At 39.1% G+C, this 144179-nt stretch overlaps 3 protein-coding genes and 2 long non-coding RNA genes across 8 annotated transcripts; 4 read left to right on the top strand and 1 right to left on the bottom strand.

Moving 5' to 3' along the window:
• The first annotated feature begins 52303 nt into the window (after positions 1 to 52303).
• LOC125317441 lies at positions 52304 to 69406 on the top strand. Of its 2 annotated transcripts, XR_007200088.1 has the most exons (4): positions 52304 to 52471; positions 62535 to 62672; positions 63684 to 63745; positions 64858 to 69406. It is a non-coding gene; the product is annotated as an uncharacterized LOC125317441 (long non-coding RNA). The 2 variants fall into 2 exon arrangements; XR_007200087.1 differs by lacking the exon at positions 62535 to 62672.
• A 17810-nt stretch (positions 69407 to 87216) lies between these two features.
• MRPL15 (mitochondrial ribosomal protein L15) lies at positions 87217 to 95473 on the bottom strand. The gene is made up of 5 exons (XM_048286841.1): positions 95332 to 95473; positions 94274 to 94431; positions 91753 to 91918; positions 91160 to 91283; positions 87217 to 89910 (listed from the first exon to the last, which is right to left on the bottom strand). Exons 1-5 carry the CDS (start codon positions 95428 to 95430, stop codon positions 89573 to 89575), a joined length of 885 nt encoding a protein of 294 aa, XP_048142798.1. The 5' UTR covers positions 95431 to 95473; the 3' UTR covers positions 87217 to 89572.
• A 2792-nt stretch (positions 95474 to 98265) lies between these two features.
• LYPLA1 (lysophospholipase 1) lies at positions 98266 to 111572 on the top strand. Of its 2 annotated transcripts, XM_048286791.1 has the most exons (9): positions 98266 to 98410; positions 98808 to 98839; positions 101878 to 101943; positions 103437 to 103484; positions 104317 to 104387; positions 104961 to 105034; positions 105761 to 105862; positions 106465 to 106641; positions 108079 to 111572. In XM_048286791.1, exons 1-9 carry the CDS (start codon positions 98342 to 98344, stop codon positions 108130 to 108132), a joined length of 693 nt encoding a protein of 230 aa, XP_048142748.1. In that variant the 5' UTR covers positions 98266 to 98341; the 3' UTR covers positions 108133 to 111572. The 2 variants fall into 2 exon arrangements, with proteins under 2 accessions (XP_048142748.1, XP_048142749.1); XM_048286792.1 differs by lacking the exons at positions 98266 to 98410; positions 98808 to 98839 and adding an exon at positions 98592 to 98727.
• Positions 111573 to 116408: 4836 nt separating this feature from the next.
• On the top strand, positions 116409 to 142517 carry TCEA1 (transcription elongation factor A1). 2 transcript variants are annotated; one of them, XM_048329095.1, is made up of 10 exons: positions 116409 to 116515; positions 122193 to 122255; positions 126677 to 126782; positions 134621 to 134708; positions 135740 to 135888; positions 137716 to 137772; positions 138598 to 138752; positions 140003 to 140149; positions 141074 to 141145; positions 142210 to 142517. In XM_048329095.1, exons 1-10 carry the CDS (start codon positions 116447 to 116449, stop codon positions 142216 to 142218), a joined length of 915 nt encoding a protein of 304 aa, XP_048185052.1. In that variant the 5' UTR covers positions 116409 to 116446; the 3' UTR covers positions 142219 to 142517. The 2 variants fall into 2 exon arrangements, with proteins under 2 accessions (XP_048185052.1, XP_048185051.1); XM_048329094.1 differs by lacking the exon at positions 142210 to 142517 and having other exon boundaries at positions 141074 to 141160.
• On the top strand, positions 116647 to 121259 carry LOC125338406. Its single transcript, XR_007208283.1, has 2 exons — positions 116647 to 119617; positions 120390 to 121259. It is a non-coding gene; the product is annotated as an uncharacterized LOC125338406 (long non-coding RNA).
• Positions 142518 to 144179: the final 1662 nt, after the last annotated feature.

The following is a 144179-nucleotide window of genomic DNA, read 5'->3' as shown; positions in this document are numbered from 1 at the left end:
CAGAGGAAAGACAAGCTCAACCAATTTGTCCAACGTAATCAGCAAAAAAGGCTTGTTTTATGCTGGAGAAAAAAAAGTGTGAAAGCTAAACAAAGATTTTATGGTTTTTAAATTTCCCAAAATTTGAGATCTTATGCATACTCTCTTACTATTTTCATGTCTTTTATAACTGAGCATCAGCACAACCAGCTGCCTGGCACAGCTGTAGTGGACCTTTTTCTTCTATATTTAAGACCTGGCATTGTAAATGTTTTATTCTTAAAAGTACTTCTCTTCTAGAAATTTTGTTTTAAAATCTTCTCACCAAAAATATTTTACTGATTTCACTGACCTCCCAGAGTTTATTTTCAACCTTCATATGTCTACCTATATTTTTTTTAGGACATGTTCTGAGATATGGTGAATTCTGAAAATGTTTTATTGTCCAGTAGAACCTCTAGTATGGAGAAAATCTTCTAATGGAGCATTTATGAAATCTAAATTTTTTTTCGTATAAGTTATCTCCAGGTGATTTCTAGTTAAAAGGCACAAACCTCTAATTTCTTAGTTTCAACCTAGACTACACAATCTTCACTCCCAGTTTGTGCTAAATAAAGACATAATTTTATTTAGAAAAGATGCCCATTTTGAAGGAACAGGAACATGGTCCTATATGTTATTTTCATATTCACTTTTTACAGAAGGTGCTGCTCTGTCTAGGCAAGGAAATTCACGGTAGCATTACCCCTACTTGTTTGCACAGTCCACCACCAGTAGCAACCTGTGCTAGTTTGTACACAGGTATATACAAAACTGTTGGCACCTGTTTGATATAAGCAGGCCTGGTCTTGCATTCTCAGCACAGGCAAGTCTCCAACAAATCAGTGAACCAGCAATATGCTCGTCTCAAAAAAATGCACGGTTTCATTGAATTCTTACTTTAACACACAGAAAAAGAAAAGAAAATCCTCACTTAGAGTCCAGCTCTTACAATCCAGCTGAATAGACAGCTTGATGTGTCATACAGTTCTATCAGGAACTCTCTCAACAATTTTAAGAAATGCCATCTCAGGTCCAAAGGCACAAGGCTACGAGAACATCTTTTCAGTTTTGCAAAGAGAACTGTACGAGGGACACTGAAGGCACCTTTCCCTAGACTTTACAAATTTCCATCAAACACAACTGCAGGATGAAGACAGCAGATCAGCAACCACCACCCCAACAAAAAATCTACTCATACCAAAGTGAGCATGCTGACATTTTCATGTGGTTGACTAACTTTTCTTTATGGCTACCATAAATTCAACTTGTTATAATTACTGTCAATAAAATTAATGAAATTACAGGCTGCTCAACAAAAGGAATATCAATCTGTAGCATTTTATTAGGTCAGTAAGACCTTAATTTATCACTGGTACATTTTGTGTAAGGCAGGGATTTGGCTCTAGATTTGTAGCTGTTGTAATTTCTTAAAGTTACATTCCAGGACCTTGGAAACATCTCATATATTGATTCTGCTTGCTTGATCAAGAAAGAGGTTTTCAAAATAAACAGAACTTCTAAAACACTTTCTAAAGACTTATAATAACTTCGGTTCTGAGTCAAAGACAAAATGTATAGCAGTTTAAAAACTAAAATGCAGCAAATTTTCAGTAACTGCCAATTTGGAAAAGTATCCTAAATACAACCCCCCAATAAAAGGGGTTGTAAAGTTCTTCACTTTGGGGCAGCAGGCATGAAAAAGTCCATACTGCTCTAGCTTCCTGTTTGTTATAAAACAATAAGGAGAATGCCACCCTTTTTTTCATTTGTGATATATTATTTTCTTTTTTATAATTAAACTGAAGTTACACAAAGACATTTCCAGTATTTAAAAAAACCCCATAAACAACACATTCAAAACACAGAGCAACACAACTGGTTTTATCTTCTTGTGTTGCATGAATAAAAGTGTTCTCAGTGATTTCATGTTCAACTAATAACTGAATTGTTTTACATGTACTTTGACTGGATGGTACTCTGGTGTCAGAGTTTGATTCTTGAGTCCTAGACAACAAAAACAATAGGAAACATACTGGAATTTCACTTTTGAAGTGTTAGGTCGCCTTACTTTCAAAACTACCTATTTCACAACCTGACTTCCATTTTCAGTCATGTCCCGGACACTGAAGAATTCAAACTTTGCTGAAAGTCACTGTGACCTAGAGCTCATACTATGTGAAACTACAAGCATTACTCTAAAAAATAAAAAAAACCCAAAACCAAGTAAACCCCCCAAAAAATAAAGCAAACAAATAGCTAGACAGGTTTTACTTTTTAGTCAGAACTAATGAAAATTATTAATTTACTTTTTAGGGTCTTCTCACCTTGTTTTAGTGAAAAACTGATTTTGGCAGGTTATGGCTAATGATCACAAGTTTCTGTCAGCATTCTGGGCTCTCAATGAGACAACCAGCTGCTGTTCATTGGAACAATAAAGGTGTAATCCTACTTGAATTTTTTTTTTTAATGTTGCATCTTCCAGCCAGCAGGGCAGTCAAAATGTTTAAAGCATTTTTCATAACACTGTACCAAGGTGAAGTGTAATATTACATACCATCAAAAATCTATGCTAAAAATCTAGATACACAAGTTATTAAGTCATTCTGTTGCATTTAGCTAAGGATGAGCCTGGTCCAGACCCACATCTTTAGGGTTAGAGAACAAGTTTTTTTCCTCACTTAGGTACACTGGACACTGTATTCAGGTACTACTTCAGTTATTAACAGTGCTTTTTCAGACTGGTCACAAACACAATGAATATTAAGAAAGCAAAGTAGATAAGGTAGAGACTTAAATTCAAGCTGAGTTTTGTGAGGTTGACATTGCAAGCATCTCTTTTAGTAATCAACTGTAATAAAGTGCTTATTTCTATAATGTTCTCATGTTTCCCAGGTTAACTTAGAGAAGTCAGGCAACTGAAAACATTAAAGAATCTCCTAACCTAGCTGTATGCAAAATTACTCGCTTTAGGGCAATTACCCTATCCAGTAAAAATGAGGAAATTTTACAGTACATCAAGGTTCTTTGAGTGCCATTAGATCTGTTTCCATTTAGGAAATATTCCCATATTGACCAATTTCTTTCTTTTTCAGTGTTTTTTTTTCCCCCCTGCTAAGTATTCTCAGGTCAAATCTCACTAAAGAGCAACTTGAACTGATACCATCAGAATTAACTTCAAGCAAAGTTATGAGAAGAGTTTAAGAGAAAGAAAATCTGATCTGCAAAAAAACCTCTCCAAGCTCTACTGAGCTAATTCAGGATCATCAGGGTCCTGCCTAACCACAACAGCAGCCATCACTACAGCTGTCACAGTAATCAGTGTTTCATAAAAAAATTAGTTCAAAGCTGATTTAGACATACAGGGACAACACTTTTGCAAGCAGTAAAAACAGAAAGACTAATGTATTAGGGTAAAATATATGATTGAAAAAATATGATTGAAAAACACTTGTCTGAACAAATAATCACAGATGCTCTTCATGTGAGGACAGGAGGACCCATGAAAAAGAAAAGTAAGCCATCACTTCTCTCATGATTATTTGCCTCTCAAACAGAGAAAACAACACTCTTCTTCACTTCTGGTTTTGGAATACCCCTAGCACAGTCTCATTGAGAAAATATGAGAATTAGTATTTTGTTTTGGTTTTCTTTTTTTAATATGTTCCTCAATACTTATTCCGGGTGAAACTCAATTTAAGGCACTAAAAAAACGTTTTGTGAGAGTTTATCAAGCAGGTCACAGTAAAGGTTATGTCCTCAGACAATTATTTAATTTAGAACAAAAAGGCTGAGTTTGGAAATCATACCTGTTACTTTAAAATACACCTCCTCCTGATTTAGCACTGATTCATGGCACAAGACCCAGTTTCAATGTAATGTCAAAATGAAAACAGTGCTTTTTAAGTGACAGGTCAACTGAACCTGAGTGATTTTAGTGAAATACGGTCATTCATAATTATCACCAAAATTTGTTGGTTTTAGATATATATTGTTAAAGAGAAAACAAAGCTCTTATAAGGTGTTCTTTTCTTCTTTGATGAAGGAAGAATATTCAGTGTGAAAATCACTTTCCAGTACAATAGAAAAAATTCTGAAAAACAGTGAAATCATATAGGATTTCACTGTATAATTATCTCTAGTCATAAGGAAGCAGCACTCAGCAGACCTGAGGAAAGACCAAATGAGAGAACTAACACAGAGAGAAACCAAAGAATTTTTATTCCAAGAGGTTTACACTTCAGTAGGTCATAATCACTTTACAAAAAGACAATTTTAATTCATCTTTTGTTTTCACACAGAACTCTCGGGTGAATCCCATAATGCAGCTGTTTTGCTCATCACTTGTAAAGATTCAAAGATTCACTAATATTTTGACTTTTCCTACAGAATACAGTTTTGTGATTGTCCTACAAATAGTATTGAAGAATACTGGGGACAGATGAAGTGTATCTTGAACATTAAACCCCTCTCTTTTCTCCATTTACAGAAAATACAGTTGTCACCAAAGTTCAGGTTTTTCTGTGCCACAAAGTACATTTGTTATCTAACACAGATGTGGGTGGTATGCCATTTTCTAAGAGCCCTTCTTCTGTAGGATTGTGCTCTGGGTTGCTGAAGTTGGTTCAGTAAAGGATCAGCCTGAGGAGGGTATGAGGTCTGAGCTGAGCAGAGGAAGATTCATAACTTTCATTTTTACCTCAATTATGCTACAAATGTTAGGCCTATAGAAGAGAACAATATATTCACAATTGTTACACCTGAAATAGCTGTCCCTCACTAATTTTGTTACTTTAGCAGGGCCATTTCAGAGGATAAGTCTGTGTTACCAGAGCATTTCATTAACAGACTCAAAATGTTAAGCAGCCTCAAGTAGGCAGGAGACAAAGATCCACTCCTGCAGGATTAAAATGTCACCTTTCTATAAGTCACCTGATAAGTAATGGATGCTCCAACCAAAACAAAATGCTTCCAAGCTATTATTATCTTCTAGTAGCTAGTAAGATGTTATGTATTTTCAATATGCTATATATTACAGAATTTGGATCAAATGGACTTTAGAAACAGAAATTGCAACTGAATAATAATTTTACTCTTGGAAGACATAATACCAAATGAGGCTACACCAGTTTTATGTAGAAAATCCATAACTGAAGCCAGGAGGTTTATAGCATTGAAATGGTGTAAAACCATAAACTCATGTTATCTTTTTTTACTGTCAGAAACCTGCTGTGGGAAAAAAAAATGTTTCTCAACCCAACTGTTTAAATCAGGGCAAGGGCAGACAAAATAGGCTGTGCTGAGATGTCACATAGACTGTACATCGTCTGGCAAGCAGGCCCCAATACTCTAGACAACACATAAACAAGTGTCTTTTCACAGAGGGACAGAATGGCTCCAGTCCCAAATCATAGCTTCCAATAACAAAGCAGGGAAGTGAAAACTCCAGTTTATTTACAAAATGTACGTGCCACAAATGACAGAGATAAAACCTTTCCGAGAAGAAATTCAAGGAACGTCTTAACTTGCAGCCTTAGAGTGCTCCCTTTGAAATACATTAGAAGTGGAGATACATGTGTGTCACAAACCAGCTGTGAGACTATGGCACAAGGTGATTTGGAACCTTATAAAAAAATAAATGGTATAATAAGAAAAATTAAAGAGTATCTATATCTATCTGGAGGAAGTGAAAGCTGTTACAGGGGCTACAATTTCAGCTTTTGAAAGAAAGCAGTACAAAGGTTTTTCTCAGCTCTATACTTTATAGAGGTCAGCTGCAAAGACAACATAAAAGTCGGGAGGAAGAAGGAGTTTGCCACAGAAAGGAAAATGTGACAGAGAAGAGTGAAAGGAAAACATTAGATGGTCCTTCAAATTTCCCATGTTCTAAAAATTTTTGTGCTATTTTGCCATCCTGTTAATTTCTTTCCATCCCATGACACAGATTTAATTTTCCATGGATATTTTTTTCTAGAAATACATCATATTTAAACCAGAAAAACGTATAATGTGGTTTACAGGTGTTCAAACCTGATTACTCTACTTTCTAGCTTTATGATCCATGAGAAAATTTAGGCTAAGAAACTTTTTTTTTGTGAAATCTGTTCTTCATGTTTTCCTGACAGAAGAAGTAGAACATGCATGAAGTTACCAAAAGTTCTGGTGCCTTTTAGAGCATTCACCTGCACCATTAGAGTCTGATCTCATAGCAATTAATACCTACAGAGGCCTGTGACTTGAAGGAGCCTCTCAGTGGCCCAGCTTCTGGAGGGTGCTGAGAGTGGAAGGAGGGACCAGCTGTGCCAGGGAAGTACTGCTGGGCATCAACATGCAAGTTAGGTACTCAAAAATTTGGCACTCAGTGCCCCTTTTTTGTATCATAAATATTTAAATGTAGGAAAAAATCCAGCAACAGAAATTCCTGAGATTTTTCCTACAATGAAAAAAAAAAAGAGATAAAGTTTATTTAATTTCACACTTGTCTTTCACTTAACAAAGGCACAACTTAGCATAAGTCCTTTTGGATATTATGTGCAATGTATTACCTTATTTTTGGACAATTGCACAATGACTGCAGCTGTTTTATAGGAAACTATGTTCGAAAAAGCTAATTATATTTCAAGTATTCCAAGGGAAGTGGCCAGAAGAGAGCCACTTGGCGAGGATATTCATCAGGCACTGGCAGGAGCACAAGCATGTTGTGATGGAGGTTTTAACACATTTCAGAAGCCTGCTGCCTGGGATAGTTTTGTGATTACGTACTCGCTCATCTATTTCCCTTTGGTGTTTATGTTGGAAAGATGGCATGTTATTTTGAAAGAAATGAAGAAAAAAAGGAGCTTGCAGAGGAAACTGTAGCAACTAGTCCTGATATGGACTAGTTTAACACAGAAACATTATTTTGTATTTTTTTTTTTTTATTATTATGTATCATTTTTTATTTTATTATTATGTATTATTTTTGTCCTGAAGTTAGTGTGAGTCTTCCCCTTGGCTCTAATAGACCCTGAATTACACCACGTGTAGATCTTCCTGATTGTTTTGGAAGTATGAAATTTGTAAGGAGGACAGATTGTCCCTTTCAGACCAGAGGCCGGGTCTGCTCGCCACTGTAGACACAGATGTGGGCAGTACCTTTACTGGCATTTCCTTCCTCCTTCCAGTTGTGTTGTGGCTCCCTGTATTTCTTCTGATTCAGACAATTCCTTTGGTCATCACTCAACCAGAGCAGTAAGAAGAGCATTGGAATTTTTGTGACGCTGCATGGCACTCAGGACAAGGCAGGGTCTGTTTCCAAACAGTGAAATACACAACAGTATATTTTTCTTCAGACAAAAATCTGTTGGTATTTTTGTTGTCCAAACATCTTGAAAGAAGTATAATAAAAACAAAAAAACAACAGCAAAACAAAAAGCATACAAACAAAAACTTGGAAAATATTTGGTGGCTGTGAGTTTTTTAAATAAGTAGAATCTTACTAAAACCTCCAACCATGTTTCATGCTTTAAGGAACTGAGAAAACAAATAAAATCACAATTCCTTTTTCTTATAGTGATAGTAAAATTTAACTGAAAGGAAGAAGAAAAGATTTGTATCTGTGGAAACTGCTGTCATTTTGAAAGAAAATCAAAGAACTCTGTCTTACACCCTCCTTCGGGATCAACTGAGTTTCCATAGCATGACAGGATTTCCCCACTGACTATCAAAAACTTTGGTCAACACCTTTTTTCAAACAGTGTGGTATAAACATTGTTAATAAACAGATTGACTTCAAATGTACACGATTTAAAAAAAGGAATAAAACAAAACACTGAGGTCTTCAATTGATGAAGATGAATTGGGGTAAGTGTCTCAATCTTTGTAGGCTGTGCACAGAGACTCAGACAGGGTAGATGAAGACATACTAACATAAAGAAGAGTTACAGTGAATAAAAAGTCTCTGAAAGCATCTGAAATATTGCTTGTACTGTTCCAGTTCACACTGGATACTACTTCCACTCCTCTCTAGGACAACAGTCATGATACAACACAAACAGCTTCACTACAAGCAGAGATGTAACCCCAAATATTGCAAGCCTGAGGCATCCACTACCTACTGTTAAGACCATGAGCTTACAGATAAATGCACGCTTTAGATAAAAGACACACTTAAGAAAAATATTTCTCTTTTGTGCTAGCTTGTAATACCTAGGAAATATGACAACGTGTGTCCTTTTGGGTTAGGTTCAAAATACTTGTCACCACTACATGTAAAAGAGTTCAAAAGAAGGCAGAGGACAAAGGCTATCCAGTTCTCATAGGATCCAAAAGAGACCACAGGTTCACTTGGATTGGAGCTGCACTGGTTTTCTCAGAAAATGCTGTGCTTCAGCTGAAAGTAGAAAAGGGAAATGACACAGATGCATGAAATCCTGCAGTAAAAGACAGGGGAAAGTCCCTGTGCTGGAAGATATTCCAGTATAATAAACAGTTCCTGGAAGAAACCAAAGTCAGCATTCTGCAAGGTAAAAGCTTTTTAGCTACTCACAACATTATTCTATAAATTTAAATTTGAGAGGTCCAAAAGAGATCTCATGGCCTTTACTGCTACTTCACTGGCTCAGAGTTAACAGCTTTCTTAAATTGGTACATGTGAGTCAAATATCAAATTTGAAAGCAATTGTCCTTGCCCAAAGCTGAAAATAAGTTTGACTGTAAAACAAATGTAATTATGTCTCTACAGGAAGGAACACATCCAGAACGATCATGAAGTTGGTTGTAATCAATGACCTTTTCCGAAATACCTTGAACTCTTTCTTTTGTTGATGGGACTTTCTAAAAGTATACTGGGAGCCATAGGTTTCTGGCTTGTACCCATTTTAAACATTGCTTATCGCGCAGTGCTACAATTTGTTATCAGATGACCCTGTGCTCATATACAAACACAACCACTATCAGGCACAGACAGGCTATAATCTGGCAATAACTTTAAAAAACAGAAACAAACACAATGTGTAGGGAATATTAATAAACTCACAGAATTCTGGCACATCATTATTAGACTACTACTAAGTATCTGGAGGGAAGTACAGTAAGACATGATAAAAATCCACATTAATTTCAGTCCTATTCTCTATGACATAAGATGTCTTAAATAGCTACTGTCACATGAAGTGCTCTCTTTAGAACAGTTCAAAATCCTTTAGCCTTATCCAGCTTTTGTGAATGTGAGGATTACCTTGTTTTATAAATTTCTATTGTACAGACATTTGTACAAAACCATTTTTTTAATTATAACCATTATTCTAGCTTTGGGAGAAATGTCTTACAAGAAAGACTCTTCCTTTAGCAGATACCATACTAGGATATATTACAGAATAAAATTACCAAATTTCAGAATTCTTCAATACTTCTAACAGGAGTCCAATTTTTTAAAAGCACTCCCATAGGTAAGGTAGTCTAATTTCAGCAGCTGCCAGCAACTACCATGGTTCATAATGCGGTTTAGGTTGACAATCCTTTACAATATTTCCTCCTCAAAAATGGCACTTCATTATATTAACCTTCAAAAGAAAATCAACAAATCACTGTCTGTTTACCCTAAAATGGGGATAATTTCCCTGTGTCATGAGAATTTAATGAAAATAAAATCCAGGAACAAGTATGCAGCCATCAGATACTTTAGTGATGGTGTCTTGGTTTGATGTTGGGTACTAAATAATTAGCTGAATAGATAGGAACAGAGAATTTAATTGCAAAGTTCTTTTGTCAGCATAACTTTTGCAGAGTGTGGTGGCTTTCTGTTAATTAAACAAACTGTCTGTATCAAAAAGGTACATTTATACTATTCATTGAAAGCTGCACATGACTTTTTGCAGGCCATGACATGCAAAATACAAAAGCAATAAGGTTCAAATTTAAGCTTGGGTAGAAATGGATTTTTGTTTGGTTTTAATGGTTTTTTGGTGGAGAACAATGTATTTGCCCAGATGTAAATTCGTCTTCCTTGGCCAGTGCATGGATAGTCTTAAATTCCTCCTTTTACATCCCTTTCCATCAATTCATTTGGAACAAACCAGGAGGAAGACCAACCACACAGTCTCCACATACTGGGCCCAAATTTGGGATCCAGAGGTTAGAATATGGCTGCACCCTAAAATTCACAGCTGGAATTGAGCAGGGCACAGGGACAGATGTGCTCAATGCCAAGCCTCAGTAGACAGTTCAAATATTTTCTCTTTACATTAATCTTTAGATTGTTTAAAAAGATAATTGCATCTCTTTTTGGATCAAACCTTGCAACACATTCATGTTATATTACCAAATTCAAAATCCAGAAACTTTGGCCAGCAAGTGTGTGTGGCATGAATAAGGATCGCTTAGGAATTAAGCTTACCACGTGTGGAAAAAAATGGGATTCCATTTAAATGGTGCTTGTTCTGTCTAACCTTATCCCTCAAGCTGATGCAAGAGTTCCTGGAAAACTTCAAGCTTTGACATTTTACAGATAGGCTTATTTAAGAGAGCATGGAAGATTTTAAGCCACTCAATACCATTTTTCTTAGATATGTGAGGCACATTCCTTTTTTTAAAGATTTCAGTAGCTTATTTGCAAAATTAGTCGAAAAGAAACAACATTGTTCAGTCAAAAGTTTAATTTTAGAGAATCCAATCTCTGGATTGACCATTTTTCTGGATATATTAATGCGGGTACTCTTCTCTCATCATTACCATGACGTCATTAATTACAATATTCCAACTGACTAATCAGGAAGGAGGTTGTGCCTAAACTGGAAGAGGTTATGACTCTAAAGCATTGTTATCTTTTTCTGCTAAGGAAAGATTGGTCAGGGAACTCCCACTCAGGAATCCTTTCTTTTGTGAACTGAAGGGAGGCTGAGGTGCTTGTTCAATTTGCTTTATCACATACATGGGGAGATTGCGCCCAGTGCTTAGGCTGTGAAATAAATCCACTCATTGTCACTTATTACCACAAAATGTTTGTCTTTCAAAAGCATTTGCAAATCTCATGGCACAATTACAAATGTGGGAAAATACAATTTTCCCTAAAGATATTTATTAACTAATACTATCAAAAAGTGATATGGAAAAAAAAAGCAGAAAGGGATATAATGACATTTACATACATGTATATATATATGTGTATGTATTACCAAGATCAAAAAATTGTGTGATAGGAGGATTTCCATGTAGAATAATTTACTGAAATGTCCTAATTAACCCATATTATTCAGCTGAATATGTGTTATAAACAATTTGTATAAGGATAAGAATGGCATGAGGTCCATAAAATCTAAAAAAATATTTTTAAAAAATTATATTAAAATTATATTAAAATTATATTAAAAATTATTTTTTTTAAATTATAGCTTAAGTTAAAAAGTTACCAAATATCTGACAAGAGTTACTTTCCAAATAAATTATTTAATGAAAAGTTAAAGAATTCAGATAATTTTAAAATAATTATTTAATCATCCACAGTCCTACCCTTTATGTGTTTTCAGCTTTTTTCTTGAGTGATGTCAAGACAATCAAAAATCAAAAATAATTAAATTTTGAATTTAAAATATGTTGATATATTTTAGTATGCTCCTAAAATTTAAATAGATGATCTTAGAGAATTTGATACAGAATTTTTTTGAACAAATTTTACTTTCATTTTTACCTACCACATTTATAGTCTGCTACATTTGACTTCTGTGGAGTCAATCCCCTTGTTTCCTAATAGAGATAAACATAGATATATTAGTTCTTTGACAATGAAAATCCTAGATTAAATTTAAAAAATAATACTTCAGATCTAAAATGTATTGAATATTAATTTCCCATTTGGGATTTTATAATTGAGCTTATTTTATTGGAAGTATAGGCTTGGAAGGCAGCACGGAAATCTACAAATAACAGGGAGTATTAACTAAGAATAAAATGGTAATGTCCCCGCTTGTATATGGTATTAAGGAAATAACTACTCCAATACTATGTCTGGTTCTGATGTTAACATTTCAGAAAAATACATTAAAGGTTTGGAAATAATTTTTGAAAGTAAGGGAATAATTTGAAGTTGGAAAATAGGCCTTGAAAAAAGAGGCTAAAAAAAGAATCTATAGAACTTTTCAAAGTGACTGGGAAGTATTTGGACTACAAATATGTACAAAAGGAATACACTTTTGATAGTAGACAGTGCTTTAGTATACCAGGAAAACCATAAAATGTTGAGATGGCTGGAAACTCATGGAATTTGACATAACTGGAATGCTTCTCTAATTTACCCATAGGAGTATTTGACATGGTGTTATTCTGAGGTTTTTATGATGGCAATCAAATTGAAAGTTGATGATGTTTAAGATTTGTGAATGCCAGAGTTTGGATTAGTGATTATTAATAGCCTCCTCTGACCCTAAAATATAATATAATGGTCTCCATACACATGAGAAGTTCTGTAAAAAATATTTTTGTCCTTAAAAGTATGTGAACCATAGATTATTCCTACATTTAGATGTTGGTAACTTGCTCCTCGTGGCTTTGAGGCTAATTGGCCAGAGTATGAGAAGTACTACATTCTTCTCTTTAGCAAATTCAGTGTTTTAATTTTAAATAGTTATTCAAGTCTGCATAGCTGGGTCTAGTCAACTAAAGTCAGTAGAATCATTCTTTTGACATCCTTACAGTCATATGAGTTATTGCTCGTGGTATTGTATTTTTCAGTTCCTATGAAAGCACCAGGGTAAAAACAGCATTGTTAGCAGAAAATTCTATTTCTGCATTGGGGGTGCAAACCACTGGATTTTGATGCACCATCTTCATTTCTTTTACATACTGAACTTCTGCAACGTTCTCCTGTCGGGGTCCCTCCCCGTTCCATGTGGTCCTGGGAGAGGGGCCCTGGGGGGAGACACGGCGTTTCCCTGCCCCTGCTCAGCCTCGTTCCCCATTGGTTGTTTTGTGTTTCCCTGCACAGGCAAGGACCCTCGGGTCCCGTGATTGCCTCAGTTCCTCGGCAGAGCCCCGGCCACGCAGCTGGAGAAATAAACATCTCTGAAACATCTATCAAGAATCGGTCCATAGATATTTCTTTTCCACGGGCCTCGTTGTCTGATACACGTGTTGCAGTATCCCCACTGTGACATTCTCCCTTTAAAGGGTTTAGATCCAGGAGATATATTTCTCAACTGATCTAAACTGACACATGGCTGTTAAAGTAATTGCAATGTTGATTTCATCATCCTGAGAGATGGATTCTCAGACTGCAGAAAAGTGAACCTGAAAGAAACAGGGGAACTTTCCTTTACCCTTTTCCTTTTTGTGTTTATTTTTCTCCTGCTTTTCTCTATTTCAAATGGCATATCTAAATAAAAGAAAAAATGTATCCGTAGGAAAATTACCAAGTGATCTGCAGATGATAGTTTTTTGTAAATGTAAAGGTAAGGGCATTTCCATTTACCGAATTTAAATGCATTCCAAGTGGCACAGCCAGTACAGTGTCAAGTTTTTCGCTGTGATAAGGCTCGAGGCAGGAAGCCATGAGAGGTCAGGAAGGAAGCACTATCAGGCCTGAGAGGGGACCAAACAGCAAAGGGAGCAGCAGAGCCTCTTGTATTTAGGCTGTGTAGCAGCTGTGCTGTTTTCCAGAGATGAACAGCTACGAGTGTAAAATCCCACCTACTGTCTCTTTAAACTTGCTGGGGAGAAAATATTCCTTGTTTGCTGTGCTTGTCTTTTGCTTCTAGCAACTTTTTAAGGGGAAGAGGGAAGCAGGGGAAGGCAACAGGGAAAGTAATATTCCACATAAACATTTCTTCTGGGATGCAGACCAGTTTGTTTATAGCAATTTAGTTTGACCCTGGGCACACCAAAGGAAATGGCTTTAATGTTGGTTTTGCTCCATCATGCCAGAGCTGGATCCAAGGCATGTAGTTTGCACTGGTATGTTTCCAAACATCACCAACATCACCTGCGTCCCGATACACTCCCCAATGGGAAATAGGTCAGGGAGCAACTTAAGGAGAAAGGGAAAGCTCTAACCAAATTTGGCTTGTAAAAGAGCCACCTACACTGGGAAGTCCAGGGTTGTTGCTCTGTATTACACCCCCAAAGGTTTTCAAAGTAGTTTAGTGAGTCCAGCTAAACTGGGCTGACAAAGTCATTTTCCCATCCCATGAAATGAGGGAATTTATATCATCATCCTGTTCCATGCTGTGATGAAATAAAGATATTTTACATTTACCCTTGAAAATGAGAGCAGCAGGAGATCTTCTTGCCTACTTGAGTGTTCATTCATTTCCTATTTCATCTAGGATGTATTCATGTTGAAGATCTTGCTCTGGTGTTCACTTATATTGGGGAGCGGGGGGTATTGGAGGTAACCTGGCAGTCTGACTTCTGGTACTTTAGAGATGTTATCTCTAAAAAACAGCTGATGCTGAAAGAGATGATCTTAGAATAGCTGATATCTGGTAGGACAGCCATGAAGGAGAGGACAGATCCATACCAGAGCCAGGAATCATGATAATATATGAGACTGGTTAATATTTGTCCTAGATCTTGTTTATTCTTCTTATTTTCTTGTTCAGAGAATATCAAGTAGCCTAGAGAGTGTTAGTGTCTTTCTTGGTTCCACTGTGAATTTTATAGGATTTTGCCTATTCCTCTGATTTTAAAAATCATCATTTTCAGAATAAAAAGCAAGCAAACAAAAGTGTGTTCTGTTCAAATATTCCTCACTAGTTCTTAAAGTCAGTTACTGTAAAAATATATGACCACATCCTAGCATTTCTATGACCTTCAGGCACAGAGAGACTTTAATTTTGTTGCTACTATTTTATGCTTATATAGTTAAATGGAAGCCAAACCATTTACTATTGTACGAGGCCATCCAAAACATAAAGGGTGCAAGCCAGTGCCCACTACATTTAATGAAAGCGAGATATCAAAACCAGCACCAGCTCCAAAAACCTGTCTAAAATTACAGTTACTCACAGTAGTAAACTTGTGCATGTGCTTTGGGATCTGCGCCCGACTCTGTGCACAGGAACTCATTCCCAATTAACCGGTGGGATTGTTCAAATGTACTCTCTTGAATTATGGAAAAATAACCAAGAAGCTTGTCCAACCTACAGCAGAAGAGATCAGTTCAATAGGAACATAAAGAAAAAATCAGTACTCAAGAAAACTGAAAATACCTCTCAAACACAGGATCGTTTCATACCTTTGAGGAGTCAAAGCTTATTCCTGCTGGAGAAAGGTAAAAAGAAGTTCACTTTTGTGAAAATATATTACCTATCTGTGCTTCCAAGGTCAGTGAGACCTGTCCTGCATTGAATAAGTACTGCTGGAGCAGAAAAAGCAGACTGGGAGGTAGCTTTAACTTATGAACTACTATTTAGTTGCTAAACTGCCCATGGAAGCAAAAATATAGAGCTAAATTAATGAAAAATTACTTCATGAAAAACCAAGGTATATAGTCATGTGATTCCATCACCATAACCATTTTCATATGGAAGTAAGAATGAATTTGGTTCATGGCACGACACTTGTCTAAAAGTAATTCTTTTTTGCTGCCATTAACAGCAAACTTGTGCAATGTTATTGTGTGGCACTAACTAATGGGAAAGTTAGTGGAGCCTGACAGAATCTGGCCCAATTTTAGATTAGGTTTTGAGTAAAACTAGGACAGTTTCTGGCATGATCTAGAGATTTTTTATTAAATTGGAACGGAGGCAAAATTGGGTTTGTCCACCTAGAGCTCAAAATGAATTTTTACACTTACTTGAACATCAAAGTACAGTTTAAGAGCAAGCCAAAATAAATGAATTGAAAGTATATCCACAAATCCTGCAAGTCAGAGCTAACAAGGTCTTTAAAAAGCTTTGCCAGCTATCATTTGCTATGCATACAACTCCCTATGTATGCACCAGCTATATAAAGTTGATGCTAATACATCATGAAAAGAACAATATTTTGTTTACAGTAAGTGGTATGTTCAAAGGCATGATCAAGTTCAGCCTAATTTGTCTTCCCATAAATTAAATCTCACTGATTTACTTGCCCTCTACAGGTACTTTTCTCCTTGTATAGGTGGCAGAGTCCTAGTGTAGAGACAGAGACATATTCTGTTCAAACCCAATATATGTCTAATTTGTCAAGTAGACAGTTCTTCTCAATATTATGGTTCACAAACACATCTCTTTTCCTCTCCAAGTAGACAGTTAAAAGATATTTTTCATAAGATTACACCCAGCAGCATTTACTCTGTACATTGACTGTAATAACTGATTAAAAATGATAGGGTGAAATGAAATTCAGATAACCAAGCTAGAGGACAAATGATCCAACATTGTAAAAAAGTAACAGCACAGTGCTGTTTGGAGACTATTTTAGAAATATCTTAAAGAATATATTTATGTAAATGGAAAGAGGCTTCATTTTGTAACTTCTTTAGTCCAATAATTAAGTTCTATGAGCTCTCCCTGATCTGCTTATCCCTTCTTTTTGTCTTCTTAAAAGTCAAATATAAGTTGATTTTCTTGGTTTGAATCATAGCTATTGAATTTGTTCTGTAAAAAAACATTTTCAGACCAGATACAGCTATTTACCTACTCCCTCTTGCAGACCTGGTTTGAAAAGTATGCCTTACTTAATTTACAGAACCAGAAGAAATCTCAACTGAAAATGCCATTTCTAAAAACAAGAGCAGCTGGATTAAACATTATCCTTCTCCTGTTGAAGACTGTCTGAGGTTGTCTCATGGATGTGGTGGTGACAATCTAAGATATGGCAGCAGTTTGCCTCTTCTCTCTGTCTTCCAGAGACAGCTATCCCCAGAGCATGTACTCACTCTTTGGCAATTTCAAATGATATCCTCTCATTGAATCAGCTGACAAGGCTGACACCCACCACTGTGTTGCACTAGGGACTAGAAAGGCTGAGGTGCAGGCACACATCCCTCCTGCTACCCCTCCACAGGTGCTCACCTCTGTGTTTGTACATCCACCAAAGCTAGGTCTGCCACAGCCCATAAATCTGAGCCTTTCCAGAAAGAGCAGAATACTGAATGATCTTCCACTCCCAGAGCACTTCTTCACTAGTTTACCATAAAGATGAAACCCCTTTTCCTCCTGCTTGAAGGCTGGAGGTGGCTTAATAAGGGGTATAAAACTGTAAGGTGAAAGATTTAGTGGGCATATTGTTTGCAATTAGCATTTGGTTTGGAATTCTAAGGAGCTTTCAGGAGACTTACCAGATAATGATCTGAAGTCACAAAATTCCTCCAGGCATTTCTCCATCCCACTTTGTGTAATACCATCTTCTGTGGCTGCTGGCTACTTCTAAGCCAGGCCTCCCTAATCTGTTCTTAAATGCTTTCATCACCAGATTGCTTTGTGTTTTTAAGCAAAGTGAAATTCAGTGCTTGAGAAAAGTGCAAGGATGTTGATATACTGGATACCAGCTCTAGCAAAATAAGTAACAGCATTCATAAACTTTCCATAAGGAAGAGAAAATGAAGTCGTTAGGTATCATTTCAGTATCAGACATGTTACACACCCTCTCCACTTACTTAATAACCTAAAATTTTGCTTATATCTTCCTAGACATCTGGTGCAGATCACAGATAACCACAAACATTTGGAAAAACAGGTCACAATATTCTGCATGAGATTAATGATCTAAGCAGACCTAATTTTAGGTAAATGTTGAAAACACTCACCATCCCCCCACACACGTGTTTGATGGTCCCATATGCATCAGCAGGCATGATAATTCACTGTCCATCACAAACAGGACACCAATTGAGCTGACAGGTAATAGAAAAAGAGATTATTTTTTCTAGGGTTTTCTTTTGTTTTGTTTTTTTGGGGGCTTTTTTGTTTGTTTGTTGTTGCTGTAGTTTTGTTGGGGTTTTTTTGCAAAGCCTGAAAAGAACTGAATGATATTATGATAAGCACTAACAAATGTCAAATAAGCAGAGAACAGCTTAATTTGGAAAATTTCCTTGGTTCCTTTTGGTGAAGTCACAGATATCTTTTTGTCATTAATACCGTAGTTTCACCCCTAAAAAAGTAATTTGCCTTCCTCTGCTTTTAAAGGCAAAATCAGAGATTTGGGTGCCATAAGGTAGTACTGAGTGTAGAAGACTGATGAATGCAGCCTTGCAATCTCTTGGCAGAACAGCAACAGTCACATCTTCCTGGGGCATTCAAGCAAGGGGAGTTAGGGAGGTAAGCAGGCAACCCAGACAGGCATGGAAGTATCATCTCTCATTCCAACCAGCAATAACAGATGTGTGGACCATATCTCAGAATCCTGAGTACAGCAGAACAGCTAATCTTCCTAATGTGTGACCATCTTGAGAGAAACCTTACTCCACAGAAGTCACTTTATTTTTGGTATTTTCTTAGTACACAATTATGAGTGAAGCTTAAATATTCTCCATTCATACTGAGATTTTCACATGGGAACCCAAGATATCATCACTTTTTTTGTTGTCTGGTACTGAGTTATTTACTGGGATATATTCCTGAGAACTTTAACAGGAAAGAACAGTAGCTGACATCTGGCAGAAATATAGACAGTTATGTAGATTATAAACAGAACGATCTATCACTTTTAGGAAATATATAGCAGAACAAAAGACATTAAGTAGAAACCTAAATGGCAAAACATCGATGGCAGGAAGAGATCAAAGAAATCCTACTCTTTGCTATATGAATAGAATAGGTGAAATTATTATACAAGGAAGAGTCTTATATAAAATTAGCATTGATATATTTATCCTTGTTTTGAATGCAGCTTTGTTTGAACTGAGAAAAAAATAATAAAGTGGCCAACAGTGCTTGAGTGAGGGTATCCTTTATTGCTGTATTATGTTTTCAGGAAAGATTGATTTCCACCCTCTCCTTTTCTTGCCCCCTGCCATTAAACATAAAGGTTTACTCCACTAATACATTTTTATTCATTTGAAGGCATTGAATAGAAATATTATATAGAGGTTTGAGGTAAAATATATGGAGAAAAACATTTCCTTCTTAAGAAGTACATTAAAAAAGCACATCTTAATAGAGCACTATGTGCTCTAGTAAAAAAAAAATATTACAGGACTGCCTTATTTCTCTCTTTTAACAGTGCTCCCAGATAGAATTTCTTCACCTACTTTTTTTTCTAGGTATTATCAGTGTAAACTCAGTTGTTAAAACAAATACAAAAGACTCAAACCAGAACCTGCAACCAAGATAACTAAATTGTATAATTTTTATTAGATTAATTTTGTTATAGGAGCAGTTGTAAGCAAATGGATGCTATAACTTGATACCTGAAGGCTGCATTTTGAACACTAGCAATCAGTTCTGCTGCTCCCACAATACTAATGCATTGGCACTTAATAAAAGTTACTGTAGATGCAAGATATTATTGATGTTTGCCTGTGCCTTTGTGCCAGAGTGGTGCATTAGGATCAGGGAAGAAGAATGTTTGTGAATGCCTCCTATATTTCAATAGAGGGTCCAGACTAAACTGTTGGCATATACGGCTTTAACCAAAATGGCTGATTTTATTCTGGCCTTGTGGTGCCCATACAGACACGTATCATTTCACACTGGGGTTGGTAACCTGACACAGGGTGAGAAGGGTCAACACAGGACCATGAATTCTGCAGATGATTCACTGATGTGTCTGCAGCAATGTCTTAGCTGGACAAGCTTCGGTTCTGACTTAGTTTTTGTGCATGAAGGGGTTTCAACATAGGAACTGTGAAACTGTTCAGAATAGTGTAACGAGAGTCCAGTCACACTATTCTCTATCAGGATTTTATTTCTGTACTCTGAAGAATTTTATTTTACAGTCTCTTAAAATTCACATATGTGGGGCCTTGCTATGTAAATGAAGTGGCCTCACTAAAAATACAAAAGTGTAAGTTGGATGATACCATTCCCAAATACCACATGAACGGTTGCTAAGATGAATAGGTTGTACTTCAGTGGCTCTAATGTCTGGTAAAAGGGGTTTCATTTATGAAAGTGAAACAATTAGCTCTTCCACATCTTCCTAACATGCAAAGCATAAAAAAAGCGAGTTGGATAATGCATGGTATAATGCATTTTAAAATTTGCAATAGGGACAAACTGAAGCAAATCAACAGTCTACCTACACCAGTGTGGCAGTACTCATAAAAGGCAGGTGTGGTCTGAAAAGAGAGCTTAAGAAACCCTGAAAGATTCATTTACAGAATAAAATACACAAGTGAAAATCCCTTCCTAACTGCTTTCAGCATAAAATTGCCCTCTATTTAGAGGAAGCAGAGTTCAGAAATCTTTCAGGCCTCTGGGGTTTGGTGTGCATTTAATTATCACACTATTTATTTAAATTATCTATAAAGAGGGGCTGACGCTATTTAATGAGTTATGTTGTTTTTTGTGGCTCAGTAAAAATGATATGTGCCACTAACCTATATCAACAGCTGTTTAGAAATTTTCTGTCACTCCTAAGAGAATATACAGTTTTGTGGCTATTAGAGCATTTCACATGAATATCAGTACTGTATTTTTAAAATTGAAGCTTTTTGATATCATGAGGACTTTTATGACTTTCTGTTCAAATTCATCAAGTAGTTTTATATTTTATTTTAACAAGAATGTACAATGCAAATAAGAATAAGGACTTGAGTAACATTTGTTTTGTTTTTCCAAATGTAAAAAGAAATTTCCAAATTTCCTTTCTTGCACAAAATCAGAATTTTTCCTCAAGGCTAGATATGTTTTTGCTATTGTTTTATAGTTAGACCTACAGGCCAGCCCAAATTTTCAGGGACCATATATATATATATGTAACCTACTTCAGGTCTTGAATTAGGTTTTTGATGACAGCCTCTCCAGGTTCCCTATATAATAGATTCCTTCTGAGAGTCACTCAGATCAAGTGCTTGAAAGAAGACACTGTGAATATCTCCAAAAGAAACTGGTTCTGCCCTCCACCCCCAAAAAAGCCCTACAATATAATGGAAGGAAATTCTGTAGAAATAGTAAAATCTTAGCGTATTATAAGGTCTTTGGAAGGTTTCTTCTCTTTAGCTATGCAAGTTTGTTAACTTTTTTCTTTTTTCTGCAGAGGTCTTTTAGTCCTTGGCTGCCAGCCATGGTAAAACAGCTGAACATCTTGATTATCAACAACTTCAGCTGTATTTCCATCCTAGAAATAATTTCTTTCCTGACTCAGGTGGCAATTCAGCCACAGAATAACAGGAAAATGAACTTATGTTTCCAAAAGAGTATAAAACTTCTGACAATCACGCTTCAGCAAGAAACCTGACCTGAAATGTGAAGTTCTGCACTTCAGTTTTAAAACCAAAAGGCTCAGAAGGTGCCAAATCAAATTCATTCTTTGTATAAAATTATGTCTTTAACCTCCTGAGGCTTTCTTTCTAACAATGATAGCAATAGTGGGAAATATACTGATTCCTTTCAGTAAAAATGGATGTGATTATCAGAATACATCAGAAGTTATTAATGAAATTTAACTCTTTTGAGGAAAAATGTTCCACTGTCCAATCTGAGAGCAACATATTACTTTGAATGCAAGAGTGACTGGAGATTTTGCATTAAATTCACCAGCTGTGAATGACAAGCTCACCACCAGCTGCTTCTGTCTTTTGAAATTTGGGATTAATAATATATATCCTAGATCAGCAGGTCAGCCCTACAATAGTATTATCCTTCATCATCTCTGAACTCAAATCATTAGTGCATTTAGGGAAAGAGGCTGAAGAACTAATGAGGAAGTGTCATCAAAAACCCTCCCCCATGAACTGAAAATGGAATATAATTTTTAGTAGTATACCCATGAAGTTGGTTGTTTTTTCAAACCCTGGAATTTGAAATTCTGTTTAAAATACCTACACAGACACTGCTTCTGTTTAAAATGATGTACAAATATCACCTCTTAAGAGAAGGTGTTAACTTCTAAAAGATGATCTAATTGCCAAGCTTTCATGGTTTTAATTTAAATATCATGGCCTTTATAAATTAAGCATAAAGGCTGGGCCCTACTGTGTAGATGTATCATTTCATTACTTAATCAGAGATTAATTAAGAAGAGAATCTAAATAAGAATTGGAAATCATCATGCTGTTTTGGGCAGGATTCATTGGCCTCTATTCCATGCAGCTGTTTTCTCAAAAAGCATTGCTAGTACATGCCGACGCTTATTAAACAGAATGTTGGTATATGACTGCCCCTAAAGGACACCTTTTTAACAGCAATGAGTTCATTTGTCCTTTTGCTATGAACACTGATCATAAAGCTATATTCAAATATGCTCTAAACACTAGAGAATTTTGTCAAGTACTCCAACTTTTGTCAAATAAGCAATTTTATCTAAGGAAAAATCATTTGTTTTCTTACTGGTGGAATTGTCAACAGTTACCATAAAACTTCAAACTTCAGGCTGGGTTGCCTAGTTCTGTTTGATCTAGCTAGGAATTCAGTTTCACAAGCTCGAGAAGTGGCCCATGGGAATCTCATGACGTTTAACAAGACCAAGTACAAGTTGCTGCACCTGGGTTAGAGCAACACCAGCATCAACACAGGCTGGGGGAAGAAGAGATGGAGAGCAGCCCTGCTGAGAAGGACATGCAGGGTGCTGGTGGGTGAGAGGCTGGACATGACCCAGCCATGGGCACTCACAGCCCAGAAAGCCAAACGTGTCCTGGGCTGCATCCAAAGCAGCGTGGGCAGCAGGGTGAGGGAGGGGATTCTGCCCCTCTGCTCTGCTCTGGTGAGACCCCACCTGGAGTGCTGCATCCAGCTCTGGGCTCCCAGCACAGGAAGGACATGGACCTGCTGGAGCAAGTCCAGAGGAGGGATATCACGTTGATCAGAGGGATGGAGTACCTGAACTATGCAGAAAGGCTGAGAGAATTGGTATTGTTCAGCTTGAAGAGGGAAAGGCTTCAGATTGACATAATTGTGGCCTTTCAGTGTCTGAAGGGATCTTACAGGAAAGATGGAGAGAGACTATTTGCAAGAGCATGTAGTGACAGGACAAGAGGGAATGGCTTCAAACTGAAAGGGAGTAGGTTTAGATTAGATATTAGTAAGAATTTTTTACTGTGAGGTTGGGGAGGCACTGGAACTGGTTTGCAGAGAGAGTTTGTGGACTCTCCATCCCTGGAAGCATTAAAGACCAGAGTGGATGGGACTCTGAGTAACCCAGTGGAAGGTGTTCCTGCCCATGGAAAGGGGGTCGGAACTATATGTTATTTAAGGTTCATTTCCAAGAGGGCTGATTTAGATTAGATTTCAGAAAGAAATTATTTCCTGTGAGGGTGGTGAGACACTGAAAGAGGTTTCCTGGACAAGTTGTGGATGCCCCAACCCTGAAAGTATTTAAGGCCAGGTTGGATGGAGCTCTGAGCAACCTGATCTAGTGTAAGGTGTCCCTGCCCATGGCAGGGGGTTTGGAAATAGATGATCTTTAAGGTCCCTTCCAACCCAGGCCATTCTATGATTCCATGATATTCTTTTACTAAGAACAAAGAAACACAAGTCCACTACAGACTCCCAGCATCACTAAGGTTAGGTGCCTGCACTTAAAGGGCAGGAGCCATCCTAACAAAATTCAATCATCTAAGGGCAGTTATCTACTCCAAAGTTCCTTGATGCAGATGGAGATTCCCCTTATTTAGAGACCTACTTTAGTCTCAGTCTGAGACACAAATCACCTCTGGCTGTAGAACGACTATTAAGCTTCAGAAGTTCCTGATGAAGTAGATTTCCTTTTTCCCTTTCAGCATATTCTTAGGGCCTTGCTTAGTGTCCAGCCCACAACACAAGCTGGGCATTAGGGACTCGTTTTGGTTCATGGTACTGGAAAGCATGAGCTTAATTAACCAGAGCAGGGTAATTAGAAAACAGACAGGGGAGACAGAAGAGAGCTGGAGAAAGTGAAACAGTATCATACAACTCTGTAGGGAAAAATAGTGTCCCTGTTAAAACTAGGCTAATAAATAGATCAACTGATACAAGCAGAAAGCAAAAAAGATAACAGGCATATATGGGATTTCTCTTGAAAGTTTCATGCATCTGAAAGATTGACTGTTTTTCCAACTTCTTTAGTTGTCCTAATATAAAATATTCCCTCTATTAAGTTTTCCTCTGACATCCTTAGTCTGAGAATGCTGTAGAGAAGACAGTGAAAATATATCCTTCTTTATGGTTTTGGTTTTATTTTTTCTTTTCTTGCTCCTATTTTATGTAATAACTTTAAATATAATAGTTTTCAAGAAAAGATTTTGATCTCTTGAGGTCTCCAGAAATTTCATTTTGTGTTTTATAAGCACAGTAATATTAATCTTGGTGTAGTCTTATTTAGACCTTTTAGGATTTTTCTTCTGCTTACCTAAAATTGCCTCTCCTTTCATGGTTGGAAAATATATAGTCCATTTCAGTCAAGCCATTGTGTCTTGTTGTCATGTGTAGAAGTGTTCACACCAAGTACCCTGAAGTCCTTCAGCCACTCTCCATAAATTCCCTTCGCAGAAGTAGAGTGGCTGCTGCAAAAGAGTTTAGAGCACAGCATTGCATTTCTAATTTACATAATTCTGTATCAGAACCTCTCTTCCTGAATAAAATGAGAGACTAAGCAGGTTAGGTAGTTAGTAAGAAACCTTAATTAGATACCTGAAACTGGAGAGTGTGAATGTTCTTCCTGCTATTAAATACAGAGTATGAACAGCTTTAATGAGGAAAGCTATTTCAGTATATAGTCTTCTTCGTAGTGGCATTATGGCAGTAAGGTCATGACAAGCTTTACACAGGAATTTAATAACCTTATATTATTAAGCCTAACTGGGGGAAAAGCAGACCAATTTTTGAGTCAACAAACTCTTCAAATGTGTTAAAATTGAAAAGTTTCTCTGCATGGAAGCCATTTACACCAGCTCAAGGGGAACCTGAGAAAGCCAGAGGAAGGGAAATGCATAAAGGGTTACTACCTACACAGAAACCATATCTAGCTCAGGAAATCCCAGAGCTTCAAATGTTTGAAGGCTGGGAGAGCATTTAGGAAAACAAGATATACGTTTGCCCTGTTCTTAGAGTTTCCCTTAGGCATTTGCTTTTGGTCACCGCCAGAAATTGGATACTGTGTTAAGCAGACCTTGGTCTGACCTAGAACAGATGCTTTTACGGACTTATTTATGTTTTTTAAGAAATAAACCATAGACATGACTTACAGTTTCTTTTAAATTTTTTTTCTTTTTCAAAAAAGGCACACATTTCACAGTTTAAAAACATTTTCCAGGTGACATTTCAGAGAACTTATTTGTCTTTGTATCCATATAACATCGATAATTTTTCATTCTTTGAAATAAGTTACTTTTTTGCTCAAGGAACACCTAGTTAATAAAAAACAATAGATTTGGAGAGGCATGATATTTTCTAGGGAGGTACTGATACATACTGTTTACTAACAAAGTACTTCAAAGCCTTTAGAATGCATCCTCACCCTTATTCAGCTTGCTGTTTCTCTAAAAAGTTTAGGACATGAAAGCGGAGCTAATCCGCAATCCACTCACCGTGCTGGTTATACAGGCAGCACCAATACAATGCCCTCTTGATTAGAAGTGAATCAGGTGCAGAGTGCAAGGAGAAGACATCAATAGAAAAGATGTAGATTACTATTGTTTCAGTTGGGAATGGACATCCTCTCAAGCCTAATCTATGCAGTGCTATCAGGTGCTAAAATATTCTCTCGGAAAGTACAGCAGCAAACAAACAGGGTCTTCATTGTACTGCTCCGAAGTATCTCATGTTCGCTTGTGATCACATGCTGTTACAGGGGGAATGTGAAACAATAACATGACAGCCCTGGTGAGCACATTCACAAGATTTACCTGTCAAGAGGATAGCGGACGTGCTGCACTGAAAGGCAGGGATGATAGCTCATTTCCTTGTTTTGTCTTGTTTGCAGAAAACAGGACCATTTGAGGGGCCTGCAGTGGAAGAGAGAGAGAGAGAGATTGGCCTCTGTTTATTAAGCTGTGACTTGATAATTAAGAGAATTTTAATGCATGATCTGTTTGATCTGCAGTTTAGGCCACCTGACAGCATAAGCTGTTTCATGGCTGCTTTATAATTCCATACAAGCACAGTGCTACCCGACAAATGTATTGAAGGCCTTCAATTACTGTAAGCTGGGGAAACTAGGACAAAAGCTGTGCTCAGTGGTATAAACCATGGGCCTGGCATGAAACCTTTACCACATTCTCCTTTTGAACTATCTACTTCCTTAACTAGAATTTCAAGGTCATTTTAAAAAAAAGTGTAAAGCCATGCTTGAAGCACAAAAAACAGGTGTCTTTGCACTAACTCTGCTCTACCTGCAAAAATCAGTGGAGAACAGCAACAAGAATAATTCCTCTTCAGAATCTGGTAGCTACCTAACAGAAATTAATTGACTTACACAGTCCACCAACCTTCAGATATTACCTTTGTAAGACAAGGGACTGCAGGCTTGGGATGCAGACAGACACTTAAGTGAAGTTTTCATTGCCATAACAATTATTAGTATCCACTAGCTAATACTCTTATGAAATTCATCTTTAGACTAAACCTAATAGCTTCTGCTGTAGTGTAAGCAGATTAGATAAAAAACTGGATTGTCCTACGAGGAGAGACTGAAGAAAAAGATTGTTTCTCCTCAGGCTGGAGAGGAAAAGGCTGAGGAGAATGTGACCAAAGGTCATCACAAAGGCAGTGAATAAGGAGCATGTGACAAAGCTGAAATGGTCAACCACCAGTTCTGCAGTAGCAGAATGAGAGGAAATTTATTGGCAGTATTAGAAATGGGTTTAAAAGAGGTGAAACATTTCTTTGCACAACGGGCAGTAAACTTCGTGAATTTGCTGCCATGAGAAGCATTTGAGGCGGTAAATGACAGCAGGTTCAAAAAGGGGTTAGTCAAATTATAGGGAATAGCTCCATAAACAGGTTCTGAAGGGAACAGGCAGAGACGTTGCCCTAGACACCCTTCATGCAACAACTGTGGCTGCTGGGAGGTGTAACAGGAAAACACCACAGGATGTGGTTGGGCTTGCAGGCCTTTCCCCAGACAGCATCTCCTCTTGTCCCGTTGGAGTCAGACTGTGGACACAGACCATAATCTGACCCTGCAGGGCATTTCTCATGTTATGTCATGAGAACTAAATTGGAGCTTCTTCAGTCAGTCTTCCTTCCTCTCAATATAAACCACAAGCCTGAGACATATAGGAAAAGCTTAATGTCCATCAGTCAGCTTTCCTTCCTATGGTACCCTCAAAAGATTATGCACTTATGCTTAGTCTTAAAGACCATAAGGAATTGTGTTAATTTTAGTCTTGAAGTTTAGCACATGTGTACCTGAAGTACCTGGCATTCAATTCTTCTGCGAAACAAAGAGAACCAAAGAATTCACATCAGAAAGATAACAGATAAAACCACAATGAATGAACAAACCAAAACATCATTAATTGCTTCCTATTACAAGTAGTCCATCACTTTCCTTAATTGATGTCTCTCTCCTCTTCTTCCATCTTTGACCTTCTCTTACTAATAACTTTAAAGCTTGCCCGCAAGTTTCTGTCTCTCCTTTTCTTTCTGACTTTTTATTCATCCTTTCCCTACTCATTCTAGCACAGCTACAGGACTAAGGAATGAGGGTCTTAACCAAAACATGTAGTGTTTTGGAGAACTTCCATGGGATCTCTGGATCTCCATCAATGAAGAAAGCAAACAGAATTTCTTGCTCTTCTAAAGGCGCTCATGGCGGTATTTGCAATGTGTTTTTGAGGAGCTTGCAAGGAAATGCTGTGTGAACTCCACATACTGCTAACTAAAGTCCAGAACGCACAGAGCATAAAGATGGATTGCCAAGCTCAGCAGCAACATGCTGTGTATTTGTTTTCACATTTTGCTTGCTCTTTCTAGGTTTTAAGGTTATACTGATATTTAATTCAGACATTAGAGGCTGAGGTGTCTCTCAAACATGCTATATAGGTCATGGATCCACACAGAATCCTGCCTCTGAAAGGGAGTGACCACCAAATGCTCTAAATAGTAATGAAAGAAGTCCCAACTACTCACAGTGCATATACAGAGAAGAGTTTCCACCTAGACCTCTAAATTAGAGGTAGCATATGGCAAGGTTTGCATTTCTTGTAGAAAAATACAATCATATTTGTTGTATAAGCATCTGATTCCTTTTTTGACATGTAGGAACAAAGAGATGAGAGAAAATAATGATTTCTCACATTGTCTAGCTAAGATCTGCTGACTGATAAGCAGAAAGGTGGAAGGAAAAGACATGCATGCCTGCTGTTAAAGAAAAGCCTATTTACACATAATGCTCCAGAGAAATTATTGAACATTTCATCCACACAAAATACAAGCCCTGTCGCTCTGCCAGGGTCAGCGAGACCTGGGCCAATCCATTGAGTCAGTTCTAGTTATGCAAGTTAAACGGTTTAGTGGTTGCTTTAATTAGGAACCACATCTTGTTTACAAACGCACAGAAAATGGTAGCAAAGAATGTTCCATGCCCATGCTTACCAGCCCCAATGCTTGTCCTAACCCTCATCCCCCAAAAAGGGTTTCTTTGCCTTCTTCCACCCATGCCTGGTAAGTTGCCAGAAACACATTCCAGAGTGTAACAAACACAGGTATTGAAGCATAAAAGTGAGATGTAGCACAAAGCATCTCTTCTGTGAGAATCCCATGCAGGACAAGGACAAGGAAGGCTAAGACATTACTGGCACTGTAAGGAAAACAACAGGAATTTAAATTAAAGAACAGTAAAAAAAATTATTCACATCTTCCTACGTCTGTTAACAACATCACTGCAAGTGTTTTCATTGTGACATCAATTTTTCCTTCACATAATGCTTTTTTCTCATTCTTATCTCACAAACATATCTGCACCCTCTTCCATGCTGCTCTTTCTTGCAGATAGGAATGACCTTTCATAACCTGTTTGTCCAGGTTCACCTTTACCTGACACACACCCAGGCCAAAGGAACTTTTTAGAATGTTACTTCATTACAGTTCTCAAAACTTTAAACTCATCAAACATCTCAAATACTAAGGATTTGAAGAGTTGCAACGAAAGTGACTATGTGACCTCAGTCCTCTGCCAAGTTGAGGCACTTGGCATTATTCCAGGTGGCATGATGAAGGGACCAGTTCTGACCAATACCATGGTCAGCCATGTAATTTTGTAGTTTGCAAGTATGCCTAATGAATCAGGAGAATGACCCTTCAAGATGTACTGAAATCCAAAGAAATATACAACAAAATTTGAGCTGCAGCAGGACCAGACATCCTGTTCAGAGAAGTTGTTCTTCTGTGCAGCTTCCTCTCCCCACTTCCTCTTGGCTTCTAGTCCTGTCCTCAGGTCATTAGACCACATCACTTCCCTGTTGTTAGCAGGTTATAAATACTGAGACAGATACATGCTGACATGATACTGATAGCAGTTTGATAGCAACAGCTCTACAATATCAGCTGCAGCACTTGCCTAAAAGTTAACAGAGGTTTGCTGAGTCCCCCTTGCTACTAAATACCAGCTGCAAATTTGCATCTCCTTTTCTTTAAGACTTAAAAGTCTTTTCCATGTTAATATTCACTCAGGCTTGTAATTTTTCCTACATGGCTGAAACAGAACACATGAAGATCTGTCAACCCACAAAAAGTACTTTTTTTTGAAGTACATTTTAAAAACCCAGTGGTTGAAAAACCAAAGAGTGCAGCACATTTTATCGCTGGTTAATACTGGAGTTTTAAACCAAAGCATTGCTGATCAATAGTGAAGTACCTAACTCTTAGCTTTATTGATTATGTCTGCACAGGCTTAATTCACAGGTTAACCATCCTGGCTTCCCAGGTCTCTTCTTTGCTGAACTTAGGCACAGCTCGCACAGAATGAAGAGTATCTCCCTATCATACTCTTGATCTTTAAGTCAATCAATACATTCTGAATCTGTGTTGGCAAATACTAGAAAATTTAGTGCTGGTTTAGCCAGAAAGAAAAAGGTTTCTCAGCTTGAGCTCAGTTTTCAGCACAGACCACAAAGAAACATGCTCTTGTTTCTGTCACATAAAAGAGCACCAATGAACTGCTGTTGTTTGATGTTCTCGCCTCCTTGTAAAATCACCTGAATTATTTAGATTTTTTTCCTAAAAAGAGAAGTGATTCTTTTTAAAATTGAAATCAGTAACAACATCAACAAAGCTCCCATCAATAAATCACAAATTTCAGGAAAATTTCTGTATGATAAAGGGAAAAATGCCAATGCTGTAACAGATTTCACAGGACACTGCTTGAACACATCCTCTGTATTTGCAGGAGTCCAATCAGCAAGATGTCACCCATCTGACTGAAGAAGTGAAGTTGCAATCTGTGCATTAAAATCAGATTCTTGGCAAGCTTTTCAAGTTCTTCTCTAAGTACATGCTCTGTAATAGCCAGTAGGGATGCTGTCACCAGTTTCAGGTATGGGAGAAGATTTCTGCTGTGCAGAAGTCTGTGGGAGTGAAGGATTTGAGTGAAGAGAAGGAAAAGAGTGGGAATAGGCACCCAGCAGTACATCAATGTATCTTTTCACAGCTGTACCAACCAAGGCAAGGAGGGGAGGATGCACAAAAATTTCTCCCGGGTCTTGGCCTGCATTGATAAATGGCATCAGGGATGAAGCTTCTTGTCTTGGTGTACTGTACAGCTTTCTGGAATAGGTTTGCTGGCAAATCATTTGAGAAGGGAAAGAGTAAAAATTTGCAGCCTTACAGACTGCACTCACTGCTTAGATGTGCTGACTGTGTCTGCTTTACTGCCCCTGTCACATTTTTGAGACCATGGGTATGAAATTAGTTTCTGCCACACGCAAGTTTACCCCAGCACCTACATTTTCACCTTTTGTAAGCAGAATTCAGCACCACAGTGTAACAACTTAAGAACCACAGCAAAGAATGCAGCAGTTGACCAACACTACAGCTACAGACACTTGGGTCTTAACTTTAAGTGAATGTGACCATAAAAAGACAAAGATATTGAAAATCTTGAAAATCTCACAGCCCGACTGTGTTAAGGGACACCAGCTATCTGAGGCAATAGCACAAGGTCAGTTTGCAGGCTGCTGCTGCACCAGCACAGACTCTCTTTTTGCATATCTTATGACTGCTTTCCAAACCTTGGTTCATGATTTCTCCAGTGCTGTCTGGGAGAGAAGAGCCCTGTCTGGTGACTCTCCATGCATCACATTCTGTCCACCCATATCTCCCACCTATGCAATATTAGGCATTCTTAGTTTCTGTATCCAGTATCTTATTTGAGGTTGGCATATTGAGCTGTTGTATTGAACACTGTTCATGTCTTCCAGACAATGACCTAAATGGTTTTTAAGATATCAGGTAAATCACAGATGTCATTTCAGAAACTGCTCAAGTTTAAAAATAGGTGTTGAAAACCATCTGCAGAACCATGAGCCTTGTTGTTACTCTCACAAACTCTACACATTAAAATATGTATCTCTTTCCTGAAGGTGGGGCAAGACTTCTATTCCCAAAAGGCATTTCCCTCCCAAGGCCAAGTGATTTCCTTAGATGTTCCATTTAATGGGTGGAAGAAACTGGACAGAAAGCTGCACCGGCCAGGGACTGGCAGTGCTGTGAAGAATGGGGAGAGGTTATTGTGTGAAGTAATAGCTGCGGCTCCCCAAGGAGAGTGAAAGATGGAAGGGAAAAGAAGGGAGGGCAAGTGAAGCCCATGGCAGATTAAGATCTTTTTCTCTCTTTCTTCTTGTTGGCTGCAGCTGGGTTTCACCCACCCTCTGTCTTTAACCTGTCAGCAAGCCAATGCCTGGCACGATGGCCAAGTAATTACTGATGACATGTGAGCAGTATTTTTCCAGATTGGCTTTCCTGCTTTTCTGCAAGAAAAATAAACCAAAAGCTGTACCCCAACAAACATGACAGGAAAAATAACACTACTTGTATGGGACTGATACTGGAAACATGCTGCTCCTCCAGCTGCAGACTGGAGAGAACTACTGCCACCTTCACCCCTCATCGTCTCAGCAAGGAAGGGAAAGATTGAAGGCAGGATGGGAGTAGGGTTCTTTCCAAAGGTCAGCACATCTCTTTTAGTCAAACTCAATGCCACACAAGAGCAGGGAGCAGACAGCAATATAGAAATCACTTGGTATCGCAGTAACTGAGACAGATATTGAACTGCTTGTATTTGATTTACTGGAAAATAAAAGAACAGTATCGTTCAATCCTCTCCTCTCCTTTCAATCTGAGTTATATGACTCATTCTGCCATCTTGTAAAGACTAGTAAACTCATGTCTGACCTTTCATGCCAGTGGGTCCTCCCAATTGGTGATGCCTATAAGTCTTTATCAACAAACAAGCTCTTAATTTTAAGATGCGAAAACCAAATATAAAATTTCACTCTATATTAACTGGCCTCAATGATTTGTACAGATCTAGCCTGAAAATGTTACCTGCTGGCCTATGTAATACGTTGTCTTATTTCATCTATTAAAATCAGGACCAAAGATCCCATTATCTGAAGAGAAATCTATGTGCACAAACAAGATGTCATTTCTACCCAGAAGAGTGCCTCTTTTATTTTTAATTTTTACATAGAGCCTTTATTCTATGAGTCTCAGTAGGAGCCACAGAGAATAGATTTCTAACCTTCATCTTCTGCAGACTGTGAGATGCTTGTAATCTCTTTTTGTGGACAACACAAACAGAAGTATACCAGTGGATGGAGGGATGGATGGATGGATGGATGGATGGGGTTCATTTGGTGGTCTCATGTCTCTTTTTACACTTTAAGGATGTTTCTTTTCCCTTCATAACTACAGATGCTAGATTCAGTAGAGCAGCCCTGGAAAAGACTGTTTTGGTTATATATTTAGGCCTCCTGGAATATATTTATATTAAAATGCCATTTATGAGTCATGATTGGAAGATAGAAAATCCTAAGTAATTGCATAGATCAATGAGTGAGCAAAGGAATTGGGATATGATTTGCCACAGGCAAATTAACTAATTAATATGAGATAAAGAAGAAAAAAAATTAAAAATACAAAATGGGAAGAAATGGGAAGAATGGAAAAAAATAATTCAAACAAAAACCGTTAGCAGTTATTGCTACAGTTAGTGGTAATTCTGCAAAACTCTATTCAAAATCCCTGTTTTCATATGCTTCTCACTAGAAAGCAGTTTCAGGGTAGTGTCTTCATTCTATTCACCAGCGAATTTCTTCACTGACATTTTTGCTAACTTATTATGAAATCACTTCAACTATGTTAGAGCCATGCAAAAAGAAAAAGTCCCATTAAAAGAAAAACATCTGTCTAGGTAGGCCTGTGAGTTAATTCAAAATACCCTGCATTTGAAAGCCTCAGATCTGGGGTCTAGTCCTCCAAATGAGACCAAGCAGCCAAAGTACTTATGATAATCAGTGAGATATGTTGTCTCAAAAGAGGCCTGTTAAAACTTCGTAAAAATCCAGATTTCCTTCGGAAAAAAAAAGGTGCAAAAGCTGGGCTTGCTCCTATAGAAGCAAGTTATCAAAATAGCATGCTTTAAGATGATTTAAACCAACCCATTGTCCTTAACACCACAATAGAGCAGAACACACACAGCTACTGTTCCTCAGCTGAAGGATAATAACTTCCTGCTGAGGGTTGGTGACTCCTCTGAGTGTGTTAACTCATTCATTTTCAGTCACATACCCACATCTGTGAGCAACTCACAAGAAGGTGCTGCCTGTGAAGGAATTTACCTAGCTCTGCTCTCCTGAAATCTTACCCCAGCCATTCTTCTGGTTCCAGTCCTTGGCTCATGCTCCTGGCGGGTGGTGAGCTACTCTCTGTCTAATGGGGCAATTGTCTCTGACCAAAGAGCCAAGCTCCTTCCAAAGCAGTTTCTGAACCACAACAGTTTGTCCACAAATTTTTTAGTGACAAAATATAAACCGGTACTCAGTCTGTGATTAGTCATAGACATAATCTGTAGATGGTACTGTAGCAGGGCTGGTTTAATACAGCCAAAAAGGACAGCCCTGTGAGACAAGCACTGCAGTGTCAAAACAAGAAGGTAACAAGATGCTGTACTCGTGAAAATACTGAGCCTTCCTTGTTTTTTTTTCTTTTTAAAATATATTCCACATACAACTTCGTGTAGAATTATGAAAACATGAGCAGAAATTTAAGGAAAGAAATTGCAGAAGCAAACCTTTATGTAAGACATATCTGTGTTGCTCATTGGCAAGTTTGGACCTTCTTCATTTCTGAGTGGTTTGACACATAAAATCCTGCTTATGAAAGAAAGAAAGAAACGTTTGTGGTAAAGTTATTAAAAAAGGAAATTGCTCTTCAGAATATTTGGAAAGATCCTAAATAGTGAGTGCATTTATAACATACTAACGGCAGAGCAGTTATGCCTCATGGTTACTTAGAAAATCCCTTAATTTTACGCATTTACATTTTGCTGTCTTCTGCTCTGTGACTCAATGTGCATGTTTCTTCCCAGGCAGTTGAACAAACCCAGTTCTTTGCACTGGAAAAGAATCTACCTAGGCACTTAGCAAAAAACAGGTGCTGTAGATATGCTGATGTGCACAGAGTCAAGGGTATGCACTTGTTACAGTGTATATGTCTTCTACTTTTAGTTCAGGCTGTAGAGCTCATACTGATGCCTGAAGAGGCCTCCTAGAAACAGAGACTAGACAGGAGTAAGGGAATAAAAGTAGGTATTTATTTGAAAGGCCTTCAGAGGTACCCCTGGGGAGCCAACGGCTACTGCCAAAACGGACCCCAAGATGGATGGCAGGTCACGAGTTCTTCACACTTTTATAGGTTTGGTTCATTTGCATACCAATTTAATTCTCCAGTTAAAGCTTCAGTTTAACAATGTAATTTCTCCTCTGCTTGCCCTCCTTTAGAGGCTCTTTGGTTTATACACTTTTTGGGCCTAGGATGGTCTGGGTGTCCTTGAAGAGCAGGCCCAGAGAGGCTTTGTTATGTTTACCTAGCACAAGAGAGCAGAAATTAACAGGCTACAAGAAACTTCAGAGTTACACACCAAGCAGTACAGAATATGAAAAATATGAAGGTTAAAACCTAAGGCATCAATACTTCAAATATCCAATGTAATCTCTAGTGTGTCAGCCAGCCTAGCAGTAACTACCATCCCTCTTAAGTACATCTATTCTGGCAAGCGAGACTTCTTTTCACACTGCTCCCCTAAAAAATGTTTGGAAACCGTTCCACTGATGCTAGCATCCACATGATGCTAAATAGGCAGAGTTTCGCTTTTGGTTCTTCAACTCAGCAAATAACTGGTTCTTTTCTAAGTGGATGGTTTCTTTTTTGGCATGCTTCTTGTTTCTCACTGCCATTTCTCACAAGAAAGAACATGTGAGTAAGGAGACATACAAGAATTTGTCCTTAGTAAAATAAATCCCAGTCTTTCTGCTCCAGCCACAGTGTGCTTTTTACACAGTCCTATTGAGCATAGAGGTACCGGGATGAAAGAGCTGTCTCTCCAATATAATAGGCAAATGTAGATGATTTCTGTATAGTAACATGAAAGAATCAAAAGAGGATAAATAAATAAATAAACACATACACAAATAAATGTACTGAGAAGAGTGTATGGCAGGCTCTGTCCTCTCAGTTATGTTTCCTCCATTGTCTTTTATTTTGCTTATGACCAAAGCCTCCCAAAGTCTTTTCCCTGCAAGTATCACATCCTCTTGCATGAGCCCTATTCACCTGAGCTGCAGCAAACTCTAAGCCATAAGATCACATGAAGTCTGGGTTTACACAGGATAGAGAAACCTCACTTGGAATTTTATTACGGTTAAAAGATTCAAATACTGTAAGAGTTTTTTTTTTCTCTCTCTCTCTCTCTCCCCTCCTTCCAATCCTTATTTTCCCCCATTTTATAACACTAACAAGTTGGATTTCAGGGTGTTAATAGAGCACTGAGCAGAATTTTGGAAGGTGTCCAGCTCTACACCCCACCCAGATGAATACCTGGAAGCACACTGTTAACATGGCTATCCTGCCAGACCAAAATCAAGTGTGGAACAAATGTTGAAAGGATGCCCCCTGAAACAGGTAACCACAGGACTGACATAGCAATACTTTGTTTACAGTTTTATACCTCTCTGGTAAATAATTTCATTTTACTCTACAAATCCTTTTGTGGTAGGACCAGACATGTTACAAGCAAGTCTTAATGTTGTCTGTTTTTAATGTACTTTATCTTGCTATTTTCTAAAGCAATCTGATATTTTGGCAAAACATAGGAATTGATGAAGTTTAAAATGTAGGATTTTGCAAGACTATCTAGTATCAGCTGTGCTGCCCAGTATCTGGCTAAAAAATTATAAAGCATTTTCTTTGTATGTCGGCACTAGGAATGGCTGGGGATTTTGTAGAGTATAAAATGTTTCATGTGCATTGTGTGTACTTCAAAAAGCTTTCACCAAATCCAAGGCAGGCACCCAGTGGTACTCTTCATCCACTTCTACACACTAATTTAGAGCCAGGGATGTTAGTCCTCTCTTGGCTCTATCTCCAGTATGCTGCAGCACAGGACTCTCTGCTTCTGAGGTCTAAGGTTTGAGTGCAGCACCTCCAATAGTACAACTCATCATTTATGCCAGAGGAATCTCTAAAATCCCTGGCTCCAAAAACACTGTTCAAGGCTTTCTGGTCCTGTACCATGGAGTGAAGAGGTTGAGATTACAGGTTTCCATCAACCACCATTAACCTCATGGATCTGTAGTCAGGCCAAGAGTTTCTGGGTGCCCCACCTTCCTTAAAGCCACCCTCTTGCCCCAGGATCCCATGTACCTTCAGGAAAACTGCATGATGGTCAGTGTCATGGCTGAGTGGCAGGAGAGGGGTGGCTAGAATTAAGGAGGGTTTTCATGCCAAGCTGTCATCCCTGTCAACACATTGTGCTGTGATGTTGCTTGAAACATGATTTGGATGGGAGCCACAGTAAAGAAGATTCACAAACCAGCAGACAAGTCAGCCATCCCTTAGCTCACTGCCTTCCTCTGTTTTCTGAGCCAAAGCACAAAGCCCTTCTCCTTCAGGGTGGTAGGGTTGGCTGATTTATCCTCTGTGACAGATGGGGTTATATCTCTGGAGACAAGGTTCCTCCCAGGTCTTCCTCTGTGACAGCTGGCCCCACAGAGGCTCTGTGTTAGCCCCTGTGTGTCTGGCACTGAGTCTGACTGTATTGATTTAGTCGTCCATTGTCCTGTGGGAAAAGTGCTTAGTGATAAATACCAGAACATGATCAATAGCACAACATCCAGAGTGTGTTAGAGCTTCAGTTCCAGGCCTTGGGCCCTAAGTGGGCAGTAGCACCACTGTGAACCGGTCATTGGCTGGTGAATTGAATGGATCAAAGTAAGAAGCATCAGAAACAGGCCAAGGACACACGATTTGCCTTCTCCAGGTGCTGCTGAAATGTCATAAGCCATCTGATTGTAACACACAAAGACTCTTTGAAAATCTGGGAGTTCAAAAGCAAGAATCTGATTTCATGTACATGGTTTTAGGAGTCACTGATTTCAGTGCAATTGATCCTGGCTTTTAGAACTGTGAGGTCAGACTCCAGCCTTTTAATTTTTAAAATGCCAACATTGTGTTGTCACCAGCTCTAAGCCTGGAAACATTGGCAGTTCATGACAGATGTGTCACATCCTCCTTCCCCTTTCTGGACCCCACTCCCTGCTACCCACTAATACTCCTACTACAGCACAAGTAAGTGGGGAGCAGTGTGATATATTCTTGTAAAACAAAATAGATGAGGTTTGAAGAACATAAACAGCAACGTACTAACCCAGTTCATCATATGATCCCAGGCTCAAAACAAAAGGGCAAGGGTGGGGCCCACAGACCAGTCCAAGTGTCGGGTGGGTCCATGTTTTACGAAAGATAAGAACATATTCCATTAAAAAAAGTCTTTTGTACAGTTGCTCTTTGCAACCCTGAAGGGGGAAAAAATTATCTTTGTGCACAGACTGCAGTGGTGTGAGGCGGTGCACGCACATACACATGCCCTTGCAGTAGTGTTGCCAGGCACTGGGGATGTGTACGTTATTCACAAGTCAGCACTGCCAAGGGAATGTCGATGGAAACTCCATCACGCAAAGGCAGCATGGCAACAGATTTGCCCTATGGTATATTTTTATCTTGTTGCAGTTTTTTTTAACTTCTTTCTTTGGTCATTATTGTAAACCAGAGTTTTAGGATGCTTCCTTTTCCTATTACCAGGATTTACAAGGACTGGACATACATGTGAATGAGGACATCCACCATAAGGATTCTGCCATCAAGACAATGTGAAAGTCTTCTTGCTTTAGGACACTACTGTTGAAATGACCTACTCATGGTCCTGATCCACAGTGAGGTTGTGTTATGTGACCCTCAAACACAAGGTGTTCCACACCCCTCCAAGCCAGCCCCCACTCCCTTGGGGAGCAGCAGCAAGGCTCACCAACCCCACTGAGCTGGGCTGCAGTGCCCCCAGTGCCCAGTGCCCTAGTGAGACTGTGTGAAAAACCCAGCAGGGATGCAGTGAGGAGCACAGATTAAAAACTGAGGGCAAGCTATCCAAGCAAATCTTGCCCTGGGGCAGGTACTCCCTGAATTGCCTAGGGCAGAATTTTTATTAGTTTCAGAGGCAGAGAACAGAGAATTTATTGAAACACAAGTATAAGAACAAGCATAAGCACAAGCACCTTGGAAGTCTTATATTTCTTTGCTGTTCTGTTGTACTCACTGCAGCTGAAACGTCTTGAAAGTAAGTTGGATTTGGTTTTAGTCCAAAGGAGCCAGATTTAAAATACTGATCTACATCTGGGTTCAGATTCCTCAAGTGTTTTTGACTGCTCAGACGTAAGAGCCTGGGGTCAACCCCATCTTAGGAATCATCACAAAACAAGTAGTATTACTGAAAGAAAACAACACTGTCCTCTGAAATCAAAATAACAAATATGTTCATTTTTTTCCTGTTTCTCAATCAGAGAGATTGAAAATTTTATGTGGTGGTCTTTCTGCAATCCACATGTAACTCTTAACAATTTGGGCAAGGATTTTATTCCAACCAGATGTTTATTCTTTTCCGGAGGGGTTAATTATGTCTAAACAAAATGTATGTTTCTTAGGAAGTATCTTTAAGTGTTTAGGAAGGCAGGTTTGCCTGTTTATGCTAAAGAAAATCGGTCCATCAAATTTAATGACAAGCAATATTGTCCCTAAGAGAAGCTTTGTAATTACCCATCTATCCCTTTCTATTCTTTGTAATTATTCACTTGCAATTATCTCCATCCTGCCTGGTGTTTTTGTAAATCCTGCATGAATATAAAGTAAAGCAACAGTCAGATAAATCATGATAGTTCTTTACATTTTTGGAAGGGTTTCTGAAGTCAGAGAGAGGATGGTGTGGAAGGGGTTATACTTTGTGCTCAAGTTCCTCTTTTTGTCCCCAAGGAGAGGAAAGAAGCAGAATACCTCCAGAAGCTAATGAAACATGGAAACAATTTGTGTACAAGCAAAAAACTAAGGCTTGTCGTCTCTCACTGCCAATAATAATACTTTATTTCCTATTTGTACTGTATAATGTTCAGGATGGAAAACAAGTAATATTACTTGGTAATTCCCAAAGATGTCATTTTATAGGTAGTGTGCCATCTCTCTTAGCTCACAGTGTGTACAAATAACTCTGCTTCCACACAAACAAGAGCCAGGAGCTCCCTATTTTGTTTTAATTTGAGCACATTGAAATATCCTTGATACAAACTTTAGGAATTTTCACTTCTTTGATGAATAAGACTTAGAAATAAAACTATTATAAACCAATTTAGAGCTCTCCATCTGCAAAGTAAACCCAGTTAAACCTCCTTTACCGTTAGTATTTAAAGCCTTATTTTTGTCCAAAACTAGAGAAGGTGGGGCACAGCGCAGGGTAGGTAGCGTGTGAGGTTGATTACAGATCAGCACTGATTATCATTGACAGTTTCCTTCAGAAAGAATTGGTGTGAAAACCAGTCCAAACTCAACCAGGATGCAGCCTCACTGCATTCATGGAAATTTCCCTCTCTTTTCACTAGATCTGGATGTGTCCGGGGAAGCAGCTGAAACTGCCTTCTAGAACAATGCACAAGGATGCTGAATTTAGACCCCTGCAAATGACCACTGGGATAATTATAGCAGGTGTCAAAATCCCTAAGAATAACTGAGAAACAGGACCTTCCAGGACCTCCCTCTGGTGTCAGATCAACAGAGATAAAACAACAAACAAGGTCCCGGTGGGTCTCCCCAGGCACCACAGGCAGGGAGCTGAGCTAGCCGGCAGGGCTTAGCCTCTCTCTGGGAGTTTGTTTGCTGCTCCCCTTGGAGGAAACCTCCCTGCTGGTGGCATACATCCCCTCAGCAGGCACAGCAGATTAAGAGCCTGCTCTACTATCCAGGAATGCAAGCTAAGGCAAACAGCATTCCCATAATGTGCTTCCAGAGGCCTGAGCAGCTGACACTTGCTCCACCGTATGCAGTGACTGTGTATTTAGTGACTGCATATTTAGTGACTGCGTATTTAGTCACTGCGTATTTAGTGACTGCCTCGGCCCATCTGCACTTAAAGTTCTCATGAAAACCACAGTGGGCTTGCCTTTGACAAAATAAAGTATAAAAATAACAGTACCATGTAGCCCTACATACACAGAGGCACTTTCAAGGGTCGGCTACTCTGTTATAGCCTGTTTCAAACTTACAGAAAACTGGAAAACTGCTCACAATACCTCCTGGCTTGCCTGATCAGCACTGAGAACAACCTGTGCTATGTCCTGGTCTGGCGAAAGGTGTCCCTGCTCATGGCAGGTGGGTTGGAACTTTGAGGTCCCTTCCCCAAATCATTCTGTTATGCCACAGTTCGTGGTGCTGTCTGCTGTGTGCCCCATCTGCAGCAAGTTAAATTCTCAGATCACATACTAGTAGTATTTTTCAGAGTGGTAATCATGGGACACCAACTAGTTATTACCAGAAATATTGCCCAGACCTGCCAGGTTTTAAAAAACTAGCTCAAGCATCATGCCATGGAATAGCTGTGATCAGGCGAGAAAAGGAGATGCAGCCTCAGCCCTGTCATAGCCTTTTGCTTGCAGGTGCCTCAACATCAGACGTGCACTGGTGACAGGTTGCAAGTGGAAATACAGCTATGTTTTCAATAATTTCCCAACCCTCAGACAGTCCAGGATTTAAATGATGCAGGAGTGACATTGCTTAGTCATATCTTTGCAAAGTCAAGAAGGGGGAGCTCTGTCTGCACCTCCCTTCCCCGGTCACCATGGCAATACTGCTGTAGCATGTCCAGTAAATACAGGCTTTGGAGATGGAGTTTGGGAAGCCAAGTCGGTAACAAAGGATGCTTCAGACAAGAACTCCCTATTGCCAACTCCTTGCTGCTTAAACCAGGAGACAGCAATTCAATAGAATATCACATAAAGCACTCTGATGTTGGATGTTTCTCCTTTATTCACAGAATCACAGACCAGTTTGGGTTAGAAGGGACCTTTGGAGGCCAGCTCATCAAATCCCCCTGCCATGGGTGGGGACACCTTCAACTAGATCAAGACCCAAGTAGCCTTATAGTTCAAATTTAACAGCCACCAGCAGCAAATACATATTCTAAAGCAGTATCAAGTGTACTCATCACACAAACCCCCCTAATGTATGTGTCTTGCCTTCATTAAATTCAAGTGCTCTTCTGGTCATATCCACAGAAGTTATCTGGTATGAGAGAAAGCTCCAAGGGCAAGCCCAGGCTTTGCAGCCTCAAACAGGACTAGATACTATGGAAATGAATTGCTAACACTGTTGACCAGCTCCATTGTTTAAAGCAGCACCCTCTCAGACTTCAGCAATAATTCAACAGTGAAATAAACAGCCCTGATCAGATAGCCAGGGAAATTAGATAAAGAGCACAATAGCTGTGAAGATAGGAATATTTCATGAAGAGTCATATATCAGTTTATTCCTGATTTAAGTCCCTTTTGATTACTCTTTTTTTATACCTCACATCTGTATGACAAGTCAGAAAGAAAGGCAAAGACCTTTTCTCACAGAAACTGTTTTCCCCCAAGATGTGCATATTACCTTCATGACCTAGCACTTGGCCATCTCCTTGTGACTCTTTCATGTTACTTGCTTTGAAATAATGACTGCGTTTCAGGACATAGCAATTTCCTCAAAGCTAGTTTTTATACTTTAGTGTGCTCCCGGGATACCAAACCATTCAAAAGTGCTCTTTTCCTCTGCGTCTGTTCCCACAGAAGTCCAAGGCAACTCCTTTGAGTCTCAGAACAGTATCTTTGAAATTCCGCCCCTGCCATCGCTTTGAACATAAGCAGGTTAAACCCGAGCTTAGCACTTATTTTATACCCTAACATTTCTTTCAATGTGAGTAATTTAATGACAAAAAACCCCAAACAATAAAAAATCCAAGATGCCTGGATATAATGGAATTAATGGGATCACCACACTCTTTTAATAATATACTTCCTAAAAATGTTACTGAGGAGCCCGAATGTGGTTACTCTGGATGAAAGAAGCTACAGACAGCAGGAGTAAGTGTTCAGCGCTGGGAAAGAAAAAAGCTCCATCCTTGCCAAATGAGGCCACTGTGGAATTCAGGATGCTCCTCTGTACACACACCTGGCTATAAAACTCTTCAGATCGTCCAGCTCTGCCTCTCCCCTAGAGCAAACAATTCTCTTTGCATTTCTTGTTTCTCTTATCAAAGGTAAATAGCCTGGGTACTTCAGAGTACTCTAGGGTTTTTGGAGGATATTCTTAAAATACCTGGTCAAGCCAGAGGACCCCATATAAGGGAGGAGAGGCTGTTCTCTTTATAGGTTTGGGGGGCTATTTTTCGAATGAAAACATTGTGAAAGATATCTTTTCTTCAGACACTTCTGAGAGGTAGGTTGATACCAAGCTAAAACATACCTATCTACATTTTATAACCACTGTAAATAATTTTGGTATCTGATTTGTTATCATTAATTCAATATTGAACACTTTCAAATTAGTAAATTTAACAAAAGAGACCAAAACTACTGGTTTTCCTTTGCCTTTTTATGGACATGCCATGCAGCTACTGGCCAGGCATTCCCACCCAGTGCCCCACTTCCAGTTTGTCCCCGTATATCTTAGGAAACTATGCTTTTAATAGCACAGATAATACCTACCAATAGTAAAAGGCCAAACACTTTAAAAGTTTTACTTTAAAAGTAATCACAGAAATCTAAAAATCTTTCAAAGATATCGCCTCCACCCCCAACTTTTGAATGTGGGTCTTGCTACCTCAGAGGATACCTTGGCGTCCTCTTTCAGTGCCTCTCACTCTGAGTTCCCTGTATTTGAGGACTTACTACCTGCAGCATTCCTATAAGCAGTACTATGTTTTAATCACCATTAATTATTCTCAATCCTAATTTACCTTCTGTAAAGTATTTTAAGGAAACTAGCTTAGCTTTTGCCCCTAAACAGTTCTACAGAAAGAACAATTCAGTTGCAGTTAGGAGAACTTCACTATGGAAGGAGAAGGTTTTTCTGAGGTGATGAGCAAGACTTAAGCATTGCATAGAAGTCTCCAGAATTCCTTCATACTTAATCAGCCTCCTTTGTCTCCAGCTCTCCAAAAGTAGATCCTCTTCCTCCTGCAGTTCTGATGTTGAAAGCTGAAGTTGCAAATAGCGAGAACCTATGCAAAATTCGCACCTATCAAACTTGTGATAATTACAGTTTCCAATCATAATTATAAATAAGTTGCTAATAACCTTTCAAATTTGCTCCATTACAAATATAGAGTAAATTCACTAACTGTAGTAAAGTTATTTTGGAAATACCTCACTGTAACTGAGGAAAAGTTTTGACTCTATTTCTTGATGACATAACACCAACAGAGAATGTCTTAGTGTGAGAATCTAAAAACCCCACAGTATTTCTGCTCAGGTACAGAAAATGTAAAGTATTTTTAAAAAGCAGTAAAGTCATTGAGAACTAAGGTGAAAGTCATGGGCTTTACTTCTCATTTAAGCAGGAGTAACAGAAATTAGAATCTGGTTTGTTGTGCTTATTACCAAGGGGAAAAGCAGAGGCCCTCACTTTATTAACAACTGCAAATACAGCTTCTCCACATTGCATGGCCAAGTTCTGCAGACGAAAATAAGATCTGATGATAATTTTAGATGAAAAGTATGAACATTAAACAGTGATAATTATTTTTAATTTTTCACAAATTTCTATAATTAAACATAAGAAAGTTGTATATATATTTTGCAAACACTCTGCTATGGCCAAATCCTGCAACTCGTACTTGGGTAAGGTGTAGGCTAGTAGGATTTGTTTCACAAATTCATGCATTTAGGATTTGTAGCACAAAAGTCTTCCCAATGCTGTTTATTCTTTTAAAAACTCCTCAGCGTATCAACAGGAACGCAGAGCATATCTTGGGTTGCATCACTAGCTTCAGTTTCAGGAATTACTAAAATCCCCTAAGCTACAATTTGTCATGATTCTCATTCTTGGGAAATCCTTTAAAGGAACTGTTAAAGTAATTAAGCTAGTGTCCTCGATTTAATCTTTAAGGCTGCTTAGCCAACATTGAGTCACCGAAGTCTTCTAGGTCAGACAGGAAAAGAATTGACGTCATTGCAAAACGCCACTGCGTAAGTGTCTCTGAAAAAATGGCAGCCAAGTGTACACAGTTGGATAATCAGACACTGTGAATAACAGGCAGCTCAACAGGTGAGCTTAGGGAATTTGACACTTCACAGCTGAACCAAGTGTGTCCTTATGCAGATGATAAAATATCTGTGATACACTTTCTCTGACATAACATATTTAGCAAACTTATCAAGATGTTTCCTCTGTCCAGAAAGTCAACCAGCCTATTAGGAGTGATAATTTGGCACAGAATATGCTCGAGGGACAAATACGATAAGGGATGTTTCATACAAAGGGGCTTCCACTACTAGCCACTTATGTCAATCTGCAGCTAAAAACAGAGTAGCATAAAAATAAACTTTAACTCTTCACCCTGAGCAATTAAGCTGTTTTCTAACAAAATAAGCACAGCTTAAACAGGCACCAGGAAAGACAGATACAGCTCTGCTGTAATGCTTGCTCTTGAAAAGTCAAAACCAAGCATTTAAGCAGGGCACTGCATTCTAGATATTTTCCCATTCCGTATTTAACATTTCTCAATTCCAGATGAGCAGGAGCAGAAACACCTAGTTCAAAGAGAGACCCCAGTTTCCTCAGAACCTGAAGACCCTTCAGACCTGAACTGTTCCCGCTCAGACTCATTTTTAGAAAAGTCACAAACAGGAAGTGCATGTGCTGTTGTCCACAGGCAAATGGAGGGAGAATAAAGCTGTGTTTAGGCATACACTAACCTTGACCCTTATCCCAGTGACTTATACCTGCCCCAGCACTAATCAGAAGACTTTTCTCATGACTAGCAAAAGCCCACATCCTTGCTGTGATTTGAATGATTCAGAAATACATCTAGCTCTGGCTGTCCAAAATCCTTGCCTTAATCCCCAGTATAGCCTCCTTGCATCTCAGAAATCCTTCCTACAGCATAAATAAAAACAGTGCATATTTGTTCTTTAAGTATGTTAATGGTTCTGGTCTTCAGTTTATCTCTAAGAGCTTTATCTATCTAACTAGAAAGCTACAACTGTTAGTTATCCTAAACCTAAGCCCAGACCCAACCCAAAGCCCACGTAACTTATGGCTGTCACAAAATTCTTCAATGTGTTGTCCACCCCAGTTCTTCCTACAAGAACAATGACACAGCACTCAGTAGCAATCTCAATTCTTCAGCCTTCTTTTACAGGCAATATGAAGTAACCATAGTTTAATGATGGCCCTACAGCATCTATTTGCAACTAGAAAACTTCCTCTGTCAGTACCTAGAAGAGCTGTGACTCTAGCGAGACCTAGCACAAACACACATCTTACACGTTGTGAGAAACTTTACCAAGCCCTATCCTGAACCCAAGATTTTAAAATTTTATATTTTAAAACACACCTTAAGTTATTCTCACTTGTCAGACTGAACTTTCATCCTAGCACTGCAGGGCTTGTGGGATCCAGCAGTCTTTACCTTTGTGACACAGGGTTAAGGCATAATCATAATAGAATGCCTCTGTGTAGCTTGTAGCATAAACAATGACAAAAAATGCATACTTCAAAGCACATATCTCTGCTAACTCTGCTATCATCCTTATAAACATAATCGGGCTACAGTCACAGCTTGAGGTTAGAGTTTGTGCCCAGGACAGAGCTGATTTAATTACCGGACATGCAGAGTTACAGTAGGATGAAGACTAAGCCAAAAGAGGTGAATGGGTGCTGAGTTCTGGTCTGGCAGAAACACAAGTTTGCTGTGCTGTACCTTACCCTCTGTGCTGAACATTACTGTTCAGTTAGAGCTGGACACAAGAGATGAAAAGATTTCTTTATCACTGAATTTTACAATACCTGGAGGTCTATGATGAGGGCAGGCACCCAGAAAGATGCCTGAAATGGATAAGATGCAGACTGGTGTTGAAACAACCAGCACTGACAGGGTTAGGCTTAATGAGGTATAAAAGTGGGGCTAGAACTGGCTGAAGCAGAAGGTGGTGTGCAAAGCCCAGCAAAGGCTGAAAGCAGTAGGAAAAGACTTCAAATTTCTAATGTGGATGGTGTCACTCATGTTACAGGCCAAAGTTAAGCATAGCTTTGGAGAGGGGACTCTGAATTCAGGATAGTAGGAATTAAAAATCTAAAGAGGTTGCAGGATCCTACAGGGATAGGCTATGATCACCTTAGAGCAGTGACTAAATGTAAAGATGGATCGAGTTTCTGGTCTATGATAAATTGATTATACACAAATACAAAACTACCCAGAGTATGTTTACTGTTAGGACTGAGACAGCAGATTTACCTATTGACCCATATACATTTCCACAAATTACTGTCTAAACTTGTAATTAGAAACCATGCAGCTTTTGCAGGATCCAGCAAAAAAACCCCAAAAACAAAACCAGAAGCAAACAATTAGTACAAGGCTTATTATCTTAGCCACAGTATCCTGGGCCCTACCCTTCACTCTAATACTTTAGTTTTAATTGTGCCATAGAGATTTCTGGCAGGCACAGAACAAGCTGTGGAGTAATTAGTGATGGTCTCTCTAATTCTTTTCCTAGCTCTGCATGTTTTGCAAGGTCCAGCAATAAAGCCAGCTCTTCTTTGCTTCTTCTTTCCCCAGACAAAATGCTGGCCTTGTCCATACAACAGTACTAACAAGAACCCAGTTGCCTCTGCCTGCCCTGGCCCTTATCCTCATGGTCCCAGTCTTGCTCTTCATTCTCCAGTGCAGAAATAGCTCTCAAATTGGGATAGCTTTTTATGAAGAGGACTGAATAAGACCATGGATTGCAACAGTGAAACATTCCCACCTTGATTTTGCGTCTCCCTTAATTTTCATTCTTAGTTTCCTGTTTCTCTTCCCCTTCCCTCTGGCCCACCAGTGCTCTCCTCTTCTCCAGCTCTGCAGCATTCTCATCACACAATCTTGACGCAGTGTGCATGGTGGAGTAGCCGGGTGAGTTAGGCCACAGGATGCTTCACCAGATGGGTTTGGCAGCAGCTGATTTGCTCCTCCCTTCACTTCTTTCTTCCCTTTCCCCACTTCTCCTTCCTAAGTGTTGGGAAATCATAAGGCAGCAGCTGCCTCAGCCCCATGGGACCAGCAATTTGCCCAGGGGATGATCACGCTGGTCAGGACAGTCAAAACATCAAAACACATCCTCAGAGTCACATTTCTGTGAGAATAATGACCCCTTGTAATATTTTTGGCATAAGCAAGAGGCTCAGTAACCAGGGGAGCTTGGAGCCAACCCTGGCAGCCCTGGTGCTGCAGTGACTGGGTGCTCTGAGCTGACCTGGTCCCCAGGAAAACACAGAACTGGTTATCGTAAGTCTGCATGTCCCCACCATGCTGCACTGTGGAGCTTTGGGAAGAGGGTGCAAAGTTGCTGAAGGCACAAGGATTTTTTTGGCAGTGGAAAGCAGTGCTGGGTACAAGAGAGGCTGGACACGCAGGAGCGGGATTCGCGAGCAGTCACACACACATATGCAGGGATGACAGCTGGATAAGGTGAGGGGATGTGTCAAACCACAGAACAGAAGTGAGGACTTAGTCTGGAAAGTTTGTATTTCCCTGTTCGGAAAACTTCTTGATTAGGGGGATAATCAAGAACATAAGTGACTGACTCTGGGGTTTCAGATCCAGACATCTTGTGTGACCTTGGACAAGTTTCTCTATGCCACACAACAGCAACCTTAAGTGATAATGGAGAACAACCTTTATTTTCTAAAGAGTGGTGAGATGGTTAACAGAACACTGTGAGGTACCCAGATAGAATTGCAGGGCATGCTGTAGCCATGAATCAGCTGGTCCTATTCACCTCAGTGTATGAGAATAATATTTAACTATCCCTAAAAAATATTATACACCTGCATCAGATTTTCAACCAAAGAACTCCCCAAAGCTTTTGCAGTTTTGGTGAAGAAAAGATTCAAAATACTTAAGGTTTTGTTTCAAATATGACAGCTGAAAAACAATGAGTCATAAAGCACATGAAAGATGTGTCTCTAGTGATATTCCTCAGTACTGCCAAGTGATTCTTTTACAATACAAATATCTGATAAGTTGTTGTTTATGTGGACCTGTGCCCTGATAATCCAAACAGACTTTTTCCAGTTGCCTTTAATATCCAGTGCAGGGTGAAAGCATTGTAAAATCCAGGCACAGTGAGTTCTGGCTCCCTTTTTTCCAGTTTGCACCAGGAAACTGGAAGGCAAAGACGGGTGAAGTGATAATAAAGGCATCCCTGTGAGTAGGTGCCACAGAGCTGGTAAAGCCCAGCACAGAGAGCGGCTGAGACTTAAGCTCAAAGCCTCAGTAACTCTCCTCCCTAACCTTTAGAAAACCAGGTCTGAAAACATTGTGTAAACAAAGCAAACAAAAGACAAATTCTAATGCAGCTAACTTAGTCTCTAAAAATAAACAGACATTAGCACTTAGCCTCTTCCTTAATTAGATGAAATAGTATTTTTCCTACCAATAGGTAAGAATGACATTTAAGATACACGAGTATTTGGCAGAGGAGATGTTCTAATTTTCTTGAATAATCTCCTAGATTTGGACAAAGAGGTGGCCAGAGTCCAAAGAGAAGCAACCCCTTTTTAATGAAGCTCATCTTAAGTCTGGAGAAAATGTCCTGTGCGGAGAGCTTGAGGGAGCTGGGGTGGTTTAGCCTGGAGAAAAGGAGGCTGGGGAGGTATTAGGGGGGAACAGACCACGACCTTATTGCTGTCTACAACTACCTGAAAGGAGGTTGTTGAGAAGTGGGTCTAAGTTTTCCCAAGTAGCAAGAGACAGGAGAAGAGGAAATGGCCTCAGGCTGCATCAGGGGAGGTTTAGATTGGGTATTAGGAAACATTTCTTCACAGAAGGGGTTGTCAAACATTGGAACAGGCTGCCCAGGGAAGTGGTTGAGGCACCATCCCTAGAGGTACTTAAGAGATGAGTAAATGTGGCACTTAGGGACATGGTTTAGTGGTGGACTTGCCTATGAGGGTTTACAAGAGGACCTACACGATTCTATGATTCTATGATTCGTTGATTTTTGAGCTTTCCAAGCAAAGCTGACAAGCCAGGGTGTCTGACGCTGGCTCCCCCTTGGTGGCTGTGCATGTCAATCCACAGCCCCCTCGTCTGCCACCTCGCCAAGCACCTCATTTACATGCCAACGATCTTCACCCTCTTCAATCACAGATAATAAGACTGCCTGGTGACAGAAAGGGATGGCCATTTAAAAGGCGGGCCTATATTTTTCACTATCAAAACCATAAATATCCAGTGCCATTTTAAAGCACTGCGTAAGGGGAGGGATAAGTGGGAGCTATGAAAGGACCAGCAATAGCTGTAAAACTTGGGCCAGCCTGTCTCTCTGCCACAGCCCCTAAATCAGCAGTGAATGTGAGCAATGAGTGGGCTGCCAGGCGCCATGAGTGAAATCTCTTCTGCTCAAATTTTGAGCAAAGATTCTCATTTCTGTATGTCTCAAAATTTTCTTCCAGGAGATTCCACAGCTTCTGTTTTTAATTTCTATCTATTTTATTAACTGTTAAACAAGGAACATAGGCAAATGCATTACTTCCTTCTCACCCTCGTATTTGATCAAAATCCCAATCACGCTGAAGAGCTTTTCAGATCATTCTGATGGTCACTTGGCCAATCACACCAGCAATTACTCTGCTGCATAAGTTCCCCTCCTTGAAAGGTTAGCCCAGCATTCCTGCTTCAACTAATATGCAAACTTCTCAGGGAAGCAAGAACAGGTTTGTCCAAAGGACAAGAATGACCTGGCATGTTTAGCAGTCCTTCCTCTCCTCTCCTCCTTCTTTCCCCCATTAACACTGCACTTTACAGTGGCAGACAGAAATCTGAATCGTGAACTGCTTGGCTCCTGGGAAGAATTTGTATCAGATGAGCTAAGTAGTGCTTACCTCTAATTAAAACTTTAACTACTGCAAGGGACTCTCTGGCCACACTATAGATTTGCTCTTTGGAACTGCAAAATATCCGGAAAATGTTTTTCCAGTTGAGAGTCTCCAGAAACTGCCGTAAATAGCTAAAATTTAAGCCCACATTTTATACAAATATCACCACTATTTAAAAATATTTCTTTAGATCTTGGAAATAGTTAACAACTCTTCTAAAATCAGCTGAACAAATGCACAAACATATTTTTATGGATTTTGAAACCCTGAAATCCTTTTCTCAATTCATGATCTTTTCAACATTTACATATTTTCAAATGGCCACTTTTGTTCAGGTGTTTGTAGGAGCCACTGGCAAAATTTGAAAGAGCAGGCAAGCTTATAAAAGCAGGTTTGTTTACAAGTCTGTTCCTGGTTAAGAAACTAAAGCAGAACAGATTGTTTCTGGGGAAAACTTTGTCCTTTTTTTGTCCCTCTCATTTACTGTCATACTAGAGTAATGCCCCTCAGTACGGAAAGCCTCTGCTTGGCTGGCAGAGTACATTATGTACAGTCAGGATACTGCATCCTGGATTGTCATACCTTTCCCAGACCTGCCAGCTTGGCTGTCAGCCTGAGGTAATAGGAGGTGCTCAACTGATTGTTAACAATCAGTACTTTTGGGAATTTACTGGCTGGTAGATGAAGCACAATATGTGCTGTAAACTACATTTCTTATTCAAAAGGAGAAACTGTCCAAACAGGGAATATAAGGTAAGCACAGAAGGCAATTAGGCAGAATCAAGTTTCACTCACAGACCTCCAGGTTTCTAACTTTACCTCAATGTTATTTCAGTGCCACCTGAAGCATCTGACAATGACAATTTCAAAAGGTACTAATTAGCAATAACATTGATTCGGGAACCCATAAGGATCTCAGCTTTACAGCAGAGAGTAGGTAAGCCTGTCAAAGATCTAAATAAAGTAGATGAATGAATGCAACCGTCTGTCACATGTGCATTGTGTGTAACAAAGGTAAATTTAAGTTGAGCTAAGGATGTTTTAAGAGCAAGTGTGCAAAGCTGAGCTTCTGAATAGGTATTATGTCCTATCAAGGACTCATTGTTTAGCAGATCCTATATCTAACAATGCTCATTGTGAAGGCTCCAAAGATCAGTGCATTAAATACCAGTTTTTCAGACCCCTTCACATTTTCAGTGTCTTCCAGTGCTGCAAGCACTTGGATATTCCTGCTACACCCATACGTGTATGTGGTCCATTGGCTGTGCTGTTCTGGGATTGGGAGAAACAGCTCAGATCCATGGGTTCAATTCTACAAGAATTTTATCCTTCCCCCTTCCAAAGAAATCTTCTTTTTGGAATACTGGAAAGCTACTGCACACATGAAAAACGAAATCTGGATTTCACTAATGGTTCCATCTGGATGGCTATTTCCAACAGAGACCAGGAGTAATAGCACTGTGTAAGGCCATGGGTTAGCATGCATTTACAAGTGTCGACTCTGTGTGTACAGCTGGAGGGAGGATATGGCCTTCTGTAGGAGGAGAAATTCCGGTTCATTATGCTGCGTGTAGGAAGTGGCTTTATGCAATGCTGTCACGAGCACAGGGAGACAAGAACTGCTTCCCCACTGACAACCTAAGTATGTGAAAATGCTGTGATCTGATTGCCAAAAATGAGTGGAAGGCTGATGACAGAATCAACATCAGAGTGGCATCATGGTGCAGGAGTGCCAGCTGAGAGATCTCCAGACCCCTACTGCTGAGAAGGTGAGACCTAGCTCTGGATTTGTAAAACCAGTGTCATGAATTGCAGCCAACTTTTAACTGTCATTAATTCCAACAGGAGCCGTGTTCATGGGGCAGGTCTCTGACACAAGTGGTGATGGTGGGGTATCAGTAGCTCTCCCAGCCGTTAAGGGTGATTAAAATAAGGATCTGCATTTTCTTTCTGGCACAGCCTCCAGCAAGCAACCCACTGGGGGCAGCTTGGAGGAGGAGGAGAAAGGCAGAGTGAAGGGGGGGTACAGGGTGTGCATAAGGGGAGGAGATCTTTGAAACCACTGCTTAGAGGTGTCAGGGGGATGCCTTTGTGGCTCTGGCAGCTCTCTAGACCTCTGCCCAGGAACAGGGAATCTGGTGGTTTTCAAAGAAAACTGAAACTACTTCTTCTTTTGCTGGCAAAGGTGAAAGATTACTTATAAATGTCCCTCACTTACCCTTGAAAAATAATAGCTAATAAATACCACACAGAAAGATTTCTCTGGACTTGTCTCCCAGACTAGCTGTTTTCAGGTTTGAATCCCAGATTTTACAAATATTAATCTGTGCTTTGTGTCACATCATACTGCTGCAGGGCATGCAATTAGGCACCAGCACCACAGCGAGAGGAAACATTGCAATCCAGCTTTGTCACTGGACAGCAAACCAGCTCACTGGCAGTTTGAGCCAACTCAGCTCAGCTGGGTTTCTGAGCAGCGCATGCTGCATTCAGTACATTGTTCATAAAAAAATTATCCCTTCAATCAAAACCTATACATTTTACACATACCTGGCACTCCTCTATAATAGCTGAAAAATATCACAAAATCTTGCATGGGCTAGACTTGCTGTTTTCAAGCATCTTTAGAGACCAAGGGCAGCCAAGGTCTGTCTCCACAAGGATAGGATGAAGTTCAAAAGGCACGTCTGTAAAGCACTCTTAAGTCAGTGCAGAATGTGGTCACATAGTTGTGAAATCAGCCATGTTAAAGCACAATTAATGTTAAGGATGTTTTCTTCACCTTTGTGTTCTAGTGCTCCTGTCACTGTGTTTGGTTAATTAATTTACAAAGCTCCTCTATTTAGAAAAATTTCCCATTCCAGAAAATCAGTGTAGCAGACTTACTGCTAATTCCCCCTATCCCCACTCGCAACAGCCTTACATTAATGTGAAGAGGGAAAAAAAGAAAAAAGTCTGAACCTATCTGTGTTCAAACATAGCAAATCCCAGCATTCAAATATTTCCAAACAGATTTTACTTCCCGATTATAACTGCTGAGAGATTTGACTCATATTGACCCCAGGGCAAAGTAACATTTAAGCTTGGCACCAGTTTTGAACCACAATTTAAAATGAAATGGCAGTCCTTCAGAGCTGCTCAGCTCTGCAAGTCAGCCACGGGTTTTCCAGCTTGGGCCAGCTTAGAACAGTTCTGACTGTGATTTAAATTTTGTCAACACAGAAATGCTCTCCACTATGTCTTCCTGCGGCATTTGGTGGCCCTGAATTTCTGGCACTCTCTTTCCCTCAAAATTGTAGAGATTTTATCTGATTAGCTCTAAGTGATCTTGATAACTACTCAGATCTAGTTATTTCTTGAATCCATTGCTTGGAGATCAAACATTACACCACAAGAACTCTATCCTATTCCAAATGAAGCCAAGGACAAAACTTCCACTGACTTCAGTGTGTTCAGGATAAGGCCATAAATCTTTGAAAAAATGAGTGTCCAATTTTCAAATTAAAACATAATGAACTTAATAGTCATGGATTTAAAGACTACTGCATTTTGCAACTTGCATGAGATTCTGTAGCTGGGTTACAAGCACTTGTAAAACTTTGATGCTCTGAGGGAGAGTAATTTTCTGGGAGCTCCCATCTTTATCTATCAGGCCAGTACACAAAATACACAATGGGAGTGATACTGCCCTGATGGCAAACAATGTCTTTGGAAAGCTTCAAACAATTTCTTTGTAAACAACTGATCAGGGTAATTACATTTTCTAATCTGAAACTGTGCTGTGACATTGTTTCAGGTAACACATGAATCATGCTAAAGGGTTTTCCTCTGCTAGCACTGGCTGCCTTATCTAAGCAAGCTCCAGTCTAAGGATGGAGACCTAAGCCTGATGAAGTATTGTACTGGCACTGCAGGTAGTGGCTCCACCACCTGCCCCCAAGACCCCTCCAATCCACTGCTACTGTTGGGCAGACAGCTCAACAGGTAATTAGAAAACCTGAGGAAGCAGCGGAGCTGCCTAATGCCTCATGATCCCAACTCATTTTCTTTAGAAGATGAGGTGTTAGATGGGACAACCTTGCTGCATATCTGAATGATGCTGAGTCCAGGTGAGAGAGCTGCAGCTCCACTTAGCAGAAGGCAAACATGGCTTTGATGACTTTGCACTTGCTAATGAGCACAAATGACCTAAAACACAATGAGCGTGTCTCCCACAACCTCTCAGCCAAGTCGCGATGTAATAATGTGGCTGTCAAACCCTCACAACTTCGTGGGACTGTGTTAACAAACTAGTCCAAGTATATTACACAAATCATGTGTAGTCTTGCAGAAGAAGCAGCTGTAGCTTTCTGGCTTGTTTGGTTTTGTTTTCAACAGCAGTTTCAAAAGGAAAACTGCAGTATGGCCTGCCCCTGCAGTATTCTTTTATTCTTCAATCTCTTGTCATAGATGTGATCTGCACACTGCTTAATTTTTGTTATCATTTCCTTGGATATCTACCAGCTATGATCGTCATGATTAAATCAGTATTAACTTAATTACAAAGGGCTTTACTCAAGATAAACAGCAAAGAAGTGATCCAGAACAGTGAGAACTGCACTGCTGAGTGAGAGCGTCTGGCAAAGGCCTTTCAGACACTCCAAGCCATCTTTTTTTCCTCACATAAATTTTAGTTTTGTTTTGTTTTTTAAACCAGATGTGTCATTTTTGTCAAATCCCAGAAATTAGATCAGTCCGTCACCTCTGAGTCTGACCCCTGAGCCCTGTCAATGCCTTTGGTCATCTTTGCTGCTGTCAGAAGCTACATTTTCAATTTCACTCCAAATTCAATGCCAAGGTGGTGTGGCATGAGTCAGGCACTGAGGTCTTCCCTAGTTTCCTCTTCAAAGTTCCATGAACAAAGGGCATCTGGATTTCGTGCCCTTCCCATGTTTATCTCCTGCTCCTGGAGGATGAACACATGGTCATTCAAATAATTATGATGGAGGGAACTATTGCATCTCTGCTCATATCTCTTATTTGACCATGCAAAAATTTAGTTATAATTTAGACACCAAATCTGTCCCAGGTGAATTCTACAGCAGAGCTCTCATAGATTTTAATATGATTATCAGTCCTTTTCTAATTAGTATAGTGATCATGTATTGCTGACACAAGAGATGGCAGTCTTGCTTTTTTAAAATTCTTCCAAAAAATCTCAAGTATTTTTTGAGAATACTGCCTTAAAAATAAACAATCACATGTGAAAAGACAGCAAGGGGCCATTTTGGGATTTCAAGTGAGAAGCTAAGAGTTTAACACAAATTATACAAGATTTTCTTAAAAGTTTAGGACCTAAATTAAGTTTTAAGAGATTGTGAACTATATATTCAGCTGTTTGATATGCAGTCTGTGGCTAACCACTATCTACTCACCAGGGACAAGCCTGGCAGAATTTCCATCAGGTGTGCAAATGTCCTGGTTTTCCTCAAAGTCCTGCCTTCTCAATAGACTCCTTTAGCAATCTCCTGAATACTATCACCAGAATAGGAGACATGGAATTCAGTATAAAATTCAGTCCTCTGAGGTGCTTTTGCTGCCACCTGTGGTAAAATGAACATACTCCCAGATAATTAATGCTTCCTAATTTCTTATGCACGTGTGTCCAGAAATTTCTCTTGTTTTCCAGTAGGAGAAAAATCTGCTATTACACCCTTTCTCACTTGCAAGAGCTGAAATAGGGTCCTGTTTATGACACATTTCATAGCAACACAGAATCATAGAATGGTTTGGATTGAAAAGTACCTTCAATATGTTCTAGTTCCAACTCCCCCTGCCATGGGCAGGGACACCTTCCACTAGACCAGGTTCCTCAAAGCCCCATCCATATCAGCCATGAACACTTCCAGGAATGGGGCATTGACATTTCCATAGAAGAAAGGTCAGAATGATTTTTTATTATTTATTATTCAAATAAATAACTACCTTTATTTCCTTACTCCTGTCTAGTCTCTGTTTTTAGGTGGTCTCTCAAGGCATCAAACTAACTGATACCTTCTGGTGGCAGAGTCTAACATGCTAATTTCTTGTATGCCAATTCTTGTATGATATTCCTCAGGTTTTGGTTGTGTTTTTCTTTTTTTGTATTTATTTTTTAAATTTTCCCTAATTATTGAATACTTTCTCCAGAAGTTTGAAAATTGCCTAATTAGGTTTGTGTCCTTTCTGTTAGTTGTTTTTTTCTTCATTTTGGCCTGTGAGACAATCACTTGAAGTCCTCTCTGCTGCTTTTTGGCCTAACATAGGGTAGTGTGCTCATCTGAGGGAGTGGGACCTACCCTCATCTGTGAAGGATCTGATAAACCCTATCTGAGACTACTCATAGGCAGTAAAATTGTTATAACACACTGAGATTCTGTGGTGAAGAGCCAAATTTAAGGCATGCAAGCTAGTTACTTGTCCATGGGCTTTTGACAAAAGTCAGAAAGTTAAAACTCAAAGACAGACATAGAAAGACCTTCTTGTGGAGGAAAGGGTGATGGATTTGCTGATATACACCGAATATCCTTTCTGGCTGACAGCAACTTCATAAAGTTCAGCAGAACAGATGCAAGGTCCTTAGGACAGAAGAAGCCCCTGCAGCAATGCAAACTGAAGATTGCCTGGGAGGGCAAGCAGCTCTGCAGAGCAGGACCTGAGGTGTAGAACTTGCTGAAGACGAGTCAGCAGTGCGCCCTTGAGGCAATGAAAGCTAAAACATGCCAGGCTGCCTAGGCAGAGAGCAGCCAAGAGCTGTTCCCTTCCAGTGAGGCCACTGGAGTTTGGAGTGCTCTGTCATGTCCACTTTTGGGCTTCCCAGTAAAAGGCATTAATGTGTTAGACCAAGTCCAGTGGAGGAGCACCGAGACTGTGGGGCATGACGTGCAAGGAGGGCTGAGGAAACCAAGGTTGCTGGTATGGAGAAGGAAAGGCTGGGGGTGCAGAGGAATATGACTGTGATATTCAGCTGCTGAAAGGACAAGAGGGAGTCAGACTTGTCTCAGAGGTGTGCAGCCAAAGGGCAATAGGCAATGGCCACAACCTGCATCCAGGGAAATTTTCAGCATGGATAAGAAGAAAAAAGTTTGGGTAAGAGTGGTTAAACCCAGCTAGAGAGGTGGAGTTATCTCCACCCTCAGATACTTTCAAAACCTGATGAGGCAAGGCCATGAATAACCTCATCTGGCTTTTAAATCAGCCTTGTCAGGAGCAAAGGGTGGGATTGGATGACCTTCAGGGGTCCTTTCCAATCTAAATTATTCTGAGGTTCTATAAATAAGGTAGAAGCTGCAAGAAAAAGGAGCTAAATCAAATTCAGGAGGGGCATGAGTCCTTCCTGTGTTGAGAGGAGAGAACAAGCCTGCAGGCTGTTGCTACTGCTGACCTCTTTAAGAGCTGAGTGATTGAAAATCACTCCTGGATGCAGCGGAGCGTGTGTTCCTGGCACAGGACTTGCATTGAGACATTCCCAAGTTTCTCTAAGCAGCGGCCTTATCTGGGTGGGGTGCTGTCAGTCAGGCATTTTTTCCTTCAATTTTGCCTCACCCCTCGCCATCACAGTGTGCTAAAAAGAGCCTGTTAAAAGGACTCACCAAACTTCCACACTCCAGGAACAGGAATGTGATTTTTGCAATAATTTTAATATTATTTAATATCATTTCTTGGGAAATAATTTCTACCTTTGAGGACAGAAGTGTTTCTCTAGTAAAATGACCAATTACACACAAATCCCACTTCTAACCTCAATTAGAACACTGGTCAGCAAGATGAAACAAATGGACTTCCACTAAAAATATTTCCCTCTCTTTCTATTAGCTAAAAATTATTTTAGTTATTCAGAGGACTTCAGAAAGTCAAAGGCTGTAGTAACAGCATTGCAGTTGGGTAATTAAACTGGTGGAATGTATGCTCAAATTTCTAATTAAAAAATGTTCTCACACGTGCCTTAGAAAAGCTTTACTCCATCAGCCATTCACCCCAGACATACAACCCCACTTACATCTATTGACTCAAAAAGTTTTACACTAATTTAAAAAAAAATAATAATAATATGAGTTTGATTTTCAGACTAGTCAGTAGGAGACAAAAATAGTTTTCATCTGATAATACCCACCCAAAAGACTAATCAAGCTGCCAAAGAAGTGTTGGAGTTTGGATTTTCTTGCCATAAGCAAGGACACGTAAACCAATGAGCACCCTTGCACATGAAAGTAATTCTAATAATGTGATTTCTCTTGTGTTTAAGTTGTTCCCTGCTGATGTTTCATAGGTTTAGGGCCTATGAGAAGAGTTACAACATATGGTAACATGGTAAGTAATAAGAAAAAGTAATTATGAATAAATTCAATAAACTTTTTAGGATCTACACGTTTCATGAGCAGTGTGTCTGTCACTCCATTCTTTCAAGACCCCAAATTTTCACATTTTAAAGAACCTCCTAATTTTTGTCTCTCCATCATTTTGTGTTAGTGTCACATTTCCTTATATTCAGAATTTGACATTGACGTGTTACAGTAAGTAATTTTCACTTCTAGGCAAAATGACAAAAGAAACATCTATGTTACAAAGCCTTCATCAGGCCTGAGAACAGGCTCACAATGGGAAACTCCATTCTCCTGGTCCTCATTCAGAATTCCATACCATTGCCTTTTTGCCCAGGTGGAGCTCAAACTCCAAACCCCCACATTGTGCTTATGACAAGCCAGACTCAAGAAATCTCCCAGGGTCTATAATATCACACCTGATCTGTCCAGCCTGTGGGAAAGGAAGTTCAGATCCCATCACAGTGTGTGATCCACTTTTGCCTTAGCAGGCCACATCTGGAGCCAAGCCTAGTGTGACCATGGGTTTGTGTTGCACAAATGACTGACAAGTTGAGTCTCAGTCAGGCTCATGGAAACAACCTGGCAGTGAAAGTAGCCTCAAGATGGTCCAAATCTCAAACACAATTGTGAGATGTGCCCTCTGTTTAGCAGATGACCATTTTATGAGCATCATTAAAATATTGTATACTCAATCAGTTTTGTTTTCAGCTTGATTTTGGGTCAAATGTCTCACTAGTCCACCCATATATTGAAGTGCCAGCTTTTTGAAATACATTAAGGTGAGCACTTTCAGACAGAAAATCATCTTCATTTTCATAAGGACCCAACTTTTGGCATTTTCTTAGCCATTAAACCCGGGACCTCAGAAAGACATGCAAAAGTTATATGAGATAAGATGTTGATGCCTTGAGACGTCTCCCAGAAACAGAGACTAGACAGGAGTAAGGGAATAAAAGTAGGTATTTATTTGAAAGGCCTTCAAGGTACATCCTGGGGACTCTGAAGCTATTCTTAAAATGGACCCCAAGATAGATGACAAGTCACAAGTTCTTCACTCTTTTATAGCTTTGGTTCAGTTGCATATCAGGGTTAATTCTCCAATTAAAGCTTCAGTTTTCCCCACAGCTTGCCCCCCCTTAGTGGCTCTTTGGTTTTTACTTTTGGCCTAGGACAGTCTGGTTGTCCTCAAAGAGCAGGCCTGGAGAGGCTGCTCACTTGTCTACCTAGCACAAGAGAGCAGAAATCAACAGGCTACAAGAAACTTCAGAGTCACACACCAAGCAATACAGAATTTGAAAAATATAAAGGCTCAAACCTAAGGCATCAATGTGGAAAGAAAAGACTGACAATGGTAGCTCACATGTGCCTAGCTCTTGTCCAAGTAGTCCAACAAATCACAAGGATTTTAGTACATGCTGCCACATCCCAGACCTTTTACAATGCATGGCAAAACTCCCAGTGATTTCAGTAGGAGTAGGTTTTAACGCAAAGTTGGCAAGCTTGGAAAAAATAAAGGAAAAGTATTTTTAAATCTTCATGTTAGAACAAAAAGCATCTTAGAGGGTCTATATCAAAAGTGAAAACTGAGGCTGGAACTTAACTCCAGCTTCATGAGTACTTCCAACCTTTATGCCAGTATACTGACCAGTTTCTTTAAATACAATAGAAACTCTGTCACTTTGAAGATAAGCCCTCACAGTTAGCTTAAAACAATAATTCTGTACTTTCTTTCCTGTTTCTAGATTTATTTTAAGTATTAGTATAAAATGTCAGAGTCTGATAGCAGCCAGATCAGTTTGTATAAAAATCAACTGCCTGTTTGTAGTATATTACAGGCTATATTTGACACAGGAAAGCACTTAATCATGAATGCTATCAGCACACCACACCCATCTTTGTAAGTGCCTTATAAGCTAGATTTATCACTGTGAACTCGGTCTGGATAGAGACAAGTAATAATGAATAATGCAGCCCCCTTCTGCAGAGGTAGGGTTAAAGGTGTAATACCCACAATATGACCATCAGACTGCAGTTCGGAAGCTGTGCTAGTATCTATCAATGTCACAGAAGCATCAGGAGCAACTTTGGATTGATGTGCAGAGCATTATTTCCACTGGAGTTGATGCTCAGATAAGCAGATGTAAGTGAGAAGAATCTGCCTCAAATACATGATCACACAGACTATGCCCATTTAAGTATTTTAAAGCTATCAGCTCATTGTATGTGCAGCAGAATTGACAATCCTTTAAAAAAAACTTGAATTAAAACCAGAAACACCTTTGCCATGTGTTAAATTTGATTTTATTTCACTTGCCTAATTTTTGTCTCTATTCTAGCTTTTGAGCTAGAATAGGCCACTTCTTGGATGTGTGGGCTTCAGAAACATACCGAAAAATGTGCATGGTATGGAGGAGATAGGACCTTTCTGCTTTTCTCTGTTGGCTCATGCAGAGAATATTGCTCCCTTCCACAGAGGCTGCCCCTGTAGCTGGGACGTCTGCGGCTCTGTGCCTATCACTGTGCCAAGGCTTTTCCAAGCTCACATATGGAGTCACCAGTGCAGAGGGAGCTGGGCCAGGGAGGCCAAACAAGCTTCAGCCATTCTCCCAGTTCACTTCTGCCCTTCTTGTCCCCCCAGCTCCTAACAGCAGCACTTCCTGGAGAAAGGAAAGATCTGGGTTGCTGTAGGGACTGCCTCTCCTCTGGGCTGCCTGTGACCCCCTGCCTAGCTCTTCCCTGTAACCACTATGCTCTACATCAGCTAGCCCACAGGGAAAGGAAGACAGAGGGGTGCAGCAGGAGGCCTATGGGGCTGTGGCAAGACCAGAAATGTCCTTCTCTCCCTGACAGAACATATCAAGAAAACAAAATGTTTGTTAGCAAAACAAGCAAAAAATGCTTCCCAAAACCCACAGCATTTGTAAAAGTTAACTGGAAAGTAAGATGTGACAGTCACTGTGGGATATGCTGTGGCATTCACATTTTTAGCACACACTCACTCTTGAATACAGCCAAAAAGAAGCCCCTTTGCCTACTAATGCCGTTTGTTCACAGCATCCCAGTTAGGAGTCACATTTTAAAATCTGAGTCCTTGGACATTGTCTTGATTAAACAAGAGGAATTCTGGCTGGAGTTTACTAGCATGTTAGTTAAACCTAACTCAATGACTTTTTGTTATACAGGAAAAGAAAGCTTTTTGCCTTCTATATCCTCTCAATTTAAACAATACTTACTGGAATAGTGCTAAACCCTCAAATGTGTTAAAACTTAATGCATGCACAGGACTGTTATTAATTTTAATCTCCTGAACACTGAAGGTACTGAAGTTACTGAGGAGCATGCTGGTCTGTATTTCAGCAGTTCAAGAGAAATATTCATAGAAATATTCCTTAGGTAGAACACTGTCTGTGTAACAACCTGAAGAAAACACCCTGGAGAGTCCAAGGGTTGGTTTTATACCTCATCTGACAGATGCCACATCCTTCAGCAGACAGTGCCCAGGTGCAGTGGTGAGGGATTTTGCCATGGACACTCAGAGGGCAGAATGCCAGCTGCTGCGCTGAATCACCAACACTTCCAAAGCGCCCATGAGATCCCAGGTGGCCCAGCCTTGCCAGCTTGGGATGAGGTAATATGGCTGCAAACTAAATAAAGACAGAAACCATCAAGTTGAATTTAAAGGGATATGGCAGAGTGATATATTTTGGTTTCCAATGGAAAAAGGTCATTCTCATTCAGTGACCATGCAGAACAGATACCCATCCATTGAATAACTTCTTTTGGATGTTGCTAATAAATATATTTTTATTAAATTAGTAGTCGCATAATATATTCAACTGCATAATGCTGTACCTGAAAGGAATAATTTGGTACACCTGTTGAAAACTTTAAGTACTGAAAAACAAGATGACACTAGGAAGTGTGTCCTTTGCTTCATCACTCTAGCCCTAGCTTTTGAGTTGAATCTGTCAGCCAACACTCTGGACTTCCAATTTATTCATTACAGGTAGTGACCCACAGTTACCAGATCTAAGGTCAAAACAACAAATAAGAAATTTTAAAAAATCTACTCATGAGATACCACTGGTATTCAGAGCCTTACATTACATGAGATACGAAATTACCAAAGGAAAAATCAGGATAAGGAAGACATATAGAGCAATCAAGATCCCAAATCAGCTCATTACAGGTAGGTGAAACTAGCAAGTTGATTCAGAAAGAGCTACTGAGTTTCTGCATTTTGAATTCTGAAAAGTATCATAGCTAAAACTGAAAACATCTCATAGAAAGCCCAAACAGAGGCTAAATACAAGGATTTTGAAGTCACAGGACCACAGAATGGTTTGGGTTGGAAGGGACCCTAAAGATCACCTCCTTCCAACCCATCTGCCATGGACAGGGACTCCTTCCACTAGACCAGATCGGTCAGAGCTCCGTCCAGCCTGGCCTTGAACACTTCCAGGGACAGGGCACTCACAACTTCTCTGGGCAACCTGGTCCAATGCCTCACCACCTCCACAGTAAAGAATTTTTTTCCAATATATAATTTAAACCCACTCTCTCAGTTTGAAAATATTCCCCCTTGTCCTGTCACTATATGGTCTTGTAAAAAGCCTTTCTAGCTATATCTTTCTTGTAGGTTTCCTTTAAGTACTGGAAGTCTGCAAGTTGGAGGATTCCATGATAGACCTCACCTTCCAGGTAATCTGTATGTTTCCTCAAAACGCTGTTTAAGAAAATAATTCAAATAGGATGCATTATACTTAAAAATACATAAAAACCATAGGCAAAAAAATAACAGAATATAAAGGCAGTACTTGGGCATGGAAAAGCCCAATTTTGCTACTAAACTAATGGCAAATGAATGGACATCAAATTAAATGGCAAAGACTTATATGTTTCATACAGGCAGCATTAGAAAGGAGAAGTATTAATCAATCTTAGTTCATTAAATTGCTAAGCCAGCTTAGCCACTGTTCACCCATGGATTCCTAAGCCTGCCATCCTGCCTGTGAGCTGCTTTTCAGGATTCCCTGGCCAGATTTATCCTTAAGGGTACTGCTGCAACCTACAGTCAATGACACAGCAACAGAAACAGAAAATAAATTATTATATCTAATAATCACTTCTAAGGTTAATAAATTTATTAACTCTCATGGGGTTTTTTTCTTTTTTTTTTCTACTTAAAGTGAGCTTGTATCACCTTTTTGTCTATTCTTTCTTGGTGTGAAAAGTGGATCAAAAAGAAAAAATGCCTCTATTTTCATTATGTCTTCAAAGTTCCCCTGGAGAAACAGACTTCAGCTGGAAAGGGGTTTTACAACACAAATACCAGGGAGACCAGGGGCCTGAAACAAAGACCTAAGAAGTTCTGGATCTATGTTTGTATATTGCTATTCTTATCTTCCATGTCCTTGCCGGGCAATACTGCAAAGACCTCTGCCCTGAGCACTAATATAATATAATATAATATAATATATAATTTTAGGGGTGAAGTAATCGTGAAGGCCCTAAAGGAGGAGCAGAGAGGTGTCAGAAAACATCCCCATGGCACAGGCACTCAGCCTGGCTCCAAAACCCACATATGAGCCAAATCCATGTCCCTACCTCAACGCTGATGCTCCGCTGCCCTGCTTGGTGCTGCAGACTCTGGTGCTTACCCCAGGCTGTAACACAGCAGTATCAGCTGCCCCAGGGCCCACCCAAGGAACGTGCTCTTTGTGTGAAGGTGTCCAGCACCCACAACAGGACTGCTTGCTCCTGCTGCTCTGGCACACACATTTTGTCCAGCTAACATTTTAAAACTCTCCCAGCAGGAGCAATGCACTGACCTTCAGGAGAAGCCCATGACCACTCATCTGATGGCACTCAGCAGCCCACAGCTGCAAGAAGGAAAATGCCAGAAGAGTTTCCTCTCTGATGTCACCCATCTTGGCTTTCTTCACCCTGGAACCCTAGAGGTGGTGGCCACTGCTCATCAGATCACACATATCTTCCACATCTCCTTCTCATGGAAGCAGCCTGGGTTCCAGGGAACAGACATACCCGCCAGCACCTCCACAAAGAGGCAACAAGAAGAGCATGTGGCTGGATGCACACTGTACTCTGCAGCTGTGGCCCATCTGGGCTGGAGGGCAGCTGTTACGGGATATGAGTGCACAGCTCCTTTTGGCCTTTGCTCTGTGCTGGGCCCATTCACACAGCTCTGTGCTCAGGACTGTATGTATTAGTGGGGGCACTACCAATGCCAACACTCCCAGCTTCTATTCCTTTAATGAGGACCTGTAGCTGGACATCATGCTTGGGACCATGCTTTGCCCAGAGCTGGATAAATGCAGAGGAAATGGGAGATGGTGTCTAACCCCCACAAAACAGGGATGTGCCTCACAGAAGGTTCAAGCATTGTGGTGGCAGACTCCATGCTGAATATAGTGATATACATATATATATATATATATATAGAATATATAGTGGCCTCTGTGGCTTCCTGAAATGTAATGCAGCACTTCTAGTGCAGGGCAAGCAGCAGAGAGGGAAAAATCAAGTACACCTGACTATGAGAATTTTAAAGGTGGAAGTAGATCCTTATAAAGCTACACAAAGAGCTCAACTCTCTTGGGCGGCATCAGGATGCTTAAATAAGAGATGACTTTTAGATCCATCATAGGGTACCTAATGCTGTTAGTATTCAGAACGGGCCACCCCAGCACCCCACAGGCATATGGCCAAGAAATTTAGTGTTCCAATTGTCAGTGCAAAATGTTGTGGAGGCAGAGGTGGCTGTGCTTTGTGAGGAATGTTGACGTTGCCCCCGTTGCAGAAATCGTACAATCACATTAACTTAGCACTACCACATCTACTACTAAATCCTTTCCACCTGATTTCTCAGCTTTCACTTCAGCATTAATATTAGTTCAGCTTAGTCACAGAGTCTTCCAGGGACAAACAAACCCAAATTCCTGATGTTAAAAAACAAACAAACTAAAGGAACACAAGCAGAGAGGGGAAAAAGATCAGGAGGAAAATGTGTCCTTTGTGCACTGCAGCACAGTCAAAGCAAAACACACCCATGCTACCCCCTACTTTGTTGTTCACTTTTCATTTGTGCAGTGTCCAACAACTGAAAGCTGTCTCGCCGCTGGACTGGACACAGGGATGTGCCAGAGAATCCCTCTTGCTCCCATGGGTGGGATGTGAAGAATTCCTCTCTTCATAGCTGACATTCCTGCTGCACTGAGACAATAGCGTACAATTCTTGTCCAAACAATCCTAGATAGACACTGTGATTTTTCCTAATCATATAAATATGAGAATGTCCATTAGATATGAAGCTTCCTGGCCAAAACCTGTATTAAAAATGGAATATCCCATGCTTACCACCTGCAGTTAAGTGACATACTAAGAGTGTTCTTATCCTACCTTCCCAAGATTAATTATTCAAGACTGGGAAGGGGATTCAAATTCACACATAGCTATTCAAATAAATTGTACTTCTGGGAGAATCCAGAGTCAGTAATATGGTCAACTGCTCATTTCCCCTAATAGCAACTGGCACAAGTACTAAAGTCTGTGGTGGTGTGTATTGTACTTAAGCATAAGTCAGGTGCTTTACCATAAAGCCATAACATTTTACCAGCAGCTTTAGAATAGAGTGTCATTTTTTCTGACATGGTTGTGCTGCAGGGATGGGGTAGCAACAGAAAGCTCTGTGGTTGTTTGGGGTTTTTTTAGGTTATTAGTTGGAAATACAAGCATGAGTCAAAACTGAATATGGGTCACAAACTGACAGGGTGCTGTTTCTGATCTGAAGACATTATTATAGATAGCTGAAAGCAAATTTCACTGTTATCACTGTCATCATTCTTAGGTGAGATTCTGGTGGAACCCAGTGCAGAGAAGTAGAGGAAGGAGATGGCTCTGATCTTCAGTTCCGGTTCTGTGTGTTAACAACCCACAAAAATGGAGATGTTTATGTTTGTGGCTCCAGAGCAAACCAAAATGAAAGAGAAGTCTTAACTGCAAAATTAGGGTTTGGGGGTTGGACAAATTCCCAATGCCTTGCCAGGCTGAGGTTGTCGATATCAGTGATTAATGTCCATCTGGGTGGTGAGACAGTGTCTAATCAGGGACAGCATCAGAGCTCTGCGTGCACTGAAAAAACACTGGAGTGTCAGACCTGTTTCATTGTGTGAAGTACTCACCCCTGATTAGGTTATGCTTTATTACACTCTTAAGATCTCAGCAATATTCTCCTTGTACCTTTGCTCACATGAAGCTTGCTCCTTTCTTTCCAGATTGCCCAAACAGAAAACCATTTCTTCTCTCAAGATTAATTAAAAGTGTCAGCTTTTCATTCTGTGGGGTTCATATATTTTATTCAGTTTTTAAAATCTTGTTCCTTTTTTTTTGCCCTGGAATCTGATGGAGGAAGTTTGGAATGACAGCATAGCAGATCCAATGTAGCTTGTACTCTGTGCAGAGCAAGGTTATCTTGCCGTTCAAAAGTAGACCTATGGAAAACAACAGGATTAATTGCTTTAAAAAGTAAATTTTCTTAAAGTAATTTAGTGATACTGTAGCCCATAAGTGAGAGGTTCTGGCTCCTCTACAGAGCTGCTCCTTTATGGAGCAGACAGAACTCTGTTGATCATGGCATACTCTTGAAACATTCCTTGAATTCGTGGGCTCATATCTCAGGTCGACTTACTGGTGATTCAGTCTTTCTGATTTTATATACACAAGATTCAACAGCTTCAGTCCCTCCACGAGGTCTTGGTTTCAACTATGCAGGATAGGAATAATTTTAGACTGCAGAAAATTTAGTGGTAATCAGATATAATTTTCCATTCAGTTTATCCAATTCCCATAGAAGAGACAAGACCCTCCAAATATTGGCTCTGCCTCTAACCACTTGTCCACAAAGGAATTTGGATTCTGGGTGACTGGAAATATGTCAACAGATGTTATGCACAGATAAGAGTTCTATCTTCTGCAGGGAACATAAGCAGAGTATCCATGGGATAAGCTGTGGGAGCTATTTTACCATAAAAAGATAGATTCATCAGTGCCCACTTACAGACACTAGAACACATAAAACGGTATTGATGAACAGTACAAGCTAATTTTCACAGAGCAGACATCATTTTTGTTCAGCATCTTTCTAGGCAAATCACTGGCTTTCGGCCAAGCAAATTTTTTTAAACACAAACAAAATGAAATCACTTACTGGAACAAACCTACTGAATCATTTTTGGTCACTTTCACCACTCAGTCCAATGTCCAGGCAACAAATGACTCCTTTTCCTGAGCTGGTCAGGACTATGAGATGCCAGACAAAGCCAGGTTCTGCAGAGCTATGTGAGAAGGGGAAGCCTTTAGCACACAATCTGTAGGTGAGGAGCTCACTGGGAAGTGGGGCTGGACCCTACCGAAGGCGAGGCTCTTTATTTATCTAATCTCTCATCAAAATACAAAACTTTGGATACAATGCAGAAACACACACCAAAGATAAACTAATGTTTTAAGAAACATTTACTTACCTAGTATATAAAAAAAAAAAATCTTTGCTCATTTTTTGCCTTTTTTTCTTTCTTTTTTTTAGGAAAACAAAATCAAAGGCTAGAGTGCAATGTAAGGAGTAGTGGTATGCAATACTACATGGTAAGCACATGTTCTTTACAGAAAACTTGGATGTGGCTTTAAAAAGCACAGCAGTTACAGCTTTACACCCCACAGAAGGCACGGTTGCCACACCATGACTGTGGATGGGTCTGAGCCGTTTGGTTTTTCCAGTCATGATTTCAAGGGTCAATATATAAAATCTCTGCCTTGTCTCCCTGTGTAATGAAAAAAAGACTTCTCTGGTGTTTTTGCTGTTCTTCCTCCTCCTTCCTAGTAAATTTACTAGTAATGTTACACCAAGCATGGATTTGATGTGGTAACCAAACTTCTATTAAAGAAAAAATTTGTATTGCTCATTTTATTTGGATTCAGAATTAGGCAGTTAAGGTGTTGCAAACAATCCTATGTGGCCACTAAAATTATTATATTGATAGTATATCAATAAAATTATTATAGTGATAGCAAATGCCCATCAACATGCAAATGTAAAAAAAAATGTGCCCATTGCATTTTTTCTTAAACACAGAAGTAATGCATATTAAGTTACTCTAGTGACCACATGGGAGTAGGTGATTCATGTAGGGAGAAGTGATTCATGGCTACATAGCACTTAAACTTCTTGCAGTTTCTCCTTTCTGTCTCTGTATGTTCACATTTGATTTTAAGGCTCTAGTTAACATTGTTTTGACTAAAAATCATCTAGCGTTTTCTATCTAGGTACAAACCCCTTTACATTAAAAAATGGTGCATTTAATAAAGAAAGAATGTAAGATCTTGTCTCTCACTTTTTATTTAAAGTGTTTTGCTTTTATTCCTCCTCAAAAACACAGAATACTTCTTGCTGCAAATATCTCTGGACTACATGGGTAGTTTTTTGTAGATTGTAGAAATTTTTTTTGTAGATCATAGGTTTGCAGATTTTGTGAGCTCCTTCGCCACTAACTTGTGCATGAGCCTGCAAGCAGGAGCAGGTCAGGCAAGGTTCCAGGTGCTTCATCCACAGCACTGTCTTTCTAACGGAAATGTGGAGCAATGCATCATCAGGAGAGTTGAAGAAAACTTAGATTTCTTTGTTCAGGCTCTGATGCACTCATTTAGTGTTGACAGTAGCTTTGAAGCTGGGTGTTTCTCCAAATACCTTCCATCAGTTGACCAGAATAGTGGTTTTGGTCCTGTCCCAGGAATGATCTCTCTTAAACAGATGGTGGTGGATCTGCAGGAGCAAGCAGCTCCTATACACACTTTCTCTCCAGTCAAAGGAAGGGGAAACAAGGAACAGCCATGATATGTTTCCAACCACAGCACTTGCTGCGTGCTATCATTACCACCATTACATGACTCAGTGCTGGTTCCAGGTTGGTCTGTAGATGGTATCACAGAGGCATCAGTGGGTGTTTCACTGGGGAGGCACTGATTGCACTGTTGATAATGAAGATCTGACCACTGCTTTCAATGTGATAGGGAAAAACAGATGCTCTGAAACAGAAATCGAATTCTTGTGATCACCTGTACATTTCTTCAGCTTCCACCTTCTTCTTTCGCATATCCCCTTTACATAAGCATTTTACAGACAGCTTTACCTGCATTTTGTTGTAGAACCATGTCATGCTTGCTGCTCCCCCTTTTCTGGTGCATGTGTGTATGCTTTTGTTACTTGTATTGTATAAGGTGCCTTGGGATATTCGCATCCTGTGCATTGTGTGGCATTGTGTTGAATAGGAGGTACAGAAATTAAAAGCAGGTCTCCTCCTACCCACATATGCCTTTTCTTTGCAGGTTTTCCTGGAAGTTTTGTGCGGGGAGGGAAGGGAAGAGGTAAAATATGACTTGGCTGAGACTGCCGGATGCTGAATCAGCTGCGATTGCCTCACGTTTTCCTTTCTTTTAAAATAAGGGGTACAGTCTTCAAAAGTGCCCATCTGACTTCTCTACAGGCCTTACCCAGCCCATCACTTCTCAGTAAGTCACTTTTTGAAAATGGTGTATATGCCTCTAAATCACATGGGACTCTGGATAACATCTTTATAATGCCTTTCTCCTGGGTTAGAAATATGATGCTCTGGGATTACAAGGACCTGGTGCAGCTGTTGCAGGTTACCACAGTGCTCATGATCAGTCACACATAGTTTTCCCCTCCCAGAAATGTTCTTTGGAAAAACAGATGAGGCAGCCATCCTCATTAACTCAAAAAATGCACTACCTCCTAAACTCCAAACCACACAACATCTTAAAGCATAATTTTGTTCCGCTGCACTGCTTTGGTTAAAGGAGCTGATGCCTGAAGTGCTGGCTCCGTGCTGCTTGCACCTGCACACACTGGCACAGAGCACCTTGATGAGGCTGGTCAGCCACAGTGTGGTGATGCAAAAGTCAATGAATGGGGAAGCACTTCAGAAGAAGTAAACAAGGAGTGTGGCATCAAAATCCTAAAAGCCCCAGAGATGGCCATTTTCAGGAGGCTTACCCATCCTGAGGTTGCAGACAGATGAAATTAGGCATTGGTTAGAGGTTAATAGCAGCTCTCTGGATGTGTGTCATCTGTTTTTAGCAGGGGTCACTATTTTACTTCCACAGCATCCTTATCTTTATAAACAAAGGAGGAGTTTGATGTCTTTTAGATAAAGGACAAACAAACCCATAGCATCCAGCCACATACATGGTGTTCATCTTTTCCAAGGCTGCTTCCCTGCTGTGCACTATCTCACACAGGTAAAGGTTCATCCAGTCTTGCCTGCTACTGTAACTGAATGCTTGAAACCCTGGCAAAAGAGCAGAGGAAAATGGAGCGTTAATAAGGGCTGTGCCTTCCAAGCTCTGCAAGAAAAAGGAACCTGACAAACAATGCCTTTGCATTCAAAGATGACAAAAGTAATTGTTAATTGCTTGTTTTTCTTTTTTTTCTCCTTTGTAGAAATGTGTATATATTCACCTATACATACAGCTAGCATTGAAGGTCTTGAGAGCTGGTTTTATACGCTTTCCTAAAGGTTATTAATTCTTCCTACACTGTTCCCAGTTAGATGGGGTACCTTATAATATAACTTCCTCATTAACATCAAGAGCTGTGATTATACAGTTGTGTTACCAAGGGCTTCAAAGACATGAAGCCTAAATATAATCTTACAGTACCTTGTTACAATACAAAGCACATCCTCTAATACATTTTTTTTTGTTTGCATAAAATGCAGCACAATAATGGTTCACTTGACCTTTGCCCCTCTGTATAGTTCATTTTAACATTGTTTGAGGAGCACAGAGTTTGCATTTTGCAGGGCACAGGTGCTCTGCCCCACGCTGGAGGCTGAGGCTCAGCCAGGCAGTGTGGTGCACCACTGCTCCCCGCCAGCAGCTGGACTCAGGGGATTGCTTTTGTGGTCCACCAGGAATTTCCTGTGATAGAATATCAGAAACCTACTGGTGACTAGTAGGAGGTGACTTCACAGGGCAAAAGTTCTCTCCCTACAATAAACATTCTCAGCACCGCTGTGGAGATTTCCTACGCAGACCTGACAGCCGCCAGCGCCTTGTCATCCCGACAGAGAATGGCTCAGGGAAGGCATCGTCCCTGTTTGCAAGCGCCTGCCACAGTAAAAGTGAAGCTGCACCCCCACTGCCATCTTATTAATGCCTCCTGAGAAAAGGGAGAAATCAAACTGCCCGTGCTATTTTTAAAAATGCCCAGAATATTGAATGAAAAGACTTTTACAAATATACAGATCCACAGTCAAAGACAGAATATACTGGTATCTATATAAACATACAGTCCATAGATAATATGTCTTGGTGTCTATAGGTACCATGATACACTTATTGTCCATATGTACCATCTATCTTGGTACCTGTAGGTACCATGGCACACATGTGGTCGGAAAGCTAAAACAACAATTGGGAAAACACTGTACTCTCTCTGTATAGGGTTGCTTGGGGAAAAAAAATCACAGGGATATTCATCCACCAGATCTCTTGCAGGGCACTGTCATTTGGAGGATCCAAGTAGTAAATCTGAGCCTGACATATTTCCCTTGGCTAACACTACTAAAAGGACTGTCAGGGGCACTAGATTTGTTTGGCTGGCTGAAATATCGTGCAACTGGGCAGACTGCAGTGAAGTTTAGAGACTGAAATAGCTTTGGGGAAACAATACATTAATTTCCTGTGGAAAATACATCTATTAAAATGGAGACTAGCCTTGGTTGAGTCCAACATGGTAAAAAAGTGTGCTGTAAAGCCTAGAAGAAAATATAGCTCAGTGTTGGCTTGGAAATAGGAAAGTGCTGGAAAGTATTGTTATCCTCAGAATCAGGACTGTGCAAATGTCCACCTTGGTAGAGGAGTAAGATAGAGCAAAGATTTCCAGAATATATCTTTAAGCTGTCTCACCAACTTCTCTACATGCTCGAGCACTTAGGAGCAAATCCTGTGGCCATGGTCTTCACCATGCACTTTCTGAGGTTTCCACTCCACTGGACAAAATTTGACTCAAAGCAATGCTGATTCATTCTGCTTCTGAAATCTCATCATCATCTGGGGGCCATTTTCACAGGTGAGTCTTCATAAGGGCTGGATAGAACTCACCCGTCTCACATCTCACTTGGCTCTGCAACTTTTGCATCAGGAAGAAGAAAAAAGGCAGCAAGAAATCTGTAGGAATGCTCAGCAACACTGGAGATGTTTGATGCTGCACTCTTTGTTTGCTGTTCCTGAAGTGCTTCTATACTCACTGGCATTTGCACAGAAATCACTGCCCAGCCTGGTCAGAGCAGCCCGTGCCTGTAGGCAGAGGTGTGAGGACTATGGGGTCAGCACTTCAGCTCCTCTAAGCATTGCAGTGGGGAGGGATCAAGCCCTGATTTTAAGAGTTGTTTCTTCTCTATGATCACATAAACTTTTCTTTTTCCCCAAGCCATGTACAAACTATAAACCAGTATGATTTCCATGAGAGCTCTGACCATTCCCCCTTGGAGGGACTAACTTGAAAAAATAACATCCACCTTACCCTGCAGTCTGTTAATGATGCACTGGGAGATGAGAGCAGTTTACTCACCAAACTTTTAGTGGCAAATAGATGTTTGTGCTGAAGGAAGACTAAATCCATCTGTCAGGTGTTTTTTTTTTTTGTGTTCAAGGCTGATATTTTTAGTCTCAGTGATTGGATTTCCAGTCAGTCACTGTGTACTCAGGAGGACGAAACCAGTTTGGTTAGCTTTTTTTCTGTTTCGCAGCAAGTAGAACACTGTATTCCATTTCTGTGGACCGTGACATCCCATGGCACATTAAAAGCCTTATTCAAACCACAAGACAGCCATATTTAACACTCAGCAGGAGACTCTAGGAAGAAGTATGAGGCCAGGGTTATTCTGACCCTGGACAGCTTGTCAAACTGGGAATTAGGAAGAAAGTTGAGGACATTCTCTACCAGTTCATGTGATACTGAAATAAATAAGTGGAAGATTGCCTCAGTAGGGAATTTCTTTATGTTACAAGAGCCTCTGCATAGAGGAAGGTTTAAATTCAGAAGGAATTGAACCTGCCCTTGTGCTTTTGTTCTAAGTCTCCATCCATTTTGAAAGCATCGCAAAACCTGTGGAAACATCAAGGGCAGTTCTGAAATAAGCAGGATTTTATTTTCTGGTCTACACCTGAACAGAGCAATTGAACAGTAAGATCTCAGCTGAGTTCATAAACCAGGTTCCCTGGTATCTGGGTACTTGTCTTCTAACCTGGGCCATATTTTGTATGCTGATCCTTAGTTTTCCCTCAAAACATAAGAAATTAATCAGATAGTTGGAGAGCTTGAGAAGTCCTTTATTAGTCTGCTCAGCATTTTATTCTGATTGATCTTTTCAAAGAAATGATGACAGAAATTTCTGCCTTCTGGAACAATAATCTGTATTTACTGAACTCTACAGCAAAAGTCTCAGGCATTGTTCATCACATAAATGCAGAGTACATCATATTTCCTATGCCTATCCAGTCTATCAGACTGGAGAGGGGTCTTATATATCACACTTGTATCAGCAGCAGAAATACACTGCTCCCACTTTTTGTCATCCTCAAATTGGCCATTTTGTGCTTGGGTCCACAGAATAGCAAATTACTAGATTTTTGGGTGAAAAATATCTCTTTTCTGTAGGATATTTAGAGTATCATGTAATAAACAGGGACTGCACATCACAAAACTGGTTTTCCACAACACTTTGGTTATGGAAATGAACATGGAAATGCTGTGTATTTGTATTGCATCTGTTTTCCCAAGGACACTTGTTCCCATATTTGACTGCTTGGTGCTGTTTCCCCATACAGAAAATTAAGTCTCAGCATACCTTCAATTCTTCAATTTGCAAGCAGAGCACAAGAGGAATAAATTTACTCCCACCAAAGAGTAACTTCACAAGCAGGTCAGTGGGGGTGTTCGGAGAGTGATGTAGCTTAATGTAATTCTAAGCCTCTTGAAATCTGGTCCAAACAAACACATCATGCTTAATGAATACTTTCCATCACCGTTTAAATCTATTAAGAGAAAGAAAAGGTGCCTTTACAAGAGACCTTTGCTTTTTGTATTGCTAATACTTCTTTTCCTGGCAATCTTAAAGGGTTCACCACCACTTCATTATTTCAGTGTAATAAGAGTATTCATCTTACTCTTGCTGACTTACAGATATCCTCAAGGATTGCAGCTTTTAACACCAGGAAATGTAAAGGTAATATAATGGCAGCTTTCCCATTTACTAACCACTATCTTTCAAAACTCTCCTTTCCTTCCCCCCCCAAAAGCTGTTGCTTCATTAATCCCCACGCATGACTGAAAGCGTTAAAAGCTTTCACGGGCAATTTATTACCAAAAAAAGGCTTCTGGGGGACATTTCCCACCGTTTTAAAGAGCTCGCTCTGCTGTGGTGCAAAACACTTTCTGAAGTATTCGTGCTTCGGAGCCCCCCCGAGACGTCCCGCCCCAAATCAGAGGCTTTTAATGCCGGAGCCCGCGGTGCCCGGGGGAACATCTCCACCCAGCGGCCGCTGCGCCGCTCTCCTTCTGCCGAGGGTTTGGATGTTCGTTTAGGGGAGAAAAAAACCCCAAACAAACACGCTTCAGCCTTAATTATAAATTCTTAAAAGGCAGTGGAGGTGATGGGTGTACCTCTCACTGTATAACTCCGCGTGCGTCTCCCTAGCGATAGCGACAGATGCTGCTGTACTCGCAAAGCCCTGCAGATCACCACTGTGACTGGCAAAGCTGTTCCGAGTGAATTAAACTCAACTTAAGTCCCGTGAATTGAATCTTTTCACGCTGCTTTGTATCAGTCTCCACTCTGCGCATTTTTTCACTTGCCATTTTCTACAGCAGATTTTGTTAATCAGTGTCAGAAAGAAACACACTTGACCACCTTACACACCAGTGGCAGAAATCCTACAGTGAAGCAAAACGTCTGCAAACTGGATACAGCTGCTGCTGCCTTATGTACTCCTGGCCCTTGCGGCTGTGGGAGACATCCAGCTCAGCCCCAGCCCTCACAGGGCAGCTGGCTGCTCCACTTCATTGGTGCTGGTGTTTGAGCAACAAGCATATTTTGGTGGCTAGATCCCCTTGGGAGATGCCAGGAACTACCAGCCAGTCTCTCTTGAGCAGTGAAACCTGCTGACCCTGCTAGCCCCATGCACAGCTCAGTTAGTTCCCTTCTTGGTTCGCACCAAGTCACCCCGGCAGGGGCATTCTCCCAGTTCCAGAGCTGAAAAGAAGCTGGTTCCTCTCACAAAGAAGACTGTTAGCAATGAAAGAAAGATATTTTTTAGGCAATTTGAAATTAGTCTTCATTTGCAACATCAGTTTAAGCAAAATATTATTATTTATGGTTGTCTGAGTAATCAATAAAAGTAACCACCAAGTCTTGCATGGCATAAGTTAGGAAGAAGAATAAATGTGCCTTTCACAGAAATTTAGGAAATTATCCTGTTAAGGAGAATCTTCTAGGCTGATAGCAGCTACCAATTAGAACTTTTATTCTCTGTATTGATTTGTGCTTTATACCTATCTGACACTGACCAACAAAACATCTCCCTTGTTTAGAAGTGGCAAGTGGAAAAAAACCAACATAGCAGCAAAAGTGGAGGCAAAACTGGAACAAAGTAGCATGTAAAAAATCAACTTACAGAGCTGAATTAGTGATAAATACACTTGTAAAATTTTTGAAAATTTTAGGCCTGTTGATATGAAAGCAGAAGGTTATAGCTCTAAATTTTCCAATCTTAAAGGGCTGTTAAGTTTGTATAAATCACAGCACAACTGAAAGTAGTTCTTACTACTGTTACAAGCAGTATTATGACTGTAAAAATATTTGGGGGAAAAATGTTTCTATTTTACTTTTGATGGGATATTTTGTGGATTTGAGTTCACCCTTTCCCTCTCCAGTCAGTACCTTTGTGTGTAGATCTTTCCAACAGCACCAAGGGCAGCAGACATGTGCTCTCAACCATGGCTTATGAGCAGCACCCCTGCTAAAGCCTGGATTCTCCAGCTGAAGTCGGAGAGCCTATGTTTGCTTTCTGGTGAGGTGGTGTCTGCTGAGAGGAAAAGAATTCACTTTTAAGCTCCAGTCTATGGGGGACATGTTAGCCTCCACTCCCAGCTTTCTGCTTGTCTTCATGAGGCTTGTGGGACCTTTCCCTAATGCTTCTCCTCCTCTATAAAGCAGAGCTGAAATGTTTCAAAAGGTTTCAAAAGAAATGTCGAGAGAGCCCAATGGATACACAGACAGGCAAGTGTGTGCTGTTGCTCAACACATTTTTCCTTAGGAAATCAGACTAAAACAGAGAAAAAGTTGACTGTAGCATTCCCTGAACCTGATTAAGGGAATCAGCTTCTGACTGTGTGTGGATATCATAAGAAGCCATCCTATTCTAGAAATGTCAGCTGACACTATTGTTAACTACCAAAGCATATTTCCCCTGCCTCCCAGGTGGGCCTGCAGCAGAGAGCTCTGCTATCTAGTGAAGAAGTGGCTATGCCAGCATGGCCAGCTCTTGCTCTATCTGTGCCTTCCAAACATTGTGAGCAATGGAATACTAGTTATCGACCTCCCAGAAATTCTGTAGACTGACAGGCATCCAGGTCAAAGTTTTTACTTGAAAACTCTGTTAGATTATATCCAAGGAAGATGTATTTTCAGCTACCAGGCTGAAGTTTGATGATATCAGTGGTTTATGTACACTGTGATTTCTACCAAAACAAAGAAGTAGCCAGGGAGTAGCTTGCTGATTGGATTTTGATTATCAGTCAAGGGGCAACAAGCTACAGTATTTTCATAGTAAATAAGGGACACATTTGTTTTCAGACTGGATGTGAAAAAATGCAAGATATGTAATCTAATCAAATGAACAAATTGGTAATCAGAATAGAAACGTGCCATGAGTCAGGATGACCTGTGTCCTGTGGGACTCTCAGTCATTTCTCTCATTTTTCTCCATGTCGTAACAACTTTTTCTTTCATAACAGACCTTTGACCTACTTATTTTAGTGAGCATTTTATGTTCATGTTAATAATTTGAATAAATTGATCAGACATACAAAAAGAAATTCATTCATTCTCCAATGATCACAAAAGTTCCATCATTATTTAACACTGTATAGTATACACTGTACAGTATAGCTTAATGCATGAACCTATACTTCACCATGATATCTTTATTTGGACTAGTTGATAAGAGTTTAAAGGAAAGTGGAACTAGGAATTTTCAAAAACTCCTGTTTCAAAAAGGAGTCAATAACACTATAGGCAGAAATTATCACAAACTGTTGACTTCTTCTGATAAAGAGTATTAGTGGACAGAGATACAAAGCAGTTTTTCAGTGTAGAATTATGTATTTCCTGGTGGTTTTCTGAAAAAAAAAAAAAGCAACAGAAAAACCCTCAACAATAAACAATCTCAACACTGTAAATTCTTCTATCTAAGGTTTTATCAACTGGTATTCTTAGAACACAGCTGTGTAAAATACAAGGGAATGTGCAGTGGGGACACATCCTAAGTCACAAGAAGAAAAACTAAGATCAAATGGGTACATTGAGCTTTAACTTTCATTTAACTGTAACTTTGGCTGTAAAGGAAATTAGGAAATGCCGTTGTACTTCATATTTGCAAGTGTATGATGAATTCAGTAAAATTATCAATAAAATACAGGCAAAATCCAAGTGAAGTGGTAGTCAAGCTTGTTATATAAAAGGGAAGTATTAGTAGCCTGATTCCTTGGATAGTCACAAGTATCACTAATGCTCTGGCAATTTTGAATACAATAAAATCAGAAGAGCCACAGAGCTACCTGCTTTACTTGTTGGCTCCTACATGACTGCAGGCAGAGTTCTGACGAAGGCCTGTGAGTCTGAAAGATCATTCTCTGCTTTAGTATGGTGGTCGTTGCTCTTACGAGCATGCAGAGCTAGGCCAGTGACTGTCCTGCCTGGGTTTGATATTGCACAAAGAAAGGAAAGCCAATTTTTCTCCCCTTGCCATGTGGCAGCTGATAGTGGGGTGATAGCAGGAGAGTTCTGTCAGAGGAGGACTCTTCCAAAACCCTGTGTTAGGCCAGGAGGCAGGTCAACCCTTCAGCTCCCAATCCAGCCACAAAGCAGTTCAACTCAGAGATCTGGGGCAGGGGGACACAGGATACTCCCTATGCAGGTCACAGCACTGGAGAGAAGATGGGAGCACCTGCCTGGGTCACAGGGCTGTCTATGTCAACCATCTCCGGGCTGGTACACTGCTGGAGGACTGTAGTCACCACATGGAACAGGTTTTGGGGGGAGTTTTGAGCACAGGGGATTGCTCTGAGTGGTTTTACTTGTGTCGTGGTTTAGCTCCAGCCAGCAGCCAAGCCCCACACAGCCACTCTCTCACTGCTCCAACCAGTGGGACTGGGGAGAGAACTGGAAGGGTGGAAAAGGACTCATTAATAGGGAAAGTAAAGGCCATGCACGCAGCAAAGCAAACAAGGAATTAATTCACTGTTTCCCATGGGCAGGCAGGTGTGCAGCCATCTCCAGGACATCAGGGCCCCATCATGTGTAATGGTCACTTGGGAAGACAAACACTATCACCCAAAACATCCACTCTTCCTCCTTCTTCCCCCCACTTTATATACTGAACACCCCCAGCCTCCTCACCAGCGTGGCAGCACAAAAAGCAGAGAAGGCCTTGGTTCTGTGTAAGCCCTGCTGAGCAACAACAAAAACATCTCTGTATTATCATCACTGTGTTCAGCACAAATCCAAAACACAGCCCCTCACCAGCCACTGGGAAGAAAATTAACTCTATCCCAACCAAAACCAGCACACCTTGGCTCTGCCTGCATGTGTTCCCACATCTGTGCTGCTGAAGCTGCACACCACGTGTTATTTTGGAGCAGGTATATGGACCTGGACCTACCCTTGGGCACCTGCTACTTGGGTATTCCTGCTACCAGTGCAAGAGCACAGGACTGACAAAGACTGAGGCTCTGAGTAGGTTTTCCAGAGGTCACATCTACCAGTACATAGAGATGGAACTCTAACAAATACCCTGCTTCTTTTGTGCTTACTTATTTGATACTAGAGAGCTTTATTTTTCCCCTTTGCTCTGAACAAAGGCAGGAATCCTACACTTGTGGTCTGAAATAATGAAAACAATTGGCTTAGCCTGACCAATTAACAAAACTTCCATTACATACAAAAAAAAAAGAAAAAAAAAAAAGAAGGGTCATTATTGTATACAGAATTCCTTATAAACTCAAGGATCACCTTCAAGGCGTTCAGCTCTTCAGAATCCCCAATATTTCTTTCAAAATGAATAATTTGAAGTCTATTACTTAGGCGTGGTCAAAGCCATGTTTACCTGTTCTAAGGCTCTTGTTCAGATTAATTAATTAATTAAAATTAAGTTTAAAAGTCAGCTTTTGTGAATTTTAAAAATAATTATTCAAAGTGATTATGCAAATGAGCTACCCTATAATCTTGTTTGCGAGAGACACCAAAAATGGCTGCAAGCACAAGTGAGAAAACACAACTTTTGCCTCGGGCGAACAGTACTGGGTGATGGTTTCGAGACATGGAATTGCAGCATCAGTTTTCAGAAAGGGAAAAAGAACTTCAGTGTATGTATGTGCTTGGGCAGTTTTGCTATTCTCATTCCTAGTGACACAGCACTTGGGAATATGCTATGCTCCTCTCCAGAGGCTCATCCTATCAACAAGAGTTAGCAGATGAAAAATCAGTGGATTTTGGAACACAGACCTTTTATTTATTCATGAGCTAATTAGAAACATGCAACAGATACAGAATCAGAGCTATACATAAAGTTCTGAGTGAGATATAAAAGATTATCTGGAAGAAAAAAGCTTGCCTTTTCCGTTCAACAACACAGGGCTTGTGCAAGTTCCTAGTTATTTCATTCAGGAAGAATCAAAGTTTCCTTTCAGGCACAGAAAAACATTGAGCTCTGACTCTTTGTATAGTCAAACACAGCGCTAGTAGCAAACAGATATGTTGTATCAACTTTATTTCCAATACTTCATTTAGAAGACAAGAGACATTTCAAAAACAAAATATTCCTCCAATCCCAAGGACTGGTCCAGGAATGCTTTTTCAGGGCTTTGGTAGAGGGCTTTGTGTGAAACCCATTAGCATGGGGAACCACTGAGACCCTCTGCAGTCTACTTTTGGAGTCAACACAAGAGATTACTCCTTTGGTTCATGTTGGGGGGCTGTTTTCCTAAATTTACCTAGCTTTTGGTAAAGGTCACAAGCAATTCTCATCAATATGTTATACCCTTGAAATGCTAATCTATGTAACCAAAGAAAAGTCAGAAGCATTCTGGAAGAGTCTTTTAGCTAGGTTTTACTCTTCCTCTTTAATATGCAGTTTGCTAAGGCCCAGAACTCAGAACGCTTCCAGCAGGATCTGCAATGATGATGGAACAGGTAATGCTCTCCAGGTGGCAGCTTAATTGTAAGATGTCACCTCTGGTCAGCAGACATCTGTAGGAAGAATATTCTGCAACTCAGAGAATTTCCCACTACATTTGATTTTGGATTCTTCAATATAGAATAAGCAAAAATGATACAAATACTGCAGTTGGCCATGATTTTATAAAGGAAAAGCCAAAAAAGCATGATGTTCTGAACTTAGTGTTGATTGCAATCAGCCACCTTGGTCTGCTCAGTGCAGCTGGCATGAACAACTCCCAAGAGACTACACACAAAATCCTCTACAACATCAGCCGTGAACAAGCCTGCAAGGTAGCTGAACTCCATCTTCAGAGGAGAAGATAGAACTAGAAACAATGAAAACAAAGGCCAAAAACGATGATGAAATAAACTGACTATTCACTCTGAAGTTTAAACCTTCCAGACCTAGAAAAGAGTGAATCGTGACTGAACCAGAACACAGGGAATTCCCATAGGAATAAATGCGTCTGGTCACTAGGTGTCAGCCTTGCCTCTACCAGGAGGACACCGGACCTTCTCCCTGTCCCCACCAAGCAGATGCAACTCTCAGCTCTACAAACAGCCATAGCAGTCTCGTTAATTGGGGGAGAGTAGCAGATGGAGAAGGACGTTTGTGCGGGTTGCTTGTCTGCCTGGTAATATCGTATTTGTTACCCTCAGGTTTGGACGCTGGAAACAATGACAGATTTCTTTCATGCTGAGGAGATGTAACTGGATGTCAGCTGCAGAGACAGCAGAGAAATTATGCTCTCTAACAATGAAAATATCAGCAGGGTATAAGTAGTGAATGAGTAAGTGTTTTGCAAGCCTCACAGTATTTACTGTTTATCCTACAGCACCAGTTCCTGGAATAATGCCATCATATGAAAATGCTGGCTCCCACTTCTTAAATTTGCTTCTAGTCTTGCTGGATACAGGAACAATGCTTGGAAACAAGATCCCTGCAGAGCTGAAAACTCTAAGGACAACAAGGAAAACCTAAAATGTATTCTTTAAATAATTTCTTGAATACTTACAGTTCCTAACAGTATAGTCAGCAAAACCAAAAAGTAATTAAACATGCAGCAGAGTTTCAGTGGTGTTGAAGTATACACATATGTTTCTGACTTTGGAATCTCTTCAGGCAGAGTTTCATACCTCGATTCTCATGTTCCCAAGTCTCCAAAATTATCTTTTCTTTTGCCCCAGCCAGCTATGGTACCACAGCTGTGTGTCAGTGCCCATGGTGGTCTGCTGCCATTGCAGTTTCCTAATATGCCGTACGCAAAGTCACTGAGCTCAGCCAAGAACAACCGGAATTGGGAAAACATGCAGTGGAATACATGCAGTTCTCAGAAGAGGCAGCAAAAATTACTTGAGAGCTTTTTGCCTTCCATTCTCTTCTTAGGTTCTCTTAATGGACAGATAAGCTTTCCCACATCAAAGACAAAATCAGAGCACCCCAGTGCTTCAACCCCCTCAGAGACATACGAATGAATGCAGAAAACTGAGCCAGGTAGAATTTTACTACACAATCACATCCTCACTATGGTAATTCATTTCATGATCATCCCACAGCAAACACCAGTCTTTAACGATGAACTTGGAAGGGCTGGAGCCTTCCAAAAACAACAATAACAACAAAACCCAACAACAAAGTCACAATTAGCCCAGACATTTTACCTAGAAGTCAGGATGGCAGCAACGTCACATCAGCCAAGTCCAACATAAAAACAGTAGAATAATATTTTGTCTGGAACAATCTCAAGCCTCGTACATGGCCCATACTCAGACTGCCTGCTGTAATAAGTGTGATGGCCTTGCCAAGAAAAAAAAAAAGAAGAAAAAATGAGAAAAGAAAAAGAGGGGATAAATGACTGCGCACAAAAGACAAGCACATCAGTACCAAATCTGTGTTTTATGCAAACATCACAAGCTGTCAGAGTAGCTGTAGGGGTACCCTGTGAGACACACTGGATGCATCTTCTCAGATGGCAGTGAGACATCTGTGTTTAAGCATCTCAGTCACCTTCTCTAGCCATTACAAACACCACTTGCTGAAGCAGACCCCTCAAGGGAGGCACCACCCTGCTCTCTCATTTTTTATTTTGCAAATGGAGGCAAATTTAATTTCTGTGCTTTGCTTATAGAGTAAACATATAGATTAGAACTAGCACAAACATCAGCACATATTACACAAGGGTCAAAGAAGGCAGGCCAGCAAATTTGAGTTGAAATATTAGTGCAGGGCTGGCAACTGGGAGTCATCCACCTTGAAAGTCAGAGGCTGCCAGGTGGGGATGTCACCAATTTCTGTATCCTGGAGAAGCTGCTGTCTCCAATAGTTTTAAAATAACACTGATTGCCAGCATATCACCTCTTGTGGCACCAATATATCCTCTAGGTTGCTTTTTTCACTAAATGATTAAAAAAGAATGCTTATTTTCAAAGACAGATACAACCTAGTACATCAAGCCTCACAAGTTCCCAATGGTGAGCTAAGCAATCCACACTGGTGATCCCGAGGAGAACTTCTGAAAACCGTCACTGAAAACAAAGAGTGGGATTCAGCTCCAGATGCTGAAGTTTTGGGTGCATACAAGAGTGCTGTGTTACAGCTCCTGTCAGTCAGTGGAGTCTGGAGTGTCACTGAATTGCTCAGATGTCTGCTCCAGGCTGAATGGCAATTCTCTAGGCTCTAGGTACTGACTCTATCGATCACATTACTACAAAGGGAGTGAAACTCCTATGAGAGGAGCTTGAAGTTTTGTCTACATGTGAGCAATAAAAATTTAGACTTGCATTAATTTTGAAATTAACACAATACCTCACTATATTAACTTTACAGGGAACTTGGATTCAATTTTTGAAGCACTGAACCACAGCTATGTTCAAGTAAAAATGCATCTCTCTTGTCAGATGCCAAGTGAATTTATTTTCTTAATTTAAGGTACTCCACACTGGGAACAAACTACAACAGCATCAGAAAAAACCCCTAGAGAACTAGTTTACTATAAATTTACACATCAGCTTACTTTTCATAGACTGCTCTATGTCTACAAACTTCTAGCTATCATTACCTACCCAAGGAATAATAAATGGCAGATTTTCAGGCTAAATATACATTAATCTATCATTACCTGCCCAAGGAATAATAAAAGGCAGATTTTCTGGCTAAATAGGAATTCATCAGCCCATATTTATAGACTAAAGCTCAGACAGGACAATCCTACCATGACACAGAATGAATCTTACAGAGGCTGGAGAAAAGTGCAAGGAGAGACAGATTTGGGCATTGGTGCATGGAATGTAAAATTTCCTATCCTTTCACATTGATATCTAGCATATGCAATTCTGATTTAAGTGCACAGGCACTCTTCTAGGAGTGTTCATTGACTGATAAACACCAAATCCAAGCCCATTGCTCAAAGGGCCCTCCAAGTTGCTTGGCATGTGGCTTGGAATCTACAAGGTTAACAAGTAAACAACATTGCTGTTGACATTTTTAACAACAAAAGCCAACACCAGTCCAGGAAACTCAAGCCAACCCCTCCCCACCCCCCCATATAAACAGATGCAGGAATGATCAACACTTTTCCTGCTCCAGAGGCACATAAAACAACCAGATTTTCAAACTCAGAGTGGGCCAGACAGGATGACACTGTGAGAATGATTGAGCCCTGTAGTTCCCACCACTACAACGGGAAAGGTGAGAAGAGACCTTGGGAAGACGCATGTGCATCAGAGGGGATATTAAGCACAGGAGAACAGAACAGATCTGAGGGAAGTTTGCTTCCACTGAGAAACCATACTTCTTTAGACAATGCCATATATTTCAGCTACAAAAGACCAAGATGAGCCACCTGGGCAGGAGATAAAGGAGCTTAAAAAAGTTCATAATTTTGTTCTAATGGGCAAGAATCCTGTCACACTTGGACCTCTCTTTTCATAGATTAAACCAGAACATTAATTGTGAGTTATATAAAACTATTCCTGTCTGATCACCTTTTCAGAAAATTTTAAAACACAAAGCTGCATATAGAATATTAAACTGGACATTTTGGATATACAGAATATCTTTCTTATTTTAGATATATGTAAATATAACACTTAAATATTTAAAATATGGGACTTGTGCAACAATTTCAAATTACTTACAGAACTTGGGAGTGTTAAACAGTGCAAAATTAGTTTTGCATTAGCATTTAAGGTTTTAATACAGAAAATAAAATAGAAATAATGGTAGAAAATAATAAAATAGCAATGGGAAGCTATCTTCGTAATTGATCACTTTTATATGACTTCCTGGAGGACTAACATCAATTATGCTTCTATGTCAAAACAATGCTGGCACAGTGCCAGAGAAGATTCAGATCGGGGCCAGTGATTCATTAATTTATTCGTTTTTGGAAATCAGTGGATTGTACAGTCAACTTTAGACTGTTAAACACAAATTCCATATGAACTATAATGAAGCCAGGTTATCACTGTCATACATATGAGCAAAAGGGAATTTTAATTCACTGCATTTTGAGTCTGCAGCCAGCTACCTGTAAGTACAGCATGGACTGGCTGCAGTCAGTAGAGTCTGTTCCTAAGAAATAGGTGATTTCTAATTATCACAGTATGAAACAACAAAGTATGTACTAGTTTACAGGCCTTTATATTGATTGCAGTCTCACATCTGTAATCAGTTTTATCAAGTAATCATTCAGAAGTATGATGTTGCTGATAAAAATGGACATGGCTTTCAGTATTTTGTGACACAAATGTAAGTTCCTTTTCCTCAGCTACCTGATAATGCTTTTCCAGCTACAGCAGATTGGGCGCTTCTTGCTGTGTCACACATTGTTGCACATGAAAAACCTGTATCAAAACAGGATATCCAAGGCAATCCTTTATCTTATGAACATGAAAACATCATCCATATACCTAAGAAAGGAGAATGGGCTTAGATGCCAGCACAGACTTAGTCTTGCACCAGGAAGTCTGACATATAAACAACAGTCCTTTGGGACATTGTTTATTATGGGTTTATTAGAAACCTTGTCAATAACTTACTGGTGCTTTTGATAATTCTGTATTTGGTTGCTAGGAGACTTGTGTTCCTGATGAGATAAAGTGAACAGGAAATCCTCTATAGCCTTGTGACTTTTTGCACTAGTAAATAAAAATTCAAACAACTGATATAAAATACTGGCTACTGTTAACAGAAGTGAGAAAAAAAGACAAGCATTGCATATTTTAAATAAAGGAATGCATAGCCCTTTTTTGCCCTCTCCAATTATAAGATGATAAAAGATCACCTTTATAAAGTAGAATGACCGGATTTTGTGGAACGTGGCTGTTTTGGCTCCAAGGTATTTGTACAGTTGTAGTATCAGAGCCAGGATACAGCTGCCTTGTGACTAAGACACCGTTCACTGAATAAGTGCTATCCAATCCCTCGACGTCACCAGACATCTGTTTCCTGTTTTCATTCTTTCTTTCACTGTTATCATTTTATCCAAGTTACCCTTTCACCTGAAAACCATTTAGAAACCTACAGAAACCAGCGCGTGCACGCGTGTGTGTATCAAAGAAGTTGATTTAGAAAAAAAATTGCTGAGAGCAATTTGTTCATTTTAATACAAAGAGCAGAAATGGAAACAAACTTGCCTTCCCCCGTCTTCTCCTCCCCAAAATACACAATGATACATAAACACTTTTGTCTTCTGGTCTTCACTAATATGACTAACTTCCTTCTTCACTTCCAGTTAAGTAGCTTTCCTGTTGAGTACCACCACCTCCACAAAATACAATTGTGAATTGATTCATAAAAACAGAAACATTATGGCACAAATAAGGGAAGGCAATAAATACTCTTCCCCCTCTCCAACTCCTTCCCAAATGGAGGCAGTAGTAATATTGTTATTGTAAAGTCATTGTAATAACAAAAACTTGAAAAAAAAAGAAAAAGAAAAAAGTACTGCTTGTCATTTAAGGTTCCAAACCAACAATCATCAGGATGCAGAACAGGATACATCTAAAGTGAGAAAGTTATTTACTTCACATTCAAGTTAACACCAACTGTACTTTTTTTGGCACACAGCATTATTCTTAACGTGCCAAAAAAGTGTTGGGCACCTTATAAAATATGAATGTTAATGCTACTAAAACAAAATTCCTGCTATTCATAGTCCAATTTTATATTGCTGTTGTTTTGCTATGTTTCACCTATACTTAAACTCCAAGCTGGGAGAATGACCATTACTGATAGCATTTAACACACATTAACAAGGAACAATAGAAGGTGAAGAGTAAATTGTCAAAATTTAATGACTTTCTATTCTTAATCTCTTGATTTCAGATTATTTAATCAGAGTGAGAAAACTTGTTTTATTTTTTTCTGTGATTACAGATGCTCATGTTAATTGATAAGGCAGGTTGTTGAGCAAAGGAAAAATCTGGGTTGGTTGACAAACATCAACGAAAATTCATCTGCTGCTTTTTATTATCTGAAAGAAAAGTAAGATTTTTCTTAAATCCTCCCCCATTGAGGTATACCAGCAAAATACAGATGTCATACGGGAGAAAGAGGAGTCTAGCACACAGAGGACGGTTTGGCAGCTACAGCAAACTCTAAGTAGCATTTCCAAAGGCACATGAAAATTGGAAAACAAGATGACTTCTCGTGTTCTGGTCGCCTGGACTGCTTCCTGCATTCTTATAATCAAATTATGACTATTTTAAAACCAAATTCAGCTTCAATTAAACCATGAAATTATGAAGCAGCTCATTAACTTCTGAGCAGTCAGAGCACGTTCTGATACATTATCTTGGTCTCCCCCCTCATCTTTCTTTAGTGTCTGGCTCATTGTCCCAAATGTCCAATCCTAAGCTTCCACACAAAACCTAGAATACTCTTGAATACTAATAACGCAGCACTCTGGAGAGACTGACAAAAGAAACCTTTGTTGGAAAATATTTTTCAAGACTTAATCAAGTTGATGTGATTAAAATGCTGTTTCCTATAAACACAATTTGTTCATAACTTTTCACAACATTTAAATTCATTTGTCCACTGTCACACATGCAACCTCTGATCAAGCTGAAAACTGAATCTTAACTGTGTACTTCACCCATCACATCCCCATCCTTCATAATCTGTCCTTCATTGACTCTGGATCCTGCTATGCAATTTTATTAATGAGATTACATTTGTGTCAGGACAAGTTTTAAATTATGTTTGAATAATAGAAGTCATTGAATTAAGACAGCTATCTTCCCTCCCCCCTCCAAATTTACATAGAAAGTTATTTTAAACTGCACACCCTGTCTTTCTCAATTGCATATGAAGAAGTAAGATAAAAAATCAAGACCTCTCAGACTCTGGTGCTATTAATGGCAATGGAAAAACTCAAGACATGGCTATGGAATTTGAGAAGTTAATGAAATCTTTTGTACTTTGTAATTTTTGGTTATTTTTATTTTTCCCCAACCAAAAATACCTCTTACAGCTATTCAATACGCATTTGCTAGAACTTATAATTTTATGCAATATGACTCTAAAACTAATTTTAGTTTTGTACAGTCATGTTTCTGATTTTAAATTGGGGGGGGGGGTGAATATAAACTAATTATTAGGTCAAATAACTCTTTGGAATTATCCTCTAAAAATAAATGCAACACCAAAACCTTTTGTCTGAAACAATAACTGGCAAACCATTGGAAGAGAAAGTGCCCAGACGCACACTTTATGTCAGACTCCACATAGTTTTCAAATGTTAAGACTTTTGATACACTCTATTATGACAATAAAAAAGTTGAGAGCTACACCAGAAGATTACATGAAGAAAAATTTATGTTTTGTCTAATATAATAGGAGTCTTAAAAACAAACAAACACACACCACTTCTATCCATTATTTCATACCCAGGTGTTTCCTGTACACCTGCAGTTGTCTCCAGTCCTGAATTCATGAGCTATAGTATTTCAACAGACTCTCATCAGTTGGTTTTAGAATTTTCTTGTCTGCCAGGTTTACAATCCATCCTGGAGCAAGACCAAAAAATATCTGTCTGGGATCCTTGCGTGCACTCAACATCTTAAAGAGTTCATCTTTAGTTATGTCTGGTAAAACATAGCCATATTTCTTGGCAAGTTCCAGCCTGGCTTCTGCAACCTTAGAAGGATCTGCCAGGTACCCCCGATTCCTGGGATCTGTGTAGTACCGGACGAGGTCTTCAGGTGGGAGCATTCGCTTTGGGATAGGTTTGCCACGCAGGAAAAATACTACTGGCTTGCATAAAATTTCTGTGGGCAAACATGAGAGAAAATTAGTGACTGCACCTCATAATACAGATTTAAAAATATTTAAAAATGACACCTTCTTATTTTCTACTAAATTAAGTACTACATTCATATCAAAAAGTACCAAACAAAAAAATCAAATCTCAAGAATATCCTTGTTCAGAATGAGATAGTGGTTTGCAAGTTTCACTTAACCAAACAACCAACTCTGCTTTAACTGGTATTTACAGCATCAGTCTAGAGGAGTTGATACTTGTAATACATTTAGAACACCTGCTTGGTAAAGATAACCATAACTAAGCTAGATGCTGCCATTTATTTAAAGGTCTATTTCCAAGTTTGAAGCAAAGCACTTGCATGGCTATTTACACAGTGTACCAACAAGTGCCAAATTTAGTGTTTCTATAAGTATTTTAATTGAAGTATCAATGGCACATGTACCTACTTAGTCCTTTGTGGGACTATCATCTCTTCCTCAAATTTTACTGATTTTGGCAAATTAAATTCCAGAATCTTTAAACTTTATTATTTTTATTCTTTTCTGGAATGAAAAAAATCCCTTGTATCACTCCAGGGTAGCATATTTTGCACACTAAAAACATCTATTCCTCTTCTTCTCAGCCTCATTCACACATGAAAGCTGCATTATTGTCAATAAAAACTGCATGAATGAATGCTAGGCAGGATGCAGCCTCAAGCAAAGCAAAGCCTCATTCTTCAGTGAAAGTTCTGAAAACAATAGCCATTTTAACTGGAATGATTCTGAGCTTCTGTAACTTACTTCCTCACTTTAAGTGGAAAAGCATTTTAAATTAAAAATATAAACACCCACAGTATTTTTTAAATCTATTTTTTCCTGAGTTTTCTTAGTGCTATTAAACATGGGAAACAGAAGACAAAAATTCAGCTAAACACTATTTTTAGGTCCTCTATTTACAAAGCTATTCAGATTTCCTTAACTGGTTGATTGGTATACAACTACTGACGCTGGAAGGACTAAACAGGTGAATGGTTGAAAAAAGCCAAAACTGAGGATGCATTATCATTCATCATTGGGGGCTGGAATAAGATGATCTTTAAGGTCCCTCCCAACCCAAAGTATTCTATGACTCTGTAAATATACACGTAATTGGTTTTGAAGCTTTTATAAGTTGATGACTTTCTACTAAGAAATGTGTTTGAAACTTTGATTTGGATCATTTAATTTTGGCACATTAAAAAAAAAAAGGCAGAAATTAAAAGAAGTTCTTACCCAAGCTCCTTGGGTCATAGAATGACGTTGTTACTACGCCTCCATTTTTTTCTATGGCTGCAATTGCTAATTCAGATGCCCTCTGCACTTCAATATTTACTTTTGCTGCAAAAATATCAGCACCCTGTAAATTTCAACACATATTACAATAACATTAAAGTGAGTATTTTAAGATATACATTTATTCTTCTCTGAAAACTTGTAAGGAACATTAAATCTTGCAAAATAATATAAATTGTCTGTTCCCTGCACCAAGATAGGTAACCAAATTGCCTTCAGTCACTTGGGTTGAATTAAAAAAACCTTTCCATTTCCAAAATATTCATACATTTCTTTCACTACATTTTAGCTTTCTGTTGTAAAATACTTCTTCAGCCTTTTGTTATGTGCTCCTTAACTCTCATTTTTGCAGCCCCTCAGGTATGAAAACATCCTCCTGAGTTGTTTCTTTTTTTGCTGACACACAGTGCCCTCTAGTGGATTTATGATCCACAAAAATTTCACAGCAAACTGATCTGGAGAATCAAAGATGCTTCCGAACTGCGGGAATGACAATCTGAAAGCCTGAAGTACTAAGTGTGCTGTCTGCATACCTCCTCCACCAGCTGGACACCGTAATCCCTCTTGAGAGGCTGCACTGTCACACCTCTGGCGTTAATGAGCTGAGTTAAGTCAATCGGCTGTGTGGGGTCAACTCTGCCCAAATCAATCAGGTACTGCAGCCTCTGAAGACTCAGAGGTTGGTACTGACGTCTGAAGCTGGGGAGAGAAAGACAAAAAAACCAAACACCTCAAACAAAACAATGAGAAATGTACAAAATTGAAGCTTTAATAGCAACCGGTCAATTGAGATATTCTGGTTTTTACCTACTCGTAAACTAAAAAAATACTAAGACACTACAGTGTCAGCATTTCTTGGCAAACCAACAAGATTGTAAATAACTACCACCTTCCAAGTGAAGCCAGCTTGGGGGCTTCACTGATAGACAGTCAAAAAACCAAACATCTCCTCCCATACAAACTTAGTCAAAGACTATCAGACAAACTCTGTACTTGCTCCTGCACAGCTTACATCCAACAACATTTTCTGATCCATTACCACTGTACCTGACCTCTCAGAAGTATTGAAAGGAATCTCCCTCAAAACACCATCAAGGAAGAGAAATATTGAGAAAATATGCATTAACCCACATCCCCAAAGGGAGCTGGAATCTCTTGTCAACAGCCATTGGCTTCAGCAGAACCTACTTTTGTGTTTTCTGAAGTTCTAACTTCACTGTACAAACCAATCCTTAGCACAGTTTTCTAATACCAGAGACTATTCCTGTCTATGCACACCATCAATGCTGATGCTCAAAACTCTCTCCTACAATCCATTTGATGGCTGCTATCAGAAGTCTCTGAGCAGCAACTGAAAAATTGGGAAGCAGCTGATTGCTGTCACTGGCAAGCCACTTACAGAATTTGTGCTGTCAGATAGCTCCCTACAGAGAAAAAGTTCAAGAAGTGGAGGCAGGAGGAGGAGTGAGGTGAAGGTAAACAGGCAGAGACATTGCTTGGTGTGCTCCCCCCTGCCCCAACAGCGTCACTCGAGGGCACTTACAGTGGTCACCACAGAAACATTTACAGTAGCCTGACACTTAAACTACACTGACATTGAAACTACAGAGCACTCTTTTTGTTTTCATATGCTGTCAGACGTTGTCAAAAACAGCAAGATCCTAATAATATCTTGTCACTGCAGGAGGCTGGATTTTTTTCTGTTGGATATTTATGAACTTGTGACCACTATTAACATAAGATGCTGAGTGTCTGCATTCTAGAGCATTTCCTTTGCAGGACTGTGGATCTACACTGCTTTCAGCTATTGAAACTGCTTCTTGTTTACTCTTATAATAATTTAAGCAATCAAGAGGAAATAACAGTACCTGAAAATAGAATTTGAGTCACATTTCCAAACTATTAAGATTCAGAGAAAACTCTGTAACAACTGGGACAGGTCTGTAAGTCTACCACATGCATAAAGAATGGAAATATAAAAGTGCTCAGCTATTGAGGCAGTGGTATCAGGAAATGGAACATGAAATCAAGTCTAACAATTCACAAATACACATTAGTATTTTCATCTTTGAACTGTCTGCTCGGTGTAGGTTTTTGTTACTACTGCCTGTAGCAGCATTGTATGGACACAGAAGTTTTCAAGACCACATCTAAAAGCAACAAAATGGTTACTGACCCACCTAACACAAATGCTATCTGATGAAACAAGCCCGGCTTTAAAAAAACCCCAAACAAATAAAAAAAATTTAATCCAAATTTTTTAATTATCAATATAAGTGAAGGAAATTTGGAAAATGCTGACATACATCTCTCCAGGTGAGAACAGTGACTGGAGAAAAGACATGTTAGAAGAATAACCTTAAACATTAGAAAGGTGGGATAAAGACATGGCACAAACCAGTGCAATGTGCAAAAAGGACAAAAGTATTAAACAGGGCAGAATGCCCAAGGAGAACAATGGTGAAAGATGACTAAATGCCTCATCCAGCAGATTTGGTACTAAAGAGCTTGTTAGGATCCTAGGTGGAACAGGTGGGGCACAGATAGACAAAGACCACAGTGTCAGAGTGCTGAAAAGGTACAACCATGAAGAGAAGCAGAATTGTTTGGATGGCAGCTTCTGGTGAATAAAGTGAGGAGAAACAACAAAGCAAGGCTTTGGATTACACCTCCATGCCTAACATCCTCACTCCTGTCACTGGGACTGTTCCCACTCAGTTCACTGGGTTATGAGGGAAAGAGAAAAACAAGCAGGAATGAAGGAATAGTTTCAGAGGAGAAATTCACTCAGCTGGAAGAGGAGGGTAGCCTGCTACACATGAAGGATTATGAAGAGAGTAAATAAGCAGATGTGCAAACCAGGAAATAATTAAAAGAATGATCTCACAAGAAATGGGAGATTCTTCTGGTAAAGTAGCTAACAACCTGAGAGAAATTTGGGACACCGAACTTTTTTCAGTTAGGCCTGTTCTGGCATATTAGATTCTTGCTTCAGGAGAAGGATCAAGAAAAGCAGACAATTATTAATTTCCAAGTAAACGTGAAGAAACTTACCTATGTCCCTCATTAAATCCGTATTTTGGTATGGCCAGGTAAAATGGAGTTTGACCACCCTCAAAGCCTAATCGGGGGCGATTCCCTCTTTGTCTTTCTCCTTTGTGACCTCGGCCACACTTCCTACCTCCGTATCTTCCACGGCCACGTCTTCTTTCCTTCAAAACAAGCAATGATACATTTAGTCGACTACTTCAGAGACAAGTATCTATAAAACATTAGATTTTTGAGATATAAGCAATTGAGCGAAATGCTGATTCTTGAGGAAAAAATTATGTTATAGATCTTTTCTAGTGGAAAAACAGAAAAGCAGTTAATGGTTTTTGCAGAGCACAGCTTTAGGCTGGCACCACAAATAGTATGGGAGCAGTCAGCTTCCTTTGGTGGCAGGGATGGCCGTGTCTAACACAAAGCTGCACTTGAATTCTATACTATTTAGTAGCTCTAGGGAGTCTTGAGCACTTTTAGGAGAGTGCTGCTTGCTGTTCCCTTCTCTGTTCCTACGGTTTCAGCCTTTGAATCTCATCCCCCTGTTCAACATTCTCCCCAAATCCCCCCAGGGTTTCTCCCTGGTTTCTTGTCTTAATTTCTCTACCACTTTATAAGGAGACAGGTAACAGTTTTGTTTCCAAGAGACAGTAAAAAGAATGCTAGCTGGCATCACATGCCTTTTCTTCGTAAGCCTTCTGACCTTCCCTTTTCAAACATACTACTCCATCCCATTAACATGTGGAATGAAAAACCTTTTACTATTCCCCTCCAGCCCCACCAATGGCCCTGAGGTTCAGCCAGCACCACTCATCAGCCAGTTCTCTGTGGGGATGGCCACACACATCGGCAACAAAGCACGCAAAGGGCAAGCACGGGGCCAACACACACAGCAGTGCCATCCACTCCTTTGCCTTTCCACGCCTATTCTGGCCAGGTCGCTCTCCTGGTCCTGCCAGGGTGATGTCCTTCCGACAGCCCTGGGGGCGAACCACGCCGGGACCGGGCGCGCCGGCTGCCTAGAGACAGTCCTGCCACCAGGGCCCCCCCGGCAGGCTGCAGGCACTCACCCGCTTTTTGGAGCCGGGGTTGGGCCTTAGGTTGGCCAGGCTGACCCTGGGCAGCGAGCGCAGCAGCTCCAGGGCCCGGCTCCCGCCGCTCCCGCTCATGGCCGCTCACTCTCAAGGGCGCCCGCGCCCGGCCACGGCGCTTTACGGCAGCCCCGTAAACCGCACCTCCCGCGCTTTCCCAGCAGTGTCGCGCAGCCACCGGCGGGGCGGGCCCGGTCTTTTAATGGTGCCGGAGCTCGGAATTCCAATGGTTGAGCAAGGGGCTCTCGCTACGCTTCGTTTCCCAGCACCTGCTGTTTTATTACAGAGACCTCAGCCAAGTGTTTCAAAGCCGAGTCCTTAAAACCATCAGGCTGCATCTAAACCCGAGTGGCCGGTGCTGCAGCCCGTGCCGGTACTGGAAATACCCATTACGGTCGGAGGTTGTCGAGGCTTAACCCCAGACAGCAACCAAGCTTCACGCAGGCTCGCTCCCCCACCAGTGGGACCGCGGAGAGAGCTGGAAGGATAAACAGCACAAAACTCGTGGCTTGAGATAAAGACAGATTAATAGGGAAAGCAAAAGCTGTGCACGCAAGCAAAGCAAAACAAGGAATTAATTCACTGCTTCCCGTGGGCAGGCAGGTGTGCAGCCATCTCCAGTAGAGCAGGGCCCCATCATGTGTGATGGTTATTTGAGAAAACAAACGCCATCACTCCAAATGTGCCTCCTTCCTCCTTCTTCCCCCCACTTTACATACTGAACATGATGCCATCTGGTCTGGAATATCCCTCTGGTCAGTTGGGGTCACCTGTCCTGGCTCTGTCTCCTCCCACCCTCCCATGCACCCCCAGCCTCCTCACCAGCGTGGCAGCACGAAAAGCAGAGAAGGCCTTGGCTGTGTGTGAGCCCTGCTCAGCAACAACGAAAACATCTCTGTGTTATCATCACTGTGTTCAGCACAAACCCAAAACACAGCCCCACACCGGACACTGTGGAGAAAATCACCAAGCCAAGACCAAGACCGAGACTTTCTTAGTACTGCTGCAGTACTTGATCACATGTGTTATTTCAGTCTTATAAATTTGAATGTGTACCTACTGGAAAACCATACAGCAGTTTCCATCAGTGTAGTGGTCTGGTGGGAAGGGTGTGCAGAGTGCAGACTTAAGTGCAGTGAAGAACTGAATTGTAGATGCTGCCATTGTGGAGTTACAGAGCAGAAAGGCCAGTTCCCATTGTGAAAGCTGATACTCCTTGGTGTAATACCCTGCTTTCCATCCGGAAACTTCTGTTTGACAATACCTTCTTCCATGTTGAATGTCAGCTTCAGATTGGAGAAGAGATCAGGCAGCAACTCTGCCAGCCCTGAGAGTAAATGGGGGTAAAATGAAAATCATGCTGCAGAAATCTGTGCGTTCCAGTATGAAATCCGTATAGCTTCTTACTCTCTTAAAAAAAAAAAATTAAGAAAAATTACACTGTAACAATACACAAGATGCTGGTATAGACAATCATCTTATTAAAGCCCATTTTAGCCTCTAGGGCAGGGGAAACAACATAATTTAGAGAATGCTTTGCCTTCTAAAACTCTCACTGCTTTAAACAGAAATTTCAAATCAGATAGAACAGTATCATACATATGACAGATATCTCACTCCGAAGAGACAGCCAATGTACCAGTTTTTGAAAGGTTCACAGCTCAGATGTTTTCAGCAATTTCTTCGGGATTCCTGAAGGTCAATTTCTTGAGCACTTGCCTGTAACCAGCAGACTGCCCCATGCCCAATCCATGCAGAGCTCACATTGATCCAGTGCCCCCAGGGCCATGCTAGCAGCAACTGGGAATTCAAGTAAGATCATTCCATCTCTACTGACTAAAATATTAAAGTCTTGTTCTGTTTGTGAGCAGACTATTGACTTCTTAGGCTGGAGGTTCAGCAGCAGCTCACCTTAAGGAAGTGACATTTACGTGGTAAATAGCAGAGTAGAGAGGGAAAGCAAAATTTTATTCATGTCCCAAAAAGATGATCTAGAGCAGGAGTCAGGTTCAGCATACTTAATAAGCACCTGACATAATGTGAAGTTCCTAGTCTTTGAAGAACTTTTAATGCATAAACTTTTTTTTTAATGTATTTTCTTAATGGACTTGAATTGGGCACAGTACATGAGGCAGGAGCACACGCTAAATTAGAGACAAATCAAATCAAAAAGAGTTACCTGTGAAGTAATCCAATTTTAGTAACAACAGGGATGCTCTGGTATAAATACTATGTATCAAAACATCATGGCAAAAGAGGATGTGTATTCAATGCTACACAATTGGCATAAAGGCTTTTCCAATAAATTTTATGCAGCCAATGCTGGTGATGTTGATGAGCAGAAGCTTTGTGAAAAATCGTCCCTGTTTGATATGGAACACAGCAGTGGGAAGGATGTGAAAGAAGTATAGTGTGCATTCAGCTGCTGTTGGAGCTGCCAAACAAGCATCCATGCCAGCCAGTTACCATCCGGCAAATACAATGAACATACTGATTTTCTGGGAGTAAATATCTGACAAAGATGTATGGAATAGAAGACAAAGAACAAAGTATTTCGTTTTGATAGACATGTGTTTGCCATACATATTCAGAGTTGGTCTAAGTATTTGGAATGGACTGGAATGATCCAGTAACTTCAACCAGAGTGCCTGAAGAGCCTAACACATTTCAAAATGAGTAAGAATCAGTGACTTGTGAGCTGTAAGCTAGATTTAAATCGGTGGTGAAGCCATCTGATCCGATGAGGACAGATGAGCCCCGTCTAACCGTGCTGTTTGCTATATTTCTGCTGGTTTTCCTGCCTTCCCTTGACTTAGCCTCTTGTATTTTACCTATTTAAGGACACCGTAATTTCCTTTCCCCCCCGGGCCTTATAGCACAGCACAAAGCGCCCGCCCGCCCGCGCCCCTCCCACCCGGCTCCCGCCGCCCTCCCGGGCCGCCTCCCCGCCGCTGGCCCGTGTCCCGCCGGCCGCTCCGCAGCCCGGTGTATGTGCGGCAACAACATGTCGGCTCCTCTCCCTGCCATCGTCCCGGCCGCCAGGAAGGCGACGGCCGCCGTGAGTGCGGGCGGGGGCGCGGGCAGGGAGCGCCGCCGCCCCGCTTTGTTGGCGCGGCGGGCGCGGGCGGGGAGCGAGGCGCGGGCGGGGAGCGCCGCCGGCTGAGGGGGATGGCGGGGGGCCCGTCTCGTTCCTTCCCTGCCAGAGGCGGGCCGGGCTCGGCACCTGGAAGGTCAGCGGTGCCCGCGGGGAGCGGCCGCTGATGGCGGCGGGGCCGGGGAGGGGAAGTGAGCGAAGCGGAGTTTTCTTGGGAGAAAGTGGTGCCGTGCTCCGAACTGTGCCTGACCTTGGGTGGGCGCCTGGGGCCCGTGGGCGAGGTGCGTTGGTTTGTTTAGTGATCCTAAACCGCTACCTTTGTTGTCTTTTTTTTTTGTTGTTGTTGTTTTATTTCTCTCAGGTCATTTTTCTTCACGGATTAGGAGATACCGGGTGTGTATTCTGATCTGTTACATACTCAGTAGCTATTATACTTTCAAATATAATCTGCGTATTTTAAACATGTGAGCTGTTAAAATTTACTTAAGTTTATTTTGCCCTTTACTGAATGCAGCGGCCAGCAACAGATAAAACTTCATGTGTCCTGCAATGATGGTGACAACTATTTACTTAAAATTTTCCACCAAGTCCTCAAAAACTTTACTCATCTAATTTGGTCTGAATGTGATCTCTCTTTTGTTCTTGTGACAAATTTTGTAGAAAAAGAAGTCTGTGGTTTTCTGATCATTTGCTTTCCTGGGAGTGGGTTTCTGGTTATTCCTATGCTTGTTGAAATTTAGGGTTCTTTTTTATTCTAGACTTGTGGATTGTTGGTTTGCCAATAGGTGCAGTTAGTCCGTGGTTTCTTCATCAATATATGTTGTACTTACACTAAAATCCAGACCCCTATGATTTATCTAAGCAAACTCCAAAGTAGTCACCTAACGTCTACAGATTGCTGTCTGTGAATAAGGTCTTCAGACTCCAAGAAAACCCACCCAAATCAAATGTGAAATGGCCTGTTGCTTTGTTCCTGTTATTTCCATGTTTGAGGAGAAATGGAAAGAGTAGTAGGGAATTTCTGGGAGGCATTCTAGCTCTGGTGTGATGTTTCTGTTTGAAGCTTGTGTGTGCCCAGAAATAAGCATCCATTCATTAAAGGCATTGAATTAACAAGAGAGTGTTAAAGCCTTTTTAGTGGAAGACTTTAAATGAATTGGCACTTAGATACTGAAAATAAGTAGCATGAATGCTTTGTCTATTGTGCTCCCTTGTGAGCAAAATTACATAATATTTTTTAAGAACTTTTGTTACCTGGAGCTTGAATGTTCCCTCTCAGTTGAAACTTGCTATGTTTAAGATGTAATTTTTTCCAAAGAACTGACAAAACTTAGCTGTCAGAATTAAAACTTGCATAACCAGGGCATTTAGTAAGTTAAAAAAGAGTCAAGTCCATGCACTTGGCAGTATTCTACAAGTGGAGATTTTTGCTCTGATTTGTTGTGCTGACACAATGCCATGTTTGCATTATCCTTCTTCCTTTCTGCTGCTAGAACGCAGCTGAGGCAGCAGTACTGCCTGCATCTTGGCACTAAATGTTCAGCAAGTGATTGCGGAATCTTTTGAGCTTTTGGAATTTGAGTCCTTGCAAATCAGGTTGATGTTGGTTTTGGCAAGGGGTGAAAAAGAGAGACTTGCTCTTTACATAAGTTGTATTCCTTAGACAAGGTGGCATTTCCATTTCAGTGTCGGAGCTAATGCACAGCTTCAATCTTGCAAATGCACTGAGCGTACTGGAATGTCTGCATTTAACAAGACATGACACGTCTGTGGAAATACAGTGATATAGTTGTATTTCTTCTTCTAGTCTGCTGCAAATTAGATTAGATAGGCTGCCTTTGATGTACTGCTGTTTGGGGTTTTTTAAATAAAACAGTAGTAGTGACCCAAAAAATTTTCTGAGGTGAATTTATTAACAATTTTATAACTTCCCTAGTTTAAATTGACCTGTTCCACTTCACATCAAGTTTTAAATTCATCACTTCAGTTTACCAAGTGTATTTCTCTTACTCTGGAATGTGTCTAACAGAAGTTATATTCTTTTTCTCTCTTAGCTCCTATATAAATGGCACTTAAAGACTGGTACATACTTGTCAAAATCTGAACAAAAGGTGCAACATAGAGAATTGTTCTAAGGAGCCTGCATTAATGTGCACATAATGTTGCTTTCCAAATTTGTCAAATTAGTCTTTATAGTAGGCTAAAAAGTGTTCCCAAATTCTTATGTAATTATTTTTTCTCAGTCATATTTCTCCTTTAGATTCTTATTTGACCTCCTGTGATACTGCAAATATCGTGCAAGTCATATTACCTGCAATTTGTTAATAATATATATAAAAAAACTGGTAAGAAGTAGGCTGAGATACACAGCCAGTGCTTCAAATGTCTGTGATACCAGTGTATTGGAAATGCCTTTAACTTTAGGTAACATACATTAACTTTTCAGGATGATATTAAAACTAAACCAAACATGCATTTATGGCTGGTCTGCTGTTGGTCTGATTAGTTCAGCTGTGTCACTGATGAATTTGTTAAAGACGTTTCCTGCTTAGAACCAAATTTCCAGTGTCTAATTCAGTGGGTGAGTTAGGAATACTAAATGATGAGAAAAATCAGGAAATGCAGGTGCTATTGAGTGTTCTGGAAAGCCATGTGCAGGCACGTGCAATGGTTCTGCATGGGTTCAGATTTGGGTCAAGGTCAGTTCCTATCTAGATGAGGCTTGGAGTGAGTCTTTACATTATGCTCTCCAGTGTTCTGGTTTGGAGGAAGCTCATTAACTCACCTGCTGTGCAGATCTTGTGTTGTTATGGACATTCATATACAGTATCTGCTTGAGATTAAAAAGCTGCTGCAGTCTGGGGTGGTGTTCAGGACTGTCTGAATCCAAGAGCATTCAAGCTGAGCTGAAGTTAATAGGGCTGATTGATTAGGTGGGCTCCATGTGGAGGTAGCTTAGGTGTCAGTTTGCTACTGTCCCACATAGCAAATGTGGTTCACAGAGTGGCAAGTTGATTGTCAAAGAAGCTGTCTTAACTCTGCAGGAGCAGCACAGCAGCCTCTGAGCTGCCTGGAAGCAGGATACCTGTGTGCATCTGTTGTGGCACACAAATTAATAAAGCCAGACAGATACAGAGCAGGCTTTGCCTGGAGCCAAAGTGGTATTTCTGCAGCTGTGCCACAACTATGGCAGTCAAATTAGATCAAGTCTCCCTGACTGTATATATGTCACAAGCATTCAAGGGCTGAACAAACCTTCTAAGTTTCATATTACGTTCATAGCATACTGTGGTTGATGTAAACATTTTCTAGGCGTATGTTTGTATTGATCTAATTCAGCATATTTCATGCTTGGTCTGTGCTGATACAGCAACACAGAAATAAGAGCTAAGCCACCACATAAATGCAATTGAATATATTTTTGTTAACAGGCACGGATGGTCAGAAGCACTTGCTGGTATCAAAAGCCCCCATGTGAAATACATTTGCCCACATGCGTAAGTTTGTAACTTTTCTTGTTTTACCTTTTACTGTAGAGTTGCATGTTAAGGCACTTGCAGCACTTGCACAGATTATGAAGTCAAATTGTATTTGGCTATCTCTGCATTTCATTTTTTATATAAAAGCGCACTCTAAAATAATGTTGATGCTATTAAATGTTTCTTGTTTTTAGGAACTGCTGTGTGATTTACTTTGGGGCAAAACTGCATTTTTATTTGTATTTTGGTTTTGTTACTAATTCAGATTGAAAACATATTTGGAAAGTTTTATGTGCAAAATAATATTTTGACTTTTTTTCGCTGGGTTGTTTGTTCCTTGCTCCCCCCCCCCCCCCCATGTCCCTCCCCCCAAGTCTTTTGTTAAAAACAATTTTGTCAAAGAATATTGGTTTTGTGTTTCACTTACCATTACACATAATTTGTATTAGGTATATGTACTTAAACTTATGTGTATCTGTATAGTAGATTGTAACTTGCTGTAGATTACAAAGAAATTTAAAGATTGACAAGTTATTGATATTTTCAGCAAATAAAGCAATGTGAGCTGTCTTTGTGCAATGTGAGAAGTTAAAGACTTCTAGGCATGGTCAGGTATCAGTAAATAAGGCAGTAAGATCTATCTAGTATTTACTTGGCGGTAGAAAAACTAATAACGTATAATCTTAATTTATTCAGATTGTTTTTTGCTCCAGCCGTCTTGGCAGATGTGGAGCAGAGATGATAGGGAGAAAAGGAAGCAATGTTTTGGTGCATTACTGAGCTGTGATTTAGTCATTTGTTTTACCACATGGCGAAGCTTTGCTGAGCCATTCAAAAGGAGCTTAGCAATATCTGCTGTTTTCTTTGCTTGCCCTTTGTCTTCTTTCAGTCCTTCCCTGCAGAACTTATGCTGCTCAGTTCCTACAGATTAAAACTAAAGCCAGATTTGATCCATGGCGTGATCCATTGAAGCTGCCTTAGTATGGCTGAAAAGATGCCACACAGCAGCAGAGGGGTGGGAAGGAGTCCAGCAGTAAAGGCAGGCACTGCCTAAGCAGATTCAGCTGTTGACAGAAACATGTGTGGCCAGGCTCCACCACGTGCTGCATTTGGCTGCTTCCTGCTGATGCTGCTGTATAAGGTGCCATAATCCACTGAACATGTGTGTGGAACTGTGATAAATAACTCCTACTGAGAAATAACTAAATTATATATGTATATTAAAAATACCTGTATGGGATTTATGGACTCACACACACACATTTAAGGCAGCCCATTAATGTTTTGGTTGCTCTCCATAGAGAGTGGTAATTCAACCCTGAATATTAAATATGTTTGGGCTGGCAGGTTTCAACAGAGTTTCTTCAACAGATGCTGCAAAGCAGCTAATGTTAATTACTGCTTAAAAATAAGACAGAGTTAGGGGATATGTAATTTCATGACATTACTGCATCTGCATTATTGAATTTCAGTATATATCTTATGTCAGGAGTGTTCATTCTCATTTCTAGGCCAGTTATGCCAGTTTCTTTGAACATGAACATGTCTATGCCATCATGGTAAGTATTTGTTCAAATGCAGATGGTTCTAATCAAATTATATCTGAGGGTATGAACTCATTGTTCTTAATTTAAAATCATGAACAACCTGAGTGTCTGGTTTTAATCACATGCAAGTGTAAAAACCTTTTTGCTTTAGTTCTGTTCTTATAAAAGTACTGTCATGAGTACACTGTAATTATTCTTTTGTACCTGTGGTGGTGGTTATTCCTCAGGACTAATCTGTGTATCTTAGAACAAAATCTCATTTTATTTTACAGGTATGGTCTGTAGTATGCATTGTGTCTGTATTCATAGTCAGTAGAAGCAGAGACTTGGAGTGGAAATATTATTGCTACTAGTGAGTAATATTTGGTGGGTCAGTAGGATATGTAGAAACTGTTCTTTAGAACATCCATTCTGAATAGAGAACAAGAAGAATATGGTAGATTTCAATGATCTTAAACCAGTCTTCGGTTTTGTTGGGTTTTGGGCTTTTTTTCCCCCCCTTAAAGTAACTTGTGTTTGCTTTTCTTGTATTTCTTCAAACCATATTTTAATGTTTACACGCAGCAGAATTCCTGCTAATATTTTTGAAGCAAATATCACAACTGAGCTGCTTGATCTTCAGTAAGTTACAGAAAATGGCAAAACTCAGAAAAGCCTTGCTGGTTAGTCTTTTAAGCCACATTTGCAGATTGTCCCCTGTTTCTTGTAATCCATGGGTAGTTGGTACTAAACAATATGACAGCTAACATTTTTGTCTGGAAAACATCCAAATTTTACTATTTGTGTATTAAGGAAGTGGAATGGATGCTCTAATGAGTAATGCTCTTGTTGATGTTTTTGTAAGGTTTGATATCATTGGACTTTCTCCAGATTCACAGGAAGATGAAGCTGGGATCAAGCAGGCGGCAGAGAGTGGTATGCTTAGGAGTATTTTTTGTGTCTTAAAAGTACTTCTGGGTGTTCTTGAAAATGAGCTATCAATGTGAAACAGGTTTTCCAAAGACATTATTTCTGGGGAAAAGAATATGTGTATATGGTATTATCCCTGACCAAAGTTTAGCTAGATGAGTTGTTTATTGTTTGTTTGTTTTTTAACTTTGTTAGTAAGTAGAGCAACTCACCAATATAAACACTTCATGGTCTGAAATATGGGAACAAATGTAGGGTTTTTTTAAGAGCTTTTGGGTAGTGCAACAGGTTAGAGCTGTATTAGCATTCAGTTGTGTTGCTTTTACTTGGAAGAGGATACCGTCTTCCCAGCACCGGGGCTTTTGTAAGACTTATTTGCTTGTTTTTCTCTTTGGAAATGATACAGTGGCACTGAAATTTCTGACTGTGCTCTAGATCTTTTGGTACTTTTAATGTACAGCAGCCTAGATTTTGATTTCACTAACTTTCTGTTCATGCTAGGAAGAAGGCATCTTTCCTTGTCTGGGCTTTCTAGAGAATGGAGGGGATTTTAACTACTGGCCTTTATTTATGTTGCAGTTAAAGCACTGATAGATCAAGAAGTAAGAAACGGAATTCCTTCCAATCGAATTATTCTGGGAGGCTTTTCTCAGGTAAGGTATGGTTGGAAAGAACCATTGTCTTTTTTCTAGCAAAGTAACCTAGCTTTATTAGCTTGGAAACCCAGACACTTAACTTGAGATCAGCTGATGTTAGATGCCTCTAAAATTTTAAGGTGTCAATTTTCCTTTGCTTTAACAAATGAAGTTTTTTTGTTTTATGCAAAGAATTACTGTTCACTGGAAAATGAATATGCATGTGTAAAAAAAGGTACTAAAACTAATAGTCTGTTTAAAATCTTTATGCACATAACCTACAAAGTTTTGCTTGAAAGTCTTGGTAGTATTTTTAATTGAATTTGGTAGGTATTTGGTGGTCTGGATTTATTTGGGAAATCTTTTCCTTCATACTTGTAAGGCATCTGTGGTAGGTAGGTTAGAGGATTAATTGGTTCGTATATCAACTCCCCAGTCTGCATGTAAATAAATTAAATACTAAAGTAGTGATAATACTGTTGTGAGTAATAAGTCTGTTTGGGGTTTTTTGGACAGCTGTTAGTTACAGTAAATTTGCTGGCTTACTTCTGAATTGACTACATGGACTTGGAGGAGAGGAGAAAAAGCAAATCATATGTTGTAAATAAACACTGTGTTTAGTGTTGTCTCTAAAGAAGAATAGATTGGAATAGAAAAAGACTTTTAAAGGAGAAATCAGAGATCTTGAAACACATTAAAAAGAACTTTACTGTCATTATTCTAATACTTATATCTTTATTTTAGGGGGGTGCTTTATCATTGTATACAGCTCTTACAACACATCAAAAATTAGCAGGCGTCATAGCCCTCAGCTGTTGGCTTCCTCTACGGGCCTCTTTTCCTCAGGTATTTGTTTCTTTCCTAAGATAATTTGCACTGGGAGAAGGAGTATATCTGAAGATGGCATTTCGTGCAGGAATTAGTGGCCATTGTTATTACCTGATGTTGACAGTTCTTTGATAACTTGGAAGTTTTTAAAATAGGGCCCTGAAATTTTAGATTTTGTTAAATAAGGAAAATGGAGAAACACTCAGTAGCAATTTCTGCTTAAAATGACACTACTAGACAGTATAAAGGATATAACAAATTTTCCTTGAAGATTAATTTTCTGTCTGCCATTTGTTCCATCTGCAAGGCACTGTCTTAGAGACTGGATGTTTGAGCAAAGTTTCAGGTTTTTTACTGGGCTAGAAATCATGACTTTCTGTTATAAAACTTTTTGCCAAATTTTATTTTCAGGTCTTTGAGCTTAATGTGTTGTCAGGTACAGAGTTTACTTCATTAGAAGCTTGCAGACTATGTACTGTACTTTTTTCCCCTCACAATTCAATTTACTTTTCATGCCACAGGGTATAGTCCCATGGGATTATTTTATTTCAAAGGTGTTAGCCTTATCTCCACTTAGTGTTTCTTTCTTCTCTTCTCCTGTCTAATTCCACACCTCCCAGGGCCCTATCAGTGGTGTCAACAAGGATATTGCTGTTCTTCAATGCCATGGGGACTGTGACCCTCTGGTTCCTTTAATGTTTGGTTCCCTCACTGTTGAGAAGCTTAAAAGTATGATAAATCCAGCCAACGTAACCTTCAAGACTTACTCTGGCCTGATGCATAGTTCGTCTCTTGAGGTAATTTTCTTAATACACTGTTTTAGCTGGGTATAGTTAATTCTTTTCCCTCAAAACATATTTATAGGCTTTGGGGAGGGGATTTAGTTTTTGTTAGTTTTGATCAGTTGGTTTTGGTTTTGTTTTGTTTTGTTTTTTTTTCCAATAACAAGTCCTTCCTGCTACTTATTTTGGTGAGTAACTGAATTCTGGGCTAAAAAAGCATCCAGAGCAAAAGTTCATGTGACTAGTGAGAACTTCCTCATAAGATAGTACTTTGGGACTAGGCAACTTGGTCTATAAAAGGCTCTTTTTCCCCAAATTTTTATTATTTCCTTAGTAAAAAGAGAAAACAACTTAACCTGAGTTAAAAGACAGATTCTCATAGCATAAATCCAAGATGGTATTTTGGAGAGAAGAATCCTGGGAGCTCTGTGGGTGGAGACATTGAAGGAATACGTAGGGAGGGCTGACACTATGGAAGAGGCAGCCTCATAACCTGTATTTATGGTTGTGGCTCAGCACAGAGCTGAGCTGGTGTAATAACTTCCTGCTGCCAGAAAGGGGTGGACTCCCTCTGCTTGTGACCTTGTGGCCCTCACTTCCTCCTTGTACCAACTCTGGGGCAGATGAGAAACTTCCTTGAACCATTTCAACTTGCTAAAACAGCAAAAGCTGCTGGCTCCAGTGTTTGCAGCTGTAGGGAGCTGGAGCATCAAAACTCACCTAAATTAAGTGATAGGAGCGAGAAATCAAAGAGGAGGCGAAGAGCAGATTTGCCACTTGTTGGCAGCAGTTAATTTATTTTAATAAATATTTGTTAATTTGGATTATTGCGTCTTGTGGGAAATGTACCTTTGAACAACCTCTTTGCAACATTTACAGAGTTGTATTGCATTTAGGCTGTAATATTGCTGAGTTGTTACACAAATGTATTAGTAATGTGTTGTTTCTTACAACAGTGACTTTAAAAAAATGTTAACATGGGTTAGTTTCTCAGTCTAGTTTGCTGCATTGCTTTTCCTTAAGGAAGGAAACATGGTGAAAATGAAGCGGAATGGTTAGGAGGAGGAGTTGCTGGCTTTTCATGCTGCTGCTAACTTGTAAAAGTTTAAAGTATACACCAAGCTATGGCCTTAGCTACATTGAAACCCTGTACATAGTCAGCCTGGTGCTGTCAAGATCACTTGATGATTAATATGTATCTTGCCGGTTCAACTTCAGAGAGAAAGAAAAAGTAGTCTTTGCTTTTTTTCTTGTATTTTAGCCTCTTCTGCATGCATAGTGCCTTGAAGTTATCAGCCTTGACTTGTGTGCAGAGTGGTAATCAAGTAACTAATTGCTCAATATTTCTAGCCCAGCTGCTCATTATAACTGAAATGTTAAAGCATGATTTAGTGTAGCTGATTATGTAGTAGTAGAGAACTTCAACTAATGCATACTTTTATTTCTAAACAGGAAATGATGGATGTAAAACAGTTCATAGACAAACATCTACCTCGCGTAGACTGAACTGATCTGTGAGAAGCCTTCTACATAAATACACCAGCATCAACTGTGGTAGAGTGTTCAATCTTTTCATATGCCTGATAAGAAACATTATTTCTATATCTGCAGTGTTACTACTGTGTTGCAAATTTATACTTACAATGAAGATTAAATAATACACATGTACAAGAAATGATAATCTTTTTAGTATTCATCACCCAGTGGTGGGAAGGATACGAATGAGGGAACTAGGTAACAATGACAGAATGTGACTGTTTCAAGATGTCTGATTTTTTTTTTTCTTGATTGCAGAATTTTAAACTATTTGTACAAATAATAAAAAACTAAATTTAAGTGAGCAACATAGATGTGACCACTTTAGTTTTACTTGAGACGTGATTTGTTCTTAATACTCATTGAAAACATATGAAAACATTTATTTTATGTAATGAATGCATAAAGAACACGACCTAAAACACAGTGGGCATAAAGTACAGAACATGTAATGTAGTGGGCATATAATGGTAGAATAAATGCTACCAAGGATAAAGCTTTAAGGATTATATGTTAATTGTTTAACAGATAAGGAGGGTTGTTCTATAATGACTAGAAGTCAGCAAAGGTATTTCTTACATTTAAACCACCTCAATTTTAAACTGTTTATATAGGTAAATACTGTGGAAATTCTAAAGGGACTCATTCCTTATTAGACTGTTGTTTGTCACTTACTGTCTTTTTTCTTTTAAACTCATTGCAAATGTTGACTTGGAACAGAATTCTGAAGAAGTGCATAGGATTGATTCGAGTTTCATTAAAGAATTCTTGTTTTCGTACTGTATATTCATCTTTTATTTTAGTTGTAGTTTTCATTTGTTTGTGTTTCACATGAACTACAGGATATAGTTTTGAGTTTTTTCTGTCTGCTTTGGAGTAAATAACTGAAAATAGTGCAGCTGCATAGTTCTGTGTATTGTTGAACTCTCATCTGTAAAACACACATCAACTTATTTGAATTATTTTTTACTAGAAATATAAGTGCAATTGGGATATAACTTAGGTAGATTTTAAATTGATGCTTTTAGATGATACCAAATAATACTTTCTCTTATTACATGTTGAGACTTGATTTTTTTTTTTTCTGAATAGGAACAAAGCATTTTATTTTCAGATCTATCCTTCTGAATTTCCCTTGATCAGTATAGCCTAGGAATATGAAGACCTACCCTGGAAAAAAAATTAAATTTACAAGATACAGAATGTTTCTTCTTTCAGAAGCTTAAAATCATAGAATGCACTGATTTACAGGAGTTGATGCACACTCAATAGCTTTTTTCAGTTAAGAGCTATAATTTACTGCTGGAGACAGCTGTTCTGTAGCGTTCAGAGCCTGTCACCACACTAGGAGTGTTTAAAATAATGCACTACACTTTTTACTGCATAATATGCTGCATAACAATGTTTTATCCTATAATATGCTTTCAGTCAAAGAATATTTCTATTTTGGATGTATCTGTCATGTCAGCACTGTTTCACACCTGCATTTAAGGTACTTTTCCTCTCCCAGGGATCCTCTTACAGTGTATGTGGATTTACATCAGGCATCACCAGTACAAATACATACAGGAGGAATTGCACCTTTATATTTCTCCTTTAACATTGCTGCTGCCAGAGATCTGACCTGTTTACCTAGTCTGAGTTACCAGTTTTCAGTGCTTTTTTTTTTAATGTGTTGCACTTCATTTTTAGCAAGCTGCTTTTCTAATCCAGTTTCTCTGGGTTATTAAACATCTCTTAACATGTAAAATTGAAAAGGAGGTTTTTTTCCTAAATGGTAATTAAACAGTTTAAATATTCCATCTGTGTAGTTAAGAGGGCATTTTTATTAACTTTGAAGTTTAATTAGACATTTCTCTCAGTCACTCTCTTCTCTAGATTGGCCAATTTGTCTTTCAGTTAATTTAGTTCACAGAAGAAACAATAATATTCTTATTGTAGTTGTGCCAAAGTTCTCTTGAGAAAACATTATGTCCTATCTTGGATTCATTTCCAAATTGTATTAGCTGATTTTGCAAGTCTGCTGAATTGCTGTCTTGGTGAGCAAACTATATGTTATTTCTCTTAGTCTTTAGATTTATCTTCATTCCCCTGTTGTCTAAACAATTCCCTGAGTATTGGTGTGTTTCCAAAGTTCTCGCACAAGCTTCTAATTTTTCCTTCATTATTTTCATGTTCTGTTTGTAGATTTGTCGATAACGCTGTTCATCTGTCTTAACTTCTAATTGACTGTGTGCTCATTTCACATATTTTTCCTTTGGCAGGAATTAGTTTAAAAAAGTATTTCTAAGGTGTTAAAAGGAGATCTGCCCTAGCTTCATTCTGTGTTAGCCTCATAACACTTTCTTCAGTTTGGTGAACTGTGTTTACAGCTTGTGGTCACTTTCTAGTACTTAGACACTCTAATCCAAGTCAGCTTCAACTGTCACTGTCATGATGCTTTCAGATGTTTTTCTAGAAATGGTTTTTATGTGTTAACTTTGTTCAAATATTCAGCTATCATAACAAGATTCTTTTTCATATTGTTGTTTTGCTGCTTGCTTTATCTACAATGAGCTGTGTTACCAAAGTAAATATAAGTAAATGTTTTGACTTACTTGGAATTTCTGTATTCTAGGAAGAATTCTCCTCATTATTTTTTTCTTCAGGAGTGTATGTTTATATTGGAGTTGGGGGTTCTTAAAGAGCCCAGAAGCTAGAGAAAACTTCAAGTCTGTCTCCTCCCATATTACACTGTGTATGTTGAGCTCCTGTCTTTTGTAACTTCCCAGCTGGTTTAAAAGCTTTGTGTATGATCTTGAAGCTGAACTTCTTCACCACCTGAAGTGATTTGATGCTGGGATTGTTGTTATAATGCGTGTATTTGGGGCTGAATAATAGCTCAGTCTGATGGGGGAGTTTTCATAGTATTCTATTAAAATGGAGAAGTTGGACTGTCAGTGTTCTAAATATGAATGTCCTGTCCTCAAAAACTAAAATTTGAAACTGTCCAATAATGTCTATTTTTTGTAATGTTAGACTTTCCACCAAAGGAGATGATGTCTATAAAACTTGTGAAAGCATTGATAAGAAAATACCTTGCTTGCAGATCAGTTTGTTTCAATGGGTATCTAACTCCCTAATGTATTCTTAATTTCAAAATGGTACTTAAATTTAACTGCAGTTTTGTACTGTCAGAAGTTGACTTCTTGTTAGACTGTGTTGCCCACTTTTCAATAAACATGTTGAATTACATATTATAAGCCAAATTTTCCAGCTATTCTTGAGGTAAAACTGTACTGGGGTCCATACTGTGATGAGGGCTGTATGATTCATCCTATCTTGTATAATTACAACACAGTAGATTGATAAAAGTACTGTACACTGTAAAACTGGTATTAGAACTATTAATTAAAACATGTTCTCTCTAATGGAGTATTCTGCACTTCATTGAAATCATTTGGATGTGTCTTTTATGTAGAGGTGCTATTTGGATTGATGGATGTGACTGAGGGCAAACTGTAAGATGTTAACAAAGCCATGTGTACAAGGCCTGTGTCTCTTGAATTTTATAAACAAGTGCTGAATGCTTACTCCTTGTGTTAAGAAGTATAAGTCATTTATATTTAATATAAACAGCTAAGATGTAATTTATTTTACTGATTTTGTTTATGATAAGAAATCTTAACTTTGGAAATTATTTCTGTAGTAGGGAAAATGTAAAACCTTTCCATTTTTAATCATTGTGAAATAAATTTCGATCAGCATTTGGGCAAGTATTAAAGACTTTTTCAATGCTTACCTGAAGGAAGTTGAGCTTTTACATGCTGTGAAACAGGCACGCTGGAGGCTCCTTGCAAATATATTGCATGGTAATATATGCATACAGAAGAACAATGATTTGTAGTTACTGGAAAGAAATGAAAATCACTTACCAAGTTATGTTTTGCTACTTTGTTGAAAGAATCCTAAGTATGATTGGAAGGTGGTTTTCATATTCTGGGTTAATTTTATTTTAACTTGTTTTCTTGGAATTTGCAATAACTTTGAAAGATAGAAGAAATTAAGGTATTTTCCAGCAGAGTTATTCTAGGGCGCTGAAGAGCCAAAGTCTTCTCTGTATTGCTACACCTTTCTCTGGGGGTTTTGTGTTGTTGGAAAGGCTTTGAAGTTGATTAAGGTTTGGCATACGCACCACTTAACAGATTTGTTAAAGAAACAATTTTCAGGTCGGGGTTACCTGTGCTATTTAATTTAATACTTGAGGGTGAACAGTGCTATACATAATGCAGGGCACTCTAGAGAAAATGTGGGATTATCTGGGAAGAGAGGGAGTGGGGTGTGCATGTGGTAAGGGCAGACTTCCCCCCTCAAGCAGCTTAAAGCAACTAAAAGGCCGCTTGGCTCCACAGGCTGCAGTGTCTAAAGTCAGTGTGGAGTACAGTGAGGAATTCCATGAATGTGTGGGAATGCATGATAGATGAAGTGCTCTATGTTAAGATGTTGTGGCACATCAAGAGTCTAAGAATAGCTAGTAACAATAAAGATGCAATATTACACAGGGTAATCTGCCAGTTTATATTTCATGAAAAACATTTTGAGTGATGCTCAGTTTCTATTTACTTTCAGCCCTGGCATCCCTGATAAGGTAATTGTGAGGAGAAACATTGCCTGAAACTAGCATAGTAAAAAACCCCCAAGCAACACAATGTAATATTGTATTAAACTTTATCAGATATAATATGAGAACAGTGGTGTAAGTGAAGAACATGACTCAAGAAGTTTTCAGAATGTCTGTTGGTTAAATTGCAAATGTGATTCTTTGAAGATTAATAGCTGTAGAACAGATTCCCCCTTCCTGCCCCCCCACCTCCTTTTTCTTCCTTTTCATCGCTTGCCACTCTCATTTTACCACCATTTGCTTTTGGGATAACAGGTTTTATTAATTCTCTTTGAGTTGAATGAGTGCCTTTCATATAGCTGATTAAAGTTGATTTAAACAAAGTACTTGTATAATTTAATGGACATCCACAAAGTGAACCAGTAGATAATGTTTTTCTTTTAGGACCAATTGCTAGAAAAGAGCAACCCATTGCATCCTTTTTTATCTGCAAAACTTAAAAGTTTCCAGCTGGTTTGCTGAGGTGTAGTGAACTTGCTTCAGGCATCTAAGTGGGAGGTTTAGCTTGTGTGGAGAAACTAGACTTCCCTTGTTTAGGGTTTGTTTTAAGGAGCTACTTCTACTTCTCTGTATTAGCAGATGGAGTCTGAATGTTCCTTGGTTGTGAATACAACCGAACTCTTAAAGTAGTTTGTGCTTGAAATAATTTGCTCCTCTGCAAAGGTTGGGGACCACTTGGCTGATTCAGCCCTGTTGAGATTCTGTTTTGGAAGATCTAAGATGTTGCACAGTTGTGTTAATACCTGATTAGAGGAGCTTTTTCCATACAGAATATCATTCCTGAAAATGTAGGCTTTAAAGTGCCTTGATAGCAGTTCAGAGATCCTTTACTACAAATTCTGTTGTAGTAAAACGTGCTACTGTTGCCCCTCATGGCCCAAATTTCTGAAGGTGCTGTCTCATGTCAAATGAGACTAGTCAGTAAAAATCATTATTTCATACATGCACCCTTTTAGGAGAGTCATCTCTACCTGCTAAGTCTTAGTATTGTAGAAGGTCTCATGGTCCAGCAAATGACAGGCTCTTGGGAGTTGGATACAGGCTTTCTACATGAGCAGGTGTGCAATACGCTTTAGAAAATGTTGCAAAGGAATGGTGAGGATGTGCCATAACAGGTAAGTGCAGGGCAACAAACAGTGTGTTATTTCTTCTTTCTAATGGGTTAATTTAGGAGAAAGATGCTAAACAGAAAGGAAAAGGTCAGGTAGGTCACTTTTCCCTGTTCTACTCTTCCTTGGACTTGCAGTGACGTGTTCTAGAAGAGATTGGTGCTGTACAAAGCTGCTTGATTTAGAACCAGCTAAAAGAGAGCAACCACGTGGAGTGCTGTGTGTTTCTTTTCAATAAAGACTTGCTGTCCCAAGGTTGATAGAGCAGCTGATGTAAAGAATCTGGTTTGCACTGGTTCAGTTAATTGATACCATTCTGGTATTGTAGCATACAATATCAATAATGTATTATGTTTTCTTTTAATGCATCTACTCGCAAAAAAAAAAAGGATAAGGATTGTTCTTTGAATTCCCTACTGAAATATTTCTCTGATGCTACTTTTTAAAGATTATATGTTAAATAAGTGTAGTGTGCTTTGCCTTTTATAAGGGTTGTGATGGGATTTAATTTACGGTTGTCAGTTTCTCACCTGATACATTTTGGATGCTAATAGATTTCATCTGCATTTTGAACTCTTTCCATGCATTTCCAATGAAGTCGGTGTTGAATTGTATTTTTAAAAGAAATTCTAGAAAAGTCTGGGTGACTATTCCAGAGCTTAAATACCTTTAAACTAACCAAACTGACTGATTCGAGATTTCTAGTTTTGTGATTGTGTTGTCCCTGACCTAACTTGCACCTACTGTAGAACCTGTACAAGCTTGTTAATCCTGTAGTGTAGCCATAGCTCTGAGCTGCCATCACCCAGTGCGTCGCTCTTATCATTGATGTGATTGTGGGCAAAAATGATGCTAAACTTCATTTGAGGTTAGCATCAGGTTAAATTCTGGTGTTTGATTATTACAGGTATTAGGTAACTAAATCTAGATAAAATGAAATTAAACCTGAACTGGCACGATCCCTTAAATATTGTGACAAGCAGCATTATTTTATTTTTGTCTCCCCAAAAATCTGCTCCGGAATGAAAAGGTATTATTTTCCTTAAAAAATAATTTCTTTGTTCTTGTGGGGTTTTTTTGCCCCCTGTTGGGCAGAATAAATAAAAAAGCTGCAGACAAGGTTTCTGTATGCTTGTCCAGTTCATAGCCCAGATCTAACCTGGGGGAAGATCCTGTATAGGTCTCAAATAATTTTAATTGCTTCTAATATGTCTGTTTCTCTGCAGGCCTTACAGCTGACAATTGTGTGCATTGAGCAGGGTGTAGCAGTGCCCAAAACCCACCTGTCTTTATTTGGCTTCAAAACACAGGACAGTCTTGCGGCCCAATGCATTACAGACAAGTGTATTGACACTTCTTGCATGATGGCTTCCTTGAGTGTTGTTCAAGGAAAGGCCTGCCTTGCCTGTTCTCCAAAAGGTACATATTTTGCAGTCCTCAGTTCACAACTGGGGCATCCACAGCATTCGACTGCTTACTAATAATGCATTTATTAGTATAAGCACCCTCCTGGATCTCGGGAAGGAATAATGTTTCTGTAACCTTCAGATGTGCCTACTGTTTTTGTGAAGTAGACACTCCTGTTTATGGCAAAAATGGTTTCACGATGCTGTTCTCGACTAAAACTCGCAGTAACGTGGCATCTAGCTCAGTTGATGAACAGAATTCCATTAGTAATGATGTGTAAATGTCAATCTTTAGAAATGTGATATGTCCCATTGGAACACACAAGATTTAGACTAGATCTAAGAAGCACGGTAGCACCTCGCAGTGTGATGCTTGGCCAATGCCAAAGTTTGTCTCCTGCTCTGTTGTACTGACTCGGAACTTGTATCTTCCAAACTGACTCTGAAGTTGCGATTTGAAACCCTCATTCCATTTAATATAAAAGTAACCCTTAGGCTTCTTAAAAAAAAAACAAAAAAACCCCCGAAACCTCGAAACGTTTATATATATATATAAACCTTTTCTGTTAGAGGGGAGAGGGGCTTTTCCTCATCCCTTTGACGCTAATAAAAATCAAGTTCATTATTTTCATGTTCTGAGCCTCCTGCCAGCCGAAGAAAAGCTCGGTCGAAGGAAGGGGATTCCGGGCGACGTAGTTCGCGCTGTGTTAGCGCGGTACAAACAGGGGCAGCGTTAGCAGCACTGCTGAGAGAGGGAGAGGGTAAGAGGTTCACAGAATCGCAGAAGATCTGACTTAGAAGGGATCCACAAGGATCATGGAGTCCAACTCCTGGCCCCGCACCGAGCACCCCAAGAATCACACCATGGGACTGACGAGCGTTGTCCATACGCTTCTTGCACTCGCTCAGACTTGGTGCAGTGCCCAGCGAAGGTTGTCAGAAGTCATACACCTGACTGTACTTTTGCTGGGTTTGGGGCTTTTTCGGGGGGAGCGCGCTGCCAGAACGGCCGCAGCCCCGCCCCTGCTCTCGGCGTGCGGCAGCGCTGCCTGGCTCCCGCGGCCGGCGCTCGACGCGCGCTGCCTGGCGCCGCCCGGGCCGCCGCCGCCATGGCCACGGAGGACGAGATCATCCGCATCGCCAAGAAGATGGACAAGATGGTGCAGAAGAAGAACGCGGTGAGCGCCGGGACGGGACGGGGCGGGAGGCGGATCGGCGGCGGTGCCGCGGGCCCCGGCGTGGCCCCGGCCGGCCCTGCGCTCCCTCCTTCCAGCGGGCGCGGGGCCTGTCCCTTCCCGCCGCCGCGTTTCTCCGCTCTGCCCGGCGGCCTCGGCGCTTCCCTCGCCGCCCTGCGGGGCTGCGGCGCCTCCCCCTGCCCCGCCGCCAGAGCAGGGGGGCCGGCAGCCGGGTCTGCTCCCCGGCGGAGCGGCCCCACCGCCCCCGCTCTAGTGCATTCGGCCGAGAGGAGGTTCCCGCCCGGACACCGGCCCTGGCTGGGAGCGGCTGCGCGCTCCGCTTCCTGCTCGCTGGAACCGCGGCGTTGGCCTTGCTCGGGGCTGTGGGGGAAAGCCTGCCCCCGAGGAGAGTGCCTGCGGAGATGGTCCCCTGTGCATGGGGCGTTGTCGCTTCTAGGCCTGAAAGCTAGAGTTTTAGGTGAGATGTAAAAACTAAGATATGAGTGAAGAGCCCAAACCCAGCTGCGGCAGGGCCAGAGTTGAGTGGGTAAACTTCACGAACAGATGGGGAATGTGAGCCTTTTTTCCTTCTTTTTTTTTTTTTTCTTTACCTGCAACATTTTTAATTGTGTTTATTAATCTGGAGAATAAATTGTGTCTCAGTTAGGTAGGATTCAGTTAGCTTAGCTCAAGTGTTCTTGTCGTGTATGCCCTTCATACAGAGCTCAGATAACATATGGTGTTTATACGATGCCTACAAACACATCAAAGTAAGTAAAATCAGAATGTAGAGCAACAGCCAGATAACTGATCATGGTTATGCATAAAACAGCATGCAAGTAAATTGTGAACTCTGTTTAGTACTTCTTTATCAGGTGGGCACATTGCTATTCTCTGGAAATTTGTGCTTGCATTTGTGATTGTTCTTCCTGCAAGGTACTATTATATACATAAAGTTAAGGGTTTTTTTCTATATGTTATGATGGTACATTAACAGTGATAGTTCAGAACTCAGCACTATGGAATTCCACTTTATAGATAAAGTATTTTTGTTATTGCTTATCACTGGGCAGTATAAAGAGCATTATTAATAATATTTACATATTTCTAGAAATACTGATTTTATTAAACCAATGAAATTTGTTTAGTTCAGAATACAAACAAATTCATTGCAAGTACACACAAGCCATGCTTCAGTTCTTGAGGTTTGAACTCTCGAATGATACCTGTGGCAGCAGGAACCTCGTCTGGAGGAAAGAGTTTTTTATGACCAGCATTCCTTAATTCCATATTTTTTGTCTTTGTTTTTATTTCTATTCTCTGTGCTTTTAAGCACAAAAGCATTTGGTTTCTCACTTTCTCTAAAACTGAAGTAGGCTCTTTCCTACAAGGTGTTGAAAGGGTGAAAACTTACTGATTGAAATGCTTAAATATTATGGTCATGGGAATGACAAAGGGCAGCCAGCTCAGTTTTAAAAAGAATGACAGCTCTCAGATAATATGAGAACGACTGTTGATCCTGGGGAGTAGCAATATCAGGGATGCTGCAGGTGACCACAGGGTATTTCTCTGTGATCTGAGAGGCTTAGAAGTTTGGATAAAATTCCTAACAGCAGGTGAGAACATGTATTCACACTCTAGCATGTGTAACCTAATTAACTTTCAGAGCTCTGGGGAGCAGTGACTTCTTTGGGGTCAGCATAGGTCTGGTGGCTGAGCACAGCAGGCACAGCTGGGCCAGGCTGTGCCTGGCTGGAGCCAGTGCTGGACCTTCATTTTCACTTCCATCCGAGGAGTGAGAGCATGGGACCACCAGAGGCAGTTGGGCTTTTGCACTGTGTTGAAACAGAGCTCCTTCACTCCAGCTCCTTACTACACACAAGTGGCTCTGTTGTTGGTTTGATGTCTTCTCAATGAGCTGCTACTGTGGCCAAGAATGGAAGTCTGACAGTTTGTTCAAGGCACATGTGTGTAGCATGATAAAAACTCTTACCTGTATCAAAGGAGAGGAGGTACAATGGTATTTAAACCAGAAGATGTCTCTGTGTTTTTCTTACTAGTCTTTGTTGTTTACAAGATATTTCTTTAATTGCACAAAGTGATTTCCTACCCAAGTCTGCTCTGCAGTTAAAATGCTAACTTTAGCAAAATTATTAAGGCAGTCTCTATGAAGAGGTACTTTATTGTCTCACAAAGATGAAGAAGAATTAGAAATGCATTCTTACACAAGTACCCACTGAATAATGATGCTCTTGACAACCTCTTGTGTTCCTTTCTCCATTTTTACTCATCAAGAACAGGTACTTGGTCTGTGTCTTTGAATGAGAATGATTTGATGAAACGCATCAATAATAAAGGAAAAAAAAGCTTTGATACTTGCTCACTCTGAAGCTGTCAAGAGTCAAATGACAAGAAATGTTTCATCTCTCATACAAAAGGCGACTCTGGCTTGTGGCAAAGCACTCTGTGGTGTTTCTTTTGATGAGTTGAAAGGGCAGGCCATGCAGACACTCTTTCTGAGTCAGTCTCTTGGTGATTTGCTTTGACTAAGGATTTAATTGTAGCTGTGCAAATTTTGTAACTATTTTAGTGAAATGATATATGCGGTTCTTCTGTTTTGAAGGAGGAAATAATATGATTTAGTATTTCATGCACTGTGGGAGACATATTTCTGCTGTTGCTTCAAACTAAAATAGGTATTACTTCTCCTTCAGAACTGTGAGTGGATTAAAACCTGTAGTGCCTTCCTTTGAGCTTTTGTAGTAAGCACACCTTACTTTCATTAAGCTGCTGTAATGAGTAGGTATGAAAACTAAGGCTGCACCCATGGATTAAAAAAATCAAGAATGCCTGAGTAAGTTTAGAGAAGAAAATAAAATTATCTGTGTTATTAAATCTATAGTCCTTTAAGTAGAACAGAATTATATCTGGATAGCTTTGCTGTCTTCAAAAATGTACTCCATTTTCTACTGCCTGAAGCACAGCTTTAAAATACGACTGTAGAATACCATTCTGTGGTGTTGTGATCTGACCAACAGAAAGAAGCTGAGAGGAGTAATCTACTGAATCTGTATGAAGCTGACTTCTGCTAATTTAAGTGACAAGGTAAATTGGAAGCCAACCAGCCTAGGAGAATGGGGCATTGCCTTTCATTTTGTATAAAATTATAGAAATGCCTTTAAAGGATTTATAACAGTAGTCTTAATGGTTGGGGGTGTTTTTTGAACACAGAAGTCTTCCATTAAGAATAAAAGTAATTACAGGTTGTACTGTGCAACTTCCACACTGATTTTGAGATACAGAGAGCATTTGACTTTATGCTAAGAAAAGTGGTTATGAAAAACTGTTTAGTTGGTATGAGTTTAAAACCAATTTAAATTTAATTTTAAAGCATCTAATTCTAGGTACACACTATAATTGATTAGAGAAGTATGAAGGCTTAGAAAGGATTAGTGCATTATAAATTTTGGTAATTTGTACAGAAACCAGCACAAAATCTAGATAACATCTGTTAACCTGTTGTTTTTTGGTTAGGTTTGGTTTGGTTTTGTTTTTTTTTTTTTTTTTTTTTTTGTTTGTTTCTTTGTTTTGTTTATTTTGGGTTTTGTTTTCTTTGTGGGGGGGTTTTTTGGTTGTTTTTAAAATTTTTTTTTCTTTCTGTTATATTTTTTTTTTAATTGTTGCATGGTCCGTTAACCTATGTATCAAGTTACTAGTATTGGAAAACATTTACTTCTGGAATAATAAATTTGTTTTCACATGTACGGTTGAGAAGGGATATAACAGGCAAAGGAATTTTGACTAGACTGTATTTCTAAGATGAGATGAAGGGAGTGCTACTTTACATTACAGTATTATTTTTGTGTTGAATTTGCAGACTACAGTAAGCTGTGTTTATTTTGAAATTACATGCTGTGTACAGTTTGCTAATAACTTAATTGGTGTGGAGGTAAGTCTTATCAGATTATATTTTTAAAAATGGCACATTGGCTTCTGTCATTAGTTTTGTTTTGGCTAAGAAAATTTTCTTGAATTTGATTTTGTTTTGTAGCAGTGAAGATAATTAACTTGCTTTATTTGGATCTGTGTTTGCACAGAAGAAACCACATTTATGGCTGTTGAGAGAAAAATATGGTTTAGTATGCCAACTCAATTTAGCACCTGAAAACATTGTGACATTTCTCAGTCTTGCATCATTCCTGCTAAAATTGTGTGGTTAAGACTGGAGAAGTTTTATATATCATGAATAAAAGTTAAATGAGGCTTTTGCTATCATGGCAAAATAGTAAAACTTTAGCTTTATATATTAATTGAATTTGTGTAAGGTGGGATTTGGTGAAATGTTTGGGTTTGGAGGCTTCTTTGAGTCAGAAGTGTTTGAAAAACAAAGGTTGTAGCAAACATTTGAAGGTGTCCAGAGCTGAGGGTTTTTGGATGTGACTCCAAAGTTCCACTTTCATTTTTCTCAACCTCCTGGTGGTTATTTTATCTTTAGTGGTTAAATTGTAAGACTGCAGATGTCGCAGAATATTTGAAGTTTCCTTGCAACAGGTGTCATATTAGAAGTTAATTAGGGAGAATTTGAAAAGCAAGCAAAATGCAAAATAAAATAGGATGAGTTGAGAGGTAAGGAAAGAAAAAGGAATCAAATTCCACAGATCTGCAAGATGGAAATTTTGTGGGATTTATTTCCAAACCTCATGAATTTAAAAAAAAAAAAAAAAAAGAAAAGAAAAAGGCGGGAAGGTAATGAACTGAGCCTGAATAGAATGGCCTCTTGGATGCACAGGCAGTTGTTGCCTCCCTTCTGTTCATAGCTTCCAGGTTCAGCACCATGTGCACTTGGATAACGGCCAGATCATCTCAGCCTTTTGGGGATTTATGTAGTCTTACAGCCCACGTGCACAGTCAGAAGTGGCTGGTGCAGAGCTTTGCTGAAGTAGAGTTGGTAAATCAAGGTTGGAGAGGTTAAAGAGAATTACACAGCTCATATGTATGAAAACTTTTAAGTAAGGCCTACATTGCTAAGGAATGAGTTGTTAGAGTAGCTGGGTATAGACTTTGTTAATGCCTAATAGTACAGTCTCTGAACTTGACTCATCTATCTAGAAAGCTGCTAACACAGAATTAGTTAGTACCTTTCCTAACAGTCCTAGCAGGGGAAAAAGAAAAACCCATGATGTGTGGCTTTACCACATAACCACAAATACAGTTAAGAATGATGTCTATGTATGTTTTATATAAATGTGTGCATCATTGATGCAATGACTCTGCAGAGCTTCTCAGCTCCAAGTTCTTGTCCTAAAACTGTTGTGCTTGGTCTGAACTGAAAATTGTTGCTGTTGTCTGGATTGTTTCTGATGCTGTTAAGTGAAGTACCCTTGAAGATATGTGTTGGTTAAGTAGTATTTGACAGAACACTTTGACTGTCATTTGAGTTACATGGGGTAAAACTTCCCTAGTCTTTGAGTGAATACTTTGATTTCCAAGTTAAGGCCTGTAAATGCTTAGAGATTGTGAAGTGGAACATTCCTTGATCTAGTTCTGTGGGTAAATTGAGAACTGATGGTTTGAACCCAGTGTGTGACACTGAAGGCAGATAAGATTACGTTGTTGATATTATATTTGAAATTCCTGATTGCTACTAAGTTGACTTTTTTATTTTCTTTCTTTCTTTTAGGCTGGAGCTCTTGATTTGTTGAAGGAGCTTAAGAATATTCCCATGACCCTTGAGTTGTTACAGGTATGATTTTCTTACTGTTGTTATGTTGCAAATGTTAGCTCCATAATGATGAAGGTGGAGCCAGCAGATGTGAAAGAAGGTTGCACTATTAAAGTAGATTTCTAGGTTGAAAGTCCTTGGAAGCATTGTTTTTGTTATATGGCAGTCTAGTCTCACTTGAAGTGAGTGCGTGATTTAGGGCACTTAAGTATTTTCTTCCAGTTGCAAACTCTTAAAGCTTATCTTTCTGATTGAGAGTAGTGAATTTTGTCATGGACAGAGGAGAAGAGCTGCTTACAAATTTACTGTACATAGAATCTTACATTTTTACTCTAACACAAATGTGTGTTTCCTTCCTCCTGAAGGAAAATGCACCTGACTACAGCTGATGCCATTTTTTTTAATGAATTAGTTCTGGTTTTGCATTGTAAGTGAGGAGAAACATAGTTGATACCTTTTAGGCAAGTTGTATTTGACACACACTCTGCATGTCCTCTCCCCCCACACTGAGTAAGGTATTTCTTAAGATAATTATACTCCACTTTTACTCTCCTGGGCTGGAGTGATGGAGTGGTACAGTCTTTCCCAGTTGCATGGATACTCACACTAATGTTGCTTAGATTTGCATCTCTAACAATATTTCCTATATTATTTGTAAATTCTTTCAAAAATTAAACTTGGTCAATTTTCCTTACATGTCAAGTTTCAGAGCTTGTCATGTAATTGATCAGTGAGCCACTCTTGTTCCAAAGTAACCAGATATTCCCTATCCATGAAAATTTTCAAATGGCAGAGTTAAATCTGAGACCTGATTTGCTGTGGTAGCCACTTAAATTGGAGAAGACTGAAAAGTAACTTTTCTAAGGGGCATTAATGGTCACAGATAAAGAATTACCTATAAAGTTCAAATCTTAAAAGTGTCAGAAGCAATGACATTCTTGATTCATGCATCCTATATATTTGCAGAATGTACTTAATAAGTTATTACTAATCCTATTTCTGACAGAAAATAGAAATTTTAAGGTGTCACTTTCATGCATGAATGCTGATACAACTCTGACTTTGTCCTCTATGTATGACCTTCTTCTTTTAAAAGAAAACAAACTCAAAACCCCACAGAAAAAATATCCCCCACAAAACAAGAACAAAACCCAGAAAACCCCTCCGTTAACCTGATTCTGTGGAGTTTCTTTGTGCAGGTCTTAATGCAAATTACATTTTGCACTAAGTGTAATAATGTTCTTTTACCTTTGGAATTAAGAATCTCTCTGCAAGTGCTCTGGAAATTCAAGTACTTTGGGATATTCTTTCATAGGGCATTGACTGTACCTTAATTAGGAAGTTTTTAATAAATATCCATTGCTGTATTCAAAACAGTTCCACTGCATAAGATTGCATTTAGCAACATACTTGGACTCAATTCTACTTTTTTTTTCTTGAGAGTTTGATAAATATATAAAGTCTGACATAAACTTTCTTTGTTGGCATCCCAAATTTGCTTAAGCAATGGAGGACTCTGAGCAAGTGTTGAAATGTGAAGTAATCATACGCATTGGTCTGGCAGTGGATCATTAGTGTGCCAATGTCAAGAAAGGTAATGGTCATGAGGAAGTGGAAGCACTATCTTCCTTTACCTAGATCAAGAATTCTGACAAATGTGTTTGAATTGATGAAATGCAGGACACAAGTGAACAGCATACTTCCATACCCTTTTTTAAGAAGTTTCGAAAGCTTGCTACATTGAGAAAAGCTTTGCTAGCTCTCTTATTCCTGTGTAATAAGAGAAGCGACGATTTTTCTTGTAACATCACTGCTACTTCAGCCTGAAATGACAAGGTCCTCTGACTAGTTTTACAAGTATGTGGAAGAGGAAGGTGAATATCATAGTCTGGACTCGTGCTGGTGTCTTGTGCCTTTCTTGGCACATTTTTTTTCACAGAAAGCTGAAGTGGTTACAGGCAGTAATACCACTGTGTTAGATCTAATGAGTTTTATGTAAGTAAGTTGATCCGTGCTCAGCTAGGCAGGGAGCCAGTAGGCTTCCTCACACATGATTTATCCCGTGGTCTGACTTGCAAATCTGTTTAGCAGCTTCACAGCATTAAAGGCATCGTGTCCCTCGTGCTAATTGTGGTTAGTGCACGGCCAAACAGTGAGTGAGTCAGGCTTTATTTTAACAAACAGGTTTTACAGGAAATTACACACACATGTGCAGAACTAGGCTGTGATGTGCAGCCCTTGTTAATGATTTCAGGGCAGTTCACTGGCAAGCTGTGGAGACCTGGGAACCCAGAGGTGGTTATTCTTCCGTGGTTGGTTTGGCTCTACTTTGGTCTGAGTGTTCACCAGTTCTCTATCCTCACACACAGTTTAAAGTTGGTAGCACCTCTGCTTGCTTCAGTGGGTGCTCTTCCTCTCCAGCTATGTTCCTTACATTTTGCATTTGTTCTGGTTTAGAGAAGACTTGCTGCCACCATATGCTCTGCTTTGTGGTCAGTCATAGGTTACTTATGCTCGCTGCTGCTCACACCTACTGAGGGCTGCTGGCCAAAGCTTCAATGCTTCAGGGATGAAAACAGCTGTCTTACACTGTCTTTGACTGTCTTTACTCTGAAAGCAGGTGAAAAATGCTCTAGAATTTAACAAGGGGAAGAATGAAAGTACTGGAATTTTTCACTTAAAAACGGCAATCAGAAGAACAGCTCCCCAGGCAGGAAGACTGAGGAAATTTCAAATACTGCCAGCTGGTTTGTCATTAAAACATAGTCATTTTGAGAATATAACACTGATCTTTTGTGATTATCTGTGTCAGTTAGCAGGCAGATAAATTAGTGGATCACTACTTCCTCTCTTCAGGTAGACCTGATCCAGTGCTCTATAAAAGCAAACAAACGAGTTGTTTTTAGGTACTGCTTTAAGAAAGCTGGCAGTTCAGACAGTTCCCATAAACTGTCTTTCTTGTGTGATTAGAAAAATAAATTTTTCCAACTAGTTTCGTGTTTTCCTTGAGTTTTTGGATTTTACTTAGCTAAATAAGTCTGTGAGTTTGTGCGTTTTCCCTTTGCTGATGAGCATAGGCTCTTGTTATGCCCAGGTATTAATGGAGGGTTGGGTTTTTTGGTAGATACATTCTTCTCATCCAGATGTGGTATTTTATGGATTTTCAAGGACATGTTATTCTTTATTGTCTGAACATAATTTTGAGATTTAAGTGTTCAAAATATCAGGAGAATTGGCCAGTACCATTAATCTGAGTGAGCAGAGTCCATCTTGGAACACTTTAGTAACAGGTGAGTAACCATCTGTTTTCTTTAATCCAAAATATGTGTTTAGAGCTGATGCTCAGGCCTGAGGTTATTTGATGTGTTTCTTTGGCTAAAATAGCTACGGATTATTTCAGTATGTTTCCAGTATTTAACACATCCATGGTGCCTCAGAAAGTGTTGTTTGGGTTGTAAGAAGTAATTAACAGGAACAAATCATACCCATTTTTAGCAAGCCACAAAGATTTAAATTTTCCTTTAAAGAAGAAGGAAATTTATGATGATCTGTAGCAAAAGTAAGTAGAATAGTTTATATTTAGTGAGTCCTGTAAATGGTAATGCAGCAAAACTAAGCATCCTAAGAACAAAGAATTCAGTCATCAGTCAAAGTACAAAATGATAATAAAATCCTTATTTATACTGTTAAATGCTTTTCTCCTCTTGTGAAGCTAAAAGGGTGGAAATATTCTCTTTGTTGCATGAACACATTAGCCATAAATCTTTGAAAACGTTACTGTTGAGCTAAATTTATATCCCCATCTTCTGAGTCTTGAAAGGTGTGGATTGTAACTTACTCCCATATTCACTCTGTAGGTGGCAGTAGGGGCAAAGGCTTAAAGCTTGTCACCGCCTTGGCCTTTTCAGAGATAGGATAGCTCATTTTTAAAAATCTTAAACACAGAGAGTTCTGCTTCTATCTGAAGTCAGAACTCTCTGTGCTAAGGATTCTAAAGAATCTCAGTATCGCCAAAGTTTTTAGATACCTAAAACATGCCTGCTCCCAGCTGGTATTAAAGCTTTTTCCACAGCCACTAAATGGGAATTCTAAGAGTATGATGTCAGTGAAGAAGATAGTGAGCATCGTATAGTGCCGAAGTATAAATACAGTCTTTACCCCTTGTGCCCACCATCACTGCCCACCCATTCCCAAACCATTGTGATGAAGACAAATGGTAATACTGTTGTATTTCTTTCTAAAAGGTCCATGTTGTTAAAATAATTTTTATAAAGGCTTGCGGTATTTTGTTCTGATAATCTCAAGAGAAAAGAAAACAAACCCACCAGAAAAGAAAAAAAGACGCTGTAAAAACTTACGTCAAAGTACAAATTTATATGTGTTCATTTGTTAAATTGTCTTTGTGTCACTTGTGATAATGTATATTTCTATTTCTTTTGCAGTCTACCAGAATTGGAATGTCAGTGAATGCAATACGCAAGCAAAGCACAGATGAAGAGGTTACATCTTTAGCAAAATCTCTTATCAAGTCTTGGAAGAAGCTGTTAGGTATGGCAACAGAAACGTCCCTGCTCTTGCATGTTTTAATTCTGTGTAGCCTTGATGCACATCCTTGACATGCCTTGCTTTGGACATATTTGTGCTCTTGTGTGAATGTTGAAACTTTCTACACTGATGTAATTGGTTTTACTCTTTGGCTGTCACTTGGCCATTACTGTGAGAGTATTTTATTGGGGCTGGCAGGCAGTAGGAAATCAGCTGCTCTGATGTGATTCATTTCTGAAGTCTCACTGCATGCAGTTGAGCTGGAGTGACTGTACTGTAGCACCAAGCACTAACAAGCCTCTTCTTGACTATTTTCTTTGTCAAATATAACAAGTACTCTGAAGAACTGCTGCAAAATCTCATGTGAGAGGGTGGAGGCTTTGAAGTTTGGTTATGAAGTGATTTGTGAAGAGAAAAAACCAACAAAAATTACGTTAAAATCTGTTAGCACTTACAGGTAGTGAGAAACAGAGCTGCACTTTCTAAAACCTTCATAATTTTAAACAGCTTACTAATTAGTGTCTTAATACTTTTTGTTTACTTTCCCTTAAAGCAATTAATACACTTAACAAAACCTTTCTGTTAGGGTTTTATTCAGGGGTATTTGGTAATACTTAATATATCTGAAAACGCTTACGTCTCAAACTGTGTCCAGATACATTTGTTCATATACTGTGGTGCACTCTATTTTGTTTCTTTGTATGTAAGTTTAGGTAAACTAAGGTTCTGAAGCTTAAAATTTAAAATAGAAAACAGTTTACATTATGATTTAAATATTTACCATTCTGTCTGGAAAAATGTGCTAAATACCAGGAGAGTGTTAGAGTCCCCTACCATTTAAATTCAGCCTCATTTTTATCAGTTGTGAAGTATTTTATCAGATACTTTATTACTGTCTTGTAAATGATACAGAAAATACTCTGTCTGTAGAAATGGACAGTTTGTGCATTTTAAGAACTTTAAACTTTGATGTTCTAGTAAGAAGCAACAGCCCCTACAGCAAACTTTTTAAAGTTTCCTTAAAGACTTTTAACCTACCTACTAGTAATACTAGTTTTAGTAAATTTATTAAGTTTAGCTAAAATTAGATAACGCTGAACATGCTGATAAAATACCTTTAAATTCATAATGACCTTTACAATAAAAGTAAATGCATATAAAGGATATTAATGTAGGATCTGATCAGAATTAAGTGGTAAATAGTAAAAATAATATACTTTTTATTTTTTAACTTAAATGCAGAAGTCCAACTTTATTATATCAGGACATAAATGTGGTAAGATATGTAAGTGGAGAAATTGACTTGCATATTAGCATCAGTTACTCTAAAGACTTCCAAAAGTAGCTGCTGGATTGAGTGATTTAGCTCTCAAGTTATTAGAAGTTATTAGTCTAAGTTCTAAAAACAAAACCCTCTCAATATTTGGTGAGAGTTAATTTTTTATTTCTTGGAAGTTCAAATTTTTAATACTGCAACTTAGCTTAGACAACATAGTAGAGAAGATACTCTCATTTCCAACAGAATTCTCAGCATTTGGGAGTGTGCTCAGATGCTGCTCTCTTTGGGGAGTGGGAGATCTGCCTGATTATTGCTGTGCTTTGACCAAAGGTTTTGCCATTTGTTTGTTGAGATACTAAAAATAATTACCTCATTTTTTTAGCATTTGAGTACCTTAAGTCAGTCAAAATTGTCTTAATATGTTGTTACTTAAAGCTTACTGGTGTTTAAGTGTTCCAGCATTGTAAAACATGGGGAGTGTCCCTCCTCCTGGAAGGTTTTCATGCTGTAGAAGTCTGGGTAAGAATGTGGTTCCTGATGGGCATGGCAGGTCAATCTGGGTGTAGGCTGCTGCTGAAAGGAGCAGTCCTGACTTCCCTCCAGCCCTTTGCTCCCTCCTGTGTTACAACTAGTGCTGGAGTGGCTATCTAGAATACCAAAGCTGGGAACTGGCCAGTTGGAAAGTAATTGTTTTGTTCATTTCTTCTGGCTTAAATTTCAACTATCATTTTTTGGTCCAGCCTGTTTGTGGTTACTGTTTCCTGCACAGGGATTGTAGCAGTAACAAACAGCTGGGGCAAGTGGACCTTCCCCTTTTGTAGCTTGCTAGTTTCAGATTGTTTTAACACAGCTGGGAGACTCTACCTAAGGTTTCTTGCATGAGGTAAAGTCAAACATGTGAGGAGCTGGAAAGCAAATAAGAAATATTTGGCATTTATCAGAACTGAATTCTTCTTGAGGCAGTGGGTATGTGACCTTCATTCATGTGCTAATTTTTGTTACAGGACAGATATTATTGTGTGTGCATTATTGTGCCAGCTCTAGTATAGTTGTAGTAATGCACTTACTACATAAAATCAAATTATTCCTGAAAATACAGTACTGCTTACATTCAAAACTTAGGTAGTTACATTTTCATTGGTTGCAATGTAGATCTGATAATAAAGCATAGTAAGGCAAATGTTTTGCCTCTTTTATCACTGCTCAGAAATTCATTAGAATGTAAAGTTTCATAGCTGTGAAAGATAGGGTATAAGTATGGGTGGGAATCTTACAAAGTACTCTTATTCTGTTTTGTCATTAGTTTTGACTTTCTCGGAAGAATACGAAATACCGTATGTTGAGCTGCTTGAGAAATCAGTTTCGATTATGCTGTTTATAGTGCATGTAAAGTGGTATGGAGCAAAGATGGCAGCAGAAGCGGACAGCTGTTAATCGTACCAAGCATTGTACTCAGAGCTCTGAAGTCTTTGTGAGTTATTTTTATAAATGACATTTTGATTTAGGCAAGAATTGTTGACTGTTCAGGCTGCATGTAATGTTTCAGTTCAATGCTATCAGAGTTTAGTTTTTAGGAATGCATGGGAAACATGAGAACAAATCAAAGTGAGTTGTGAAGCACCAGATCTTTGTGGCTTGACTTGAGTCTTGCCAGGTTACCAATGTTTTTTTGGAGGGGTCGGAAGCTGTGCAGCAGAGGGGCTTGTGACCATTGTCTGAAGTGACTCACTGGGTGAGCCACAGTGCAAGGCCCCTTCAGATACTTTCTGAAAGTTAAAGCACACAGCAGAGATGGTCACAATTTGCACAACGAGCTAAATTCAGCTCTCAGAGTAAAATGCTGTTCAGTTATAACATGGAATTTACAAATAATTGTTTTGCCAAGTAGCTGAATATACAGAGTATGCTGTGCAGATAATGAATCTATGCATACTCATTTAGGTTGTCAGGAGTGTTTCTTACATTAGAAAAGTAACAAAAATTCCTTAAGGAATATAACCCTCATAACAAATAATTACTTGCAGAACTGAAGAGTATACAGCGAAAAAGAATGTCCAGACCTCTAAGTAAACTTTCCTCCAGTAACTTTATATACTGAACTAAAAATGCAGAATCACAACACAATATTCTTAACATTAAGTGATAATCTGTTGCTAGTATTGAAAACTAAAAGTGAGGCCACAAACATTTTGAAATTCCTATTTCAAAGAAGGGCATGCCTGAGTAATTTTATTTTAAAAGAATGTTTAAGCGTTAATAACACCAGTCAGGCATCACAGAAGTATTTTACTCAGATTACTTTGCTCACAAAATTCTTCATTATTTTGAATCTGGGTTTTATTCTGGAGCAAGCAGGTACAGTCAGTCTAGGACTATCTTACAGGTACGTTAATGCTGTCACAAGGTGAAGTTGTTCAAGGATATCTCAAAACCTACTGGCTTTGCTCAAAAAAAAAAGTGTTCCTGGCAAAACAAGTTCTTAAATTAGAGTCTAATAGCGTTCAAAAATATTATTTACTATTGATAAGAAAAGTACATGTCTTGATAAGATGTCAAGCAGAATCAAGTGCAAAACCAATTTCAGTAGTTTCATTTTTATATCAAATATGAGCTGTGGAAATCACCTCCTGTCAAGTGTATATTTGGAACTGTTCATGTACTGTTAGTAGGTCTATAATTTGTTAAGCTAATCAGTGGAGAGATAACACATGATAAATTATACCATGTAAGAGAAAAACATATATAGTGAATAAGTCCTTGTGTCATGGTCTTTTGTCACTGATGATAAAAAAACCTTTAAAAATAGTAAACAGTTCATAATTCTGTTGTTTATTTAGGGATTTTTAGATATTCCTCCTCCCAGTGCTGCTACTGGAAAGAAACTTTACTGATCTTACCTTCATGCCTTACTACATCTTGTAGAGGAATTGCTGACAAGTGTAGTTGCTTGTGCATCTCAAGATTATTTGGTCAAAGTCAGGAAAATGGAGCCTAAATAATTATTAAATATTAAGGTTGTTGTTAAATTAGTAACTATGTCATTTGATACCTGTTGTCTTATCTCTTTCTTTTAACTTTTTTAAGCTGAATACTCAGAAAACTTTCCAGGTTCTGGTGGTGATTCATGAGTAGGTAACACATGATATCCTGCTAAATTAAATTTTCATATGATTCCAGGTAATAACTAGTCACCTCTCATTACCGTTTCTGAAAAAAAATTTACTTTAAAATTTTCTTAATTTAAAATTAGATTTATAAATTAATAACATTACATCTTTATATCTTCTAATTTTTTTCTTGTTACTAGCAAGTTGTTGCTACAAGCAATGTCTAGTGTTGTCTTGTAACCTAGTTAGAAAAATCTAGGAGAAAGCTGTTAATGGCTTCTAACATTCAGATTAGTTATGTTATCTGGCTGTATACATTAAAATTTTTGATTAGATAACAAAGTTAGATACAGTTAGATACTGTTATATCATGTTTGACCCTGGAGAGTTTTCACTGGAGAAGCTTCAAGTATCTTTCAAATTAATTGCAAGTTCCAGGTAGAAACTGCAGTGCAGTTGTTAAACTTTGAATGTCTTACTCCAATGGCTAATAGTCTATTCTTGTTACTAGCATATTCTTTGTATTTTAAAGAAGAAGTCTTAATATGAATTAGCTTCTCTTATTAAAAAACCAAAACTTTGAGATTTTATTTTATGGTCTCCTGAAGATGCAGTAGCTAAAACTGTGAAGTTACAGTTTTTAATCCTAAAACTGGTGACAATTTCCATTTGTTTCTGAAGAAAAAATCGGTAAGTTTGAATAGCTGTATGGAGTTGAAAAAGGAACTGCACAACTTGTAATTTATATTATATAAATATTTATAATGTTCTGTAGACTTCCTGAGGTGAATCACATTGGAATTTTTAAAGACATTTCACAGAAGGGCCATTTTTTTTCCACCTTATTTTGTTAGAATTTCTGTGGTCGTTCATAGTTCCCATTAGATGTCATTCTTCCTTTCTATTAGAGTCTGGCCATTGAATGTAAAATAAGGTAATTAGTAGGGACTTTTAATTTGTCAAGGATAATTTTTCTTTCCCCGGAGGATAGGTGAAATGCTGTCTAGCAGGCTGTTAATTGCACTCTGTTCTTTTGTCAATACCGTATTTCAATATAACAAGTTATCTTTATTAATGTTTGAGTCTAAAGATGGAAAGCACCTCTTCTAGTGCTTTCCAATTTATGATCCATAAAAGCAACTTAAACACTCAGGATACTATTAACTTTATTTTCAGCTTTCTGAAACTAGATTAAGCAAAAACATCTATAAACTCTTAAGTGATTAAAGAAACTATAGTTTTGAAGACATACTTGCTGAAGATGTCCAGTCTCAGCTGCTCAAGTCTGACCTTGGTTTGAGACATCCTTGCATGGACTGGTCTGCAGCTATAGGAGGAGCTGTGCTTTTACCTCTGTGCCTTGTGTATGCCCTGTCCTCCATAAGGGAAAGAATCCACTGGGGTATTGGCAGGTGTTCTCAGGTGCCTGCCCTTGGAGAAGTGGTGCTGGGCTGAATGGAAGTGTTTGATAAAAGAAAACTGGGTGCCAGCTATAACCACTGTGGTATGTATGGTGCAAAATAAGCAGGAGATACATAGGTCAGACCTGAATTTGAAAACATGTGTGCCAGAAAAATGTGTAGGTAAATGGGCTGAAGCAGAGCTCCTGCTTTGCAGGACTTGAGCTGTACCCCAAGATACCTGTTTGATCTACTGGTTTGTCTTAAAGCCTCTGACAAAAATGATCATGTACTTAAAACACTGGGAAGGTAAAAGAGATTGCATGCATATTTAGAACATCTTTAAAGATTATATCATGTAATCAGTTGTTGCCATAGAGAGAGTGAGTATGCATGTTAAAAATGGGAGTTGTTTTCTTTCTCTTAGTGCACTTCAGTTGTCATAGCAAAGAACTTGTGTGATCCATTCAGTTTATAGGCTTGTTTGCTTTCTTAGTGAAATTACTTTTTATAATCAAAAGTTGTTAAATTGCTATCTTTGTTAGGAATATTTTTGAATAACATCTTCAGCTTATTGAAGACAATCAGCCTAAATGCATCATCTGTGTTTAATTATCTTTTTTACCTTAAATGAAGAAATTTTTCAAGGATTTAATACAACATTGCAACAATAAGTGAGCCCTTGAAGGCTGGGGGAGTAATCTGGAGAATTATCTTTTTGTGCTTTTCTGGTTCCTATACTATTTTGTGTGCATCTCTTTATAGATACAGCTGGAGACAGAATAGTAGATGGGTGCTTAGTCTGATCCAGTACTGGTGTCTCTGCTAAGATTTTTTAATAAAGTGATATTTGATTGGATAAATTCCTTAACTCACAGGTTAAGGAAAGTATCAAAATCATGTTCAGTTTATTGTTCCTATAAAGAGAAAGCCAGTACAGTTATTTTCTACTCTATAAAAATAAAATTAAAAAGCTCGAGTTTGAAGAAACCTGAATTTGTCTTGTTACATACCACCAAGTTCCTCTGAGAAGCACAGAGATGGGCTTCCTCTGGAATTAAGGATACTTTTAGATATTTCAACAGGGATTTACACGCTTAGTTCAGGACATCTTTGTTGGCAAGACTGAGCCTTAACAGATTTCCCTCCTTTTCTTGTTCTGTTTTTGATTAATTTTCAAGTTTGTAATATATGCTTATTCTGATAATACAGTGCCTACAAATTTAGAAGTTTAATAGCAGCTTTATAAGGACTTGGAAATAGGAATTCACAAAATCTGTCAATCAGTGATGCCAGTCTCACAAGGCTTTCTCTGTAGGCAGTAGAAAGCCAGCCTTTCTAGAGAGCAAATCAAAGCAGGCACTCAATTTAGCCACTCTGAAATCCTCTTTACAATAGAAGAGTGTATCCATTCTTGCTATGCTAGAGTTAAATGTTGTGATTGCTCTTTTCCATAAAGACTTTTGTCTTTATTCTTTATAAAATCATTGTGAAACATAACCTGTATGTTGAATGGCAGATTCAAATATATTTAGACACTGAGACAAATAATTTAAGAGCTATCACAGAAAATACTGTCTGTGTGTCTGGAAAACTCCTTCAAAAATATGAAAATGACTTTCTATTTTGCCTACCATGGTATTTTCACAATATAATTAATAAGAATGGATGTATGTAGTAGGAACTTACATATATAAAGCATGGAAGACAAACTCCAGAGACTTGATGCAATACCTAAGGAGTTACTGCCTACCTAATGCAGGAGTGTTTGAAAAAATAAATCGTAAAAGTCTGTGTTTCTGTCATGTCTTCACTGCCAGTTTAAGCAGATGCTGGACTTGACTTGAAGGATCTGAAATGTTGTCATGTTTTCCATTTCCTGTGTTGGGAGGGTGTTGGAAAATGGAATGTTGTACTGCAAGAGAAGGTCAAAGCAGAGAGTGGGAGCTGATAGCATTTCCAACTGGTTCAGGAGAAATCATGGTATTTTACCACTGCTTTAAATCAGTTACTATTTCTGGGTAGAAGAGAGTTTCTCATGTTTTGTATTTCCAGATGGACCTTCAACTGATAAAGATTCTGAAGAAAAGAAAAAGGAGCCTGCATCTTCCTCACAAAACAGCCCTGAAGCCAGAGAAGAAAGGTGCTTAATTATTAATGGCTGTGCAAATAATCTCAGTCAGTATAAATTAACTTTAAACTATTTAGTCCAAATTTGTCACATTAGAGACAGCTTCCATGTTCTTTTCTGAAAGACAGAGTTGTACAAGAAAGAGTGTGTTATTAGGGAAGTAAACCATGCTATTGTTGACATAGAAAAAAAAGAAAGACATAGGTCAAGATATGGCCAGACAAGTTTATTGTTTATTCCATCCGTTGGGTCTGTCAAATACTCTGTCCTCTCTCAGTACTAGCACCCAGCTTTGAGAACTGTAAAACAACTTTCAGTCTCTGCTTTGTGGTAATTGCATATGCTTCTTTAGTGTGTTAGCTTTTATGTTTAATAAACATTCTGCACTCTTTTTTGTAAACACAAAATATGTTACCAGAAAAAGAAGTCTACATTAATGTCACTGCAGGAGCTGAAGAACATTTACAAAAGAGTATTTGCAAGCCCACTTCTTCTATACATGTCTGAGTTTAGGGATCTCTTTTCAGCAGCCATTTTAAAATTGAAATTTAACCTCTAACTATATGTCCTGATGGAAGCTGAAAACTTGGTTTACAGTTTGCAAAACTAGGTAAATTGTGGGGGGTTTTTTGTGCCCATGGCACCCCTTCAATACAGTAAGCAGATTGAATGCAAGGCATTCGCTGCAGAGTGAATATTGGTGTGATGTATCGTCACTGTTTTTTAAAGTAAAGTTCCGTGGGAGGAAAAAAAAGATTTCATGTCAATGTAAAGAACTGAGAATTAAGGCTTATGTGCCACATAATGGAATGAAATACCTGCTGTGTCTCTATTGTGTGGAATACCCTGGTGAATAGTCTAAAGACACTTTAAAATTGTATTGACTCTAAAGCTATAAATAGCTTTAAAAAGGTGGCCTGTGTTCTTATTTTGGAATACCATCAAATGGATATAGCAAAAGACCTGTATTTTGCCCAGAAACAAAGTTCTTTGAAGAAGGGGGAAAAAACATTAATATTGGTTTTCATTTTGCCTTTTTTTAGCAGTTCAAGTAGCAATTCCAGCAGCAGGAAGGAGGAGGGTAGTGCTCCTTCAAATTCTTTCATCCCTTCCTTTCCCCGGGCTCCAAGCACTTCAGACTCTGTACGAGTGAAATGTAGAGAAATGCTCTCTGCAGCTCTCAGAACAGGAGGTGAGCTTTGTAGACTATATTTTCAAGTTTTCTTCTTTCTGTCTTTTCCACTCTACATTTTCTCCTGCCCCGTAGGGTAGAATAAACCCTGTTTGTGTCCATTTGCGTGTGTAGACCCATAAACCAGTTCACCCAAGGTGCCAGTAATGAGTAGCCTTGACAGCATGGGAATGTTTCAAAATGCATCTTCGTTGCTGATGATTCAGGACATTTTGTGGCTCAGTTCATCTGATAGCTTGCCAACCGGGGATCTTCTTTTCAGGAAGGCTATTGCCTCTTTAAAGCTTCATTTAAATATTTTTGTAGAGGCTGCTATTTTTTTTTTGTCTCAGTCTTTTTGACTGAGGGGGTGTGACTATATACAAGACTGCCTTTCTTACACCAGAGGTCCTGGAGACCTTCGGATTTTGAAGCTGCCTTACTGTTGTGATTTATTCTTGATGTTTCATCAAGATACTTGCAATAAGAGAGTCTTGCATTGCTCTTAACTTTGTGCCTTTTGGGTATCTGTAAATTCCTTGACTGTTGCGGGTTTTTTTCTTTTTCTCTCTCATGCACACTTGGGTGTCTTTAAAATGACAAATTGAATGATATGCTAGATAAGGAGCAAACTGAAAGCTGCACTTTGCAGAATTGCCTGATTTTTTTCTGGTGTGTCCTTCTCTTCTATCAAAATTGTGACCCAGCTCCTGTTTCTCTGTTCTTAGCTTAGTGTAACTTGGCCCAGTGTCAGTAGACTTCGGAATCATCCGTGTTTACTCCCTTCATTCTTTTATTCTTTCTTTTAATTCATATAAATTCAGGTATAGACAATAAGCAAAGCTGACTGAAGACCATGAATTTGTGATCATCTGGATATGTAGTTCACAGACTTCTTTTGGGACCAGACAGTCACATACAGCATCTTAGTATTCATAATTCTATGTAGTCTTAATTTTAGCTAGTTTTCCAAGAACCTTTTTTGCTATGTTGCTTTCTACAGCACATGTAAACTGATGACCCGTGAGTTAAAAAAATAAGGTTATTTTCTTGTTTTATGGCCTTTGGTATGAGATTGAAGGAGGAATGATGTTTGGATTACTCACTGAAGTACACCCATGTTGAAATGAGGAGGCAAGCACTGTATATAATTTGTTCTTAAGCAGTCTTGGAAAGGCAGATGTCTTTGTGAGGCAGCATTTTGGTCAGAAACAGTAAACAGTTATCTTGAGACATTTTAGTTCAAGTGTTGCATTGTCTTCAAGACTGCTGTGGTCTATTTCTTCTAATTTATGTGTTTCGTGACACATCTCTGTTTTGCATTTTAAAAAATCTAGTAAGACAGTTTGTTACTTAATTACTATGTTTCTAATTAAATCTTTCTTTTCCCTGCATGCAGAATATTTATTTGCTTATTCTTGTATTGTGTGGACTAAAACAATTGATTAAACACAATATAAAATGTTTCCTTTTCATAATAGTCTGTTCTATGCGCAGGCTGTGGAGATGGGAGAGATGCCAAACCTATTGGAATATTCAAAGCTTTCTGTAGTAATGGTTTTTTATTTCTACTTGTGTTTACAACTAGGTGTCAGAACTTTTTTGGTTTTTAAAGGTTTTTAACTCTTTTGAATTTCTGTTCTGCTTCCTTTCACTTATTTTTGTTCTTCCAAGTAATAAATTTTGAAAGGATAAGTATGCAGTAAATTAGAATTACCTATACAAAAAGAAAACTCACTGCAGGTGTTTTATAATTTTCTGAGTTTCAGAGTTCTGAAACTATAGGGATCTCAGGGATATAGAACACAGAGTGCCAGGTGCTAGTATTTTATTATTTGTTTTCATCAGATGATTACATTGCTATTGGTGCTGATGAAGAAGAGCTGGGTTCCCAGATTGAAGAAGATATCCTTTGTTGTATATCTGTGTGCTCTACCCAGGAGTGTTTTTAAAAAACGCAGATAATTTTCAAATGAATTAACTATTGAGTGTTTTTATATTTCATATAAAACAAAAATGGTAAACTGTGTTCGATACATCAGTATCAGTATAAATTTAGTGTTTAAAAAAACAGCCCAACCTAAATGATTTTCCTTAAAATATGTAGGAATGCGTGTAGGTGAGTGCGTGTGGGTTCTTTTCGGCTCAATATGTTTTCCTTGCAGCAGCAATATTATATCTTACTGAAGCATTCTTACATAAAATTCTGGGCTCTTCTATGCTATTTAAAAATCCTTTCTTGTTAACAGTTAACAGGCTTCTTAATCATTTTCTAATGTCTTTATTTAATTTTCTACAAGTTTATTTCTAAGTGAATTCACAGTTTTCAAAAGGGTAGTTCTGGTAGCAGTGTTTGAATGATTCTGGAACAGAGGTTTGGGCTTCTTTTTTTTAACAAAAAAATTGTGTTAGTGAGCTGTCATTGTTTGAATATTTGGTTCAGAAATGAATTAATTCTCAGAAATGAATTAATTTCAGTTGAGATCCTACTACCCAAAAATTCATATTTCACTGACCATGTACTAAGCTGTGATTAGGATTCAGAAGGTTGTGAATTCTGCTGTGTTGAACAGGAGCTGTTGGTTGGGGTGGGAGGAGGACTTGATGGACAGTGAAGTACATTGGTTTAGAAATTGCCCCCCAAAATGAATCTTTTCTAGTGCTCTGTTTTACTTGTTAATGTGTTACTCTATTTTACTTATCCATGTTTTGTTCCTTAATACAAAGCACCTATTTTTCAAGAATTAAAAAACACTGATATGAAATACAAAAATAGGGTACGAAGTAGGATAGCGAATCTCAAGGATGCAAAGAACCCTAACCTAAGGAAAAACGTATTATGTGGAAACATTCCTCCTGACAAGTTTGCCAAAATGACAGCAGAGGTAAGTAAAGCACAGGTCTTGAACTCTTTCCTTATTGGACTTACATCCTGGCCTGTATTTATTAGCTATAAAAGTAATTTATGTAAGCTGCCCATACTTCCAAAAGACTGTGCCTTTTTTGTAAAGTCAAATGAAAAATTAGATTTTATGGGAGAGAAAAATTAAAGCGTAGTTAAACATCGTTTCAGTTTTGTAGTTCTGCTTCTGTGTGTTGGATTCTTTCCCCTCAGATGAGGTATTAAAGGAGTGTCTTGGAGACTGAAGGAAATTAAAGCTATGGTCAACTAATGAAAATCATGGCTAACTTTATTGCAAAAGAAAGCTGTGGTGGGTTTTTTTGGTTGGTTGTTTTTTTAAATAGAGGCTGGTGAAAGAATGTGTAAAAAAAAGTAAATTGTACCTTCAGTATGTATTTTGATTTTCTTTGTTCTACATATTTATATACATATGCACAAGCATGTATTTTGTCCTGTCCAGTGCCCATTCTTTGTTTGATTAAAGTTTTGGATTAAAATGTTAATGACTAAAACCCCCTTAGTGTTAAGATTACTTCTGAAATGAAACAGCATTGATACAAGATTGGCATTCCACATCTACATGGGGTGTCGAATAAAACTGTACTGAAAAAAATGTAACAAATTGGTTTTGCTGTGTACACTTGATTGCTAGACATTGTGGAGATCTTGTGCACTAAAACTATGTTAAATGAAAAAGAAAATGGGTGATTCTGAACTCTTTATAGAAACTAAGTGTGTATGATTTCTGGTTACACATGGTAAATTATTGCTGTACTGTATTTATCGGTACAAATATGGAAGTTGTCAAAATAATGCAAATCTTTTCCTATGATAAATCCTATGTGGGTCAATGAAACAATTATCCTAGGATCTAACCTAGGGAGAGGATCTTTTTTGCCTCTCTGGAGGACTTTTAAGTCCTCTACCTTGTCTCTCTTACATTTCTGAACTTCAGAAGTGCATTTGCATAGAAATGTTTCTAGATGTTTGACGTTGTAACTTGTTTTTCCCTGTGTTAAAAAAGAGAACATTTTAAACTTTTTGTAGCTTCTGTGCTTGTGAAATATCCCAGCTTAAGTCTTGTAAAATTAAAAATGTGTAGAATTACATTGCCCTTCAACAGAGTTGTTGTTCATGGATTCTAAATAAAAAATTGTATTGGCTCACACAGTGTTAACTTGTTTTAAAGCTAAAACTCTCTAGTAAGCTCTGTCTGCTCTTTGTCCTTTGTAGGAAATGGCAAGTGATGAGCTGAAAGAAATGCGCAAAAATCTGACCAAAGAAGCTATCAGAGAGCACCAGATGGCTAAAACAGGAGGTACCCAAACTGATCTGTTTACATGTGGCAAGTGCAAAAAGAAGAACTGTACATACACCCAGGTGCGTGGTTATTCAGACTCCTCGTTTTCCTTTTCCGAAGCTTAAGTCCTATATATAAAGCTTGTCAGAGAAAAAAAATTGAAATTGCAAAATGAACTTTTAACAAAATGCTGACAAACTTCAAAATGTGAAGATAGCTGGATCTACTTAGTTGTGCTTATGTAAAGCAAGTTTGTTGTATTTATTTGCCAAAAACTTTATGTAGATCCAAGCTGAGTATCAGTACAGACTGAAACTTCAGTTTCTTTGCAATGCTGAATTTTTGCTAATTCTTCTTAATACATCTTATTCATAAAGGTTTTATGTGGAGGAGAGATAATGGTTTTAATGTGTGTAAACTTTGTTCTACAGAGGGACTAAATAGCATAAAATAATACATATGTATATACACATGCACATTTTTAAATATATTGAATGTACCATTTGACTAACTCTAGACCCTGATCTATAGTCATTCCTACAACTGCAGAAAGGGGGCTTTAATTTGCTTAACAGTGCTTCAGGGAAGGTAATTTTCATCATAGGATCAGCTGCATTTATATTTTCTATTGTTTATCAGATGCTTTAAATAGCAAGCTGTTTTTCAGTCATGAGACTTTTAAGCCTTTGAATCAGTAAAGGTATGTGAAGCTGTACTGAACATTGTAGTTTTAGTGCAGAATCTGTTCCTAGGAATATGTGCACAGCTCCATGCAGAAATTGGTATTTTAGTGCTACTAAATCTCTCAAAACCTAAGTTTATAATGGCTTTATAGCAAGGCAAAAAGCCCAGTTTCAGTTGATACATAAAGTTAACTTGTAGTTTTATGTGAATTTGTTCCTTAATGTTAAAACTTTGGTTGAAACAGTTACATTGAACACACACTAACAAAAGTTGAAGATACTAATTTTCCTTTTCCACTCTGGCTCTTGCCTTTGCCAAAGGTTCAAACCCGCAGTGCTGATGAACCCATGACAACGTTTGTTGTCTGTAATGAATGTGGAAACAGATGGAAGGTAAGACTGTGTTAGACTGCTCCGCACATTTGATAGCAGGCAGCCAGGCTCTGTGGTTAATTTTGGTTTGCAGTAAATGTGACAAATCACTTTCTGTTGACTTTTAGTTATTTCTTAACCCATTAATGGTATTACATGTTGAGATGGCAAAATTGCTTTAAATTAGAAATGTATTTTTGACTGAAGGTGTGAGATCTCTCAAATAGGTTGGTGACAAAGGGGGAGAGAAGTAGGACTTAGTCCTTGCGACATTTAGTTACAATACTGCTTTGCCATATGAAGTGGTGACAAGCTAGTCACAGTGTTTTCTCTTTCTTCACCCAAAGTTCTTTTAACTGGTTTTAATCTCTTCTTTGGTGAGTGTAGCGGGCCTTTTTTAGCCCTTCTGTTACTGTTTTTTCTGGTTTTTGCTATTCTGAAAAGAAGAAGCAATAAAAAAGAGAGATGACTGCTGCTGTATTCCAGTGCCAGGATAAGTGTAGGGCAGTGATAACTTGATTGAATCTTTTTTTTAAGTTCGGGAAATAGGAATGTATAAAGCTTCTGAGAAACACTGGTAGTTCAGTAAAACGGAGAAACACTGAAACGAAGGCTTGTAAAATTTACAGTTTAAGATGTGATTGCATGCAGCAGGAAGCATGATAACCTCATTCTATTATTTTTCTGTGTTAAGAATGCTGCAGCTCTGCAGGGCCATGCCACAGTATACATTAAGAGTGCCACATAAAAAAAATATTTTATGCATCTTGGTTTACATAGCTTATTGCTGAATATTGTTCAAATATGTGCTCCGAGATATCTAGATAATGTATAAAGCTTAGAAATTGTTTGATGGAATTGTTTGTAGTACCTGGAAAAGTCTGTTTGTCCTTAAAACTTTCTGTAAGGTTGCGGTTACGGAAGTGTCTATATACAGATGCCTGAAGGAATGGTTACAATATAAGCAAATGCTTTAACTAGTAATTTCCATATCCTAAGTGTGGTGCTATATTTCTGTATCTTCTTGCAAAGATTTAGAACTAAGCTGTATGAAGATCTCATAAAAAATTCTTTTCTTTTGACAGTTCTGTTAAAAGAAGAAATTATCAAGACATCTGGACCAGTATGAAAGAGGATTTTGTAATTAGCTTTAAAAACTAGGCTAAGCATCTAGCTTCCTGCAAATGGGAGGGTTTTTTGGTTTTTCTTTTCTTTTTATTTCAAAGCAGCATACATGCCTCAAGTTAGCCTTTGTTTTGACACAACCATCATTTCCTTAAATGCCTTCCTATAGCTGGTAGTCAGTAGGGCCAGGTTGCTCAATTGTATGGTGAATTCTAAAATATTTTTTCATTTTTATAAGTAAGTTGACATTAAACTTTTACCAGTTAAACATTTGGGTAATTGTCTTGGTTTTTTCTAACTATGTGAATAATGTACTGTGCTTTTTGTGGTCTGAAATATACACGCTCCTCCTGTGTGTATTTTGCCTCTCCACATTTGCTCGGATGTGAAAATGAAATTTGTTTCTCTCTGCTGTGCTCACTAGCTTTGCAAGCAAAAAAGGTATATAAGTTCCTCATAACATTAAACTCAGTTGTTAACTAAAACACAATTTAGTTAACTCTCTAGTTTGTATGTGCTCTTCCTGGACTTGGGCTAAATTTGCACTCATGGGGTTTGAATATTTGTTAGTGGATATGACGACCTCTTTTGCAATGGTTGGTTAAGCTTGTTTATGTAACCAGCTTTGATCAATGCAATATATTTTATTGCCCAAAGCATGTATTTTACATTCTATCAGTAGGCATTATTTCTAAGAATGTCTTAAAATAGTTGGTTAAATCTGATTTGAGTGTTCTGTCTTGCTTAATGTGCTTGACAACCAGCTTGGGTTTAGACTTTGTAAAAAAGCAAAAGCATTGTGTTGTAGGCTATCCTAATAACACCAGCTAACCAATTCATTACATTAAACTGACTGGGGAGGTAATGCTATACTCCCTTCATTTAAATGGCATTGATTTTGTTCATTAAATGATTTGTGAGATGTAGGGTATCTGCTGTCAATCATAGACCTGCAAGTGGGAATAAATTATTAAAGTTATGATCTTTTTCCTATGAGAAATGATATAAATGCTGCTTTTTTAGAGTTTGCTTTTTAACAGTGTATGTTCAGAAATACTTGCAAATGTGTTTTCAAGGAAAAAAATGTCAACATCTTTAGAACAGATTAAATTCTTTCATTATATCTAATTTTATATTACTTTGTTGGAGTTTGGGGTTGAGGAGGTCTGTTCTGGCACTGTATAAATTATTCATGAGGGGATGGGAAGAATATGCGCAGCTCTTGGAGAATAAATTCCTTGAACGTAAAGGAAAACGAAGTTTTTCTATGTTGAATATTTTTGTGTGATGGTGGCAACCGTAACAAATGAGCTGGAAATAGTATGATGACACTTGAACTTTGAGAGACAAGAACTGTTTAGTAAATAATTTATAGAGCAAACTTTTTTAGTCAGCTTATGCATGGAAACGTGGCTTTTCTGCAAAAGGGAAAATATTATTAAAATAGAAGAAGTTTTGTTACAGACTGGTTTTTTTTAGGCAGAAAATTGCTTAGCATTTAAAGTTTCTTGCATAGCTTTTTATGTATAAACATTTCACTCAACTTATATTAATGCCCTTCAGAAAACATTCTTTTTTCCTACTAGCAGCATGGGTTAATTTTTAGCCTGTGAGTAAGTCCATTGGTAGGATTGCTTCCTAAGAGTTACTAAAAGATGTAAAATTAATTTTTTTTCAAGTTGTTGAGGACATCAAACTAATTACAGATGTTTACTATCAATTAGAGTGCTTTGTTTGGGAAACTTCCTAAAAGAACAAGTCCAAAACATTGTGTTAAAATTGATTACAAATTGGATGCCAAGTAGACCTAAATTTCTACAGCTGTTCACAAATATATACAGGGCAGGCACCGGTTGGTTTGCATAACCTTCCTCACTCTGTGTCCTTTAATCTTTGTGCCTAATTGTGACACTTAGGAGAAATATCTTTT

The sequence above is a fragment of the Corvus hawaiiensis genome, chromosome 26 (genome assembly GCF_020740725.1).
Source record: "Corvus hawaiiensis isolate bCorHaw1 chromosome 26, bCorHaw1.pri.cur, whole genome shotgun sequence".
Classification (NCBI taxonomy): domain Eukaryota; kingdom Metazoa; phylum Chordata; class Aves; order Passeriformes; family Corvidae; genus Corvus; species Corvus hawaiiensis.
Note: the sequence above shows the minus strand (reverse complement) of the source record. Positions and strands in the feature narration are given on the sequence as shown.

Coding starts and splice junctions, on each gene's coding strand:
- TCEA1 (XM_048329094.1), top strand. CDS start 116,447: ATGGCCACGGAGGACGAGATCATCCGCATCGCCAAGAAGATGGACAAG. Junction 135,889..137,715: donor TGCAGCTCTCAGAACAGGAG/GTGAGCTTTGTA, acceptor TGTTTTCATCAG/ATGATTACATTGCTATTGGT. Junction 138,753..140,002: donor TTGCCAAAATGACAGCAGAG/GTAAGTAAAGCA, acceptor TGTCCTTTGTAG/GAAATGGCAAGTGATGAGCT.
- LYPLA1 (XM_048286791.1), top strand. CDS start 98,342: ATGTGCGGCAACAACATGTCGGCTCCTCTCCCTGCCATCGTCCCGGCC. Junction 98,840..101,877: donor CACGGATTAGGAGATACCGG/GTGTGTATTCTG, acceptor TTTTGTTAACAG/GCACGGATGGTCAGAAGCAC. Junction 101,944..103,436: donor AAATACATTTGCCCACATGC/GTAAGTTTGTAA, acceptor TCTCATTTCTAG/GCCAGTTATGCCAGTTTCTT.
- MRPL15 (XM_048286841.1), bottom strand. CDS start 95,430: ATGAGCGGGAGCGGCGGGAGCCGGGCCCTGGAGCTGCTGCGCTCGCTG. Junction 91,919..94,273: donor GGATTTAATGAGGGACATAG/GTAAGTTTCTTC, acceptor TTCTCTCCCCAG/CTTCAGACGTCAGTACCAAC. Junction 91,284..91,752: donor GTGTCCAGCTGGTGGAGGAG/GTATGCAGACAG, acceptor TGAAATTTACAG/GGTGCTGATATTTTTGCAGC.